Source organism: Gossypium raimondii, chromosome 4, assembly GCF_025698545.1.
Source record: "Gossypium raimondii isolate GPD5lz chromosome 4, ASM2569854v1, whole genome shotgun sequence".
In the NCBI taxonomy this organism is placed as follows: domain Eukaryota; kingdom Viridiplantae; phylum Streptophyta; class Magnoliopsida; order Malvales; family Malvaceae; genus Gossypium; species Gossypium raimondii.
The window spans coordinates 3,212,094-3,314,696 of record NC_068568.1 but is presented as its reverse complement, the minus strand read 5'-3'; the positions used below and the strand labels follow the sequence as shown (position 1 = coordinate 3,314,696).

General features: G+C 31.9%; 6 protein-coding genes and 5 non-coding genes across 14 annotated transcripts; 8 read left to right on the top strand and 3 right to left on the bottom strand.

The window, feature by feature from the left end:
- Window positions 1–314: 314 nt before the first annotated feature.
- On the top strand, window positions 315–13,857 carry LOC105780006 (pre-mRNA-processing protein 40A). 4 transcript variants are annotated; one of them, XM_012604062.2, is made up of 31 exons: window positions 381–464; window positions 1,475–1,554; window positions 1,843–1,922; window positions 2,083–2,151; window positions 2,258–2,587; window positions 2,674–2,865; window positions 3,006–3,067; window positions 3,469–3,538; window positions 5,962–6,014; window positions 6,094–6,151; window positions 6,253–6,602; window positions 6,690–6,759; window positions 6,850–6,945; window positions 7,035–7,103; window positions 7,196–7,273; window positions 7,421–7,507; window positions 7,600–7,634; window positions 7,769–7,874; window positions 9,559–9,639; window positions 9,718–9,810; window positions 9,908–9,961; window positions 10,046–10,162; window positions 10,257–10,355; window positions 10,688–10,735; window positions 10,822–10,914; window positions 11,245–11,352; window positions 11,435–11,499; window positions 11,889–11,991; window positions 12,412–12,702; window positions 12,790–12,924; window positions 13,432–13,857. In XM_012604062.2, the coding sequence occupies exons 4-30, from the start codon at window positions 2,110–2,112 to the stop codon at window positions 12,922–12,924; spliced, it is 2,985 nt and encodes a 994-aa protein (XP_012459516.1). In that variant the 5' UTR covers window positions 381–464; window positions 1,475–1,554; window positions 1,843–1,922; window positions 2,083–2,109; the 3' UTR covers window positions 13,432–13,857. The 4 variants fall into 4 exon arrangements, with proteins under 4 accessions (XP_012459514.1, XP_012459515.1, XP_012459516.1 ...); XM_012604060.2 differs by lacking the exons at window positions 381–464; window positions 13,432–13,857 and adding an exon at window positions 315–333 and having other exon boundaries at window positions 12,790–13,125; XM_012604061.2 differs by lacking the exons at window positions 381–464; window positions 1,843–1,922; window positions 13,432–13,857 and adding an exon at window positions 316–333 and having other exon boundaries at window positions 12,790–13,125.
- A 6,534-nt stretch (window positions 13,858–20,391) lies between these two features.
- Window positions 20,392–26,814, top strand: LOC105780339 (uncharacterized). The gene is made up of 18 exons (XM_012604606.2): window positions 20,392–20,638; window positions 20,722–20,815; window positions 20,924–21,032; window positions 21,117–21,155; window positions 21,297–21,380; window positions 21,492–21,553; window positions 21,786–21,888; window positions 22,543–22,683; window positions 23,144–23,212; window positions 23,287–23,343; window positions 23,424–23,675; window positions 24,234–24,311; window positions 24,390–24,464; window positions 24,547–24,657; window positions 25,087–25,157; window positions 25,501–25,689; window positions 25,843–25,936; window positions 26,141–26,814. The coding sequence occupies exons 1-18, from the start codon at window positions 20,578–20,580 to the stop codon at window positions 26,444–26,446; spliced, it is 1,995 nt and encodes a 664-aa protein (XP_012460060.1). The 5' UTR covers window positions 20,392–20,577; the 3' UTR covers window positions 26,447–26,814.
- A 5,694-nt stretch (window positions 26,815–32,508) lies between these two features.
- On the bottom strand, window positions 32,509–35,303 carry LOC105780709 (LIM domain-containing protein WLIM1). The gene is made up of 5 exons (XM_012605189.2): window positions 34,855–35,303; window positions 34,020–34,116; window positions 33,884–33,927; window positions 33,686–33,769; window positions 32,509–33,001 (listed from the first exon to the last, which is right to left on the bottom strand). Exons 1-5 carry the CDS (start codon window positions 34,990–34,992, stop codon window positions 32,738–32,740), a joined length of 627 nt encoding a protein of 208 aa, XP_012460643.1. The 5' UTR covers window positions 34,993–35,303; the 3' UTR covers window positions 32,509–32,737.
- Window positions 35,304–39,538: 4,235 nt separating this feature from the next.
- Window positions 39,539–39,610, top strand: TRNAP-AGG (transfer RNA proline (anticodon AGG)). The gene has a single exon. It is a non-coding gene; the product is annotated as a tRNA-Pro (tRNA).
- A 518-nt stretch (window positions 39,611–40,128) lies between these two features.
- TRNAP-CGG (transfer RNA proline (anticodon CGG)) lies at window positions 40,129–40,200 on the top strand. The gene has a single exon. It is a non-coding gene; the product is annotated as a tRNA-Pro (tRNA).
- Window positions 40,201–40,339: 139 nt separating this feature from the next.
- TRNAP-CGG (transfer RNA proline (anticodon CGG)) lies at window positions 40,340–40,411 on the top strand. The gene has a single exon. It is a non-coding gene; the product is annotated as a tRNA-Pro (tRNA).
- A 402-nt stretch (window positions 40,412–40,813) lies between these two features.
- Window positions 40,814–40,885, top strand: TRNAP-UGG (transfer RNA proline (anticodon UGG)). The gene has a single exon. It is a non-coding gene; the product is annotated as a tRNA-Pro (tRNA).
- Window positions 40,886–43,854: 2,969 nt separating this feature from the next.
- On the top strand, window positions 43,855–43,928 carry TRNAN-GUU (transfer RNA asparagine (anticodon GUU)). Its single transcript has one exon. It is a non-coding gene; the product is annotated as a tRNA-Asn (tRNA).
- A 1,490-nt stretch (window positions 43,929–45,418) lies between these two features.
- Window positions 45,419–48,794, bottom strand: LOC105780678 (probable beta-D-xylosidase 5). The gene is made up of 4 exons (XM_012605155.2): window positions 48,079–48,794; window positions 47,763–47,932; window positions 46,368–47,230; window positions 45,419–46,268 (listed from the first exon to the last, which is right to left on the bottom strand). Exons 1-4 carry the CDS (start codon window positions 48,763–48,765, stop codon window positions 45,622–45,624), a joined length of 2,367 nt encoding a protein of 788 aa, XP_012460609.1. The 5' UTR covers window positions 48,766–48,794; the 3' UTR covers window positions 45,419–45,621.
- Window positions 48,795–59,612: 10,818 nt separating this feature from the next.
- Window positions 59,613–63,665, top strand: LOC105780031 (uncharacterized). The gene is made up of 4 exons (XM_052629885.1): window positions 59,613–60,557; window positions 61,305–61,559; window positions 61,668–61,759; window positions 62,043–63,665. Exons 1-4 carry the CDS (start codon window positions 59,868–59,870, stop codon window positions 62,878–62,880), a joined length of 1,875 nt encoding a protein of 624 aa, XP_052485845.1. The 5' UTR covers window positions 59,613–59,867; the 3' UTR covers window positions 62,881–63,665.
- LOC105780032 (ATP-dependent Clp protease proteolytic subunit-related protein 1, chloroplastic) lies at window positions 63,375–66,583 on the bottom strand. Its single transcript, XM_012604111.2, has 9 exons — window positions 66,247–66,583; window positions 65,685–65,800; window positions 65,387–65,590; window positions 65,193–65,297; window positions 64,992–65,054; window positions 64,701–64,812; window positions 64,207–64,268; window positions 63,924–64,106; window positions 63,375–63,685 (listed from the first exon to the last, which is right to left on the bottom strand). The coding sequence occupies exons 1-9, from the start codon at window positions 66,467–66,469 to the stop codon at window positions 63,599–63,601; spliced, it is 1,155 nt and encodes a 384-aa protein (XP_012459565.1). The 5' UTR covers window positions 66,470–66,583; the 3' UTR covers window positions 63,375–63,598.
- Window positions 66,584–102,603: the final 36,020 nt, after the last annotated feature.

Here is a 102,603-nt window from a genome sequence, read left to right as displayed (position 1 = left end):
AACTATAGAAGAGAATGGAAGGAGAGCTTTCAGTTGGTGCAGGCGGTGCGAACAGAAAAAGCCATATAACAACAAATTGAACAATTCAGTGACTTAAACAAAAACTTTCAAATAGTTTAGTGACCATTTTGTAACTTTTGAAGTTAATTAACCAAAACGTAAATTTATTAATAATTTAGTGACCTTGAGTGTAGTTTAACCAAGAAAATATAAACCATCAAATAAGTAAAATTGTCAAAGTATAGGAGCTTATTAGCAATTTAACCATCGTTTCTGATTCATCCCAGGAATGAAAAAGGAAAAAGAACACAAAGGAGGCGCGCGGCTATAAAAGTATTCTGCAGTTCCTTCATCCTTTTAAACTATTTTTCAGTGTAGTCACTTTCTTCGATTCACCTCACTCGTCTATTTCATTTTCTATTATATAGTTATGCTTTATCTCCTTCACTAGCCTACGCTACAAAGTACGTTTTTTATTTCAAATCTTCTTTTTAATCAGCTGCCCATTTCAAATTGCAGGCTGCAATTTGATAGATTTGATTTTTGAATTAGTTTGGTCATTAGGGCTACGAATGTTTTTGTTGTTGTCTTTTTTAGTTCTTTGTTTGGGGTTTGGCATGCAATGATTTTGATTTTTGGGGTAATTGAGGAATCTGGGGTTTTGTTTTGATGGAATCAGTCAAAACCTAAACAAATTGTTTGCATTTATCAACATTCTGGTTACTGTTTAAATGCTCTCTCCAATGACTCAAAATTCGATCTTTCCATTGTTTCTTTGTATTTTGGGTATATGAAACTAATTGAGGCATATGCATGATGCATGTATGACTCTTTGTACATTTGGTTTTAGTTTTTATTTATAGAATCAATGGATGCCCAATAGGGATTATATATATGTATGTATTTTGCCGTTTTAGGTTTTCTACGGGTTTAATTAGACGTCTCTGGTTGTTGGTATTTTTGCAATGCTTTGTTGTTTTTGTTAATCTAATTAGACTTTTGATCAACTTTGTTATCAGTCAAGAGAAGAAACGAAATGGAAACTTAGAGTTTCTTAGACGTGCATGTTCAAGGTGGACGAGTATATATATACTTGGTTTTTAATTATGCCTTTCTACTGAATTTGATGCAACCCTTTATTGCCTCAATTGCAAGTGAAAAGTTTTAATGCTTAATTACCTTTATAAGATTGAACCTTGAACTGCGTTTTAAGGGTTTTTATATTTTTTCTCAGCATTGCCTTTTGTTATTATCAGAAGTGTTATTTAGTAACAGTGTTCATCAGGGCTTTCAGTCATAGACACTTAAGATAAAATCTGTATGATCTCTTACATGGTGAAAAAAAATGAGAAATATATGTTTGTAGAAGTGTCAAAAACTCGCCAAACACTAGGAGTAGACTATCTAACTCTTTTAGGCTTTCCAATTTTCATTTTGATTAGACTTATGATGAAAATATTATCTTATTCAACAGCTGGCAAAAGGGAAGCAAGAAGCATTTGTATCTAAAGTGCATGGTGGAGCAATCATCTTGTTGTTTTGAGCTTTTAGTTGGTAAGATCATTAATTCATGATTGATTTTTACTTTCGTTCATGTTTCTATTGGACCTTGTGCAATTTGTAGGAGTCACTCAATTATATTTGACTATTTTCATGAAGTTTCTCAGTTTCATTCTTTCATTAATCTTTCTGAAAACACATGGTTTTTGGCCCTAGTTGCTGTTATTTTGCAAACTCTCTTCCCTCTCTACATGCTGCTTAAATGGGAAAAAAGGGTCGCTCTGTTTTCATATGGAGGCTTCTAAGATGATCATGATGGTTGTTTGTTTTGTACTGATTTAGGCTAACCAGATTGCTGGGATGGCCAATAACCCTCAGGTCTACTGGTAGCATGTGATTGAAATAATGTTTTTCTGATAGAGGTTGGTGTGAATGTGGTTATGAAATAAGATTTTTTCTTCACTGGGCTTATGTAACATTCATAACAATCTTCCCACGAGCACTGTGACTAGTTTTACTTTCCTCAGCTAGAAGTGGCCATGCTACAAATAGATGCTAATTGCTTCACTTTTCTTGAATTAGCCTCACCCGTCTCCTAGCGTTGGCTCAATGGACCCTTCTCAAAATTTTCCCCCACCTATGTCTGGTCAGGTAATAACTTTTCTTTCAGTTATTCCTAATGTTGATGCCATATTATTCAGTGCTATCTATTTAAACTCTTTTTGAATTTATGTGTGGGTGTGTATATATTATGCAGTTCCGACCTGTTGTTCCATCTCAGCAGCCACAACAATTTGTTTCAGTGCCTCCTCAGCAGTTTCAACCCGTTGGCAGAGGAGTTACTGTGATGAATGCTGGATTTCCTTCTCAGACCCCACAACCCCAAATTCCTCAAGTAATGCAGCAATTACCTGCTAGACCAGGCCAGCCAGGCCATATTCTACCTCCACCACCCTCAGTTTCATTGCCAGCTGCTCAGCCTAATCTACATGTTAATCCAGGGGCATCGGTGCCTCAACCTAATATTCAAGCGCCAAACAACTATTTTCCTGGGGTCCCAGCATCACACCTCTCTTCATCATATACCGTAAGTGATTGAGAATTTACCGTATTTAATGCTACAATTGTTTTGTAGAATTTTTACCTTGATTTTCTACATTCATGTTGTTGCAGTTTGCACCGTCTTCTTATGGCCAGGTAACGGTGTCTCATAATGCCATGGCTCAATATCAACCCATGGCACAATTGCAGGCACCTAATGTTCCTGTTGGAGGCCAGGTGGGTATCCATGTGAGTCAGAGTACTTCTGTCACATCCGCACAGCAAATTGGTGAACAACCTTCTGCTTCCACAGCTACTATTCCGGTAAGGACATTCATTTGCCTCCACCATTTTCTACACATCTAAACCAAACACTTTTACGTGTTATATTTCTTCTGCTGCTATTTGTGCGAGTACCACATTAAGCTGACAAAGTTGTGAACTTTCTGGCTCCTATCCTTCAGCCGAAGCCCACTGAAGAGGCTTTAACAGACTGGATTGAACACACTTCTGCAAATGGACGAAGGTACATAATACTCTAGGTTTGGGCTGCTAATAGATGAGTGTTTAAGGCTGGGATTTTGGTTTCAGTAGTGTAAAAAAGTTATATTGTATATTTGAGGTGATTGCTTTGTGAGAATGTGGTGGGAATAAGGTATCCTACCACCATAATTGACATGACTGCTGAAATACTCATTTTCCCTTGTTTGTAATGATGTTTAGAGAATGTCCAATGTCCATCCAAAACAGGCTGCTTCTTATATCTTGGTTCAATTAATACTACATAAAAAATTACTAGATGTATTTGTTAAGACATTGCAGTGTTTAGCATAGGATTTTGCCTATGCATTTTTCTACTTCGTATCCATCGCTTGCACGCTTTATTCTTGTATTTATTTAACCATGGATCCATTTTACCATATGCAGGTATTATTACAATAAGAAGACACGGCAATCTAGTTGGGAGAAGCCATTGGAATTGATGACACCGATTGAGGTTAGTAATGCTAAAGATACAGCTTTTTCTATAATTTTCAGTCTCTGGTTTCTTGCTTATACTATTAACCTGTGTTAGATCCATTGTCCCTTGTATTTTATCTGTTCCAGCCTTCGTGGCAAGTACTTTGCATGATGAGAAAATTAATCTAGGTCCAATGTGGAAATGTATTTCGTTAGCTTGCTTGTAAAGATTGGAATCAAGATTACCAAGTGGGCACTAATGATTTTTAGTTCCTCAGTCCTTAGTTCTCGCTGTTTTTACAGAACTAGTAGAATGGGCTGCCTAAATGTTGTGTTGTTTGGGGTTATTTGGAGAAGCTTTTGTCTATGTCTAGCTTTGATGGAGGAAAATAAATCTTGTACAGAGCATTTTGTCCTTCATCTAGTTTTACTTGATTTTTATGACTGAACCTTTAGAACTTGAGCGTTTTTTTTTTTTAATTTGTAATTTGTTGAAAGTCTCACTTTCTTGCTTGTCATTAGCTTTCTCGTTGTTTCCTATCTTTCTTTAATTATGCATAATAATTAGCTATTCTGCTCTTTGTCACAAGAAATAAGAATTCATGGGCAATGCTCTAGTAATTTTGACCAATACATCCTGATGAGGCTCTTTAGCATTTGCTTAACTTGCTAGAGATTTCCTGGAGAATGGTTTTGAATTATGTGGTAGTAATTCACCATGATGCTTGTGTATTCTCGTATAATTTTCTTTGTGCAACTTTCTACTTCAAAGGCATTCTTTTCTGGGTGAGTACTTAAAAAGGTATTTTGTTATTTATACTTTGCTGGTATCCGTGCATGTTAAGTTGTATTAGTCAAATGGTACGTTCTTTAAAGCTCATCTATTGTTATATCTTTAAATTTCTTGTATGACTTCCGTAGCTTTAAAGGTGCTTACAGGTACATGCTGTGCTACTCTATTGAGAGGTAGGATATGGTGTGGGTCTTTGCTGCTTGCTCTACCTACTTTTTATCATGAATGTTAGTAATTCTGTCATTCATATTCTTTTCTAGATTCTTTCATTCTATAGAAGGATTGTGTGTTAATCTTTTGGTAGGTGTTGTTTACCATTTTTCATCTGTAAAAGCTGCAGTGCACTTCACTCCTAAGTTTGGTGCCATCTTTGCATGGCCTGATAAAGTAACATTTTTATCTGATTCCCTAAAAAAACTAAAATTTAATAGATTAGAAATGTCGCCATTAGTTATCATGCCTATGATTTTGCTTTTGAAGGTGAAGGCCGTCTTTTGCTTCTACTTCATTTGTTTTTTAAAAAAAATCCCATTGAAGAAAAATAATTTAGTGGAAGGTAGAGAAAATGGCTTTAAGGTTGTCATCTTAGTTTCTCACTTTTCTTCTAATGGAAGATTTCCTTTTTGTTGGGATGGCTTTTGAAGAATATGTTATGGTAAATCATCTTTGCTTCACCTGGAAGATTCATTCAATCTTGAAGGTCATGAAATTTAATAACCAATGATGTAATGGATGGATTTATGAAAGTGATGGTGATAGTGGGTTATTTAGGTAGCCATTCCTTTTTCTTGACCTAAGAATGAGATATGCTGAAAGGAGAGGTCTTTTTCCATTCAGAAATTTATATATGGCATTTTGCTTGTTCTTCCTTGTTATTTGGATTAAATGAAAGCAGTGTAGGTTTGCCTAAATTTTGAACTGACAACTTCCTATTTCACTCCATTTGGCTAAGATGAGGATATTGAACTTGGAAAGATTGTCAGCCGGTTTAGTTGGGTGCAATTTGCAATGCTAGTTTTATGCAACTTTTTTTTTGCTGCTTCATTTAGTAATTTGGGCTGGTTAGAGTCTTTAACGATATTTAATGCTCCTATCTTTTAAAGTATTCTTCCCATCTTTTTGACATTTGCGTTTTAGTTGCTTCCTTCTGCAATTGTAGTGTATACGGATACATTATAGAGAATTTGCTGCTAAATCCCTAAAGAATTGAAAAGGTGGCCCAGGAAATGGGAAGGGGAATGTAAAATAGTGGTCTTCTTCGTGGTTTATTGTGTCTTCCATTTTTTGTCACGGTAGATTCATAGTGCTTATAAATTTTGATGTGAGCTTTTAGTTATTGTTGAAACTTTTCTTATTTGTTTGTTTACTAAGTTCTGTCAATGGGCATTCCATTATGCATAAAAGTTGTGAAGGGTGGTGATACACTAATCTTTTTTCTTATTTGACCTTTGTAAAGTTTCTAATATCGTCTTTACTGTTGAAGTTAAACTTATATGATTGTCAAATAATTTTGTTTGCTATTTGATGGAGTTTTGGCCTGGAATGGAAACCCTCTGAGATTTTTCTTCCCTTTTTGAACTTTTTTCTTTTTCCTCCTTTCAATTGATTTTGGTGGTTTTTCCCCCCAAGAAAGTCGAGTGTCTACTTACCTCTTATCTTCATGACAGAGGGCGGATGCATCGACTAACTGGAAAGAATATACTAGTCCTGATGGAAGAAAGTGCGTAACTAGAATGATTTCTTTTAGGCTTCTATAAATTTTTGTCATTTTTTATCAGATTCTTTTTTGAACATTGCAGGTATTACTACAACAAGGTTACCAATCTATCAACATGGTCACTCCCTGAAGAGCTGAAGGTCTCCTCTTACAACAACCTTTTAACTTATTATTCCTGTGATTCTTATCATGGCCATGGCCCCTTACCTTCTCTTTTTGAATTGGTGTTATAATATTCAAGTTGGCTCGTGAACAAGTAGAAATGGCGTCTGCCAAAGGACCACTGTCAGATGTTTCTTCTCATATTCCAGCTCCTGTACCTCCTGCAAGTAAAGCACAATCTGGTGCTGATACACCGTCTACAATAATTCAAGGAGCTTCCTCAAGTCCGGTTCCAGTGGCACCAGTTCCTTCTAGTAGTAAAATTGAATCTGTGGTGGTTTCTGGGTCAGATTTACCTGTTGCAACTTCTTCAACAGTGACCAATGTAGATGTGGTTCAGATAGTTGAGGATACTATCACACCATCTGTTGCTGTTTCAGAAAGTTCTGAAGTTTCTCTCTCAGTGGCTGATGCTGCTACGACACTGATGTATTGTTATCTTAACTGGTTTTGAGTGATCTTCTTTTAACTTTACATTTTTCATCTTTGAATGATTTTCTGTTCCTTAAATTTTAGGAATAATATCAGCAAAGTTTCTTCTTTGGATATGGTTAGTTCTGAAGGAGTTTCAACACAAAATGCAGATGTATGTGACGGATTTATTCATATTTTCTTCTAGCAATAATTTCTCTATATGCTTAATCGGCAAGATCAGAAGTGATTTCTGTTTTTTCAGGAAACTGTAAAAGATGTGGTAGTGAGTGAGAAAATTAACAATGCATTGGAAGAGAAAGCAATTGATCAAGAATCTTTGACTTATGCCAGCAAGCAAGTATGTAGCAGAATTTTCCATACCCTTCAGCTAATGTTCCTTTTACAGTTCCTGACCCTTATTACTTACAAAGTAATTTTCACTTCTAGGAGGCTAAAGATGCATTCAAAGCTCTTTTGGAGTCTGCAAATGTTGGTTCTGACTGGACATGGGATCAGGTAAATCAATAGGTGGTTTGAAGTATGTCAACACCGTTAAATGTATTTCTTGCATTTCTGTGAGCATCTGATATTCTAATTGATTATGATAGGCCATGAGAGTAATAATAAACGACAAAAGATATGGTGCTTTGAGAACACTTGGGGAGAGAAAGCAAGCTTTTAATGAGGTAGATCCTTGTACTGTTTTCAGTTTTAGTCACTCTTATTCAGTGCATGTAGCTTGATTGGTTTCAAATTAAGTGACAATTTATGTTGTTCATTATATTTTCATCAAGTGTTATTTATAATTATCATAAAATTTTCCCATTTTTCAGTTTTTGGGTCAAAAGAAAAAACAGGATGCTGAGGAAAGGCGGATTAAACAGAAAAAAGCCCGGGAAGAATATAAAAAAATGTTAGAAGTAAGTTATTTGCCGCACTAGAGATTGTATAGTCTCTTTTTACTAGATTTAATTTTTTTCTTACTCTTGTGATAATCATTGATGTTGTACAGGAGTGCTTGGAGTTGACGTCATCCACAAGATGGAGGTTTGTTTGTTTTTATTCCCTACTTTAACATTGATAACGTTCTGGTTTGGGTCTTATACCAAGGTTTGGTATAGCATGGGTATTACATGGCAAGTGGTCTTTGCTAATGGGGTTGTTACACTATCATATTTCAGCAAAGCAGTTACTATGTTCGAAAATGATGAGAGGTATAAAGCTGTTGAACGGGAGAAGGATAGGAAGGATTTTTTTGAGAATTACATCGATGAACTCAGGCAAAAGGTCTTTTTTGTCCCTTTAACTCTCATTTATTTCAGCTAGTGTGTCTCTAAAATGTATATTACCCTCTAATTTATCTGCCAAAACTAGTGCTTTTGGTACATACCAGTATGCTTGATTATTTGTGTTTACATGGATGCATGTGCATGCATCACACGTTGTTTGTCTCCTTCCAACTGTAAGCCAAACATCGGTTTGAGATTTTCTGTACTCAAGCCCTATATTCCTGCTCATTGTTTTACCCTGTGATTCCATAAAACTATGCTGTTGGCCCTCTTTTTTAAAGGAGAAAACCTAGGAAAATTGAAAATACTTGAACTTCTAAACACCTTAGTAATCATGTAATCATTTATCTTGGATGAGTTTAGTCGACATAAGCTAAGTTGTGTGTTTATATTTAGGCTTAATTCATGATTTAGACCCTAAAGTATACTCATTTTCCCACTTTGGTACCTCAAGTATCAATTTCCCCTATTTTGGTCCACTTTGTAACGCGGTTAAAAAAGATCTGTTAGGCCACTTTGGCCAATGGAAAAGTGCCACGTGGCTTTTTGGCTATTGGAAAAGTGCCATGTAGGCAATTAGATTTATTTAAAATAAAAATATTAAATTTAAATTAAAAAATAGAAAATTATAATATTAAATATTTAAATACTAAAAAAAACTGTTGACTTTGACTGACCATTATTGGCATTGACTAACTGTAGACCTGTGTTGACCGACCATTGACCAACTTTCGACTTGCTTCATGGTGCTATTAGAATACACCATGTGTCCTTTTTTATTTTTTAATATTATATATATTATATTGATTAAAATGTAAAAAACATATATAGTATATAAAAAATTATAAAAATTTAATTATTTTATAAAATTATAAAATATAAAATTATATATTTTAAAAATCAAAATAATATATAAAATTGAAATTTGTTATAAAATTAAAAAGTATTTAAATTTCAAGTAATTGCAAAAAACCTTGAAATTTAAATACCTTTTAGAATTTTATAAAAAATTATTTTTAAACTTTTTTACAATTTTAAATTTTTTACATTTTTGTAATAATATTATCAATTTCAACTAATTTCTTTTCAATTGTCATATTTTTTGTAAATTTTATTTTTATAATTTATTTATTTATTTATTTCCTAGATTTTATATATATTTTTCTGAATTTTTTATATATTTATTTCCATTTTTCATATTTTTTAATGTGTATATACATTTGATAGAAGAAAATATTTTTTTATCATAAAGCCTCTACATGGTGTTTTGTGATTGGCTATCAGTTTCTTTAGCGTCTGTAAAGAAAATGGACTAAAAAATATAATGGAGGCATACTTTAGTGTCGAATTGGGAAGTGATTGATACTTTAGGTGCCAAATTGGGACACAAAAAATTTAAATACCAAAGTGGGAAAATGGGTATACTTCAGGGGTCAGATCATGAATTAAACCTTATATTTATATCCTTACCCTTCATTACAATTCACTATTTAGGTTTATTGCCGATTGATTTAATAGGCCAAAGGTTATGCCATCCTTTGCAAGTGCATTATCGTTTGCTTATTTGATAAATGTCCTCTTTGTGTGTGTTGGAAAATAGATCTTTTAGGCTTTTACCAATTTTGGGACTATGTTTAAAAATTTGTCATGATTTCTTTTTCTTGAATTTGTTTATTGCCCAGGAACGGGTGAAGGCACAGGAGCAGCGTAAGCAGAATGTTATGGAGTACAGAAGATTTTTGGAATCTTGTGACTTCATTAAGGTACCTTTAAGCTAGTTTCAAGTTTTGCATTTACGGTTTACATTGGGCTCTGTATGAGGTACTACTATTGCACTGTAGGCAAATAGCCAGTGGCGAAAAGTTCAGGACCGCTTAGAGACTGACGAAAGATGTTCACGTCTTGACAAAATTGACCGCTTGGAAATATTTCAGGTAATATACTTCATTTGACTGTCAATAATTTTTATTTTCTAATTGTACTTGCATTTTCTGTGTACTTTTCAATTCTAATTTAAGGAAGGTTTTACAGGAATATATACGTGACTTAGAGAAGGAAGAAGAGGAGCAGAGGAGGATACAAAAGGTGACCTCAGTTATATACTTTAGTAATCATACATGATGTTTGCATTTTGGGGACTATGATCTGATTTGTCTTTTATCAAAATAGGAAGAACTGAGGAAGACAGAGCGTAAAAATCGTGATGAGTTCCGCAAGTTGGTGGAAGGACATGTTGCTGCAGGAACACTTACCGCCAAAACCCATTGGCGTGATTATTGCATGATGGTTAGCAAGCTAGTTTGATACGGTTTTGGGGGAAAAGTGCACAGGTAGCTATTATCTTGCTTTCTGATGTGTCTTTCATGTCTTTTGTTTTCAGGTTAAAGATTCGCCTCCCTTCCTAGCAGTTGCATCCAACACCTCAGGTCCAACTCCAAAAGATTTGTTTGAAGATGTAGCTGAGGAGCTTCAGAAACAGGTGATCCTCGATCCTTTGTACTCTGGTTCGTTTTCTGTATTTTACCCTGAAGTTACTACAGTATCTAGTAAACCATTGGCTTTCTTTCGCCTTTTCTGGACTGAAGAGCGGTCCAAATGTTCATGTCTTTTATGAGATGTATTATTTCTCTAGTTTTGTCCGAATCATTGGCTTTCTTTTACTGTGAGACATATGCTGGTGGGGTTTTCATGAAAGAGCCTTTACTAGTGCCTATGAAATTGTTCTTGTGACTGTCTTGGTAATCATGGTTACTTTCATTGAGCAAACAAGTAATACTTGTTATAACTTACCTGCGTATGTTAAATTTACAGTACGATGATGATAAAGCTCGAGTAAAGGATGCAGTGAAGTTGAGAAAGGTGTGGCAGTGGCATTCAGCTGTGTTATTTTGTCTTGGTAAAGTGCCCTAATGAATTTTTTGTCTAATATTCTGGTATGTTTTCAGATTTGTTTGGCATCAACTTGGACTCTAGAAGACTTGAAGGCTGCCATTTTGGAGGATATTAGCTCTCCACCTATATCGGATGTTAACTTGAAGGTATATACATGTTTTTGATAGTTCTCATTTGTTTATATACCAAAGTGGTTTTCCAGGGCATGCTGTTGGAATTTAGGGCTGCTCTAAATTTTTTTTCCTTCTTCATGAACATTTATGTTGCTTATATTTGCATACCATATCGACGTGGATATGCGTCAAAATGTCTACATTTCCATTGGACTTAGACACATCGGGTAAAGGGTCTGAAAAGAGGGCATGGGTTTCACGGATTCATTATTCAAACTATGGCATTATTAGGTGACTTCAATTGATGTTGAGGTGAGGGAAAACCATCTGGCTATTTAATTGAATTGCTATCTTCAATTGCAGCTGATTTTTGAGGAATTACTTGAAAGGGTCAAGGAGAAGGAGGAGAAAGAAGCTAAGAAGCGTAAACGTCTTGCTGATGACTTCTTTGATTTATTGCATTCTATGAAGGTAAGGCAGGCTTTCCTTAAAATTTGATCTAATAGTTTAATTTCTTTTTATTCAATCTATATGATTGTTTAACCTTTTGCAGGAGATTACATCATCTTCAGCATGGGAGGATTGCAAACATCTTCTTGAAAGTAGTCAGGAATTCAGGTACTTGCTGGTTAGATTGGATTGTGATAGTTTTAAATAATAACTGTTCATCACGTGGAATCTTTTCTTCTGAGTATTTTCGACAAGAGTCCTTTTCTTAAGGTTCACAAAGGTTTATTAAATTTGGAAATGCTTGTGTCGTTCTCTATCGGTGTCCCAGATCTTGACATGGACCTTCTGAGTTGGGAACTTTTATTAGTTGTTCCTCCATGCTTCTTTTATTTGTTGTTATGAAGTCATTTCTGTGAAAATTTATGAACTTGAAGAAATAATAATTACGCTTCTTTCCCTGATGTTTTGCATCAAACTTCCTAAATTTTCTTGAATCATTTTCTGTTCCATCAGATAATTGCTTACTCGAAGATTATTTGTTGAATGCTTGTATGTAGTTCCATTGGGGATGAAGACATCTGCAAGGGGATATTTGATGAATACGTAAAACAGTTGAAAGGAGATGCAAAAGAGAAGGAACGAAGACGGAAAGAAGACAAGGTATTAATTCAATTTGTATTACATATTTGCATATCATTTCCCCACTTAAAATACGAGCTTTTGTTTTCTTATTGTGAAACAGAGGGAAGTCTATGCTTTTGATTTTCTTTTGGATTTTGTTTTAGCCATAAATATGTCATTATTCTATTCTCCGTGTGCTCAAGGGTCGTGATACTCTCCAAAGTAACTATATGTACAAAAAATGAGCCCATGATCCTCCTTATTAATGTTTGTTAACACAAAATGATTGTAAAACTGCATAAATCATTTAATATCTCCTTACCCATGTCCGACCATATGTTAGATATGGGTTTTGGACACAGGTACTTTTGACTATCCAGTCTCCAATTGCTGTTTAGAAGCGTGCAGAAATGAGGAAATGATGATGATTAGTATTATTTTTCATGTTTTGTCCTGCAGGCAAAGAAGGAAAAGGAGAGAGATGAGAGGGAGAGGAGGAAGGAGAAGCATGGAAGGGACAAAGAGAGAGGATACGAGAGAGAAAAGGAGGAACACTTGAGGGAGGAACCTTCAGAAGCACATGGTGATATAAGTGAAGTTCATGATGAAAATGAAAATAAACGGTCAGGAAAAGAAGACAGCAAGAAACATCGTAAACGACATCAAAGTTCAGTGGACAATTCAAACGAAACTGAAAAAGATCGGACTAAGACCCACAGGCATAGCAGTGATCGCAGAAAATCAAAAAAGGTATTGATATTCACTTCTATTTTATATCTTTGAATCGGCTGTAACTGTGATCTTAGAGCACCTCACTAATGACTGTTACTGCTGCAGCACGCATCGACACCTGAATCTGATAACGAAAGCAGGCATAAGAGACACAAGCGAGACCATCGGAACGGTTCACGTAGAAATCTTGACCCCGAGGAACTTGAAGACGGAGAATTTGGTGAAAGGGAAAGTCAGTAGGTATTATCATCCTACAAATTTCTAGCTCCTTTTTCATGATCATTTTTTAATGTATTTCAATTTTCAACAATGGAAGGTAACATGTTTTTAGCAGTTTCTTGATTTTGACAGTGGCAATGTTGTATTAGTATGATAATCAAATAGCTGGTTTATTGATTACAAGTTCTAAATTATCAGATGGTAATTTCATGTTTGGATAAATTGCTCCTGTTTTTGCTAATCTCTTAGAGCTTTTCTTTTGAAAATTATTATTCATAATATTAATTTTCTTGTTCCAAGTGATGATTTGCAATAATCTATGTTGGGAATTGGTTAAAATCTTAAAATGTTATTTTTTTTCATAAATATATATTGAAATCAGTGTTCTATATATATTTGATACCCAAAAATGAAGGCGAGATGCATGCATGCACGCACGTAATTTAACTTTATGTAATAAGTATATTATTTAAATATAAATAAAATACTAACTTGAAAGTAATACTATTTATTTATAATCTTGGCCAGGGTGTGTACACAAAGAAAGCATGGGAGAAGGTGTAAATGTCACTGTATCGCCACGCTTGTTTCTATACATCCCCTGCCGATCATCGGTAACCATGCATGACGGACGTGCTCCCAAGTTATGACTTGAGCAGCTTCTTAGCCCTGAGACAAGGTGGTGGTGAGAGAGAGAGGGGGCATTTTGATGCCAGTGATGCGGATACGAGGTTCAAATTGAGGGATGGTTAGGACGGCCATGGAGTGGGACAGGGGAGAGTATGATAATGTTGGTGGTGGTATTTGGTTTAAATGGGGAGCTTTGCTTCTTGATTTTAAATCTTTCATAGTTTATTTTTTAATCGAAACATATTAATTATTGTAATAAAATAAAAATATTAAAGTGAATTAATTTTCTTTTTGGAGTTATAATTATATTAACAATTTCAATCATATTTTTACTAAATAATTCTGTATCCCATTTAGTTTCATTAATTAATTTTACTATTTCATATATACAGAAAAAAAAAAACGTCTAAAATATGGTGTTGTAGTTCAAAGGGTTTTTTTTTTAGTATATTAACCATAAAAAATATTTTAATAATTCAATAAATTATTTTGTATAGAGTGTTGTTTTTTCCCATCAGTCAGCAACTAGTGCCTTGTTTCTTAGGTGCTCTTGCTGCCGTCTTTTCTCCTCACAAGTTGAAAGGTTGCTTTTAGGTCATTTTCAACTGGTTAATTCAAATTTTTTTAATAATTTATCCAATTGAATTGAATAAATCGATCTGATTGATTTAATTATCGATTTGGTTATGAAAACCGTGTTTAACATGAGTTAAGTGGTTTTTTAGTGAATGTGACAATCAACGGTATCATTATAGAAGTGTAAAAGACATTATTTACAATCTGAAAATTTTAGAGCTGTTTGAAAAATAAATAAATATATTGAACAAGGAAAACTAAAAAATTGTTAGAAAAATATGATGGCTTTGAGACACGTAAAACACTTTTGTTAAAACTATAATATAAAATTATTTATATAGGCTACTAAATATATATAATATATTTTTAATGATATACCTTTTCATAATGTTATATTACTTTTCAAAACAATTTTATATAAAATTATGTTTTTATACGACAACTTTACATACAAAAGTTGCATCTTTACAATATGATTGTTTATCAATAATTATAACGGTAAATTCCATCTAAGGTCATAAAATTATTAGTAAGTTTATGGTTTGGTTTTTTAACTTCAAAAAGATTATAAAATAATTATTGATCTACTCGAAAGTTTCCATTTCAATCACCGAGTTGTTAAAATTGTTGCTGTATGACATTCTCTGTTTGCACCGCTCGTCGATGATTTCTTAAAAGAAAGAAGAAGAAAGGTTACAACCATAATAATTAATAATTAATGATAAGTATTCACTAACTCCAAAACTTATTACTGTTAAATCCAGAAAATAATAAAATAATAATAGTAGGTTTCTAATTTTAAGATTATTTCCAATTATAAGAGGTAAGTTTGTGCTGTTGGTTATTATTAGGCGCAATTGACACCCATAATCTGCTAATTTAATCTACACATCATTTTTCCCTTTTTAAAACCCTACTATTAATACTCTCCTATTTTCCTTCCTTTTTGGCTCATAACATTTTCTTTTCAACTTTCTCTCCTACATTTTCCTAGGAAAAAAGAAACAAAAAAACTTTCTATTCAAAGAAAAGAAAGAAAAGGAAAGTATCAGAAAAAAGAAAGAAAAGGAAAATATCTCTCTCTTTTTTTGTTTTTTACGTAAAGTATTAGTAAATAATATAAAAAATAATAATGAGTTATTACGATCAGAAACCACCTCCCGTTGGTGTTCCTCCTCAATGTTAGCTTTCGTTTTCTTTTTCTTATAATATCTTGATCATTGTGATTGAATGTAATTGCTTGTCATTTATTTTTAATTTTTTTTGTGGATTGAATTATAGGTTATCCACCACCGGGATATCCGCCGCAACAAACTTATCCACCAGCAGCGTATCCACCGCCAGGATATCCTCCTCAAGGTTATCCTCCTCAAGGTTATCCTCCTCAAGGATACCCTGCTCAGGGATACCCTCCTCCTTATGCTCCTCAAGAGCAAAAGCATTTTGGTTGCTTACAGGGGTGGTAAGCTCCTCATTCTATACACACGTGTGTGTATATATATATATGGTTATATTAGGAATACTTAACAATTCAATTAAGCATCTACTTTTTAATAAAACAAATACATTTTTCACTATCAACATTTTTATATATTTTCCCCACACTTGAAAGACCTCACTAGGTCGACCATCACATATAAAGACCTCATTTTGTCAACCTCGAAGATAACTTAATCAAAGTATTGTATGACTATGGTCAGATAGGCCATACATGACCTACATATGACTTTATGTAACCCACAATTGTCTCATGGGATATGAGAGTTGTATAAACCACCGTGTATAATCTTAGAAAGACTCTCTTATTCTCTCGATACAATCTGTCAACCTAAGAGATAACCTTATCAAAGTGTTACATGACTACGAATGCATAATCAATACATGACCTATACATAACTTCATGCGCCCACACGGCTGTATAAACCACCCTTTATGATTGGGGACTTCCTCAATCTCTCGGCACAAGAAAATCATGAGAAAGAGGGAGTTTCCTCCTCCTCTTACAAGTCCACTTACAGCTTTCGGCTTTCAAACAAACTGCCATCAATCGTTAAACCCATATTTGATCATCAAAAAACATAAATAATTATAATTTAAACCCTTTGAATTCTAACTCTTTTTTTTTTTTTTTTTTTGCATTTGCAGTTTGGCAGCTCTTTGTTGTTGCTGCTTATTGGATGCTTGTTTTTGAGGAACCAACGTGAACAAATGGCATAAACTCAAATACTTCAAATCCTCGTTGTTATGTTGCAAAAAAAGCAAAAAAAAGAAAGAAAGAAAAAAACCCTCTCGTTAAGCATCAATAATTGAACCTTTGCGTGTATTTCAACTTTTTTTTTTTTAATAAAACGTAGTAGTATTTTCCATTTTATTTACTCTTTTTAATCTGAAAGTGCATGCATTTGAGCTTTCACCATTGTTTGACATGTAAAGTTCGATGAAAAGAAAAGAAACAAGCGGACAATCAAAGGTGTCCAGGAGTTGGGCTAGCTGGTCCGGCTCGAAGATCCACTTAAAAAGTGAGAGGGTTTGGACTGAGCCTCGGGTAAGGTTTTCTGGTCCAGCTCGACTTGAAATTGCAAAAAAGAAGAAATCATGTTGTTTTGTCACTATTTTGCTATCATTCCTTTATTATATTACTATTATTTTGTTGTTATTATTTAGATATTGTATTAATATTGTTTTATTGTTAATTTTGTTACTTTTTAGATGCATTTACTTACTAAGTTGCATCTATATTAGTATTATTTAAGTAAAAATAATTTTTAATGTATTTTCAATTTGTTAGAAAATATTTATTTTAATATTTGTAGTGCATTTAATGTATTATATTTTAATTTTTTAATATAAAAAATAAAATAAAAATTTTAATATAGCCAGGCCGGTTTGGATTCGAGTTTTAGTATTGTTATTTTTGTCGGGCTTGGACAAAAATGTAAACTCATTTTTTTAAATGGGCCCAAGCCTATCAATCGAGCCTAAAATTTGGTTAGAACCCAACACGACCCATGAACACCTCTTCCGATAATTTACTACATGTTAACCTGGTTGATTGCAACTGGATATATTATTTGTGTTGCTTAAAAAACATGTTTTCTACGTATTAATTAAGTATAAATATAATATAAACATGGAAAATATCATTCAAATGTTGACAATATCAGTTTGGTGGGATACAAGGTGGATAATCTTCTATCTAATACATATTGTGATCAATGTTGAAGCTAAAATATAACTAGTCCATAGGCTGCTTGGTTGCCTTCCCTTCTTGTTTTCGATGTCAACGATGTTTCAATGGCGATAACAGCGGCCTATGCCTCGGCCATTTTTGGACTTGCTATTTTGGTAATTGTAATTGCGGTGGTCGCGCCTAGCACAAAGCCGTCGTCGTCTCTAATAACTTTGGCCCTTCCCCTGTTGTGAACCTCATTGTAGCTGGCGTCGTAGCAGCAGTCGCCCCTACATTGGCGAACTCTGTGAAGAAATGTTTACCATTCTCGAATATTCTCATCCGAGATTTCGAAAAATTGCAATATTCTTCAACTTGTAAAAAGACAACCAAAGTTATTAAACTATTAGTAAGTTTATTTTTAAATCACTCAATTTCAAAAAGTTACAAAATGATTACTTAACTATTCGAAAGTTTTCATTTAAGTTACTGAATTATTTAAAAGTTTTTATTTAAGTCACTAGGTTGTTAAGTTTTTTTTTTTTAAATCCAACTACCGAGCTCCAAACGAAAATTTGACAATCGGTGCGGTGGATCAGTACCCATTGATGAGTTTCACATACCTTAGATCCAAGTTGATTTGACAATTAGTGTCGGAGATCGAAGAAGAAAGTTGTTTGGATTTTATTCGCGGATTCGTGACGTTCAAAGTTATTTTATGAAAAAAATTGAATTATAGAAGAGAAGGGGAATGAGAACTTTTTATTGATGCAGGCGGTGGGAAGAGAAAAGGTCAAACAATAGCGATTTTAACATTCTAATGACTTAAATGAAAACTTCTAAATTATTCAATGACTATCTTGTAACTTTTTGAAGTTGAATGACCAAAATATGAACTTACTTATAGTTTAGTAATATTGAGTGTAATTTACTCGATAAATAATGATGAAATATCAAGAAGTGTTGAATGCAATAATAAGGCATATAGCTTTACTTGGGAGATAAGTCATGTTCCAGCATCATTGTGAGGTAATTACAAACATTGAAAAGATTAATAATCATGGATCGTAAAACAAACATGAAATGTATCTTGATCATATAAAAAAAAATGATGAAATCAAAATTGGTTTTGCTTAGTCTCTTCACTGCTCTTTCAACCCAATCTGCCCCGCTTTTGATGTAACGGTGGTGGGAATTGAGGAGGATGAGGTGAGAGTGGAGGTAATGGAGGTAGTGGCAAAGTGAGAGATGGAGGATTAAATTTATTATTATACCAAATTAACATAATGTGTAAATATTGAGGGTTAAATTTATTATTATACTAAAATTTGAACTACCACATCATCTCCCCATCACAAAGTTAATCAATTTTAATGAAATTGGATAAAAAAACAACAAAGGCGATTAGATAGATGATTATTTTATAACTTTTTATATTTAAATGATCAAAAGAAATTTAAGGCTAGTTTAGCAATATTTTTTAAGAGTGCTTTTGAAAAGTGATGTGGAAAAGTATTTTGAAAAGTTTGGTTTAAAATTTAAGTGTTTAGCATTACTATCAAAAATAAAAAATATTTTTGAGAAATAAAATGTCCATTTTAGACGTGTTCTTGTCAAGTAACAAATATGCATTTAAATAATATTTAAATTAGTTAATATTATTATATTTTAGTAAGAATATAAAATTTATTATAACTTGTTGTTAATATTTTAATATATGAAATATAAATTTTAAATATTTTAAGTAATAAATATTAATTATTTATAAAATTTAATTAGAATATAAAAAATATATTTTAATATTTAGATATAACCATTAAATTTTTGTAATTAGTATTTTAAAAAATATTTTTTTTATTTTTAATTAATGATTTTAACACATTTGTAATTAAGCACCAAGAAAAAAGGGAAAGTACTATCTTATTGGAGGAGTCAAAAAGTAATTAAGCACCAAAAGTGCTTTTGGGAGAGGAAAAATAAAAAAATTTAGTTTCTCCTTTTCAAAGTGCTTTTGAAAAATTTCAGCCAAAAACAGCTTGTTTAGCACAATTTTTCTTTCAAAAGTGCTTTTGGAGCCAGAAGTATTTTTTTTAAGCACTACTAAACAAGCCCTTAAGCATAGTTGGGTGACTTGCTATGAATGAAAAAAAAAATTCTTCCTAATTTTCCATCTTTCTTACCCAACACACAAATAGAAAGAAAAAGTAGAGTATTTTTTAAAGGTTAAATTTTGTTATTAGTCTCTATATATTATGCGTAAGCTGCGAGTTTTATTTTATACTTTAATTTGATCATTTTATTTCTCATACTTTTCAAAATTTTAAAATTTCAATTATGTCTTAACAATAACTTTTTCAAATTTTAAAATTTCAATCATGACTTAATAATAGTGTTAAATTTGTTGAGTTATACTATTTTCAAAATCTTATGTATCAATCATATTATCACACGTGTAATGCTATATCAACTTGCTATTTCTACACAATAGTCACATAAAGCCCGTGTTATTTTTGTTTAGTTGATGTATTTAATGGTTATTATCTCAGTCAGGATTTAAATTTCAAAATTCGAAATGCATAGGGACTGAAAAGGATCAAATTGAAGAAGATGGACTAAATTTACAACTTTAAGGGCTAGTAGTAGATTTTGACCTAGCAAATTCAACTATTATAGTTTTATTCAATACGAAAATTTCAAAATTCAAAAAGTAAAAATATTAAATTTGACCGATTTGAAAAATATAAGGATTAAAATTAACCAAATTTGAATACAAGACTAAATCTACAACTTATGCATAATACAATGATTAATAGCAAATTTTGACTTTTTTTAAATTAAAAACAGAAGAACAGAGGGATTGAGAGCAAAGTTAGATCCTGAAAATAATTCTATGCACGGTTAAGATAACATATAAATATAATGTAATTGAATTCCGTATTTTAGTTTGATAGTCAGGATATTCACTGCCTCAAGTGTGGTTTAGTTTTAAATGACGTAAGTCATGTTGATTTTAGGGCTTTAACCGTAATTCAACAAGAAAATATAAAAAACAATGTTATTTGACAGGTAGGGATGAATTTGTTAATAATTACAAATCGGGTATTCCTTAGCGTAAAAAAAAAAAAAAACAACAGAAGGAAGACAAAAACTACAGAGAGATTCGCAAAAGATATGGCTTCTTACGAAATATAGTTTATTCTTGAATTTCCCCTTCTTATCACGTTATCACTCGATTTCTATTCAATCCCTAAGAAAAAACCCTAATTTTCAGCTTTCCTCCTCGATTTCCTTGAGGAAAGATGGGGACGAGCTTAAACGACAACGAATCATCACTTGCTCGCATCAAACAGTTAGAACATGGTACAACATTCTTTTAATTTATGCTATTGTTGTTGTTTTGCCCCATTTATTTATTTATTTATTTTTGAATTTGTGGTTTGTAGAGCGTGACGAATTGCGTAAAGATATAGAGCAATTGTGTATGCAACAAGCTGGGCCAAGCTACCTTGGTGTGGCCACTAGAATGCATTTTCAGAGGTTTAATTTTTATTTTTATCTCGATATTTGATTGATAGATTCATTTTTTTTGTTTCTTTTTCCTTTTTTTTTCTGGGTTTGTTTATCGAAAAATTAATGCCCTATTAGGACAGCTGGATTAGAGCAGGAGATTGAGAATTTGAGAAAGGAATTAGCTGCTTGTGTCCGGAATAACCAAAATCTTCAAGAGGAGCTTTGTGAAGCTTATCGAATTAAAGTATGTTTTTCTTTTTCGTTCTCAGTTATGTTATTTTGCCTTAACCTCTTGTACGAGTTGATGTGATTGCTTTCTTGTTTACAGACTCAGCTGGCTGATCTACATCGTGAGGAGGCTGCTAAGGTATTTCCCTTGTTTCTCTCATTGTGTGCAGTTTTCGTTTTTGTGCTATTATGTTGCTTCATGTGTGTTTTAGTGAATGAATGGAATTCCAGCTTGGGTTTTTCATTTGTCTCACTAATTTGTTTCTGTTTCTTTATCCAGAATGTGGAAGCTGAGAAGCAGGTTAAGTTTTTCCAAGGTTGTGTGGCAGCTGCTTTTGCTGAACGGGATCATTCAATATTGGAGGTTCTTCCCATAATTAGTTTAAGCTTAGTGCGTTTGTGATTGGCCTCTTGTTATTGTATACTATTTTATAAATGTTCCCTGAGTTTCAAGATTCTACATGGATGGTAACAGGCTGAGAAGGCTAAGGAAAAGGAGGAGCTTATGGCTCAGAAGTTTAACGAGTTTCAGTCAAGGTATTCTTATATCTTTCTAGGAATCACTCACTTTTGGGTTTGGGGAGATTGCTGCCACTATTGTTGCTTTCTGTTTCATGTATGGTGGTGGGCTTTTGGAAGGAAAAATTTGGAGTGTTAAGAACATATATATGAACTCTAGAAATTATTTTATTTAAAATTTAAATTTCAGATTTGATCCAAATTGATTGAACTCTTTCATTTGGATAATCTTTGAACATTTGTAATACAGGATAGAAGAGCTTGCATCAAATTGTCTTGAACAGAGCAGATGTAATGATGCACTGCAAATTGATCTTGCAAAACAGAAAGAGGAAAATGAAACTTTAACGAAGGTAACAGTTAGAATTCTTTATGTTGTTATCTTGAGCTGATTTCTTAACTAAGAGTTGTGCCTTCTTGAATTAATATTATTGTATACGTTACATAGTGATTTTGTTGGTATTGATACCAAAGATGGTTGATAACCTACTTTGATCCTGTCTCCATGCTATCCAGAAGATGTGATTTAGGTTGAATAGATTAGATTATAGATCATTTTACTCTATTTTGGTTCTTGAGAATTGATTTGTTTGCTTGGAACTACAATAATTGCTTGTATTCTCTTTATGGATTGAAAATTATCTTTTTAAAAGTTTTCTCCTAATACAAGGTTGGGGGGGGGGGGAAGAGACAAGAAAATAAAAGAAGGATACTAATAAGAAGCAATGCCTCCCGGAATAGTGCCACATGCACCTTGTCATTTTTTGTTACGGATCACAGCCTGCTTCACATATTACCTTGATAGTTCCTACCACTAGCATTATTATTGCTTTACTAGTTAGTCTATTTACCATTTAGCCTTTTTCTTCAAATGAAAACTGAATGGCTTTATTTCAGGGTCGCACTGTCTTTTACATGATCTTTATTTGCTGTTTTTCTTTGTTCCTTTAACTTTATTACTTTAAAAGGGCTTACGCATTTTCTTACCTTTTGTAAATTTGGGACAGGTTATCAACAAGTTTTATGAGATCAGGCAAGGAACTATTGGGGAAGTAGAGGATGCTAGTTTGGATGATAAATGTGCTTGTCTTTTACATGATCCTGGAGAAATGTGGAGTTTCAATGATTCTTCCACCGCTAAATACATTGTGAGTTCCATTAAATTCTAAATGTTTCTCTATTAGGTTTTGCAGTGACCTTATTGTAAATAATTTAAATTAACATTATATAATGTCTTTTCTTAGTTCCCCCCTCCCCCATTATTTAATATCTAGTATTTCCTTGTTACTTTGGACTATTAATGCTATGGACAAAGGTGCCTAGATGTCTATGATTTTTTGAACTCCAAAATTAAACGTTAGAATCCAGTATATTGGCTTTGTTTTGTTTTTTCCTGCTTGTGTTGTTAAAATAGATCAATTGGATACTAGATCCAATGCGCATGTTCTACATCACGTTTCCATATAATGTTAATTAAACTTGTCCTTGGCTGCCAAGACTAATATGGTGAGAGGCTTCGAAAAATTTTCAGATTTAAATAAAAATTTAAACTTTCTTTAGATTGAATTTTATTTCAACCTGCAACTTGAATAACTTTTCCTCAGACAGAGTTCATTGGAAGAAGAGCTGGAAAGAGTAAGGAGCTCTGTCGATGATCTTCGAAACAAGTTGCGAGTGGTATGAATTTGTTTGAGGTTCAAAGGCTTGCTTTACATGTTTCATATTGATAAAAATTGATTATTGATATATAGGGCTTGGAGATTGAAAATCATTTGAAGAAAAAAGTTCGTGGACTGGAAAGAAAGAAAGTGAGTCGTTACAGCCTTGATGTTTTCCTTTTTAATTTCTTTTCTATGGTTAAATCCTTGACCTTATGAATTTTATGCAGATCACTTCAGACAGAATGATTTTGGACAGGGTCACAGAACTACGCCATTATCATTCTGAGCACAAAGTTCAAATTATGAATTTACTTGATATGGAAAAATCACATATCAAAAGATTTGTTGAGCTAGTTGAAGAAAAAATTAGGCAATTTGATGCAAGAGGGCAAAATGTGCACTGTGTCCTCAAACCAGATGAATATGAGCATGTAGATGTACATCTAAGTACTGATGCTGAAGCCGAGTTGGTATCTAAGGTTTGTTACTTAGAGATTAATTGCTTGTTTGTTCTCTCTCTTATTGTTGCATTTATGTCAAAACCTAGTGCTATCTTTTTCTCAGGGCTTTGAATGATGCAGTTTTTTTTGAAAGAAACATCCTGAGTTGCTTAAATCCTCCAGTCCTAGCTATGAGTTATAGAAAGATAAATTGATTGATATTTATTTTTGGTTTGAGTATTTTTGTTTCATTTTATGTTTTCTTTTGGTGTTTTATTTTGAGTATTGACTTTGTTGTCTTTTGAAGCTAAAGCATTTGCTTTTGGAAGTTCTAATTTTTCAGGAATAGCAACTGCAGACTGACAGAAAAAAGAACTTTTCTCACTAACGTTTTTTGAAGAAAGTTACATGAACCTGTTATGTTAAAACCCATATTTTAACTTTGACAAATTTTGACCAACTAAAAACCATTCATATTTATAGCATTTACTAAGGGCGCGTCTAGATGTAAGGATGCTGGCTGTGGTTATTATTTCACTGTCATTGTACCATGTAGTTTCAAGTTGTGATTTCTATTTACATCTGTCATATTTGTAGGGGGATATGCTGAATTTAAATATTGCTGAGACTAAAGCTCATGCCGCAGAAGCCCTTGCACAGGCATTGCAAGAAAAGGTTTTAGACGTATCTTCTGTCTATAGTCTGGTTTCTGGTAATTTGTACATTTCTATTTATATCCATCATATTTTGTAGAGGGATGTGCTGGATAATATTGCTGAGAGTAAAGGTGATGCCTCAGAAGCCCTTGCACAGGCATTGCAGGAAAAGGTTTCAGACGATTCTTCTGTCTATAGTCTGGTTTCTGGTAATTTATACATTTTGTTTTCTCATCCTTTAAATCTTCTGTCAGGTGGCAACACTGTTACTTTTATCACAGCAGGAAGAAAGACATTTACTGGAGAAAAATATTAATGCAGCTCTTCAGAAAAAAGTAGATGAGCTTCAGAGAAATTTGCTTCAAGTAACTTTCTCAGTTCAACTTCTGATTGATTCACATTTTATTTTCTGTAGTCATTTGTTACTGCACATAAATGAATGATCATATTTTTCCTGACCTAACATTTAGTGTGTGACTTTGCTTAGAGGCCTTAATACTACGGACTAGATTTATGAGGTCTATTTGGTTCAAGTCCATGGGACCTTTTAGAAAAAAAAAATGACGAGTTTCAAGAAATACTATCTGTTGAAGACTTGGAGGATTTTGTTACATTTCCTTCTTGTATGGGAACAACAAGTCTCCTCATTTGGTCTTCAGCATTGATCTTTAGTTTGAATTACTGTTATTTACAGCATACACTTTGTCCCTACTTGGTTGTTAAATGGCTTCTATCTTTAGTTGCATTGTACCCTTTGCTTCAAAATGAACTTTTAAGAAATTTGTTGAACTCAGGTTACCAATGAAAAGGTGAAGGCTCTCTTGGAGTTGGCACAATTTAAGCGGAAATATCAGTTATTGCAAGAGTAAGATTGTCTTCTTTGTTTCATAATACTGTTATGTTGTTATTATTATCTTATTATACATTTATGTTCTCGTGAGTAGCTCCAAGTTGGATAGTAATTATATCAGGCTGCCCTTATCATGAATAAATGAATGATTTAGATAAGGAATGGATTTGTCAAGCTTTTTTTCTGACAAATGATCATTTCTCAACAATTCAGGACAGGCAAAATCCTCTTCTAGTTGTCCTTTCTTTATTCACCTATCTGGAGATCTTTACTTTGTCCCCCTTTTTTCTTGGTTTCTTAAAGTTCTAGCATCTTATCTTTGAGCAATATATTTCTTAGAAGGTGACGCTTTGTGCAGGAAAATCAATAATGAGGTGAAGCAAGGGAATGTTTTGGCTGAAGTTGCTGACAGAAGAATTGCTACTTATGAAAGAGATGGAAAGCTAAAGAGTCTGCTAAAGAAAACATATTTGAGACGTTGGGTTGGTGCACCAGATACTGGGGGAAATGAAGCTGAAGCTTCGCCAAATAGCATGGATTTCGTTAGGTATCAGTAAATATCATGGATATTTGAATTGCATGGCATGCAACATCTGATTCTAAGATAGGTTGTTCTTATGCATGCAAATTGTAAAGTGATTTCTTCTACTTGTATAATGGATACTTGACATGGATTATGTTATTACTATTCTTCTTCTAGAATGAGAATTGAAAATGCTACACTCAAGGAGAGCATGGAAAGTTTGGACCACCTGACTTCTACACTTCATAGATTGCGTCTTTCACTTCTGAAGGTAATCTTTCAGCGTTTCTTCACGCATACAAACATAGTATCAAGAATGTTAAAGGCTTGCTGTTTCTTTGCTACGGACTTGGGTGGAATGTTATGTTCCATATATTTTAGATGGATGATTTGAAGCTAATTTGTATTCAGCTGTTATATCTTTCTTATTTTTTGAATCATATGACAAATAACAAAGGTATATTCGGTTTTCTAGGTAACAGAGTCGATAAATTCTAAAGATACTGATACTAATGCATCAGAACTTGATGAGATCATTACTGAGGCAAAACTTGTGAAGACAGCACTAGGCAGCTCCCTGCCCATTAGTTGGTCAGCTGAGGGAGATGGTGAATCTATTGGAGAAAGCATAGACACTGAGACAGGCGATATGTTTGAGGATTCTGGTGGTCAGAAAATAGATTCAGTTACTGCAGCAGGGTTTGAGATGCTGGATCTGCTAATACTTGCTGCTCAGGTATTAAAGGGAAAAAACCAAACCTGCTCTTTAACCACACCCTGATATTATTCTGGTACCTGCTCACTCTCCATTTCAACTTCGACATACATACATGCGGTCCAAACTGTTTGTATTGAACAATTAGGAATTGTTGAAGAAAACAAAGTTCTCGGTTTCCTCACCGCAGCCTGCAGGCAGGTAAGAAAAGCAAAATTTGTGCAAAATGGGGGATAATGATGGGAGGAATTACATGGCTATGTCAACAGTTATCTTTTTTATTGTAATTACTACATTACAATGTAAAAAAGGTGTTGTCAACATATAAAAAAAAAAGGGGGGGGGGTGTTTGAGCAGTATCTCCCCATCTACCATATATCTTTTGTAATTAACCTTTTTCTTTTCCTAATATACAGTGATGTTTGTTGTGTTAAGACCTTAGCCTTTGCCTTGTCTTGAAGCTAAATATGCACATGCACCTATATGATGGTTTAACTAATAGTATAGGGACTCAATAATGTTTCATCTGTTTCAAAACTGTATCAGACAATATGAGACATTTAATAATTGCAAAAATAATGTAATAAGTAAGCATATTTAAATACAATTATTTCATGTTTAAGTTTTAAACATATTTAATATTTTGTGGTACATGAGATGCCTACACTGACTACCAGCTACATTGTTGAATTAACACTCTTAACGCAGGTTTTACTTTTACAACCCAAAATCTGTGGGTCCACAAACATGACATCCCGTGAACCACATGTAAAGATAGTTTTGGTTGGAAAATTCTACCGTGTGCTCAAAAAATAAATGTTATCAGAGCATTAGAAATATTAGTATTGATATATTAGAAATTTTTGGTATGCATTTTTCTTTCTGAGTGTACAAATTTTGTAACTTTTGTTCCATTCTAATATCTATTATTATTAAGCAATTTTTTTGGGTAAACTATAGAAGTAGTTATTTTTATTTGTCTCAGATTACATCTTAGTCACTTATGTTTGAAATGTTACCTTTTAATAACTTATGTTATTGTTTTGTTATGAAGTGGTCACTCTACCGTTAAGCTCCGTTACCTCCCTAATGACGGTCCTATGTGGCAGTCCAAATAAGTTTTAAATGCCAACTTGGATGTCCTACGTGGTAGCTCAAATTAAATTTATTTAATTAAAAACCTATTTTCATCCCAACAACTGGACATCTAAGTTTGCTTTTAAAACCCATTTGGGCTGCCACGTAGGACTGCCGTTATGGAGGTACCGAATTTTAACGGTAGAGTGACTACTTTGTAACAAAATGATAGCGTAAGTGACTAAAACGTAACATTTCAAACATAAGCGACTAAAATGTAATATGAGGCAAACAAAAATGACTATTTTTGTAGTTTACCTACTTTTAATATTTTATATTTTAATAATTAAATGAATCATTGTATTGGTTTATACAAATTATAAACTTTTATTTGTTCAGTTTAAGCAAAGGATATAGGGAAAATAAATCTATCGGTTGATACAAGATGTGTTGATGAAAATTATGGCAAGTTCATTCTATGGTGGTGCTGAGAGCTACTAATAGTGTTCATGGAGAGCTTAGATTGGGTGGAGTTGATATAGGAAGAGAGTCTTGAAGCCTTTTTGGTGATGGGAGGATCTTATATAGAGAGGGAAGTATGGAGGGCATCATTAGGATGCTATAGATGAGACCTCAGAGTAAGGTGGTAAATAGTCTGAACATGGAGTTATAACAATAGTTCCTAGTTGGGAGGAATATTATAAAATGATTTTTGTCAAGATGATGTTTCTATCTTTTGTTTATGGTGATATGGATATTCTATTGTTGTAGCCTTGACTATTTGAAAAGAAAAGAAAAAAAAACCTTTTGAGCCTGTCAAAAGAATCTTGCCAAACCAGTAGAAGTAATAGTAGATGCATGTAGAGGTGATTCTAGTGAAGCAGACTTGAAGAGACAAAATGAGATGCTTGTATGCAAATTTGGCAAAGCGAGCCTAAAGAGGTAAAATAAGCAATTTAGAGATGAATCTGGTGAAGCAGACTTATAAAGAGGCAAAATGAGATGCCTTAGAGGCGAACTTGCGAAGCGAGCTTGAAGAGACAAAATAAGACGCCTAAGAGGTGAATTTGGTGATATGTGCTTGAAGATGCAAAATAAGACGTGTTGATGATGAGTTTAGCAAAGCAGACTTGAAGAGGCAAAATGTTTGGTCATACTGTAAATTTGAAGCTCGATAGAATCCTTTGTGATTTGGGAGAATTGGTTTGTATCCAAGGGGGAATTGTACACTACTAGACTTCAAGATTTTTTTTCGACATCCTTTTTAAAGGCATCAAGAGGGACAATTCATTTCTCCTTAACATTGGGATTCTTTTCCTGTTATCCCTTTTAGGGCATCAAGAGGGGCATCAAGAGGGGTTGTATCTCTCTCATTGGCATTAAGATTTTTTATCACATCTTTTTTAGGGCATTAAGGGGACTGTACCTCATTGTTTCTTTTTTAGGTAATGCCCTTGCCCCCCATCCCCAACATGATAAATTTGTCCCTTAGCCTTTTTAAAATTTATAAAATACAAATAAATATAATGATAAAATTATATCTGGGTTCTTTCAAAAATTTATTATTCAATTTCGGTCCCCTTAAATAATATTCTAGCTTTTTCCCTACCTTCAAGATTATGCATAAGTGATGTAGGGTAAGAATATCAAAATAAGTCTCTTTAGAAGAGCCTCAAGGACCACGACTAATGATAAAGAATAGTTAATATCTTTTATGAATGACAGTGGAATACCTTAGAATCATAATACTTAATTTTTGTTATCTATAGGTTGTTTTGGTGTGGTTTTCATCAATTTTTTTATTTTTTCAAGTGAATCTCGATAGCTTTTAAGACTTATCATTTTATCAAATGTAGCTTCTCTAGCATACAATAAGGATATTAACAACCTTTTCTCTTGACCCATATGCTTAATAGTGGATAAGCATTAATACAATAAATAATAACTTGAGTTTGAACACATGGTTGTTGTGTGTCCCTAGTGTGCAAGGGTTGCTCTTAGTAGTAAGCACTTGATGTGCAGAGCGTGACTTTGTTGGCAGCTCTTTAGTAGCAAGGCGACCCCTTTTTGTGGCACGAGGGTGACCCCTTAATAGGAGGGGGAGGGTCCTTTTTAGCGGCACGAGAGTAACCCCTTAATGAGAAGGGGAGGCTCCTTTTTAGCGAACTTTTTCTAGTTAGTCTCTTTTTTATTTAGCCAAATGAACCCAAAAAATAATTATTTACATAAATAATTTTGGTTCAAAAATAATCATTTAAATGACCTGAAATAAACAATAAAATTGGGTTATGGGGACTAGATGGCCGGCACCACTATTTTTCTGTTAAAAAAATAATTTTTGGAGTATTAGACATTAAATGGCCGACACCCATATATTTTTTTCAAATCATATCATATTGGTATATATTTATACTAGTATTTAAAAAAAAATTTGGGATGCTAGCACACTGATGGCTAACATCCCTTTATCTAATAAAAAAAAAAATTTTGGGCATGTCAAATGTCGGCCAACAAAGGCCCATGCTGACCCAACAAAAGGAGATGACAATATTGCAACATTAACCCCTCCTCATTTTCTCATTTTTTTCATTTCTCAAGTTTGATTACAAATTTTATATTTTAAAATAATATTAGACTATTTATCATGTTGTTAATTATTATCGCATCATTCATATTATTATTAAATTTAAAAATTAATTTAAATTTTAATATGCACAATTAAATTAGATTTTTTCCATAAAATTAGAACATATTTTAATGATTTTATCTTTTATAATAATACAAATAAACATTGCTAAATTATTGTTTCTTTTATTTTAAAAATAATGTGTAATATATTTATAAATTTAGAAACAATTAAATAGTATTTAAAATTAATTTTAAATAGACTTAAAATTTTAAATTTAGAAACAACGTATAATATATTTATAAAAGAAACGTGTAATTTATAAATATCATTTAATTGTTTCTAAATTTATAAATATATTACACATTATTTTTAAAATAAAAGAAACAATAATTTAACAATGTTTATGAATGCCATTAAGTGGATATTCAACTTTTCATCTTTTGTAATCCCTTTCCTATTTATGTATTAGAAAATGAGGAGTCTAATCTCCTCTCTCTTTATATATATAGGAGTATACTACTTGTAATGATGATAGACATGAAGAGAAATGAAATAAAACCCTCTTATTCTCATCTATTATTCTTGTGTTCTTTACATTATTATTACTATTTTATAACAGTAATGTTTATTTGAATTATTATAAAAGATGAAAATTATTAAAGCGATTTAATTTTCGGAAAAATTTAATTTAATTGTGCATATTAAATTTAAATTATTTTTTAAATTTAATAATAATGTGAATGATGCAATAATAATTAGTAACATGATAAGTAGTCTAATATCATTTTAAAATATAAAATTTGTAATCAAATTTGAGAAATAAAAAAGATAGGAAAATGAGGAGGGGTTAATGTTGCAATATTCTCATCCCCTTTTGTTGGACGTGAGCCTTTGTTGGTTGGCACCAAACATGCCCAAAATATCATTTTTTTTAATTAGATAAAGGGATGTCGGTCATTAGTATGCCAATATAAAAAAAATTATTTTTTATCTGATAAAGGGGTGCCGACCATTAGTGTGCCAGCACCCAATTTTTTTTAAAAAATATTAGTATAAATATATACCAGTATGATATGGTTTGAAAAAAAATACATGAGTGCCGACCATCTAGTGTCCAGAACCTTAATTTTTTTAACAAAAAAATAGTAGTGCCGGCCATCTAGTCCACATAGCCCAATTTACTATTCATTTCAAGTTATTTAATTGACTGTTATTGAACCATAATCATTTACGTAAATAAATATTTTGGGGTCATTTGGATAAAATAGCTCCTTTGCCTAGTTCTCTATTTTTGCTAACTCTTCTAGCTATCCCCTTTTAGCTAACTGTTCTAGTTAACTCTCATTTTAACTAGGTTTTTTTTTTTAGTTAACCACTTTTTAATTAAGTCTTCCGACAGGTCCCTTATTTTGGCGAACTCTTTTGGCTAGTTCTTTTTCTTTTTAGTTAATCCTGCGCAAGTCTTTATATTTTACTTTACTATCTTCTAGAATTTCATGGTTTTGAATGTTAAGAATATTTTTGTTTGGTAGAGAAATAACTTCTTTTTTTGGTTCTCATACACAATATCAATTGTTGGTCCAAAATTTGGTGATGAAGGTTGCTTGTGATTCACACTATAGTGATGTTAAAAGCCACTAGCAATGTTTATGAAGATCAGGTGAGTTGAGATTTGGGTAGGATACTGATATAAGAAGTCTTTTAAGCCATTTTTGTAATAATGTTTATGAAGATTGGGTGAGTTGAGATTTGGGTAGGATACTGATATCAGAAGAGTCTTTTAAGCCATTTTAGTAATAATTAAGATGGGATAGATAGGACCTTTAACTAGGGTAAGCCTTTTTAGTAATGGGAAAAAGGAGGAGAGCTTGACATAGGTTTCCATTGAATAATGTCCTACCACAAAGGGTGGCTGTAGAGGTATAGAGTACTTCGTTAGGTTATGATAGATGATAGGTTTAAGTTGGTGGAGATATAACAAGTCTCTCTGCTTTTAGAATTTTCTTTTTTTATATCATTTAAGTATAATTGCTATACGCACAACTAAATTATCATACATGTTAAACCTATAGATCAATCCCCACGTCCTGGAGATAGAATGAATACCTTTAACCAATGAGTTCAATGTTGGGTGTGCTTTTAGAATTTAGTTTATATTCTTGTATAATCAAAATTAAAGTTAAACTGATAATATTATATATAAATTTTCGTTAAATTTAAAAATTAAAGTATAAGAGCATAATTAAATTATAAACTAATAATATTCTCTTTGTTCATTTATGCTAAAATAAATATTTGGTTTTGGTTTATAGAAATTTCTTTTAGAATAAAAAAGTTATCAATACTCTATAAAGCAAAATTACAGATTTAAGGTTCAATGATATTGACTTTGGTGAGATTGAAAGTAATAGTGATAGTAGAATTAATGAAAGAATCTTTATTTTTCAAAAGCTGAATCCACTTGGAACATATCACCTCAATCCCATCTTTGAAAGTGGGAAATTTATGTAACATATTATGAACCAAGAATAATATCTGGATCAAAGAAAAAAAATAAAAAGAACCCCATTGCAGAAAATCAACACAGCAATGACATTGGATCGTTTTACAAAGTTTTTTCATTGAAGCAGCAGTGATGCACACTGAGATCATTACGACTCAGCTGCAATCTCCGTGGTTGTGGTTGTGGTTGATGTTGCAGCAGGGGCAGGAACCTTATTGGCGGCGGTGGCGGCTTGTTTCTCTCGTTCGGTCTCGAGTTGGCTGTAGTTTCCTTTCTCCTTGAAGAGTTGGATATGGTGATGTTTGCAGTAGAGTTTACCTTCATGTGCTATATAGTTTGATGGGCTAATGGTACACCCTCCATGGGTACACTTGAAGCAGCTCTTGTGGTATATTGTCCCATTCACAGTAACCTTCAAACAAAGACAATAATGAATCATACTCGAATAACCCGAGAATCACTGGAGGCCAAGATAAAATTGAAAAGCTTTGAAGGGCCAATGCTAAAAAAAATTGTATTAAAATAATTTAAATTAAATTTTTAACTCTTGAGAGGGGCAAAAATGTAGTTTTTTCTATTTAACAGAGAAGCCAGAAAGGATTGAATTGAATTATAAATATTTAAGAGGGACTAAAATTGAAAATTTACTATTTAACCAAGGCCCGTCTACTATGGGTGTAATCATAGTGGCAAGCTTGAACTCTACTCATATATTAATTTCTAAGCTAGAGCTTAACTCAAAACAATCATCGAACTCAAGTTCAAGCTTTGATTAAGTTCGTTTATCAATTTTCATATCAAAAGTCAATTGAGTTCATTTGTAAGTAATCTCTTTATATAATAAGGGTAAAAATATAATTTTATAATAAAAAAGTATACTAAAAGGTAAAGTTCAATTAGGCTCGCAAGTTGTTCAAATCGAGTATTACAATGCTCAAATTCGACTTGATTGGTAGCTCAAGTTCAGCTCGATAATTACCAAATCGAACTTGAATAACATGTGACCACCAGTATCAGACGCGAGTGATTGAGTATGTGTCAAACACGAGTACTAAAAAAACAAATAAGTATTGGAGTAAAATAGGCTAATACTTACCCTCTCAATTGGATAAGCAGTCTTAGAACAGGCCGCACATTTTTCTCTGGTGCCACCAAACGAGTTCATCACTTTCAGTGCACTCTGTTGGATCAAATTCAATACAAAATCAATAGAAAAACAAAAAATAAATCTTATATCATGGTGAAAAATAAAACATACATTCATACATACATACAGTTAGTTTTGAAGAATTACCTCACTATCGATTTGTCTTTCAGGTCTGACAACCTTTGGTGTTCCTGAAAGAATATTGAAAAGAAATATATTATATATATATAGCAGATTGTTTGATAGAGTGAAACATTATTAAATAAATAGAGAAATAAAAGACCTTCAAAACTCTTGTCAAGACTGCCAGTTCTCTTGAAGAGTTGATCATAGTGTGGCCTGCAGTATAGCACCCCTTCAAATGAGTTGTAGTTGCTAAGCTGCACAATTTTAAAAATAAAATTAAAATGATAAATAAAATGATTTCTTGAAGATTTACCATATTAATGTACTCAGTATATATATATATACAAACAGTGGCGGAGTAAGATGTTAATAGGGGAAAGTTAAAAATCTTATATATACAAAGGAGAAATTAAAAAATCTTAAACATTGAGAGAACCTACTTATATTTTTGGGAGGTCATAGTATATTTATAAAGGATTAAATTGAAAAATTTAAACTTTTGGGTGTCATTGCCCCTGGGCCTCTACTTAACTCTTGTGTACAAAGTTAATTTTGTAAACTAAAAAAAACCTAAAATTGAATTATTAATTTTTCATATGGTAAAATGTGTCTATATATATATATATTCCATTTAACAAAGAATTAAAAAAGAAATAATTTAAAAAATAGGTAAATTAGTTCATATACATTAAGATAAAAAGTAAACTGTCAAAATTTCACCCATTTCTAGTGTTTAACAATACAAATGGATGAAAATTTTAATAGAAAGAACCAATTTGATATTTGACTTAACGTACAGGGACTACTTTACCTACTTTTTGAGTAGAGAAGACAAAATGTAATTTGAGTCTTAGTATAGGGGCCTTCATGGTATGTTTACCAATTTATGATCAAACATTTTTGAAAACAGTTAATGAAAATTTCATTTTTGAGGGACCAAAATACAATTATATCATATATCAATTCTAGTGATTAGAAAAAGAAAGAAATACCTTGAGGGTACCCTTGCAATGGTGGCAACGGAAGCAAGCCTTATGAAAAACCCTATTATCAGCCGTCAACTTATCCACCAGATAAACAGTCTTGTTGCATGCATTGCATTTTTGTTGAGTTCCTTGGAATGTCGCCATATTTTATTTCTTTTTCAACACAGATCACCCAAATTTTTTTGTTTCTTTTTGTGGAAGAACCCCAAAAAGATCAGCAAGGCAGGAAAAAAAGAGTGAAACCAGTCGTTTTGAATTGATTTTCTCAAAACCCAAATCTTTCACTCTTTTTCTTCCTTTGCCTTTCCGATCTGATTTCAACGATTTGCTCCTCTGCTTCCAAGCTTTAAATCCTGTTTATTAATGGCTGTGAAAAAAGCAGGGGTGACCAAAAATATTGTGGATGGCAGTGAATTGAGGGCAAAAGTTATAGGAATTTACAGATGATTTTGATATTTTAAGGAAAAATGATCTCACTTTTTCTACTTTAGCTATCATTGTTGTCCGGTTTTAAAGGAATTACTCTCTACCTTCCAACTTTGTTTTCCATTATTTTTTACATTTCAATCTGTTATTTTCTTTTGGTCTAATTTTGTTTCCCGTCCTTGTACTTTTCAAACTTTTAAAATTTAGGCCTTCTGCTTTCGAAATTGGGGGGAGGGAATGACGAGTGACGACATGAGGATCGGGTGCCAAACATGATCCTTAATCATTGCTCCCTTATTATATTGTTGGCTATTCTCGTTGCTTTTAATTTTAGGAATTTAATTCATTTACTTATCCGATTTAAGAACTAATCAAAAATTTCAAAATAGATCAGTGGTCGAACTGGACATACCTTTGATTTTCAATTCAATAAGTTTGGCCGGTTTAATTAAATAAATTATTAAAAAAATTAAAAATAGAGTAATTGATAGATTAACCGGTTTACCCTTTCTCTCCAAGTAGATATTTCAACCAATTCTCGATCTAATCAGAGGTTGGTCTGGTCCAATTTAAACAATATAGAAAAATTACGTTAAAAGAAATGGAGAATGGAGGAAAACAAAGGAAGAAGTAGAAGAGAAAGGAATAAAGCAAAAAAGGAAAGTTAAAAAAAATAAAAGAAAAAAATTAAATTGTTCAAAATGAAAAAATGTAGGGACCGATTGTATAAATTAACCTAAAATTTTTGTTTGAAATGATGATTTAACATGCCAGATAAGCTTACCATTACACCGTTAATGGCAATTAATAGCTCAGTAATTAAAATGTTACAATGCGATAACGTGGGTGGCTAAAACGTAACATTTCAAACATAAATGATTAAAATACAACCCGAGGTAAGCAAAAATGACTATTTTAATAGTTTACCCTAAAAGTAAAGGGTATCAAATGTATTAAACCTTTTTCTTTTGGTCAAAGTTTATCAAATGTATTGTATTATGTGTTTTCGATGGATTTAATCCTCTCTTATAATTTGATTATTTCTAATCTCTTTACTTTTTCGAAAATGTATTTTCAATCTTAAGTTCAATTTTTTTACCATTAATTCCTTAAATAATTTTACGTATTTTTGTTTTTTTAGGAATAAATCTCAAAACTACACATGAATTTTGAATCAATATGCAATATTATACATGATCTTTGATTTTGTGCAATTTCATGTATGGAATTGATTTGATTCAATTTCCAAAATAATTAACACCATTATCGATCTAACATAAATTTATGTATACATATTTCCTAAATAAATAATTATATTTATCTAATATAAAAATAGAATTAATATATTTATTTCTTTAAATGTGTAATTAAATTAAAATCAAAATGTAATGTATATAATAGAATCACAATCAAAGTTTCATATATAAATTGCACATAATCAAAGTTTATGTATCAAATTACACATTAAATTAAAATTCATATATAATTTTGAAATTTCTCTCGTTTTGTACCATTTGATAAATATTATATTTTTTCCTTTTATTTTCTAAATACATAAAAAATATCTAATTTGTACGAGAACACGAGTGTATATGTCATGTCACCACTAATCTTTAAAAAGAATAATGTCAAAATATTTTATAGAATTAATAAAATAAGTTCATCTCAACTCTGAAGACTAAGAACACGTACCTCGAAAAATATAGACTAGAAATGATCAAATTATAATAAATATACTAAATTAACTAAAACACAAACTACAAGGACCTTATGTAACATTGGACTTTTCCCAAGAAAATTGATTCCATGACAAGGAATTTGGCTATAACTGAAATTGAGTTGTAAAATGATGGTTTGAGGATAAGAATTTAACATTGATGAAATTAGTTATAATTGACAGTTCATTAACTAACTAAAATTTTGTTCACAATTTATCTTCACTGTATAGATAATATTTTAGAGAATTGTAGCAATTTGATTCTAGATTAGTTAAATGGGACAAATTATTTTATAGACCCTTTCCACTAAATTATTCATGGTTCATTTTCAATTATTTAATGACATTTCAGTATTTTTTTATATCATTAACACATAATTTTGGTAGTTTTTTTTATCATGAACCTTAAACCCAGAACTCCGAACCCTAAACTTGGGGTTTGAGGTTTAAGGTCTAAGGTTCGGGGTTTTGGGTCTAGGATTCAAGATTTTGGGATCCGGGTTCATGGTTTAAGGTAAAAAAATTACCAAAATTATGTGTCAATGACATGGAAAAAATTGTTAAAATGTCATAAAATAATTGGAAAAGGATCATGGATGATGTAGTGAGAATGATCCAGAAAATAATTTCTTGTCAAAAGGGTTTTATTTCTAATTACAAACACTTTTATGTATAAAAAGTTAAGATAAAATAATTCAAACAAAAATATCAAAACTATTTTTCCCCAAGGAAGAAAAGTTTATATGAGGAGCAAAGAATTCTTTTAAGGCGAAATTAAATTATATATTTTTATATAAGTTAAAATTTTATTATTTTAATAATTTATATTTTTAATTTTAAAAATTAAATCATAAATCTATCCATTTTAATATCAAAGTACAATTTTTCATTTTAAAAGAGTCACTACTAGTTCCTCGATGTGCCCCTAATTTATATCAAGATTGGTAACTCACTTGATGATTGAACTCGGATTCAAAATAAAACTAATAAATTAGATAAAATTGATTAACTCAAGTTCAAATCAAAATAAAAAATTATATATATATAAATTTAATTAAAATTAAAAATTATCAAATATTCAAATGCTCAAATTTTATCTATTTTATATCTTGAGCTCGAATTTGATTGGATGATTAAGTTAAGTTTGTTTTTATTTTCAATCAATAATTGTGGAGTATGCCTCGTATTCTGGTCAAATTAAGACACAAACAGAGAGCGATATCGCGACAAGGAGCCATGTGACATCGAGACGACACGATAGGGGATGCGGCGATGTGGCATGGAATTTTCACGGTTTTCTTCTTCCAGTCAAATCCTGATTAGTCCCAGTCGAACTCTGATTAATGCAGATTACTTGACCTATGAATTTAGCCTATAAATAGACCATTTTCTACCCTAGAAAGATTAATCCATAACACATTTAAGTATTAGCTTTTACAAGTTTCTAGGGGATTTTGTGTTTAAGCTTTTTAGTATTCTTATTTTCAAGTTTCGATGTCTAGTTTTTATCTTTATCTTTACACTCTTCGTTTTTGCCGATTTAGTGAAATTATATTTGTCCGTGATTTTTTTATCTTCTTCAATAAAATTTTTCCATGTAAAATTTGTGTGTTTGATCTTTTCAATTTCTTCACTATTTTTCTTATTCGTTGTTGCTTACAAATATTTATCCCAACACTAATCATAAATGCCAGTGAAGTTGCATGTTTAAGTAATGAAATTTGGTTAAACTAAAGTGGAAAAAGAGAGTTGGAAACTAATGTTTGATGATAATGTTTCAGCTAAGATTTTATTGTGATTTTAATAAATTATTAAAGCATTTGCTTTAGGTTCAAAGGAGGTGATGGACCTTAGGTTTTTTTAGAATAAGAAATTAATCATGAAAAGGCCTTCCCACCTGGAGATTCCTTGTTGCTTTCGCTTTTCCTTTTCTTTTAACTTACTGATTATTTTAATTTAATTTAAGATAATATATCATGATTAATAGCACTTCAAGATGTTCATCAATTGGTCCACTATCACATCATTTCATTATCATCCAGCAAAGATTTTTATTTATTTATTTATTTATTTATAAATTTAGTATAGGATTCAAAGGTCTGGTCTGATCACTAGAAAAATAATAATAATAAAATCCCTTCAACTCTACGCAAAATGTCAATGTGAATTTATGTAAAATTTCGTTAAAATAAATAAATATAAAATGTATTAGTTGTACCTAACCATACAAGTATTAGGAATAGTAATTTTTCAAAATTTTAAAAAAATATATATTCCCATATACATATGCATATATTCTCATTCATACATGCATTGCCTGCAGTTTATATGTCTTGATTAAGAAAAAGGATGTAGAGTACCTAATGCACAAGACCTCATCCCAAACAAGGTCTGAGAAAATTCACGCTGTCATCGACGACGATATTTCTGGGATTCCAGTCCGAGGCTAAACAGATCACAAACAGACGCTTGATTATCATGTCGGAAATTCTCAACATGAAAACAATACAACCTACAAGGCTTGTTATATACAGCTAACCATATATAGGGCATTTGGTCTAGTGGTATGATTCTCGCTTAGGGTGCGAGAGGTCCCGAGTTCAATTCTCGGAATGCCCCATTTTTCTTTTTTTTTTTTCTTCAGATCCATTTATTCTCTGTCAAGATTCCTCTGCAGTGCCAGTGAGTAAAATAATATATAAATTCTGTCCTTTCAGAAATTTATTCTTGGCCAAAAAATAAATTAAAATCTGTCCCTCTTTTTTTTTTTTAACAAACTCATTAAAATCTGTCTTAAATGTTAAGCCTGCCTAATGAAGGGAGGATCAAATAAACACAAAGAATTCAGGTTAAATACATACCTGTGCTCGATATTTATACCCGAATTCAAGTAATATAGCTGCCTAATTGTTATGCAATTTTGCTTTTAAACAAATTTGAAAGAAAATAGTCTAACTTCTAAGAGCACAATCAACTTGAAAACTGCCTATTTAGAAGTCAGATACGTATTTTGGTTAAAAGAAATGATCAAATTTGAGAAATTCATAATCTATAGATGGTTTGCCTTCTATTGCATATTTATATTCTGAATTAACAAATAAATAAATTAAAATCATACATCACAGGAATCAAAATCAGGGCATTTGGTCTAGTGGTATGATTCTCGCTTCGGGTGCGAGAGGTCCCGAGTTCGATTCTCGGAATGCCCCTGATTTGTTATTTTGCAAGAGGAAAGACCAAAGTTCTATTCTCGCTTAGGCAAGAGGAATCTGGGTTCTTTTTTTTTTTTTGTATAATTAACATTTTAAAGCATTAGAAAAAAAGAATCTAGACCAAATCTTGGTGATTGGGCATTTGGTCTAGTGGTATGATTCTCGCTTCGGGTGCGAGAGGTCCTGAGTTCAATTCTCGGAATGCCCCATTTCATTCTCCTTCTCTTTTTTTGTAATTAGGGAAGAGGAAGCAAGCAGGAAAACTAGTGAATGAGAAAAGCCAAGTCCAGTTTTGGATCAGCACAGAATTTAATAGCATAATTACCAAATAGCTTTAGCAGCTAAAGACTAAACATCAATAACATATTCAGGCATTTGGCATGCAAAGTCCCAGAACTAAAATGTCATTTGGAAATGTTGGCTCTGATCATTTGACAACAGCCTAATTGACCAATCAACTCATCTTCAACCATTAGCTCAAGTACCAAGTTAGCATCCAAACTTCAGAACAACTTGCTGATAAGTGACCATCTAGTCATCAAATTTTAGCAGGATCTTGAAAAATAAACAGCTAATAACAAGAACCAAGTCAGAGGAAGCATCAAAAGTTGGGCATTTGGTCTAGTGGTATGATTCTCGCTTTGGGTGCGAGAGGTCCCGAGTTCGATTCTCGGAATGCCCCTAAAATAAGATTTATTTTTGTTTTCCATTTTTTTCCCTTAGCTAAATTTTACAACTTGAAATAATTGATTATCAGTACAATCTCAAGTCAACTTCTATACTAATGTAGAACATGATGAAATCCAGCTCTGTTTTCTGACAACATTCCTCACAAATAAGTACCCAACATGGATCAATAAATAAGAAAATTATTTCGAATGCCTGCACAAATGGGGACATTTTAATCTGGAATTTTTTTTTATCCGAATTAGGTGTTTCCTATCATAACATATCAACTATAAAGTTTAACCTAACCCTAGGCTCAAACAAGGTCAGAGAGAGAAATTATGTAAAGTATCAGGCGATAAACTGTTACTTACAGTTGAGAAAATAATGAGCACGAATTAGTTAACAGTATACAGCTTAAGTGGAGAAGTGCGGTATTGGCGGTTAATTTCAATGGGTTCTCACCGGAATCGGCGGAGCAAGGAAACGACTTTTCTTTTTCTAATGGGTGAAGAGTAGGGTCAGAATGAAGTCCACAAACATAATTTATAATAAAATTAGAATTTTCATCATCACAGTCAAAATGGAGTCCAACACTTTCATTAACGTCTTATCTATTCTTTTGAAAAAAAAATATTTTATGTACGAGTTAATTTAAAACATTGAATTATATTATAAAGTTGGTTAGACTATGAAAATTTATGGTGCTGATGTGACAACTCACATGTTAGTTTATATATACTTAAAATTCTTTATATTAGCAATAAAGTACACTTAGATTTAACACGAGTTGTCATGTTAGGGTTGTTAAAATTTTAACAGTTTAATCTTTTTCTTTCAAAATAAACCAATTTGAATAAATTTTGAAAATTGAGTGTTAATATAATTTAAAAAAAGGACTAAAGTGACAAAATGGATAAATGTTAGTGACTAAATTTATCATTATATCTTTTGTAAAGTAATAAATATTACTATGGGAGTATTATTATGTTTTTTTATAATTTTATATGAAATCTATAAGAATCAAATTTCAAAATAAATTTAGGAAAATACCCACAATGTCTAAAATCTTATCTTTTCACCAAAAACTTTCCTTTATTATTTGTATTAATTTTTTTATAAATATATTTTTATATAATGATTTTTATTTACATTGTGGATATGTCATAATTTAATCTATATCGAGACTTGGATTGAGTTAATGTCACGAATCAATTAAATATCAACTTAGTTAGAAAAATACTAAAAACTTAAAATTTTTAAAAATAATAAAAATTTATTACCAAGATATTAATATCTTCTAATATTTTATAACTTTATTTAAAATTAAACAACTTAAATTACAATTTAAAAAAGTCTCAAATTTGCCTATTGAGTCTTAGGGTCAGTTCTTCATTACTTTTGAAAAGTGCTTTTGAAAAGTGCTGTGGAAAAGTGCTTTTGAAAAGTTTGATTTAAAATTTGAGTGTTTAGCATTACTGTCAAAAAGTACTTTTGATAAATAAAATATCTATTTTAAACATGTTTTTATCAAGTAACAAATATGCATTTAAATAATATTTAAATTAGTTAATATTATTATATTTTAGTAAGAATATAAATAAATTATTATAACTTGTTGTTAATATTTTAATATATGAAGTATAAATTTTAAATATTTTTAAGCAATAAATATTAATTATTTATAAAATTTAATTAGAATATATAAACTATATTTTAAATATTTAAATATAATCATTAAATATTTGTAATTAGTATTTTAAAAAATATTTTTTTATTTTTAATTAATGATTTTAACACATTTGTACTTTTGCACCAAGAAAAAAAAGGAAAATACTATGTTATTGGAGGGGTGAAAAAGTAATTAAGCACCAAAAGTGCTTTTGGGAGATGAAAAGCTGAAATTTTTAGCTTCTCCTTTTCAAAAGTGCTTTTGAAAAGCACGTCTGAAAAGCTAAAAATTTCAGACTAAAACAGCTTGTTATTCACAGCTTTTCTTCCAAAAGTGCTTTTGGAGTCAGAAGTGCTTTTTTTAAGCAATGAAGAACTGGCCCTTAGCTCAATTGGCATGAGTATTATTGTCAATGTAAGAAAACGTAAGTTCGAGTGCGTTTTATTGTCCTTCTATTTACGGGTTGAGGAGGGGTTATGGGTAGTTTTAAGCATACCTATAATGAGATTGTTAAAAAAAAATCTCAAATTTTTTATAAGAAATAGATAATTTTTTATAAAATAATAAGTAAAAATAAGATTAATTACTCATATATATATAAAATTTTAAATTATAAGTATATTTTTTTAATTGAATAATTGAGTTGATGTGACTTAATTCATGACACCAGATTTATTTAATTATTTAATTAATAGTATAAAATGTAAATTAATTTTTGAATCAATCAATATATGGTTGATTTTATTATTGATTGTTATTTTAAGTTATTTATAAGAATTTATAAATAAGAAATTTTATTATGTTAAATAAATTTTGATTCCATTGAATGATTTTTATTTCATTAAGAGGGATAATTTTATGTTGAATTGCTGTTATTTTTCATTAACAAGAAAAATTTAAAAAATTATATTACTTTAGAGTTTAGTCTTAAATATTAAATGAATATTTACCACACTTGTAACCTTTGGTTCTGTTGAATTTTAATTATTTATAAATTTATTGTAATCAAATATAATATAAAATAATATATTTATAGTAATTATATATTATTTATTAATTATTATGGTACTTTTATTTTATTAAAAAACATTATGATCAATTTATGAACTTGTTAAAAAAGGAAAAATAAAATTGATGAGGAAAAGTACTAATTTACACAATATATTAATTAGAAAAATATTAATCTGATATATAAATTATAAAAAAAATATATGTATATTCTATTTATCAGTATTACTTTGATTTTTGAATAATCAGCAAAATTACATAGCCTTATATTATATTAAAATAAATAATTAGCCAGTAAACAACCAGCTGGAGTAGCTCAGTCGGTTAGAGCGTATGGCTGTTAACCATAAGGTCGGAGGTTCGACCCCTCCCTCTAGCGTTTTTACATTCTTTCTATTTTTTGGGTTTTTGCGTTTCACGTTTTCTGGGCTGCGTTTTTACCTTCTTTTCACTTTTTTGGGCCATCAACCTTCTGAAATTCTTCAGTTTATGGGAGTTTTTTTTTTCATTTTACTGCTCCCCATCTTTGTATTTTTTTTCAACCAGTATTTTTCATATATTTAAATTTAGCATAATGAGAAATTTAAGTCTTAAAGTTTCAATTTTTTTTCAATTTGGCCCTTACTCTTTATTTAAGTTAAACTTGACCCCAATTTTTGAAAAGAGTCTAATTTGATCATAAATTTTTTTCCAAAAGAGTTAAATTGTTGTTTTTAAAACAAAATACTAACTAAAATGTTAATTTTTTAAATATGATAGCCCAAATGACAATTCACGATACTTCACGCTAATTTTTTAAAATTGTTTTAGACTTTTAAATTTTAATATTTTAAAATAATTTTTTTCTTTTTGTGAAAGTTCAAACACATTTTAATAAAATTGGATGTGAAAAAATTAGCTGTAAAGTCCTCGATTTTTCCATGTTGGGTTGTTTTTTTACATGAATTTTATTTATTTATTTTAAATATATTTTATCTATAGCTTAAGGACCAAATTAACTATTAATTCCGTTTGAATTAAGGCGTAATGTTATTTTTTTAATGGAAGTTAACAATGAAAGTGATAAAATGTAACAATTTGACAAAGTTAAATTATATAACTTTTAGTTGAGTGATTAAAATGTAATTTTAAATAAAGTTTAGGGACAACTGTTGTAGTTTATGCTTAAAATTCTATTTAATCTAATCTAGTTGAATTGTTTTGTTATTAATTTGACTTTAATTAGTAATCAAAGACCATAATTACTTACAATAAATTTTATTGAAGGAAATAGATAAACCACATTTATATTAAAAGATAGAGGACTAGAATAATAATTTTTTATTTTGCTTAAATTATGCGAGAAATCAAAATTTTTAAACAGGAGTGACCAAAATAATCGAATTATATAATGTGAGTGCTTAAAATGAAATTTTTGAAAATTGAGTGATGTAGTTTACCAAAAGAATAAAAATACAACTAGATTATGATTTATGATACACCTGTGTGAAAAAATAATGTAAAAATGTATTTATTAAAATTTTATATTAAAATTAATAAAATTTTAATTGAAATGATAAAAATATTTTTGGCCATTTCTTAATTGAGTTGATGCCCATGACTCGTAACATAAACTAAATCAAGGACTTCAATAATAGTATATATATTAAATTATGAACACTCAGATTACGGGTTAAGGAAAAATATATAAAATTAACACAAATATTAAATGTTGAACTCGCATTTGAAAATCTTAAATATTCTAATTTTACCCCTCATCTATTTTGATTTTTTTGAAATAGTTTAATCTATTTAATTTTAAAATAAAATATATAATTATTAAAAGGCATCTTATACTTTTATATAGTATGTTTTATATATATATAAATATATATAAATATAAAATATTTTAATTATGATAAACATAACACGAGGACACCAACTCTTATATCTACTAAAAACAAAGCTAATATCAATATCCCTGATGATATTAGCTCAGTTACTGGTCCCTTAGTATTCTTTTACTCCCCAACGCACCATAATTTATTCTAATACAGTACTAAAATGCAGGCTATTATAAGCTTTGCCTGCCATTAAGTAATAGAGACTAAAGGTTCCCCACTTTCATCCCCTGCTTGCCTCACAACAAAATGGTGCCTCACTTGGTGCTCACTGGTTGTGCCTACAAAAATGGTATGTTGTCCTATCACCAGTTTCCTCTTCCCTTCAACATCCACTAAGCTCAGGTCTTTGCACACATTTAAGCTCACTGTCACATTCTTGGTCTTCCCTTTCTTAACTCCAACCCTCTCGAACCCGATCAACTGCATGTTCGGTGCACCGGTGACCCCTTTCGTGCTCGGTGGCTTCCAAAAGAGGAGAACCACGTGATCTCCGTCCATTGGTCCATTGTTTTTAACTCCGATCATGAGGTTGAATTGCAGGTCGTCGCAGTTTGAAACGCTTGATGCGTCGATTGCTTCGCCGTTGTTGGAGTATGGTTCGAGGAGGATGTTGTTTGGTGTTGAGTTGATTAGTACTGTGGAAGGAGCTGATATTATGAATTTGGAGAATGATGTGTAACTTAGCCCGTGTCCGAATTCGTAAAGGGTTTTGCCGGTGTAGAATCGATAGGTTCGTCCAGGGAAGTTTGTGGTGGCGTTGGCTCGCATGTTCATGTCGGTCATCGGGACTTTATTGGCATACTCTTGGGGGTACCATGTGAATGGTGACCTCCCAGCTGATCATACACCAAGGAATATTCATTAGCGTACTGATGTATTGATGTATTGATGTATTTGAGGCAAAATGTAATTAAAAAAAGAATAGAAAAGCCAACCTGGATTATGGTCTCCAAATATGACCTGAGCAATGGCGTCTCCTCCTGCTTGACCCGGATACCCTACCCATAAAATGGCTCCGATTTTTCGCATGTTCCTTGCAAATGTTATATCAATAGGACCAGCAGCCATAACTACAAGGACCACTTTTCCATTTGCTGCATTAGCAACATCAGTCACTAACTTCTCTTGATATCCTGGCAATGTCAAGTTCACTCTATCGAGCCCTTCGGCCTCGATCGATTGATCTAGCCCCACAACGAGCACCACAGCATCGGTGTTCGCCGCTGCCTGAACCGCGAGATCGATAAATGTATCATTATTGCATTTCACATCCCTACACCCTGCCTCATGTGTAACCATTGAGACATACTTTTGCAGCCCTTGTAAAGGGGTAGTATACTGGCAAGGTACACCGGCGTAGTTACTTATCATAACCTTCGTGGCATTAGCGTTCGGTCCGATAACGGCTAAACTCTTTATGATGGTTCGAGACAGAGGAAGGACTCCGTCGTTGTCGAGTAAAACTATTCCTTGCTTGGCAGCATCGAGGGCCAGCTTCTGGTGATCATCTGTGCATACATCGGATGGACCGAGGTTACCGAACAGAAGCTGTTTTGGGTTTCCATCGAAGAAACCGAGCCTCATTAGAACTATATAGTTATATATTAAAGCCTGATCAACAACAGATTCTTCTACTTTCTTCAAATTGACTGCATTCACCGTGTATTTCCCCAAATAATCCCCACAATTCATGTTTAAACCTGCTTTCAAAGCAAGGGCCACTGCATCTTCAGGTGTTGCAGTGTAATGGATGGCATTATAATAAACCTCAATTGAGTCACAGTCTGAAACAATGTATCTGCCAAAAACATTGAAAAAAAATGTTACCATTAACACTTAGGCTCATTTTTGGGAAAACAAATTGTGAAATCAAAATCCAACACTATTTGTTTTGAATTTATTTTTGTTAAAGAGAGGCCGACTTCTTTTAAAGAAATCTTCAAAGTGTCGACTATTTAGAGGAGACGAATCTCCTCAATAAGTCTGTATTGCCCCTAGAACAAATTATGATTTTGTTTCTGACTCTACGAAGAGCATGAGTGCCTTGAAAAGCTGCCTATACTAGTCAAACTCCTAACCTAAAAGCATATAGGTAATCTTTAGGGGAGGGTACCACTAGATGTTGTGTGAATTTATCATTTTTTCAAGTAGGCTCTCAAAACATTCTTACTTTTTGCAAAGTCAAGAGACAAAATTCTAACTCGACCTAAGGACAATACTGACCCTCTAAGCAAACTATGCTTTGAATACTGCTTCGAAAGAGTCAACCTCCATTCAATGATATTTGATTTTTTCGGGTTTTCTTTAGTCCGTTGAAAATAGAAATATACCCATCAAGTCCCCATTGGCCTCTAACTATGCCTTTGAGAAGGTCTGGATCAGCACAAGTAGGGATGCCATTCACCCTATTGTATGAGCACATTACACTGCTCACATGTCCTTCCACTACACAGCTCTTAAATGGTGGCTGATACGTATCTTCCAAGTCCTGCTTCGTAACCTGAAAAAAAACCCCCAGTAATTTACGTTACTTGTACTCTTCATTTCGCTTAAAATAATCGTACCCGACATGCATTAAGACACGAAATATTGATATCCATATAGGACATACATGTTATAACACAAATTTCATGTTTATGTATATACCTTTGCATCAAAATGGAACCGGTCCACGCCTTTCCAGTTGTCCACATCATAAGCAGTGTAATGCTTACAACAACTTGAAACCTTAAGCTTGTCCCCCACGGAGCCAACTTCTTGCAATCCCCGCACGTAATTCACAGCATATTTCGAGACCACCGTAGGGTCCTCCCCCGGCGTTTCTTGTCCACGACCCCATCTTGGGTCGCGGAACACATTAACATTAGGGCTCCAATATGTCAGCCCGGCTAGACCGACATTGTACATGGCTCGAGCCTCGGTCGAGACAACTCGCCCCATCTCGAGCCACAACATCTCGTTGAAACTCGCGGCGGATAAAATCACAGCGGGGAAACTAGTCGCACCGGGCACCGTGGCGTTAAACCGAGTGCCTGGACCGAGGTCCGACACGCCGTGGAGGGCCTCCGACCACCACTGGTAAGCTGGCACCCCGAGCCGGGGAATGCCGGAGGCTGTGTTCACCAACTGTTGAACCTTTTCTTGGAGTGTGAGGCGTGAAACAAGGTCCTTGGTTCGGTCCTGGTAAGATAAGGTTGTGTCACAAAAGGGGAACTTGCTCGTATTAGGATCATTTTTGTCGCATGCAAATGGCTGAGCTTGAGTGTTATATGGGACGAGAACAAGGAAAAATGAGAGGCATAAAGCAAAAGAAAACTGGGTTTTTAATTTCATGGCTTAATTTTGCTGGTTTTAGGTCAGTTTCATGGTGGAATATTGCTACCATGCAGCTCTTTTATAGTAGTAGTTGAAGTCTCTAAAGGTTGGTCTGGTCTTTTTTCTTGGGGTTAATTCCACTAAAAGTCCCTTAGATTATGACTTTAATTTTAAATTGGTCTCTAAATTTCAAAACATTCTAAATGATTCCTTCCATCAGTCTGACATCAACTTTAGGGGGGAAGCCAACAACTATGTGAAGTAAAACTAAAAAAAATTGTATTAAAATGACTTAAATTAAAATTTTAACTTCTAAAGGGGCCAAAATTGTAAATTTTCTATTTAATAAGGCTAAAGAAGATTAAAATAAACTCTCTAATTAAGAGACTGCAATCACACTAGGGCGAGCAAAATCCGATTCGATTCGAAAAGTTCGATAAAAAATTCAAATTTTGAATTAAAAAGTTCAAATTATTCGAGTTAATCGAGTTATTCAGATTAACTCAAATAAAATAATCAAAATTTTTGGTTTAACTTAAATATGAATTACACAATTCAAGTTATCCGAAAATAAGAATAAAAAAAAGGCAAAACTACTTCGTTTTGATAAATGTTTACGTTTTCTAAAGTTAAAAGGCAAAACTACGTTATTTTGATAAATGTTTACCCATCAACCTTACTTATGTAGTTAAATAATCGTGTACTTCGTCTACTAATTAAATAATTAGTCCATGTAAACACAATATTGAGTATAAATAATAGGATTTGTTAACTCGATTCGACTCGACTCGATCGAATGCTCACCCCTAAATCATACCATTCGAAGTTTAAACAAATTAGATCCAAATTGTCCACTCATTTTAAATATACTCTATGTTAGATACAAGCTAACATCTAACGCCTAAATCGACGACTAAACTAATAGAAGAATTCGACCGATACAATATTAATAATTTGATAACTCAACTAATATGTTTTAAAATTTAAGGACTAATTTAAAATCTGAGTCATAGTTTGGGGATTTTGGCTTATTTGCCTTTTGTATATGTAGAAAAAACATGGGTTGCGTGCAATGTGAGGAATAAAACAAAAGGTTCCCTGTTTAGGAAGTAATGACTAATGAAACTAATGATATTTTGATGCTTAGAGAAAACAAAAGCGTCTTTTAAACCTGCACATGGTCCACTAAATCTTTTGAATGTAAAGTCCCAAAATTATACTTATTAATTAACATTCCAATCTAAATATTTTATATCATCTTTTTCTTACTAAAAAACTATACTATAAATTTACATACAAAATTTATACCAAGTATTTATGTCCAATTCATTCTCAAATACAATATAAGAATATAATGTTTTGCTGCTGATTAAGTTTTTAACTCAGTTGGTTCTTGATATTTTGGGCTCTAAACATTATTTTAGGTACCTTAAAAGTTGGAGAATTTTTTTTTAAAATCCCCTTAAAGTTGGTAAAAAAATTTTAGGCCCTTAAAAGCTAAAAAATTTTTTTGAGTCCCTTAAAAGTTGGTAAATTTTTTTTATTTTTAAAATTTAAAATTTTTTTTGGGCCCATTAAAAACTAAAAAATAATATTTTAGACCCTTTTCAACCTTGAGCCCTGAGCAACCGTACCTCCTGACAACCCCCAGGGCTGGACCTAGTTGGTATGAGTATTATTGTTAATATAAGAGGATGTGAGTTTAAGTATATTAAAACGATTTTTCTTTTATTTTATAGGTAAAGAAGGAATTATAAATAATTTTAGACATTGGGAAGCAGGTTTTTTTCCTCTTTATTTAAACTATAATATCCTTAAATTAATCATTATTTCTATGAGAAAAGTTTAACACTTTTCTCTTAAGCAAGAAAAAGGTAATTAAGCACATAATGAGGTTCGTATAAATTTTGTAGTATTCTTTAGTTTTGTCATTAAATTTGTCCAACCAAGAAATTTTGATTAAGACACTGAAACAAGTATCGTCCACGTATTTTTTAGTTTGACTTGAATTTAAATTAAATAAATTTTAAATGTTTAAATTTAAATTTAAATATAGAAATATATTTTATATTTTTATATGTTATTATTTTCATAATAATATATGCTTTTAGGGCAGGTTAGACTCGAGCCCAAACTTAATTTTAAAAAAAATAAAAATCAAACCTAAACCCAACTTAACCCTACTCATTAATACTTTTATGCCATTATGTCAATTAATAATGTGTACCCTAATCTTGGCATTCGATTTTGAAATCAATTAAACACTAAATTTATATTTGTTTGGATTAATATATTTTATAATTTCAATTAAATTCTATTGAATTAAGGAAAACAAATATCCCTTTGTAATATGTTAAAATTTTATTAATTATCTTTCTTCTTCTTCTTTTTTTTTTTTGCAAATAACTATACTTTAAGCTATACAATAAATTAATCAATGATACCCCAAAGAAGCTTACAACCTTTTTAATCTGCACCAAGACAATATTTTTAATCAAGAAGATGCACCAAAATACCTCTTGTTCATTTGTCTCCATATCACATACAAATATGCATTCCAAACAAGTTTGAGTATAGCAACAAGTAAAGACTTTCCTTTAAATTTCAATATCGCCCAAACTAACTTTTACCTCCAAGTTCCCAAAGCCCTATGAATGGAGCAAAGTTGCAAAATCGACAGCCACACCTTCCTTGAAAAACTACACTCAAAGAAAATGTGATCATGTATTTCTGTAGCATCCATACAAAAAAAAGCAATAAGTATCAACATAAATTCTAAAAGCAAGCAAACGGTCCAAAGTAGGGAACCTATTGAGAATAACCATCCAAGCAATAAGAGAATGCTTGAGAATATGCAAAGGGAACCATAACAAATGGTGTCACTCCACCTTCATACCAAGAGTTCTAATTACCTCCCACAATTGAGAAGTACTCACTTTAACATTAGCAACTGTTGAGAAATAACAACAATCAAAGGCTTCAACTTAAGTATCCTCCGCCTATTCCAACTACGCATCGAAGTGGAGTCACATCCAAAAAGAACTCTTACCCTTTAACATCTACAAGCCATTGTAAAAATAAAATAAAATTCAAAGCTAAGTATTTCCACATCTACAAGAAATTTAAAAAAAGAAGAAGAAAGTAACTTACTATTAAAAAAATGATTTAATCCAAGTCGTGTAGCTGTATTTTTCCTCAACCAGTCTGTATCCCCCTCCCCTTTTAGTCTCCTAAAAGAACCAAACATTAAGAAATATAAAAAAAGAAAACATTATATATGCTAAAAATAAAAATTGAACTTATATATTAAGTAAAAATTAATTATGTATGGCTTGATAGTCAGAATTTGAGTCGCGCTAGTCGCATTACTATTAAGGATTTGTCTTCCTCTTATAATTCATCAAAAAAAAACTATTTATCTCCCATATCTGTAAGTAAAGGTAGAATATATATTAGTTAAAATATTGTTTATTTTTTAATACATTTGTTTGGTTTAGTTATTAGTGTAATTGTAACACCCCTAATCTGTATCTGTCGTTGGAATAGAGTTACGGAGCATTACCGGAATTTACAAATCATATAACAGACATTTTATATCATTTAGAATTCATATCAGAAATCAATCAAAATCAATCATATTTTCCCTTATATGATCCCTCGAGGCCCAAAATACACATTAGAAACAAATCGGGACTGAACCGGATACTTAAAATTTTTTTCAGAAAATATTAAAAATTTTCAAAGGTGCAAGGGACACACGCCCGTGTGGCCAGGCCGTGTGGCTCACACAGTCAAGAGACACGCCCGTGTCTCAGGCCGTGTCCAAAATAGGGAGCTCTCTAACTTGGGTCACACAGCCAAGTCACACGCCTGTGTGCTAGGCCGTGTGAGCATACTGACTTGCATTAATAAGGTGCAGGGGTCACACGGCCAAGCCACACGCCTGTGTGCTAGGCCGTGTGAATAATTATGGGTATTCTGTTTTGCAATTTTAAAGATGTAGGGGATACACACCCATGTGACACACGGCTGAGACACACGCCCGTGTCTCTGCCCGTGTGGACGAAATAGGCCATTTCCAAGCCATATTTCTCACCCAAATTTGGCATCAACTTAATCAAACATTTTTGAACACCAATAGATTATAATAAGACATTCAAATCAAGCCAACACCAAATTTTATACATGGCATATCACCACACATATATCCAAGCATTTATACTTTACCAAATTAATCATATGCACAAATATGCACATTTTGCCAATTACTCTAACTCAAACCATGCCTCAATATACTTATTATTTAACCATCATTCAACCATTTCAAACTCATATCAAGCATGATAAGGCTACATACATACACATCAAAACATGTCCATCACAAGCCATTCCAATGGCTAGTTACAACTAAAACATTTATATGCCAACATTGATTAATTAACCTATACATGCCATTATAACCAAAATTAATTTTCTATATCTACCGAAATGGGACGATGGATAGTGTGACGTGGCTCCAACCAGCTTCCAACCTTAGCGAGCTTCCGAGTTACTATAAAACAGGGAAAATAAAATGGAGTAAGCATTTAATGCTTAGTAAGTTAGTATAACATGAAATTTAACTTACCATTTAATCACACTAAAGATAATCATTCAAGGCATAATCAAACCAAATTAACCAAAAGCCCTAACACATATTCTCATCAACCATGTTAGTATGAGTTTCATATGAATATCAAGAAACATGTATGAGCTCAACAATAATCAAAATTTCATATACATATACTTTCCACATCATGTATCTTTGTAACAAGTACAATAATATCCATGTATTTCAAGTATATTTTCGTAATAATTCGTCTCGAATCCAGATTATCTCATATCAAAACTTTGCCCATTGTAACATTAAAAATATCGATGGATACACAGGTAGTACACACTGAGTGTACAAAACTATAATCCGTCAATTCATATTCAAGATTGCTCATGTGAGCATATAAACGGGTAGCTCTTTCGAGCCATATAACAGGAAGCACATGTGAGCCATGTAACGAAAAGCTCATGAGAGCCGTAATTAGGAAACTCATGCGAGCCAATATCCAGGGAAGCTTTAGAGAGCCATTAATCGGGAAGCTCAAGAGAGCCATATATCGGGTAGCTCTAGAGAGCCATTAATCAAGAAGCTCATGAAAGAGCCTTTAATCAGGAAGCTCCAGAGAGCCAATTATCAGGAAGCTCATACGAGCCATAAATGGGAAGCCCATGAGAACTAATAACGGGACACAACACATGCAGGACCACAACCAATTCAAGAACCCTATATCCATCAATTTCATTTGTTCAAACGAGACTTAATACTTGTCGGTCATCATCGGATATGTGATTAATTTCATATACATGGCAATAATACAATCACATACATACAATTCAATTAATACATATAAATTCTCATTTTAGTTACACGAACTTACCTCGACGATTGTACGTTGATTTGTAAGCTACTAACCCGTTACTTTCTCTTTTTCTCAATTTAACCCCGTATTTGATCTATCTGGATCTATACGAATGGATTTAACGTTAATTTAATACAATTAATATTCAATTAAGTCCAATACACGTCTTTAGAATTACTATTTTGCCGCTATACTTTTGATTAATTACTATTTCATCCCTAGGCTCGGAAAATAAAATGCACACAATTTAATCCTTATTCCAAGCCTAGTCAATTTTCATGCATCAAAATAGCATCCCATGTATTTCATAAAATTCAAAATTTTTCCATGAATTTTCTATCTTTACAATTTAGTCCCTAAATCATAATTTCACCAAAATTCTCTTTACAAAAGTTGTTTATCTATCAACATTTCATTTTCTACCATAAAACTTCATAATTCATGCATAATCATCCATGGCAAAACCCTATTACTTTGATAGTTTTACAAATTAATCCCCGATATAGCTAGATTAAGCTATTACGATCTCGAAAATATAAAAATCATTAAAAAGGGACAAGAATTCATACCTAATTAAGCCAAAATAGCTTGCTTGAACTCAACACTATAACTAGGGTTTTCATGTCTTTAATTTTAGGAAAGATGATAAAATGATGATATTTTGTTTTATTTTTATTATTTATCATCTTTTATCTTTTACTTTCCAAAATTAACCTTAATAATTTACAAATTTCCAATGATGATTAATCATTCTTATCTACTAACTCCTCTTAATGGTCTATTTTTCATATAAGGACCTCAAATTTTGAATTCCATAGTTATTTGATACCTATAGCTACTAGAACTCAACATTTGCATTTTATGCAATTTGGTCCTTTTATCGATTAGAAGTGAAATTAATAAAATTTATTTACGAAATTTTCATACGACATTTCTATCATAATGCAAACCATGGAATAATATTAAAATAATTTTTCTTCCGGACTCGGATTTGTGGTCCCAAAACCACTGTTCCGATTTCACTGAAAACGGGCTGTTATAGTAATAATATAAATGAAAATGTTTATTTAATACATATGTATTTCAATAGCTAAACATAAAATAAAAATAGTTAGTACAAATTTAAACTTGAAATTAAAAGGATAAATAAAAGTTCTAGTAAAAAATAAGATCTCTTCAAAATAAACAAAAAAAAATCATTCCCTTTCCAAAAACAAGTAACGTGAAAAATTAGGGGTGAGTAAAACTTGATTTGATTCGAAATAATTGGAAACAATTGAATTTCAAGTTAATCTAATTGAGTTATTCGAATTTTTCAAATCAACTCGAATAAGTAATTCAAATTTCGAGTTCGAGTTGAGTTGAATTTTACAATTCAAATAACTCAAATAATTGAAGTAATTTGAATAATTGGTGTAAATACTCCTTTGGAACCTGTCAATTTTGAAAATGAGCAAATTGATCACTCACCCAACAATAATTATAAAAAATTAAAGTAATTTTAAAATTTTAAAATATTTATAAAATTTCAAAATTTATATTTTAAAAAATTATAAAAATGAAAAATTCTAAAGAATATATGAATAAAGTTAAATTTTTTAAAAAACTTCTAAAATAATAATTTTGGGGACCTCAATAAGTTAATTAATGATTCAAATTTATCACACTAAAGTATCTTATTTTTTTTCAAATATATATGGTTTCAAATTTATATGATCTAACATAGAATTAGTTATACTGAAACAATATTTTAATTTGACGTGTTTAATTTTTTAATTTAACTCGAACAATTTCATTCGATTCAATTCGACTCGAGTTTCATTTCATTCAACTAGGATGACAAAATAGAACTCGTCAACTCGATTCGATCGAACGCTTAACCTTAAAAATACAATCCTCCTATTAAATGTAGCACTAAAATACTATATTTACGTAGAAAAATTAGAGCATGCAATAATGTTGTAATTGTTAAATACGAATGTTTAGTAAGTTAGGGTTCACATTTTTGCTTTTTGAAAGGTTAATTATTTCGTCATGAAAGGGACAAGTCGAATAAAGCTAAATAGAAGTGTGCACTCAATGAAGGGTGCCTTTGAAGAGAAAATGGGGCACGCTTTGCCTTGTTGAGCCCACCAATACATGCATCCGACTGGAATTTATATGCTTCAAACTGATTTCTGCCGTGTATTTTACTTCATTTTTCTTTACTAAGTTTAAATTTTGTTAACAGATAAAATAATATTGAAAGAATTTAATTTGTCTCGATTTTAAATTTAATTAAGATATTGAATGTCGAAAAAATCTCAAAAGAAAAATAGAAAAAGAGACTATTATTTTGAATGACTAGATTTGGATGGAAACTATTTTTCGAAAACAATATTGTTATGCATCTCTCACTAATGAATTCATTAATTAATCTCTATTTTTTATTATAATTTATTATAATAATACTAACGACGAGATTTATTATCATTTTTTGCGTGTCCGCGAAAATTTATAGTAAGTGCAAATTCTCCCAATTTATGTCCTACCATACGATCCGTTATATAAATGGGCAGATCTTCTTTTCCATTACGGATAGCGATAGTATAGCGATCATTGTGGGTATAATGGTAGATGCTCTTGACCAAGTTATTATTATTTCTTTTTCCGCTTTTGTATTAAGCCTTTCAATTTATTTTAATAAATGATTTGCTACATAAGGATTTTTTTTAGTGAACGCGCCATTTTTTTTTACTTCAAAAATATATATATTTATTTTTGTAAAGACGAAGAAAGAAATAATCTCTCCTATTTACTCCGTCGACAAAGAATCAAATTATCACTATATTTATTCCTTTTCTATTTCTTCTTCCAAGTGCGTGATAACCCTAAGGGGTTGCGGGTTTTTTCTACCAATTGAGCCTCCTTCACCACCCCATGGGGATGGTCTCTGTGGTTCATAACTACTCCTCTTACTACAGGACGCTTACTTAGCCATCATTTAGATTCACTATACCCAAAATTTTCTGTTCACCCCAACATTCCCCACCGTCCATTGTTCTTTGAGTAGTTTTGGATATCAAACGGACCTCCCGTAAGGTAATTTTAATGTGGTGATTTTCCTCCTTTGCAATCGGTTTAAACAACACCCACTGCTCTAGCTAATTGTCCACCCCTTCCAAGTGTGATTTCTATGTTATGTATGACGGTGCCTAAGGGCATATCGGTTGAAGTAGATTCTTCTTTTTGATCGATCGATCAAAACCCCTTCCCAAACTGTACAAGCTTCTTCCAAAGCATACGACTTTCTGGACGTAGATGATGATATCTATACAGATGGATTCGTATAATTGTTATATATATTGTACAATAAAGTACCACATGAGTGGATATATAGGAATCTGAGTCCTAGAAAGGATCCGGGTCTTCGACCTGTGACCCGGATAGGTCTCACCAGAAGATTGAGTGCGAAGTGAACCATGAGAGGACAACAAAGCGAGCTCGTGGACCTAGCTCGCGAGACAAAGCCAAGGACCCAGTTCTCAAGGCAAGGCCATAGATCTAGCTCGCAGGAACCTAGGGAAGGCCTCGGTCTTAGCTCACATACACCCAAGGAGCTCGCAGAGAGGATCGCATGCTCCGCAGACCATATAAACACGTGTCCAGAAGGCACGGAGCCCGCCCAGAATGTCAGTCTCAGGAACAGAAAAAACGGTGTGCTTCGTAAACACGTACCCAATAGATTTGGAGTTCGCAGAGAATGTCAGTACTAGGGACAGAGAATGTCAGTATTAGAGGCAACAGAGTTAAGACAAAATAGTGGGGGTCCTATCATGAGCTGTAATAGCATCTGTAATAACATGTATAAATACTTAAACACTCCTATCAATAACATACGAGAAAATATTATGCAACAAATATATATCTTTTTAATGATCGAATTTCAGATACATTTTTTTATACGAGATGTATGTTGAGTGTCAAATTTTGAAGGACATGTGCTACAGGCCATGCATTAAAGCCCGTGATTAAGGTACATATTAATGATTTGGACTTACTTTGATCAATTAGGATTAGCCCAGTACTTGGAAGATTTTAAGCCCGTTTGTTTGAAGCTTAGTGAAACTATAAACACTTCATTAACTTGTATTTTGCCACGATAATTTTGTAATCCTAAGAATAAGATTATTGAGAGTTTAACTTCTTTGAAACTCTATATTATAAATAAATTTGAATGTAAGCTATTGACGTAATTTAATTTGTCTGTTGGATGTAAGTTAAGTACGACTATTAATAGAGCTCTTCCTTGTCTCAGTTGTATCATTCATCATTTGGTAATCAAATTAAGAGTATTTACTCAAAAAAATTTGAGTTATTAGAGAATTCTTTAGAATCTTTAACTTCGAGGGTTTAAGTTAATTTAGGTAATTGAAGCGAATTCATCACATAAGATCACATGGTTTACTTGGCTAAAATTCAAGCCTGTAATAGAATTAGGTGTCTAAAGAAAATAATATAGTTGATGTAAGTATACGGTGATCTTGAAAAACATTCAAAACTTGATAATTTATTTGATGTTATAATTTTTTAGATTTGATATTATAAGATAAATGACATTAATTCAATCGACCAAATAGCTTTTAAATATTACTTTCTCACTAATTACATATTATCTAAAAAATTGATCCACATAATGAGAGTGACATAACTTAACATTCATAATTTTAAAATTTTTGTAATATTTTTAATATTTTTATCGATTATTTATAGAGCTAGTATCATTAAACTCAATATATTGAACTCTGTAAAGAATGTGACACTCAAATGTGGGTGAAAAATTTTGTGCCAGACTTGGATTTATATTTTCAATCCCAAATTAGCTCGTTTAATCTATTTTATCGTTTAGAAATAATAATAAAATAAAAATTTTATATTAACATCTTTATAATTAGATTTAAATAGTTTTTTTTATTATTTTTAATGGTAAAATAAGTCATTTAAGCAAGTTTGGGTGTACAAGGCTTGGGCTTGGATCTAAATTTCTTTTTGATACCGCACTTCAATTTGACATAGTCCATGAATGCCGTTTCTGTACTGAAATAAATCGGTCGATTGGACTAGGAACAGGTTAGGATATCGGTCTAAAAAATGACAAAAAATCAATTGAGTTATGAATCAGTACAGGGAATTGATATAGGTAGATTGAACCAGTTTAAAATTCTATTAAATTGATTCAACCTGATTTTATAATTTTTAATATATATATTTTTGATAATTTATTTGATTTTACTACCGATTCGGTTCCAATACATCTACAAAAGCAGCACGGTCGTGATTCCATTGGGTTTGAATTGGACAATTTTAAGTCTGGAATTTGAGCAGCCCAGCTTTTGATCTCCATTGATGCATTGGACCCAATATAATGTTTGCTTTGTCCATTGACAGTTAAGGCTCTTGTTCATGGCGGTAAAACCAACTTTGAATCGAAACATGCAAGAACACAAATTACAGGTTCTAAATCCCTGGAAAAAGAAACCCGAAATTATAATCATCAGATTCCATTTCTTTTTGGAATCTTGATTGTTTCAAAGCTTTTAAAAACAACCCATCGTCTTCAATGATACAACAAACAATAGCCAATGCTTCAAGTTGTCACCTTCTTTTTTCTATTAGATTTAAAGAATCATGGAAAACCTGCAATCTGGGGTTATTTTGAATCTTCTTTCAGACATGGGTGTTCAAGAAAAAACAGTTATCGATGACAATGATGCTGATTGTAAGGAACCTGCTGCATTGTTACAGATTGTAAGCATAATCCCAGTGTTGTCAGAAAGTGATGATCTTTGGCCTAAACAAGGCTTCTTCATTAAAGTTTCGGATTCAACCCACGAACTGTTTGTTTCTTTGCCTCAAGAACAAGATGAAATGATTCTAAACAACGAGTTGCAGATTGGGCAGTTCATATATGTGGAGAAATTAGAGTCTGCCTATCCAGTTCCATTACTGAAAGGGTTAAAGTTAATACCAGGGAGACAACCATTTGATAGGGATCCCAAACATCTTGTTGGCAATAACATAATGGAAGCGTTTTCTCAAACATCATCGCCATTGTTGATCCAACGAAGAACTGAAAGGGCTCGATCTATAAGTCCTTGTACGGCACCCTTAAGGGACCGAAGGGCTAGTACAGGGCGTCAAAACTGTAGGACCAGGACCAATGGCCTTAATATTCAAGGTTTTGACATGGGTTATTCAAGGAAGAAACAGGATTTAAACGGTTCAGGATGCAGTAGAAGAAGCTGGTGCGAGACAGCAAAAGGCTCCACAGTTGTGAAGCATGAGATTATCCATGTTAGCCATACTCCTAATTCTCATGTAAGTCTTCTTTTTAGTCCTTTTTCTCTCCATCAACATTGTAGTCAGGGCAAACTTGGCTATCAACTGTAAATGTAAGATCATTGAGTCATTCATTAATAGACCCTACCGTATTAAGTAGTCACATTGGATCCTGATTAAATTCTAAGTTGACACATCGTATCCCGATTAAATTCTGAGTTGAGTCAAGTTTAAAGCTTTTTCAAAATTGTTTTCTCCATCCATAAGACTCAAATCAAAACTTCAGTGAATGTTATTATAATTTATATAATTTCTAGGCTTAACTACAAAATTAGCCCTAACTATACTGTTTTCCTACTTTGATATTTAAAGGTGTTTTTAGATCAAAAGTGGTATATAAACTATCAAATTCATCTCATTTTATTCAAAAAGTGTACAAAATTTAATAAAAAACATGTCATGTGTCACATTTTTATTGGCTAGTAGTGTGATCTAGGATAAATATCAACATTGAAGAGAAGCTAGCTATTTGCTTCCAGTTCTTTCATAAGCAAACATGATCTACAACATCGTTTTATCCCATAAGCTATGATGCCTGGACTCTAGGGCGAGTGAGTGTCGGATATGGGTGTTCCAGATATGAGCATGCTTAAATTTTCCCATGTTTTTCCTTATAATTCTTAATAGTTTGCATCTAACAGATTTAAGGTTCGAATAACATTCCCCTATCCCCTCTTTAATCCATATAAATAGGCCAACATATACCTCTTTTTTCTGACTTTACAGGATTCACCATTTAGGTCTGCTGGATTTCTCAGCTTCCATGATGATAATTCAAATACCAGATTAAGAACAAAAGATGTTGGTCAATTTTCAAAACCAGTCAAAAATACAAGCAAAAGTTGGAACTCTTCATCAGCAAGAACTAGTAAGGAGCCTTTGACTGACTCAAGGAAAAGAGCTTCATCCAAAAACAAAACATGGGCAGAAACTGAGATGTTATGGGATACCCTTCCTTCTTCCTTGGTCAAACATGGGAAGGTATTCCCATTTTGCTCGAATTGAGTTTTGTTTGCCCTTATTTGACTTTCCCTGCTCTTAAAATACATATACGTACATATATATATACATATGTATATATTTGTGCAGGAAGTACTAAGGCACAGAGATGTCTCTTTGCTTGCTGCTGTTGATGCTTTGCAAGAAGCTGCTGCCATTGAGAGATTGCTCAAGTGCCTAAGGTAAGGAAAAGTACACTTGTAAACAGTCTTTGCTTTATTCTGAGTCTTCATTTTTCTTTAAGTATCCATATCTGATGAATATCTGCAAATGGTTTCGGGAGCACTTATACACGAGTCCAAGTAATATACTTCTAGCTATTGAATCTGACATTTTAAAAACCATAAATATATATATATATATATATGGACTGCAAATTGTGATACTTGTTCAAGGTTTCAATACTAAATTTGTAGAAAAAGGATTATAGAAGATGATGAAAGTTGAATACAAGTTTGGATTTAGCATCAAATTAATATATTTTGAGAGATATATGATGTTTATCTATTGTATGCACCTTCATTACTTTGTCTGCCATGGCAAGAACTTCACTAATTCCTTTCATTTTTCTTTCAGCAAATTTTCAGAGCTTCGGTTGGCAAAAGAAGATGATCAACAGCCTTCAATTAACAAGTTCTTCAAGCTGCAAGATTACTTGACTCAGTGTAGAGGAATTGTTCAGTCATTAACACATACTAGTTCTCAGAGAATGGCTGATAGTGATTTGAATAGTCCTGGCTACACCAGGGAAGCATTAAAACTAGCTGTTGATCGATGGAGAAATGCAACCTCATGGATTAAAGCTGCCGTGGCATCTGATCTTATCCCACTTTCTCCAGAGGGAAAGAACGAAGCAAAAGCCACGAAAAAACCAAGTCAGATTACCATGCTGAGAGGCAGTTATTCGACCACGAAGCAAAGGAACAATGGTGAATTTCACTCTGGTTTTGCAGCTGAGAAGAAAAATATACCAGAATGGGAGAAGGGAAGTACCTTGAATATAGCTAGAAATCTTGCAGACTCATTGCAAGATGAATGTAAAACATGGTTTTTAGGTTATATCGAGAATTATCTAGATGGTTTCGATAACGAACGCCTTTCAAAGGTACCTCATGGCCAGGTAGCTGAATCTATGTGTCGGATCAAGAGATTGAACGACTTTTTAGATATGATGGAGGCAAGTAACGGCAAATCAACACCAGAAAGTCCCGAATTCGTAGCATATGGAAGGGTGAGGAACAAAATATATGAGATCCTTTTGAAGCATGTTGAAAGAACAGCAATGGTTTTGTCATTTTATTAACAGCAATTGAGGCTTGAATGAATGAATCACTTTTCCCCTTTCAGAGCAACAACTAAGTCTTTAAATGCCCGTATCTAACACATTTTTAGAAAATTAAAGAAAAGATAATTAAACATACCCATATCAGACTCACACTTCTATGTAACATACCTTTCGACAATCTTTGGACTGCATATTAACAAGTGACTTTTTATTGTTTGATTGAATCTCACTTTGTTACTTATTGCATACATGGATCTTGAAATCAGAGCTATAATTGAATAAATTCGAGCCAAATTGCTTGGGGTTCAAACTGAAGGGTTTAGGGTTTCCATATTTCAATACAGAGAATCTTACTGTATTTTTATTATTTTAACTTGACAAAGCAAGGGTTCCCCAAATTATGAAATAATTTTCATTGCATATCGTGTTTCATGTGATTGATTGTTGAATATAAATCTAAACATGTATAATAATTGCATGAAATAACTAAAATAAGAGTAAAAAGATAATACTAATGCACAAATATGTCAGAATCATATATACCATGAATTATTAACGTAGCAAAATTTATATGATTATATAAAACCTTATCTATGACTGCGGCACATAAAAATACATAAACACGACACAAATACACCTATTGCCAAATCTGTTTGTATGGCATGAAAGTATTGAACAAAGGGTGGACAGCACAAAGTATAGACTTCATGTTGTATGGTTATGGTATCAACCTAAATCACCTGAACCCGGAAGGAGTCGCTTGTGGACCACCTGCAGCTCCTCTCCTCATTGCTTTTGATTGAGCAAGCATCTCATCATAATTCTGACCGTGAAACAAAAGAAAAATAAAAACCTTGATAAGAGGGTGACTATATGTGCATGAAATCCAACACAAATGTCGAATATGAATATGTTCAGTTTTTTTTTTTTTTTAGTTTCTCTATGCATTTGAAGGTCTTGGAGGGTCATATCTCTACACTTATGTTCAGATATGTGTTAGATACAAGTGTCGAACATAGCACTTCAAAACAACATGGGTCAATAGTAACAAAAAACACTACCCGTTTCTCGAACGCAGCATCTCTTGAATCAATTATCTTGTCAGCAAGGCCATAGTCTATGGCTTCTTGAGCTTGGAAATATTTAGGACGCTGAACATCTTTAGCAATTTCTTCCTTGGTTTTCCCTGTGCCTTTTGCTACTAGCTCAATGTAGGACTCGGTATTTGCATCAAGTTCCTTGGCCTGAAAATAATATATGTATATGTATATGCATACATATCACAAAAGAAGCTAAAACAAGCATGCTGATAAACAAAGCATAAAGGGTAGAGAGTGAGAGCACCTTTATCCACATATCTATGACAGCCCCACTTGATCTGCTGACTTTAGGCAGATATAACTTAGCTGCAAGTTTTTAAAACATGGAAAAGGAGAACATGAACATCAATTATTATCAAACCAAAAGAACAAGGAAAAAAAGGGGCTTAAAAGTTAAATTGACCAGCAAATTCATGCCCTCCCCTTTTGTAGTTATAACTCAGAAATTCAGAAAAATTATGACTCTAAAAAGAAAACAATAGTTGCATTATTGGTACAGAGTAAAATGAAAAAAGAAAAAGAAAATGATAGGAAGCTCAAATCTTTGATCTTGCAGTCCTAAAGAAAAGCAATTAGTAAGGAGGTAAAATTCGAAATTCTGAAGAAACGATTTTAAACAAGGTAGTCAAAATCAAGTCGAGACTCATTGGTGGGTTCACCAACCGCAGGTAGAGTAAAAAAATGAAACAACATAATTTATGCTCATCTTCTAAGTTACAAAGAGGAATTGAATCATACTAGATGAATTTGGCTGTACTGCACGATAACCCTTAGCTCCTTGAGATAAAAGCATTGCTGCTTGACCATATGCCATGCCACAATTCACAGTGTACATTTCTGATTTGCAGTACTTTGAGTAAACAGATAGGACATGGAAAGTGAACGAGTTAAATTTACAGAACATCCAACTGCTAAATAAGGAATAATGACCCAAAACACTAAGAACTTATATTCACATAACTATTTAACTGAACTATTTCCGGAAAATCATACTTATTAACAGTAATAATGGTTTATCATGATACTTACAGCCATGGTGTCAGCTATAGCATATGCCTCGGTTTCTGATCCAACAGTCTCCATCTTCTCATTCTATATAGATCAGAAGCAATCAATCAACACAAATAGGTATGAAAACTTCCAATACACGATTCCAAGATGCCACAAAAGGATAAATGCTTCAATGAAAGTTGAGGGGACTGATAAAAGAATTAGAAACATTCTTCTGACCTGTGTCCCAGATGAATTGATGTATAAGTAAATAGGCTTTGAGGGGTTATCATAATCTAACCACATTAATTGAGCAACAATAAGTTCAGTCACTGCTGGTACAATCTACAGCAACAAGATTAAAAAAAAAAAATCAACAAATTAGATATTAGTCACCATGCAAGATTATAGGCGAGATACGAATGGAGACTCACTGGCATGCCAAGATAACATATTCGGGCATCTAAGAGCAAAGAAGGCAAATCCGGAGGAGCAGTTCTAGGCCGTCCATATCCTCTGCCCCCTCCTCGATACATGCTTACACTCATACTATATTTAGAAGGACCTCTATCATTAATGCTCGACATACTCCACATCCCTCCATTATCCAAATAGTTTCTAGCAGATGAAATACTTTCCTGGAAAACGTCGAAAAAGTAAGTTTTAGGTTCTACATTAACACTAATTTCTTCACTGAGCTGAGATATCAACAAAGATTAGAAAGGGCCAAACCTCAGTAACACTTTCGGATTGTCGACGGACGGGATTATCTTCTGTCATGAACATGTCCATTTGTGAAGGACTAAGACCATAAAGATATCCAGGAACATTTTTATAATTTTCCATCACTACAAACAATCAAACAAGACAGTAAAAGCTTTTATCTTCACTTCAAATGAATCCCATTTCAAATCAGCTTGTAATAATTTCATAACTCAAATAACGAATTAACCATCAAAGCTGAAAGCTCCAACTAGAACTAAAATAGCACCTGGTAAATTCATAAATTAATTAAATCATTCATGTTTATGACTATAGCAATATTAAAATAAATTTCAAATAACATCTCCTATATTCTTTAAACAAAAAAATAAATTAAGAAACTATTAGTTCCCAAATCCGAAGTCCGATAGACACGAATTGGCACTTCAAAAACCCAACCCTAAAATCCTTGCCATCTAAGTTAAAACAAAAAACTCTACAATTGGTTTCAAAAAGGAAGGATTTTTTTAAGGCAAAGCGAAACAATATTATGTTCTTAGCTTGAAACAAAAGTGAGGGAAAAAAAACTAACATCCATCTTTGAGATTTTGTTCTCTGAATTGCTTGGGGATGTGGTCGATTGACTTGGCAAAGGGAGGTTTGAAGCATTTTTGAGCAGTGGGCTTTCGATAATGGGGCTTCGTCAACAAGAAGAGCTTGGTGCCGGAGAGGAAAGATGATTTATTGGCCCCGATATTGGGAACCATCGCTTCTGGGTTGGGCGCTGTTAAAGATAAGAGCAGCGAGGCCGCCATGAGAGAGGAGATGCGAGAAGCTTTAAGTAACCAAACTGTCGATGCTAACCAGAAAAATAAGTATTCAGGATTTTCCAGATAGAAGTAATTTTAATCACAGGGAAATTTATTTGAGTAAGCCTCTCAGCCATGCTGAGCCCAAATGTTATCTAGGTTTGTAATTAGGTTTTTGGATAACGGCCCACCCCCAAATTCAGCAGGATTTTGGATTAATTGCACTGTACATCCCTAAACTATGATCCTAATTCTAAATTGGTCTCCAAACTTCAAATAATTCTAATTACATCCAAAACTACCGAACTTATATCAATTAGGTCCTTTTTATTACTAAACTCATTAATTTAGCCGTTAAATGGCATGTCAGATTTTATGTGACACAATTTAAAATGAAATTTTTAAGAAACATGAATATTATAAAATGGATGTTGTAAAAATCTTGGTTTTGAGGTTCTCAAAACTTTTGCGAAGCTTGATCTTTCACTTTCTCATTTTTGGTTTTACTTTATTTTTAACTTTTACTTTTAAAAGTTACGCAACAATGTTTTATTTTTGTTTAGAATTTTCACTTGTCATTTAACAATTAAATTGATAATTTTAATAACAAAATGACCTAATTGCTATAATCTCAATAGTTTGAGATGTAATTAGAATGTTTTTAAGTTTGGGAACCAATTTAAAATGAAGGCATAGTTTAGGGACATTTGGTGAAATTAACTCAAAGGTAAATTACAAGCTTAGTTATTTATGGTTTAAATTATGTTTAGATCATTGAATTTAAAAAAATTATATAATTACTAACATTATCAATTTTTACATTATAATTATCAAACTGTTAATTGCTAATATAATAATAATTTAACAATATGTTTTTAATATTTTATTTGTTTTCCTTCCCCTCCATTTCATGTGATTTTTTTCATGTTTTTCTTTTTCTTTTTATTTTTGCTCTCTTTATTTGTCTCCATGATATATTAAACAACCTAAATTGTGCCAAGGTCATCAATGAACCCATTTCTACTAAGGTCAAGGTCTCAACTTGTGCAAACTAACCCCAAAGGAATTGGCCTTTTTAAAAGTTATTCAAAGAATTGTAGCTTGTTAAATTTGTGACATTACAAGGATTTAGAGGCATTAAACAAAACCAAAATGAGTGAATTTTGGGAGAGAATTAAAAGAAAATTGTGGGGTTTTTTTAATTTTAAAACCAAACATTTCAATCTTTGTATAGGGATCAAAACTGGAATTTAACCATTGTTTTATCATGTCATAAAAAATAAAAGAAATGCAATAGACAAGTGTGATAAAGGACTTTTGATCAGCCGTAATTTGATTCGTCAAATTAGACTCTCTAATACACTTGAAGAGCTTATTCTCAAGTAATTTAAGTGTCTTTTATATGTTTTTGTCGATTTTTAGCTTCAAGCATTAGTAAACGTTTTTGCTTAGTTTTGCCCATTTTAAGACCCAAATTGGCCAAATGATGCCATGGGAAACCTAACGATGTGATTGAGTTGATGTAGGGAGACGATAATGGTCCGACCTCGAGGAAAACATCATTCAGAGTGGGTGTCGCGACACTGAAGCCATGGACGTCACAATTCCTAGACCTTTCACCTTGAGGATGCAAAACTTCAACACAAAATCAACATGGAGCATACTGTCGTGGGAGTCACGATACCGAGGGATGGATGTCGTGACACCAAGCCAATGTCGCAATACCGAGCCTTTGAAGTCATGCTATTCTTAAAGGTGTTAAAGTGAATAAATTAAGGCTGACCAACTCTAGTGATGTCGCTACATCGACCAATGGGTGTTGTGACACCGAGACCCTCAAGATCTACACATTCATTACTGTCTAGGGTGTAGCGACACCAAAGCCTGGGTGTCACGACGCCGCTACCCGGTAGATAGAAATTAGTTGCAAAGGTATTCTTTTGTCCAACACCATACCCAATCAAAACACAACTTCTAGGGGCATTATTGTCAACATTTTTTTAATGCAATCAGATGAAAGCCACTTTTGGTTAAGAACTAGGAGAGAACTTTTGTCTTTACTTTTTTTCATCCTTTAAGCTTTCCAGTTAGTCTTCTTTAATTTTTCTAAGGTTTAGTCTTTAGCTTTTCTAGTTTTAATTGTTTTAGTTGGTAGTTAGTTTTAACTGTAGCTTTGTCTAAATTGCAATTTAGTACTTAAAAATCTCTTTGTATTTTGATTTTAATCCATAGCTTTTAATATAGCTCAGCTCTATTTTCTTTTCATAGTTAAAAATTTGAACTTTGTTGGTATTTTCCATCTCCATTGTTGCTACAATCATCTTCTTCAAACAACCATCATTAAATCACTAAGCTTTCTTTAACCTTATTTTTTCTGCTTATTTAAATGAATGCTTTGAATGTATGTTGGATTGTTGCTTATATGAAAATGATGTTAAGTAATTAAATCTTGGATGGTTGGTTGATGGAATTGTTGCTTGGTTAGTTTTTTAGTATAGGAACTAAATCATAAAAATTGGACTAAATCGAATAAACTTCACAACTTAGTATTGACGCCTTTATGTGAATATTTAGATAGGTGAGATCGAGAGGAGATCCTATTGAGCACCAATTTGATTGTCCTAGGTTAGTTTGGTAAGGCTGATAGATAAACCAGACTAAATCATCTAATTTGATAAAATTGTGACCGAGAGATAAAATTGAGCAAATTAGAAGTTTAAGCTTTTTAAATTCCTAGTCCAAAGACTAATCAACAACATGGAAGTCAACCAACCGCTTTTTTATTGAATTTTTAATTCCTTAATTTTGATTATTTTACAATTTGGTCCTTTTTAGTGTCAGTAGCCAATTAGTGTAATTTAACCTTCATTATGAATTGTTATAATATAGCCTTTAGCGAGTAGTTAGGTAGACTTGTAGCACCCCTCACCCGACCTGATCGCCGGATACGAGTTGCAAGATGCTATAATCGTTGCTGGAGTAACCTCAGACAATTTGACAACATCTGACTAATCACAAATGCAAACAAGTATAATTCATATTCTAATATATATTACAATAATTTATTAGTTGCACACGAGCTTACGAAAGCTCTTTTGTTAAACCGTACATGAATTAGGACCAAATTGTGAAGGTTTAAAAATTCAAAATCGACGTCGTGACTTCAACAAATTCCATGTTGTGACGACACCAACCAATATCTCATGTTGTGACTTCATACCTTTCATCGCTGCGACGAGGGATGTTGGTCATCAAGATGTGCCCCCTATTTTTGGTAAAAATGAACCATTTTGTTCTAATTCAAGACATGTACTCCCACAAATGACTCCAACCATATTATACTATCATCATCAAGATAAATTCATGCCATTTCATATTAACAAGTCACCAAAACAATTCCAACTAAATCCAATTCTATCATGATCTCAATCTATTCAAAACAAAACATGACATTTCATACATTCAAATACCAATTTCATCTATTCCAAATCTACCAAAACATGTCATTCCACTTCACTACATTCAAATTTGCACATATTACCTATCAATGGCTTATAGGCCTTAAGCATGAACATCAATAATCAAGAATAAGTTACATATTACAAGTATACTTCTAGATACCAATTTCCAAATGCATATTCATCTTATTCATTCATTAACCAAGCTACCATTTGTACCTCAATCTATGCCATTCCACATGCCAAACATATAATTATAGATCATTTCTTAATTTAGCATAAAACATAACCAAAACTAAATATGTACCCAATCACAAAGGCAATACATTACAGAAAATAACTATGTCATACTTGCCGTGTAGAAAATACTTTCACATGCTAAGGTACATACCAAGACACTTATATACATGTCACAACCCTAGACTCAAAATGATCATATAACTAACGATTCGGTGATAGTTTGATATTTGAGATGATCCAACTTTACAAGTTTCTCAAAGAAAGGAAAACAAACAAGGTAAGCATATATGATGCTTAGTAAGTTCATATGTATAATACAAGACTTACTTTTTTTTTATCTAAACATTATAATAAATCTTAGCTTGGCACAACTTTGGCTAGACATGGCAATCTAAACACCAACAAAGTGAGCATAAACTCATAATCAAGATCATGTAGTCTTACAATCATTTAACATGCCAATCCATGTCACATTTAAGTAACTTGTCTCATAATCACATACAATCAAGGAAGAGCACAATTACTTATATATCAAATACATTATTTCAATCAATTTCTCATGATCAATTCATTCAATGATTTTCAATTTGGATGTTAAAGTTTATTTCAACCTTTTTCAATTTTTCAATTTCAGATAAATTATTTTGCCCAATGAACCCTAGTGGATAAACAAGTAACACTGACATACATAAAAGAAGCACTAAGGATTTAAGTTTAGAAACTCACCAGCAAAATACCTGAAAGTTGATTTCGGTGATATCTTTTAATATTTTCTTCATTTATTGAGCTTCCTCTTTCTTAGTTACCTAAGCATAACAACTATATCAGAATCAAAACGAAGGCGTACATATGTAAAAAAACTATGATTCATTTGCATGTAGAGGAACTTTAGAGGTTAACTATGACCTTAACCATCATAATACAAATTTGATGAATTAAACTGAAATGTTCAATTTTTCTTCCCTTTTCCTCAATCAAAAGATACAAAAGAGTTAGAAAAATTATCAGTTTACTAAATTCTCAACCTCAAAAGCTAATACGTTAGTTTCTTCCTTTCATGCAGACCGCTCCTTAATTTTTCTCTCTTACAAAACAAACTAGAGAAGAAGATAGAAGGTAGAAAATGAATACAAGAAATGAGAGAGTGTTCCTCAGAGAATGGCATCTATCTTATTTATAACCTTCCTGCACTTGTACACCAAAACCAATTCATCAGTATCAAAATTAATGTCCCTCATTATAATGTTTCCCACTAAAGAAAATACTTAGTTTTAAAGTAAAGAGACTAATAATGGAAATCTAACCAATTGCTAAATCAATTAGCAAGATTCATGTAATTACACTAGAACCCTTATAAGTAGGAAGTTTTACATTTTGGTACTTAGAATCACTGTTGTACTTATCCTTTAACATTTCCAGGTGTGACATATTGACCCTGTTGAGAAATATTTCTTGAAGGCTTTAATCAGACACTTAATCTAACACCCTAAGTTTTTAATTTTTGAGTGCTAAAAATTTGTCAAGTAAATTGATCTAGTTCAATGGTTAGGTGATCTAGTTGTGTGCTTGAAGTTTTGTGTTTGATTTCCTTCCCTTAGAAATTTTTCATTATTTTTTCCCTAATATCTAGCTTGGCATGTCTAGCTAATCTTTAATTTTTGTATGTTTATTAACAAGAATAAGCTTGTTGGTTTAATGGTTAAGCATTCTTCTTTCCTTTTGCAACATGAGTTCAAATCTCGTTTACCTCAAGTTGTATTAATTTTTGCTTCTCCTTTATTGTGCCGCCCATGCAGTCAGTGAGTTGGTCAAACTCAAAAAACCTGATTGAGATAATATCATAATTGGATTAGATAGGTTTTAGTTTGTTTATTTGTTATTTTTTAAAAAAAATTGAGGGATTATCACGTTCGTTTTTCTTTTGTTGTTGAAACTTCTCTATTGTCTTCTCACTTTGCTCTTCTTTTGTCTTTTTTATTTTTCCATATTTTCATGTTGTCAACCTTTTGTTTTCTTCTCTTATTTCTTTCTATCGTTTCTTTCTTCTACTTTGCTGTCGCCCAAACCTTGATTTTTCCCAGAGCTGTTAATAATATTCTAGTTTCATTACTAGTCTTATGTGGTTAGGAAGTTCTGGTATAGTAATCATAATTTTTCATAAGTGTTATCTGTTCGATGCTTAAGTGTGTTGTTTTTGGTTTTATGTGAGAGGTTTTTGGTTGATGGTTGGTTGAATAGTTGGTGGCTAATTGTTTTTCTTATGCTATTATGTTTTGGTGAGGATCGTGTGGCGGTTACTCCTCAAGTGAACTGAGGCTTTTGACAACCTCTTCTCTAAGGGCAAGGACTGTATTATAACACCCTATACCCGGCTTGATCGTCGAGCCCGAATATTAGAATGCCACACCACCGTCACACATCATACTCATTAAAATTGATCTCATTATTAAGCAAACACCTTCCATTTTAGCATTTGTAAGAATTTTTAAGTCATACAAATTTTCAATATCATTAAAAAATGCTAAACATTAAACAAGCAAACTTAAAACGAGAGTTAGACATGCTTTTAGACCACTAAAAAAAATTTCAAATTATTCACGTAGGTTTCGATGCTAAATCAATATTTCTCTCAAGTGGTATTGATACTACTTGGAAAATCGATACCAAAACAACATTTTGTTTCTCGTTTAAAATTAAAATCTCAGAAATTATCAGTACCTTTCATAAAGTATCGATTATTTTACCCCGAGCATCGATACTCGTGATATGGTATCGGTACCAAATTACGTTACTAACTTCCAGTACTTTCGAAAGTCATGGAGGTATTGTTTTTAAAACCCGAATATTGATACCTCTACTTCAGATAGCAAAAATATAACATAATAAGCCATACAATCCATTCTAACCATAAACTAATCAACATATAACTAATACCTCATCAAACCATCGTCAAAACATCCATAATAGCAGTTCACAACATCATAAATATGCTCGAGCAAGAAATCAAAATATCAAGACCGATGTCCATAAAATCTAAAGAAATAAAGTCATGAAGACATCCTAAATATCATGGAAAAAACCAGTAAAAAGTCTACCACATTGTCTTTATTTTCCCAAAACATAAACAAATAAATAAGTACCTATGAAATAATGTTAAATTCTTACTTGGATCACTCCCTTGGAACCACACCGCTCACACCGGAACACAACTAATCTGCAATGTTTAAAAAGGAGTGGGTGAGCATAACAAGCTTAGTGAATAATCAGAATAACTACCATACAAACATATCATCAAGCATTAACGAAGTAACCATTAGCACATTTACAACATTTTCAACTTTAGTGTCATATTATACTTATTCATGCATTATTCATTGGTTCGTTTACATAGTAATCACATAATCATTTAAGCATATATCACATTATACATAATCACATTTATTGATAATTTGGCACTTGAGCTATGAAACATAAAAGTGGCCTTTATTACCACACATCGGATACATAGATCTCTAACACACCAAATGACTCATAGAGTCGAATATATCCTAGAAGTGTAGCATATAACTAGCACTCTCCAACACACTAAACATGTCCCGGTGAATAGAGCTTAGCTCACATTCCCTTATCTTTCCAAATTTGTCTCGGGCCTCAATGTCCCAAAAACTCAACACAAAGGTGAGTACTCACAATCTTATGGCATGCAAATTCTATCCAACGGTCTCATAAAGTCACAAGGCCAAAATATTCACATTATAAAACACATTTACTTATCGATTTTTCATTCATTATCACTACATATTTGCATCATTAACACAACATTATCATTGTCATTTGGCATGTATATCACGCCCACAATCACACATTCACAATAGTCATCACAAACATATAACACATGTCATAGCATCACATTTTAGTTCTCGTTTTCAAAATCACACAAGCACATATTTCACAAATTAAACATGGGTATGAGAAAACTTACACTCAGATTTTAGAGTATGGGTTTAGGCTACTTCTAAATTCCCAAATTAACATAATGAATCGTGTCTACAGGCAGCGATTTTAAACACTTACCAATCACGTTTTCGCCTACTAATCGAAAGCTTAAACTAGTTTTTCTTAACTCGTAGATGGTCCTAACGATTCCAAATATTCAACAAGTAAATCACACAAAAAGCATAATTAACATACAACCAAAGACTCTAAAATCAAACAAAAACACAAGCCTAAGCCAAATTCTCTTAAAACCGAAACCTTCGACATAAAAACTTGAAACTCAATTATCTCAGTCTATACTTAATCTTTTTGCTTAAAACTAATCTCATTCAACTAGTTATTCACCTACAACTAATTCGCAACCTTTATACTATGCAAAACTACACAATTTATGGTATCAAAATTTTTCGACATGTTATGAAAATTTTCACAAAAATTCATTAAAACTCAAGAAATTTTTAACGAAACTTTCAATCAGTTTAGAAACCGTCTATTCATATCAAAGCTAATTGAAAAACACTTTGAAACCATGTTTTTCTCCAAAATCCTGAAATCCACCATTAACGACCAATTTTTCGGCTTTTATTGAAAACATGTGATTTAATAGCTAAAAACTCAATCTAAAACACCAAATAACATCTAAAACTAAGAGAAAGATGAATTGTTACCTTTGATGGAAGAAAAATGAAGGTTTAGTCAAAAATTCAAAAATCCCACAAGCTTGAGAGCTGACAAATTCAATGGTGTCTTAGGTATCTTTCTTAAAATTCTATGAAGATTTCTGGATTGGGTGATGATAGAAATCAAAAGGATGAAGTTTGGGACTCAAAATTTAGTGATTGGAGTTTGGGAGAGCAAAGGACGACAACAAGGGGTGAGGGAAATATAAATATCGTGAGTTTGTGAAGATGAAGGGGGAAAATAGGGCATTATTTATCCCCCTTTACAAATCAGTCTGTATTTCAAAATTGAAAGTCTTTTCAGTATCATTTTCAAAAATTGATTTGATTTTTCAAAAATCCATAAACGAAAATATTTCTGGTTTACCATGGTACGAAATTCTCGAGTATGTTAGAGCTAAAATTCTCATTTCATCCTCAAAACTTCTAAGCCCTATTTTGGGGTGTAACACGTACGCCCTAGTTTAGCGGCTGGTTTGCAATGGCCAATCATTTGGCTAAATGCTCTGAATGAGCAAGGGTCGAATGTCCTAAGTTCGATTTTGTGTATTCTTGATAATTGGTTAAGGTTAATGTCTTGTGCAGATCTTGCACTATAGTTGTGGTGTTGACCTCCCAAAAGTAATCAGGTGTGTGTATCTAACCCAAAAGCCCATAAATTCGTGAAAAATCAAAAGTGGCAGGCAACGACATACAGGCGTGTGAGCCACACAGTTTGGTCAGGTAAGGCATGTGGACCACACGGGCATGTGGACCCATATTGAACAATTATTAGGGCCGTGTTGGGCCTAATGAGAGGGTTTAGTAATATACCAAAATCTATTATGTATGTTGTCGTATGTAAGTTTTTTGAAAGTACGCTAAATTATGTAAAACTGTATACTTAATTGTATGATGTGTACGAGCATATATCTATTTAGTCACTCCGACAAAGTTTATATGTATGTCTCTGATTTATAAATTTATATGAACTATTTGCATGTTTCCGATTTGCTATGTTCTTAAATGAGCATGATTAATCTGAGAATATCTGAATATGTGTTATTATGTTTGTATGTGCATTGGGGTGGGATATGATTATAATATGGAGAAAGTTTCAGCAAATTGGGTTCTGTGGTTGTGGTGGTTTACCTGCAAAACTATTTTTGGCAGTTAAACTACAATATATGTTTCTAGCGGTTTTATGCATTATATCTAGCAACTCGACTACATGATTTTTTAGTGGTGCATGTCCACTAATTTGGTCTGTGGTTGGATGGGTATTTAAAAATCCTAATTGGTGTGTTGGGTGGATGAAGATAATGTCTAGCGGTTGGGGGTAGGAATTATTTTGTATGAAATTGCAATGCTAAGCATGCCTTGTATCCGATTTTTTGCTTTGTTATGTTTTGTCTGTGCAGTATTTGACTACATGTTATGTTTTTGGGCCATGACACACACTAGGCTTTTAACTCGCCCTATTATTTTATCATCACAAGTAATCCTCAGAATTGGGATTGGGCAACGTTCGGAAACTCTGGGTCGGAGTCTCGAAAACAGACTGGGTTTATTTTGATGTTAAAACATGGATTTTTTTTTGGGTTGTTTATAATTTTTGGGGACGTTATTATTAGTTTTGGACTTTTGTTGGGTTTTGGTAAGTTAGTTAAATTAAACTGCAGGATTTCTTTGTTAATTAAACCAGACGCACAATTGGTTTCATAATTGATAAATTATGAATTTTTACCACTGCAAATCAAAGTAAGCAAGTTAATCACATGGTTTTCAAAACAACTGGTTAGTAAATAACAAACGTTTTAGAGGACTCTCGGTTAACAACAGTAAGTTTTCTGAGAACAAGTAATTAAATCGGGTTTTACAAAATTATTTCCTCATGATAAAACATTGTTTATTAAGGCAAGCTTTCTAGTAATTACGGTGTCACAAATTGCATTCCTTTTATACATAATAGTATAGAATTGGTAAAATAGGTCATGCTTGCACTGCCCCTTCCTTTTATACACTTAGTATAGATTTGGTAGAACAGGTCACGCTTACACAACCCTGATCTGTTATAAAATGTTCTATAATTTGTAATGTAATATATTACATAGTTGTTATTTCCTTCTATGCACTCTGGGTCTTATTTTTTCCTTCATTTCTGTACAAGTCATCTTTCAAACATTTAATTAGATATCTAGCAAGGATCGAGTCCTTAAAAATACAGTTGATGAGACAAATTCTATATACGATAGATCAATGAGACAAGATTTATAAAAACTCATTCAAGAAACACATTTACCTTCTTAATCCAAGATTAGACTTAATCACTAACACGATAATTGATCATTGAACATCAAATGGATAATCAATATGTTGAAACAAATTCTTCAAAGTTTCGTAGAGTAAGCGTATCTAATTATACGCACTTTTGGTAAGTGACAGATTATTACCATTAAAAGACCTAATTTCCTTTGTTTGAGCCCATTTCTTGAGTTTTTGTCCTATATATATGCATTCCATCTAATAAGAATTTCATTCCAAATTATATCTCAAAACGTTATTAAATTATTCATTTTTAACCTTCTTGCTTGTTCCTTTTGTCCTCAAATATTTTATCAATGGCAAGCGTAAGAAAGAAAACCAGGGGACGCCAAAAGATTGAGATAAAAATGATTGGAAATAAGGTTGATCGGTTGATCACATTCTCAAAACGACGATCAGGAATCAATAAAAAAAATATCTGAACTTTCCATTTTATGTGGTACGAAAATCCTTTTTATTGTTTTCTCTCCAGCAGGTAATCCCTTTTCGTTTTGTTTCCCTTCTATTGAATCTGTTGCAAACCAATTTTTGAACGAAAATGTACTTGTAAATGGCAATACTAGCACTCCCATCGAGGCTAACCATATGGTAAGACTTAATAAACTAATCCAACATTACAACGAGGTCCATAACCAAATGGAAGCATCCAAGGAGAAACAAAAGGTGCTTGTTATGGCTCAGGGGACGAGTGGGACAGACAGTACTAATCATTGGTGGGAAACTCCTATTGAGAAACATAACTCGAGAGAGCTCCATGAACTATACTCTCGTTTCTCAGAGCTTATTAACCTCTTCCATACTGCTCGACGCAAGAAGATTGCAATCAATTTTCCAATGCTTGCTCCAACATATTCTGGCTACAACCACAGCCGCGGGCAGTTTTGAAACAACTTAGACCTCATTCAATATAATAAAGTCCTCCTTATAGATCCCACCAACATCGAGTTTTCATTTCTTAGAGGCTAAGGCTATTTTTGTTTGATTTATTCTATATGTATACTAGAAGTATCATTTCATTTGTTTGCTTTTAATAAACTAGTGACTAATAAAAGTATTATTGCATCCATTTCCATCTCTTTCACCACTTCAAACACATAATTTCACTTTTTTTTGCTAAAGCTTAAGCATTTGCTTATACTATTTTCTAAAGTCACATACGCTATATGTGATTTTACATGTTTAGTTTTAATTACTTTTTAAATAACATGTTTTTAATTACTATAATAGTGTAATGTAAAATTCATTATTCAAATTGTTGAGCATAATTAAAATATATTAACTTATTTTAAAATTCAAATATTATAATAATAAAACTTTCAAATCATAATTAAAACATTTTTCCATATTCAGTATACAATTAGCTTTTATATAATTAATACAAAGCAACATTATTTAAAATAATAAATAATGAACATAAATAGCATATATTAATTATTTTGATAATTTAAATATAGTGCTAATAAAAAAATCTAATCATTATTAAAGAATTTGTTCAAACTACGAAAAATATATATTTTAAATTAAACTCTTCACTATTCAGTTTTTTTCTTTCTTTTATTTTTTGGTTTCCTAAGGCATCCATTAAGGGAGCCTGGAGACTAATCTTTTGCTTTCTATAGGCTTAATAAGGGGTAGACTGTAACACCCCAAAAATTAGGGGGTTAGAATGTATAAAATCTTTAATAATTGAACCCTAGTATTAGTGGTTAAGAGCTTAGTAAAACTCCTAGAGAATTAAGATTCAAGCCCCACTCTTTGCATTTTTCCTCTTTCTTTTTCAGCAACTAAGAATGAAAGCTAAGCTAGTACAAAAAAGAAATGTGATAGACTATAATTAAGAAATGGGTAATAGTTGGGTAATAGCTTAATGGTTAAGCATAAATCCATCCTCCTTAGCGTTTTAAGTTCAAATCACACCAATTTTTTTTCATTTTTATTAATTTCGGTAGAATGGTTTAATTATCAAATCATCCTTCTAAAGCTTGCTTAACCTAGCCATTTAGTCCATTCCTAATCATAATAGAATTTTGATTATCTATTTCAACCCTATTTAAAATCTCATTTCTCTCTTCTTTAAATACATCTTTTTCTTTTATTCTCCCCCTTTTCTTTTTTATAAAATTTTCATATTCTTTTGCTGGAAATTTATTTTTAAATCCCGAACCCGAATTTCACCCCATTCAATCCATTCTTCGTATTGTTTTAGCGTAACACCATCAAAATTCATTTCTAACGTGCCAAGATCGATAAGAATTCCTATTTTTAATTTTGTAAAACCCTAGCATTCTGAAATAAATAACATTCTTGCCAAATCTTTCAATCGATTTCGAAAATTTTACAAACTTTCCCCGAAATTCTTGATAAATTTGATAAATCTTAAACATCGATAAGTAATTCTTGTGTTTTTGTTTATCGAAACGGATCAGATTTAGACGTAAGGATCATCGTACAAGACCCAAAAAGTCAAGTGTATGTTTTTTTATGAGAAAATTGAGGCAAAATCAAACCTAGCCCAGACCACACAGCCTGGCCACACGGCCATGTGCCCTATTTATTAAATTTTACAATTTTGAACTGGATTTTATGTTTTGGTCAGTTTAGTCCCTAAATAGGTTTCACACTATTTTTGGAGAATTAAATTATGCAATTAGGTCACTAATTATATATGGCATGGTAGAATCCATGAATGATTAAATTAATGCGATATTTATTTATATCTATGAATATTTGCATAAACTATAAATCGTATATGTGTTACTCTATATATTTGTTTGATCGTATGAACATCATGCCTTAAATTATTACCGAATCAAATATATGAATATTCTTGAGTTTGTTACTGATTTTCCATGTGTTAGAACATTAAATGTTACAATATATGAGTGCATTAAGTTGACTGTATTGCATTGCATGAGATGGGACAATATGATCGGAGGAAGTAAACAACAATATATCTGCATTTAATTGGGTGTTGTGTACTCACAACCAAAGCATGTTCCATCTACGTTCGTTTGACTGTGCAACCACAACCCTCTGACAACTTTTATCTGCTAGTATGTTGTGCTTCCACGACCATTGGCAGGTTTTATCTACATTTAATTATGCATTGTGTACCCATAGCTAAAATATATTCCAACTGCATCAGTTTGCTATGTGTCCACAGCCATTGGTAGTGAAAACTACAAATTATTGGTGGTAGATATCCACAACCCGGTGTGATTTGTAACACCCCTTAACCCTAAACCATCGCTGGAACAGGGTTACAGAGTATTACCGGATATATCAGATAACTTATAACTAGTTCACAATTAAATAACAGATATAGCATACTTGTATCAAATATGTCATATTGGTTCCATTTCATACTTATAACCAATTTAAACATCATTCTACAACCGTAATAACAAAACTTTTATACTTAACCTATACATTACCTAGGTACATGCCACATTATCAAACAAAGGTACATCACTAAAATTTCTCTGAGGTCGAGATTGCTCGGATCTTTGGGCGGTCCTTTGCCTTTCTACTAACTCGCATGACGGAGACAACCGTCTGACACGAGTATAGGAATACTCAGTGGTATTACTATAATTCAAATTAATAACATTAATCGATAAATTATATACATTTAATTTATGTCTATAATTATTCATTAATTATCTCGTAAATAAAATCAACTTGATAATGAATAACAATAAGCAATATTTCAATTCTTGTATTTAATTGTATTCATACCTTATTTCACTATCTCAATTCTATTGGATTTTCAACATCTCATTCTAGGAACTCATTCCAATTTATACAAATTCAATCAATTTATCAACTCATTCATTTTCATTTCTATTTATATTCATTTTATACTTTTAATCTTTTAATAATCAAATTAAGCGTTTAAACCAACATGTTTCAATAATAATAATAACTAATTTTATAAAATTTTATTCAAATTAACTCGTACACTATTTTTTATTATTTCAATTTATACCATTAATCTTTCAATAAACATTTCATATATTAAATCAACTTGTTTCAACAACAATAATAATAATAATTATCTTTCAATTCGATTCGTTCATTTTTAAATCAATTTACACATATAATCTTTTAACACTCAATTTATACATTAAATCCATAAATAAATTTCAATAACTTGTATTCAATTAAATTCACATATAATTTCACTATTCAAATCATTTAATTTTCACTTCTCATTTTTCAACAAAAGCTATTTCAAATTGCTTTTCTTCATTTAGATTTTTACATCATCTTTTACTACCAAAACCATTTCATGAATTATATCATTATCTATTTCTTGAACCCATGGTTCATAAATTTCATTTTCTATATCTCAATTTAATCTTTCTTTTCGATTCATATTCAAGATCATTCAATAAAATTTATATTATCAAAATTATTCATTTACCCCTATTAACTTGAATCGGACTCACAGCGGATCGCTGGATTCCACCCAAACACACCAAAATATCCAACCAAAACACACTTGAAATAAATATAAATCCTCCATAACACACCCAATATATCATATCCTCCCAAACACACCAATAAGGCATTAAATGCCTCTTCGGATAAACCGAAGCATATAATAACATAATCATCTTCTCGGCCGAGCTACAAATCTCCTCATCACATCACAAATCCTATGGCATGCCATTTGTATCCAATCTAGTCCGATAAGTTAATAGGGTATTCGAATCACATTTCAATTCAATCACTTTCTCATACTTTCAATTCCAATTTAATCACAATTTAATTCAATACATTTTTCATCTTCCAATCAGTATACCATCAGATGCTCATACATATTCATACTTCATTTAATTTCATTCAATTCATATACGATTCAATATCATTTAATTCAATATCAATATTCACCTTATTTTTATTTACTAAACATATTATTCAAAATTTAACAATTGCTATTAATAAATTCAATATCAATACGTATTTATCATTCAATTCAATCATGATACTTACTTCAATTTGCTTATCATGTATATTAATTTAAATTTTAACAATTAATAATTAAATTCGAATTATAGTAATACTAACCGTAAATTTTCTCGAGTCACTCCTTATCCACCTTCTCATTTCCTTTCTCGGACAATGACTCTTGCACGACATTAGCTACGTAATTAAACAATTAAAAATCATTAATACACAATTTCATTAAAATATTTCCATTTATACCTAAACTTTACCTAAATTCTAATTTAATCCCTTATCAATACTAATTTTATTTTCCCAATCTAACTCCATATTCTCTCTTAATTCTTACTATAAACTCACTTTAACTCTTCATTTCCACCATAAATCCCTAATTTCGAAATTCTCTCAATTTAGCCCCTATTAATTCAAAGCCTATAATTTATTTTACAAATCAACCTTTTCTAACTTCTAACTTGAAATTTAATCAATTTAACCCTAATTCTTTTATTTATTCAACACAATCAATGCCTAGAAATATAATAACTTCCCAAATTTTAACATAAATCCAATAATACTTTGTTCTAGAATATCAAAACTCAAAATTATAAGAAAAGGACTTAATTTGACTTACCAATTAAGCTTGAAATCTTGAAATCCCAAATTTTCTTCCTTTCCTTCCTTTTTTTCTTTTCTTTCCTTTCCTTCTTTCCTTCTCTGTTTCGTTTGCCTATTCTGTTTCTATTTCTCTTTTCCATCTTTTATTTCTTTTATTTAATTAGTTTAATATAATAACAATAAAATAATAATATAAAATTAATTACTTAAATAATAAGTAAATATGTAATCATTACTAATATATATGTATCTCATTTTTCCACATGTCATCCTATACACCATGCATTTGTCAACAATTTTGTTTATTTAAAAATATAATAATATAATATAATTAATATAATTTACAATATAATAATATAATAATATACTTAAAAAATCTCAGATTTTTACCATGCATATGCCGCCTCATTTATGGGGCTTGGCATATTACCTATTTAGTCCTTTTAACTTTTCTTTAATCTATAATTAAACTTTTACCCTTGTTGTAATTTAGTCTTTTTAATCAATTAACCATCGAACATTAAAATTTCTTAACGAAACTTTAATACTACCTAATGACACTCGTAAATATTTATAAAAATATTTACGGCTCGATTCTATAATATCCGGTCTCGATACCTCGTTTTGACCCAATTTACCTAATACTTTCTTTTAAATCACAAAATTCACTAATTCAAATATATTTCTAAAATCACACTTAACTTATAATTATTAATTAATAAATTTTCTAAATTTTTCATCGAATTTAGTGATCTCAAATCATTGTTCTGAAACTACAGAAAATTGGGTTGTTACATGATTGGAGAAGGGAGTTCTAGGGAACTCCCATTACGGTGTGTAGCGATGAGGTAGGATCTTTCTGACAAACCGAAATTGTATGGCATTCATAAAAACATGTGCATACAAAACTGTGATTTCTGATAACAATACATATATATACATATGTACATTGTTGTGTGATTTGAAAAATTGATATGTGTGAAATTACTATAGATAATTGCTCGATGAATAGTGTTTCTGTATGATTAATCATTACACCGATTATTCTTGTGTTGAGTTAATCTGAAATAATGATATTTTGAATTATTAGTCGATTATGATTATTTTGAGTTCTGATAAATAATAGTAACATGTTTTATGTGAAAAACTATTAATCTGAAGTGCTTTGTGATTTTGTTTATTCTCGAAATTGCCAAAGTGTTTTGTCCACTATTTTGTTTCGGTTTCCTTGTGATGGAACTCACAGTGAGCTTTCAAAGCTCACCCCCTTGTTTTCCTTCTTTACAAATAACTCACAATGTTAGTACTCGAACTCGGCTCGAAATATTGATTTCTATATAAAAGTATTTTAGACTGATTATTTTATAATTATGGTTATTTGAAACTATATTATTATTGTGGCATGGGACTTAGTTTACGGATTTTACTTAAGCATACATGACATTTAAATCATTTAGGCTATTAGAATATGAATTTTATTTAATTATGTATGAAACATGGTTCTTATTAAAATTACGTTAATATCACTTTTTCATTGCTAAATTGTAAATATGTTTTGTTAAGAAAGTAATTGGATTTTCAACTAAGTTTTCAATAGTAAACACCATTATAATGAAGATGTTATACTTAATATTTTTTTTGTTGTAACTCTTGAATTTTTATGAAAAAAAAGAGACTAAACTTCCTTCTAAAATAAACAAATGTTTTTTTTATTAATTATTTTTAAAACTTCAATAACTTATCAGGCCACTTCGGTGACTAATGTAATCTCCCGAATTCAAGTGTAACGTCTAGGCCGGATTAAGAAGGTTACATAGACGTTAACCAAGAGTTTGAAAGTTACTTCACTATTCATTTTTTCTTTTCTTAATAGTGAATAAATTGGTCATAATAGTTCGTAATATGATTAATATAATTATAATATATTAGGTTAGGTTATATAAATATATTATTTATAAGATTTTATATATGACACAATAGAGTTACCTATTTTATAAATAATTAAAATTTATTATTTAAAACTAAAGTAATATATTTTTCTTTTTAATAAAAATATAATAATTTAAATATAAATTAATTCAATATAAAATTTAAGTTATTTATATGTATATAAAATCATTTAATAAAAGTCTTTTAATTGAATCAAAATTCTTGTTTATAAAAATAATCATTCTTTATAAAATAAATTTATTTAACCAAATATTTTGTGAAATTAAATTTCTTTTATTTTATAAAAGTGATAAAACTTATAAAAAATTTAATAAAAATTTAATAATATAATGAATAACAAAATTATATTAATCAATTTAATTTTTTTCCCAAAATCATACTTTTATATATGTATATATATTATGGATTAATATATACGCCTTTCACTTCCAAGATATACCATTAAAATATTTTCATATTACATAAACAGGATAATAATATATCACAATGAAATGAGGTTTGCTTATATTACTGAATGAGATTTGTATTATGTGTCGTTCATAGCTTTAAACATTGAAAATTTAAGTCGATGAGATCTTGGTTTAATTGAAGAAGTTGGAGATGTGGAGGTTCTGGGTTTTGAATATTTAAGTTCGAGACTTATCATACGTAAGCTTTTGAATATCATCATGTGCAGTTGTCATGAGTAGATTTTAATCTAGTTTATTAACTACACAAACAATCCATTTATATAATAATTTGATACTTACAGTTACTCGAAGATTATCTTTCAATATGTAAGCATTCAACATTGGCTATAACTATGTTGGTACCTAAAATATTTTTGTCACAAGTGATACCTAAACTATTCTTATGTTATATTCGTTAAAAAGAATTACAGTCAATAATAAACTGTCAGGTCATAAAACGTAAAAAAAATTAATTATTTCATTTCCTTTTTTCCTTCTACATTATTTCTTCCTCTTTATTATTTCTATGATTTCCTTTTTCTTCTTCTTTTTCCTTTATAATATTTGGCAATACCATATGATCAAAATTTGCTCTCATGAGGTCGAGACGTGACAATTTCTTTTGTTTTCGAACTCCACCGCTTGTTTGTTAGACTTTATGGGATCGAAAAAGTTATTTCATTAATCAAAACCAATATTTTTAGAATTGAGCCGACTGGATCAGGAATTGATTGAGGCACTGGTTCAGAGATAAGAGTTGAATCGATTAACTCAGAGAGTAATACAAACTAATTGGACCAAGCTAAAAAAAACAATTGAACCAATTTTCTCTTTTTAAAAATATTTTTATTCTTTATGAATTTTTTAATAATTTATCTGATCTAATCGGACAAACTAGCCAAACCGAGAACTATTAGCCTGACTAATTCGATCATTGGTCTAGCTCGAAGAAAGAAAAAATAAAAATAAAAGAATATATATAATATTTTTGTTTTTTAAAATAGACTTAACGGTTTAATTAACGATTATATTAATAAAGGTACCAACTCGAAAAAATAATTTAGGTGAACATAAAATATGTAAAATGTATATTTTAAAATAAGGATTTAACTAATAAATTTTAATTACTGACACGATAATCAATCATTAAACATCAAATGAATATTATCACGTCAAACAAACTTTTTGGTAAAAGACCCTCCATTGACTTAAAAAGAATTTTATGAGCAGACATCTTAATAGAGAATTTGTAAAAAATTTTGAGTTTGCTTAAAAGAAATAGTATTTTAGTGGAGAAAAAATACTCAACAAAACTATTAATCGTGATTAGATTTAAAGTATTTGTAACAATAATTATAAAGTCATCACAATTATTCAAATTTTCGACACTAAAAGTGTAACGAATAGTGATAAACATGGTCATGGTGACATTGACATTAAAATTATTAACAATTGTGACAAAAGTAAATTATTACAATTATTATTATTATTTTGTGATCAAATTCTCGACACAAAAATCATAAGTAAATCATAGCTTAAATGAATGCTGATGCGTACACTACGGCTAATCAAACAACTTTATTCAATAAAAAAATGAGATATCAGCTGATTGATTAACAATTCTTTTAAAAATTTCCACATCGACACTTTAATTGGTGTAATTCACGTCATGATGTTCTTCTTACAGTTTTAAAAAAATTATATAAGATTTTTATTATTTATAAATAATAACACGAACTGGCCTAAAGTTAAAAGTTTAAATTCAAACTTTGCTCAAAACAGCTTATCTGGCTCATGAACATCTCGATTTTTAGAAGTCAAATTAAATCCAATTAAATTTGAAATTGAGTTAAAAATAAAATTGAATTTCCACCCTAAAAAATAAAACTCTCTGAATTTTTTTTTAATTCACAGTAATCAAAACAAAAAACCTTAATGCTAGTATTCTCAATAAAGGAAGGCAAACATGCCAATGACCAAGTCGCCACCAACTAAAGAAGAAGAATTTACGTTTATCTCATGATGTTGACTCGTGATTGGTAGGTCCTGGTTCCCCAAGAATGAGAATTTTCATCTTTAGCTTATTTATAATTTATAAAATTTTAAATTAGTATATAGTAATTTTACATTTTAGTCTTTTAAAAATAAAAAATAATTGATTTAATCTTTTAAAAATTATAAAGATATAGGCTATTAAATGGTGAAATTACATTTTTACTATCTGACCACACCCCAGTGTGCGTGTGTCAGGGCTTGTAAATCTGCAATTAAATGTAAGAATTGATCGTTTCTTACTTTTCCGCTCACTTTTATTTTGAAATCCCTGAGATGTCTCTACCTAAATCTTCAATAACTATGGCTTGACATCTATTTCATAATGCAATAAGGGATCGAAGATACAAAAAGGTTCAAGTTTTAATTCAATTTTGGGCTCACGGTTTCAATATTAATGGTTCACTGAGAAGAAGTCATTAGGCTCAATTAAGGGAACTAGGGATGCATAGCATAAAGGTAGGTTGTTTATGTATTAGCTATTCAAACTATATCTTAGGCCACCCCTAAGCATTCCACAAAACACAATTTCTTTCATACTTTTAATTAAACATATGAATAATAATTAATTCAACCATCATGTATCTATAAATATTTATAATGCTTATTTATCCTATGGCACACAATCAAACATTTTTGGTGTATTATACAATATAACTAAGTAACCTAATTAATCTACCTTAAAACAAAACAAATCATCTTATATCAATCAAAAATTGCATGCTTGACAATAATCAAGCCATACTTCATTGTTCTCAACCAATTGTTCTCAACCAATAATCAAGCGAAGCACCATGCAATTTAAACAAAAACAAATATTTTTTCGAGTATATAAAATAAATAACAAAAAACTAGAAAACACAAATCAAATTAATCCTATGTACTCCCCCCCACACTTTAGAGCATACATTGTCCTCAATATAAAAATATGAAGTGTGAACAAAGAAACTTCCCTAAAAAAGGTCTCATCCTTGCTATCAACTGTCATTGGGATCCTGTGTGCTCCAAGCAGACGAAAAAGTACCTAAAAAAATAAAACACTACAACTAACTAACATGAAACATCGATAAAACTGAACGTCAATAATGGCAATATAGAACGATCATAAAACAATAAGAATTAAGAAAGAAAAATAAAACATACAAATTTTACGAGGAAACCCTTTCGAGGAAAAAAACCACGGGCACAGGAGAAGAAAATTTACTAATGTTGAAAATCGAATTTTACAAGAGGAGTATCAACTACATCTATTTAAAAGTTGAAAAATCTTATTCTAATCAACGTCAAATAGAATAAGTGTAGTTCTATACAGATTCTACTTGTGCAACTGTTTAAACCCTACATAGATCCCCTAGTTTTACCATTGTATTATTTCGTTAACAAGGATTTGGGTCACACAACTCTAACAAACATAATAAAATCAAAACAAAAATAAAAGAAGAGGTGTTGACAATGGATAGAAGAACGTCAAAATAAAGAATTTTGAAAGAAACCTGACCCTTTAATGGTGGTTGTAACATCAATTGATGCAGTCGCAACAACGAGGTAGCTCGTCACAATGCCCAATCTTACCTCGTCGTGACGTTGTCATGGTCTCTGATTCCAAACTCTTGTTGAACCTCATCATCTAACTCGACATGGTTGACAACAATATAGTGGTCCTCATTATTAGAGTTTGGAACATTATGCACGACCTCTTCCCTTGGAGTCTACACCTCTGATTGACGTTGAAGCAATTTCATCATTTATTTCAATTGGTTTTGGATTTGCTCAAATGAATCTTAGCAGTCTTGGTCAATTCTGTCCATCTCAGATGTAGACTCATTTGGTTCATAAAGGGGTTTGTCTGAGTGCTCGTGCTTATCAGCTTTGTCTTCACATCATCGTTTGTCAAGGCTTCGTTTAACCAACCTGATCCTCCTTCATATACGTAACGCTAATCACACTACCTAGATTCATCATCATCCATGATGAAATTAATTAGTCAACAAGGCAACTGAAAAAAATAACAAAAATAATGAAATTATAAAAGTAATTATGTAAGAAAAATTAGAGCACTATCTAGCTCATTCATCTTTCGGTTAGTATGATTTTACAGAGTAACCAATTCAATAACAATTTTAAACCATCGCAATCCAAGGCAACGATGCCAACAACTTAACCTCTCCCTAGCGTGTAAGTGTCGGGCTAATAAATCTGCAATTAAATGTAAGAATTGAAGTGCGATATCTGCAAGTATACAAGTCAAATTGTAATATAGCTAGTTTACAATGAAACACTTGGAAAGTATTTTGAGGATCGTACCCAAGGGATTGTTATACTAGAGAAAATTATTACTAAATTAATTACCTAAAAATAATTACTAATATAATCGAGTTACTAATTAGTAGTGCAAATTCCAAATTAAAATGACCATAAAACTAAATTAAACTAAAACTAAACCTAAGTTAAACTATTGGAACTTCCTATTCCTAGTTGCAAATGTTGGAACATTTTAAAATATTTATAGTGTTCCAATAACTATAAATGAATGGGTGTAATTAATCAAAATTTATATTATTTAATTTTTGAAAATAATTATAACTATTTAAATAATATTATTTGAATAGTTATAATATTTAATGAATGATTATGTGTTTATTTTAAATGCATTATTATTCAGAAAGACACCTATTGAAAGATGTCTTTATGAAGAGACATGAAAATTTCTATAAATGGGAATGGGATTTCATTTGGAAATCACACCAACAAATTCTAATATTCTTTCTTTCCTTCCTTCATTTTCTAATATTATTAGATTATTCTATAAAGTATTACTGCAGAAATCCTTTAGAGAAATTGAGTTTCTTGTCATACATTGCTCAGTGTGTAGTGGGTTATTCTCGTCAGTGCAAAACGTAAATAGTCATTGGCTTTATTGTATCCTCAAGGTTAATTTGCTTACTCATTTGCACACTGAAGATAGGTGGGGGCGAATATAACCTTAAAGATAGTGACTTGATACACGCCTTGGAGCCTTGTCCTATTTCTTCTTTTTCTGTTCAAGTTCCATTCGTTTGTTTGAGATTTTCTTCACTGGAGATTTGTACTAACAATTTTAAGGTTATAATCCATGATGACTACCACAACACATGAAAGTGGAACACTAAGGGAGTTGGCTTCCAACTTTGTCAAACTTGATCGGTTTAATGGTGGTAATTTTCGACGATGGTAGAAAAAGATGCACTTCTTATTATCAACTTTGAAGATTGCTTATGATGGTAATTTTCGACGATGGAAGAAAAAGATGCACTCCAAGACCTGAAGAGAATGACAATGAATCTGTTATTGCAACCCAAGAAAGACAAAAATGGGACAATGCTGATTACATGTGCATGGGCCACATATTGAATGGTTTATCTGATAGTTTGCTCGACACCTACCAAAACGAGGTCACCGCTAAAGAATTATGGGACAAATTGGAGACAAGATACATGACTGAAGATGTTACAAGTAAGAAATTTCTTGTTAGTCGTTTCAATAATTATCAAATGGCTGGTGGTCATTCTGTTATGGAACAATTCCGTGATATTGAAAATATGTTGAATCAATTCAAGCAATATGATATAAAAATGGATGAAATGGTTGTTGTATACTCCATAATAGACAAACTTCCTCCATCTTGGAAAGACTTTAAAAGAAGTCTAAAACATAAGAAAGAGGAAATACCTCTTGAGGCTTTGGCAAATCATCTTTGTATTAAAGAAGAATATCGAAAGCAAGATCAGAACCTAAATTCTGAAAATGCCAAAGTGCATGTTACGGAGGAAGTACAGACTACTAAACCATTCAAGAGAAAGTTCAAACAGACTTATAGATCACCTAAGTTCAAAAAGAAACAAAAGAGCTCATGCTATCATTGTGGTAAGCCAGGACATTTCAAGAATGAATGTCAATTTTTAAAGAAGAAATCATCTTCTAAGGCTGATAATAACGAAAAGTTCGTTGCAATGATATCTGAAATTAATATGGCACAAGATGATAATACATGGTGGATTGATACCGGAGCAACCAAACATGTGTGCAAAGAAAAAAGCATGTTCACAACGTTTACACAATGTGAAAATGATAATGTATTGTACATGGGAAATTATTCCACCGCAGCAATCAAAGGCAAATGGTCTGTTGAACTATAATTCACTTCTGGAAAGGTTTTAACCTTAAATGATGTATATTATGTACTAGAAGTTAGGAAGAATTTAGTGTCTGGAAGTCTATTAAATAAGTTTGGTTTCAAACTTGTTTTTGAGGCAAATAAGTTTATTTTGTCTAAGGAGAGAATTTTTGTAGGGAAATGGTATATGTATAAGAGTATGTTCAAACTCAATATTATTAATAAGAATAAAATATTATTTCTACTTATATGGTTGAATCTTTTGTTTATGGCATTATAGATTAGGTCATTTGAATTATAGAAAATTGAATGACATGTATAAGTTAGATTTAATTCTGTTTTTAATAATAATATTGAAAAATGCAATACATGTATGTTGACTAAAATTACAAGAAACCCTTTCCCTAAGGTTAAAAGGAAAACAAAATTGCTTGATTTGATACATAGTGATTTATGTGACATACATAATACTCCTACATTAGGTGGAAAGAAATATTTTTTACTTTTATTATGATTGTTCTAGATATTGTTATGTATATTTATTGCATTCAAAAGATGAAGCGCTTGATAAATTTAAACTTTATAAATCTGAAGTTGAACTTCAGTGTGAATCATTTATCAAGTGCTTAAGATCGGATAGAGGTGGAGAATACTATAATCCAAGTTATTTTGAATCCACTGGAATTGTCCATCAAGTTTCAACACCTTACAGACCACAACAAAATGGTGTAGTTGAAAGCAAAAATAGAGTCTTGACTAAAATGGTAAATTCAATGTTATCATATTCAGGTCTTGGACAAGGTTTTTGGGGAGAAACTGTTATAACAACTTGTCATATATTGAATAGAATTCCTAATAAGGAAACTAAAATAACCCCTATGAACAATGGAAGAAAAGGAAACCAAACATTAATTATTTGAAGGTTTGGGATTGTAGAACTATTGTCAAAGTTCCAACACCTAAACGTAAAAAGTTAGATTAAAGAAGAATTGAATGCATATTTATAGGATATGCACATAATAGCAAGGCATATAGGTTGGTAATTGAACCAAATGATTCAATTTCAATTAATCATTATTGAATCAATAGATGTTATTTTTATGAAAATAGATTTAATTCTATATCAAGACAATTACACCCAACAATTAATTCATTCTTCAAATGAGAATGAGATTCCATTGGAACAAATTGATAATAATGATAAATCTTGTCAAGAATTAAGAAGAAGTAAGAGGATTAAAAAGGTCAAAGATTTTGGACCAGATTTTATTATGTTTCTTGTAGAAGGAAAAGGTGAAAGTATATGCAATATGATACCTTATTGTTATAATACGAAATCTGATCCTATTACATTTGAAGAGGCAATAAAATCTCAAGACTCTACTTTTTGGAAAGAAGCAATAAATGATGAAATGGATTCAATAATGGGAAATCAAACTTGGATCTTAGTTGATCTTCCACCAGGTTCCAAATCAATGGGTTGTAAATGGATCTTCAAAAAGAAAATGAAGGTCGATGGAACCATTGATAAATTTAAAGCAAGGTTGGTGGCCAAAGGTTTTACACAAAAACAAGGTATTGATTACTTTGATACCTATGCTCCAGTAGCAAGAATTGCTACAATTAGACTCTTAATATCACTTACCTCTATATATAATTTGGTTGTTCACCAAATGGATGTTAAAACTGCATTTTTAAATGGTGAATTGGAAGATGAAGTGTGCATGGAACAACCGGAAGGATTTTTTGTTCCAGGACAAGAGCATAAGGTATGTAAGCTTATTAAATCTTTATATGGATTTAAACAAGCACCAAAACAATGGCATCAAAAGTTTGACAAGGTTGTTTTAGCTAATGGCTATAAAATAAATGAATCTAATAAGTGCATATATAGTAAATTTAAAAATAAAAAAGGTGTCATAATTTGCTTATCTGTAGATGACATGCTCATTTTTGGCACAGATTTGGAACAAATAGAAAACACAAAGAAATTCTTGTCAAACAACTTTGCTATGAAGGATATGGGTGTAGCAGATGTTATTCTTGGGATTAAAATAACCCGAGATGAAAGCATTATAGCTTTATCACAATCACATTACATTGAAAACGTGCTTAAAAAGTTTGATCTTTTCAACTGTATACCAGCATCTACACCCATGGATCCTCAAATAAAATTAGTATCTAATGCCGGTAGGAAAATTGATCAATTGAAATATGCAAGTCTAATTGGTTGTCTTATGTACATAATGACTTGTATAAGACCAGATATTACATATGTTGTTGGGAAATTGAGTAGGTACACAAGTAATCTAAGTAGTTTGCATTGGCAAGCTTTGAATAGAGTACTTAGGTACTTAAAGAAAACTATTAACTATGGATTGTGTTATAATGGATATCCTTCAGTTTTAGAAAGGTATTCGGATGTTAGTTGGATTACAAGTTTGGAAGATCATGCATCTACTAGTGAATGGATCTTCATTCTTGGTGGAGGAGTCATTTCTTGGGGTTCCAATAAACAAACATGTATTACTGATTCCACCATGGCAGCAGAATTTATTGCATTAGCCGCTGCATCTAAAGAAATAGAATGGTTAAGAAATTTACTTTATGATATACCTTTATGGCCTAAGCCAATTTCACCTATTTCTATTCGTTGTGATAGTGACGCCACTCTAGTAAAGGCATATAGCCAAGTATATAATGGAAAGTCTAGACACATTGGATTAAGACATAGTTATGTCCAACAATTAATCTCTGATGGAGTGATCACTATTAATTATGTGAGGTCAAGTTAAAATTTGACAGATCCTTTGACAAAAATTCTTACTAGAGATGCAGTAAAAATGACCTCAAAAGGGATGGGACTCAAGCCCATTAATTAGAGTCACCTATGATAGAAACTCGACTCAACGCTTCGCATAACGTCAAGTCTTGAGTTCAATGAGACAAAGTACATCATTAGTATGTGATTGTTAGCACTATAAATAAATCTATCCTAAGACTAAAGTGCTAGGTACCCGTAATGATAAGGGAAGGATGAGTAATGTACTATTAATGGACCCATAACATAAATATGTTAGAGTGTTATAATTACGATAACACTCTTGATGGGATCTACCAATGTGAGTGGAAATGTGACCGCTTCTAGGAGCTCAAGGGTTGGTTCTGACAGCACTCATGAAAAGAGGACATCGACACATGGCCATAATAGTGTCCTTAGATACTATGCATTGACCGATGTTGAAATCATTGTGCGAGATATGTTCGGTTAATCAAATGGAATAGTTGGTTCAAAGTTTAGTCTACCATGCAATTTCGATTAACTTTAACATATTTTCACTAAGTGAAGGTTTAATCGTAAGATACATTTATTTATGCAAATTGATTTCCAAGAATATCAAAATCTAAAATATTTTGAAAATTGGGGGAGATTGTTGGAACATTTTCACATATTTATAGTGTTCTAATAACTATAAATGAATGGGTGTAATTAATCAAAAGTTATATTAATTGATTTTTGAAAAGAATTATAACTATTTAAACAATATTACTTGAATAGTTATAATATTAAATGAATAATTGTGTGTTTATTTTAAAGACATTATTATTGAGAAAGACACCTATTGAAAGATGTCTCTATGAAGAGACATGAAAATTCCTATAAATAGGAATGAGATTTCATTTGGAAATCACACCAATAAATTCTAATATTCTTTCTTTCTTTCCTTCATTTTCTAATATTATTAGATTATTCTATAAAGTAATACTGCAGAAATCCTTTAGAGAAATTGAGTTTCTTGTCATACATTACTCAGTGTGTAGTGGGTTATTCTCGTTAGTGCAAAACGCAAATAGTCATTGGCTTCATTGTATCCTTGAGGTTAATTTACTTGGAACTCACTTGCACACCAAAGATAGGTGGGGCGAATATAACCTTAAAGATAGTGATTTGATACACGTCTTGGAGCCTTTTCCTATTTCTTCTTTTTCTGTTCAAGTTCGGCTCGTGTGTTCGAGATTTTCTTAATCGGAGATTTGTACTAACAGTAAATTAGCGAGCTACTTAGCCTAGAATCAATTGAATCTCTAATTATTAATTAAGTCAATAATTACCCTTAATTGAATTATTTATCACTCTTAACAAAGGATACCCTTTCGGTCTCATTCTCGTTAAGAGTTACCACCTAAGATACCCTTTCGGTCTCACCGCTCAGCACAAGTCCCTTAAAGGCTAGCACAACAAAATACCCTTTCTGTCTCACCTATGTATATGTTCTACTAAGGTCGTCAATCTTAATATACTAAGTTCTTTGAAAGACTTGAATAAACACTCAATTTTAGATAATTAATTACATAATCGAATTATTAAATAAGCAATCAATTCATGAGAAATATGAATAAAGCATAAATTTATTCTACTAATCATACAAACAATCAATTAATCAAATTAACGTAAGAGCTATGAATAAACAGAATAGGGAAAAGAATGCTCATGAATTTAATCGATGTATTAGTGTGGTTCCGGAACAATCTCTGCTCGTAATTGTTTCAACTTCAAAATAGAAATTTTACAACTAAGAAAACATAAAAGAAAAACTAAACTAAAGAATAGAAAGCTAAAAATTCAAGGTATAAAAAATCTAATCAAGTCTGAATCCCTTAAAATCTGGTTATAATATTGTTTATATAGACAATACTCAAAAGACTAAATTGCATATTTGTTTATAATGACAACTAGGGTTTTAAGTTGGAAAAAGATCCCTAATTGCCCTTAAAATCGCAACCAACACACACAGGAAATTATGGCCACTTAGAAACAATGTCTCAACATTCAAATCCAATGTTGCAACATTCAAGCGATGTCATGACATTCAATTCCAATGTCGTGACATTCATGGAAGTTTCGTCCCAAGAGTTTGTTCTTACTCCTATCTTTAATGTCGCGACTTTTATGGCCTAATATCACAACATTGGCATCAGTTTCATCCAAAAGTTGCATCTTTAGATCCCGATACATCCTACATAACCACATAACCTGATTTAGATATCAAATATGATAAGAACTACTAAAAAGCATAAATTAATACTTAAAGTGTAAACATATGAATTAACACTACAATGACTTGATTTAGTTATTAGACAACCTAAAATTATGTGAAAATGGATATAAATAATAATGTATATCATGGCAGATGATTATTGTAAAAATATACACCTTAATTCTAGTCCCCTTATGTAACGCCGCAAAAATCTCTTATATATTTGTTTTTGTATGTTTGTGACACAAATATATGTCTGCTTCAGTGGTTATGTGTTCTGGGAGTGTCTGAGAAGTCTTGGGTTCAAGCCTTGGCTTGGGCAAAATTTTTGTTTTAAATGAATAAAACCCTATCTCTATTCAGTAGGCTTATAAATATATGTTGATAAAATATGTCAGAATGGGCCTGCTGGTCTGGTGGATAAGTGGAGGGTTAGTTTTTCTAGGGGTTAGGTGTTTGAGTCTCTGCGCGAGTGAAGAATTTATTTTTGCTAGATGCCGTGGAGGTGTTTGAGTGAAGGCATAATTCTAAAGAGAGTGGGATGAATGTGGACGGTTTGGAGTGTTTGAGGGGTGTGAGGAAGTGTGGGAGCAAATTTAGGGATAGGAGGAGTTAATTGAGGGAGTTAGGGGGAAGTGGGGATTGAGTAGAATCTTATGCTTTCCAAAAATTTCTATTCTTAATAGAAAAAGGTGAGCAAACGTCCCCCTCCTCTTCTTGGTCGAATCTTCCCCTCTCTATCTTTTCTTTTTTTTCTTCTTTTTCTTTTTTACCTTTTTGTTGTCAGCCAAAAATCCTCCAATTGCTGCTGTTATTTTCAAAATTCGATTCCCTTTTCTGTTCCCAAAATTGTGACGCTAGTTTCCCTTCCCCTCAAGCTGATCGTGCGTTATCTTGTTCCTCTCCTTGGCCCAATATTGCTAGGTGAGTTCTGCTTTATTTTCTGTCCCCTTTCGGCTATGCACTTCCTTTTCCATCGTTATCTTTTTCCTATTCTTGTCGTCACCCCCTCTGTTTGCCTCTTTTTAGTCTTTGTTTCCTCATCTCGATTTGTTCCCTCTTGTATTGCCAAATTGCACTCTGTGCTATCATCAGTTTGGTAAGTGATTTGGGTGTTGTTGTCTCGTTTTATAAGATACTGAATGAAGGGTTGTGTTGATCGATAAGTATGGTTTAATTAATGTTATAGGGAAACTTGATTTAAGGTTTAACGAAAAGGTTTTGTGACTCTCGTTTTAGGTGGAGACCAAGGGTTGGTTGGTTCATCTTCAAGAATCTGAGGGTATGTTTTTGGTTTATCTCGATTTTTTGGAGTGCTCGGAGTGCAGTTTAATTACTAACTAAATCAGGTGTATAAACCCTACCCAAAACGTAAACTGGTAAAAGCTGGAGATTATGGAAATTGATGCTACACGAGCGTGCGCTCGCTTGTGTGGTAAGCCGAACGCATAAAACGTGGGCATTAGAGGCAGTCACCATGAGCGATTTCGTGGTCTTAGGCCGTTTTGGGCCACAATAGACTAAAATGGACTGTGTGGGCCCAATGAGCATGTGTAGAAAATTGGGCCAAACTGTGTAATTTCATAATCGAGACCAATTTTGGGCTATGTGGGCCACACGAGTGTGTGGGCCCACATGGGCCTGCATTATGGGCCTTGGGCCCAATTTCACTATTTGACTGTTAAGGATGCACAAGTCGCTTGAGATGACTGTGGACCTACTGATGGGTCGGTAAGTAGACGTAGACTCCCAAACTGATGTAAAATGACTATTATGCTCTCACGTGGTAAAATGATTGTTTTGCCCCTATGTTATAAAATGACTACATGCTCTATGTTATCTATGACTGTATATAAACATGCCATGATATATATATGTTGCATACTTGTATGATATGTTGCATGGGAATGGGATTATTATTGGAGGAATTGTACTGTACTGGCAGCTGTGCTACATATACTATTTAGTGTCGCAATCGGTGTTAATTTTGGAGTGTAGGGATGGGTGGGTGATATTATCCCCACATGGAGTGTTGGGCTAGACGGAGTGGAGTGTAGAGGCTGGTTGGGTAAGATTTTTGATTGCATGTCTGAACTGTTACTGTCACTGTAATGGGCTATGGCCCAACTGAAATGAACTGTTATTGAATTGGGCTTAGGCCCAGACTGTACTTGCCTAGGGCCTGTTTGGCCATTTTTCTTATATGGGGTTACACACTGAGTTTTTGTAAGCTCACCCCTCTGTTTATTGTACAGGTAATCCCTAGTCTTAGGGACTGGTGCTGTGAGAGACTCAGAGGTGGCCACACAACCGCACCTACTTCTCTACTGGATTTTTACTGATAATAATTTAATTTGGGTATTTGATTGTAATAAGGCCTTTTTAAATTGTTAATTTTTTATTTGGGATTTTAATTATTTAGAATCTTACTGATAGTAGTAGGACGCGAATTTTCAAAAGCTGTATGCTTTTCAAGACACCACGTTTTCGTAAAATACTGTAAAAGCTTCCGTAACAAACAATGTTTTAAATATAGTAACAAACTAATATGATCAACAAACTGCTAAAGACAACTTGAGTTTTCAATAAACGAGAATTAATATGGAATGGGTTTTTTTTTCATTGAAACTATGTTTTCGATAAACACTTTAATGTGATATCGCCAGATTTGGCCATAACATCTAGGCCGGGTTTGGGGTGTTACACCTTAAAAAAAATTGACTTTGCCCTTGCCACCAACGACAACCAAAAGGTCGTCGCCGACGATGCTAATGGCCTTTGTCTATCTTCCTTGTCATTATTATTAGAATCTACTTTGATGGCTTTAAAGTTGTTTTTATAAGTGCAATTTCTACGACAAGGCTTTCCTTTCTTACCAAGCCCTAAGTGACCATAAATCCAACCATCGAAAACCCTCCACCAATGTCTATAATCTATCTACCACCACAAAATCCATCACTAGTGATAGTGTAAAGCCCGTGAATGTTTTATATTTGCCACAAGACTTTCCCTATAGGCCAAACCCTTGAGCAGCCACAGAGGGTGCTGATACGAAAGTGGCAGCCACAGAGGCCAATTCGGCATTGATATTTCTATTGAGAAGTTCTTTTAAAGTGCTTCGTTTGGAAAAATTATTGTGAAAATGTGTAGTTTGTCAATTTCAAGTGTTTAACATTATTGTCAAAAATTACACTGAAAAGTTAAAATGTTTATTTTAGACATGATGTTGGAAATTAAAAATAAATAAATTTAGATAATATTAAAATAAATGTACTTATTATAATCATTATCATCATACATGGTAAGATAATCTGCAATTTGCTATTGATAGCATCATAATATCTATTATTTCCTTTTATGCATTTTGGGGCTTTTTTTCCCTTCATTTCTATATACATTCTATACCAGCAATTTAGTTCTTAAAAACACGATTGATGAAACAAGATTTATATACAATTGATCAATGAGACAAGATTTATAAATACAACATTGAAATAGCACATTTACCTATTTGATTAAAGATTATATTCAATTATTAACTGTACCAGAAAAAGAGAGAGAAATTCAATTACTAACACGATAATCAGTCGTTAAACATCAAATAGATGTTATCAATTTGTTGAAACAAATTCTTTATAGTACCATAGACTAACTAAGCGCAACAAATTATCACACTTTTGGTAAGTGACAGATTATTTGTTTGAGCCTATAATTTCTAGGGTTTTTCTGTCCTATATATATGCATTCTATCCTGTAAGAATTTCATTCCGCAATATATCTAAAAAGGTTAATAAAGCATTTTTCCTTTTTAACCTTTTTGCTTGTTTCTTTTGTCCTCAGATCTTTTAGCAATGGCAAGCACAGGAAAGAAAACTAGGGGACGAAAAAAGACTCAAATGAAAATGATAGAAAACAAGGAAGATCGGTTAGTCACATTCTCGAAACGCCGACTGGGAATCTATAAAAAAATAAGTGAGCTTTCCATTTTATGTGGTACGGAGATCCTTTTTATTGTCTTTTCTCCTACAGGTAAACCCTTTTCATTTGGTTGCCCATCTGTTGAATCTGTTTCAAACCACTTTTTGAGCAAAAATAGACCTATAAATGACAACACTAACATTCTCATTGAAGCTTACCGTATGGTAAGAACCAATAAACTTGTCCAGCACTACAATGAGGTCCATAGCCAAATGGATGAAATCAAAAGGAAAAAAAGAGAGCTTGTTTCAGCTCAGCAGACAAGTGAGACAAACAATACTAATCATTGGTGGAAAACTCCCATCCATCAATGTAACCCAAGGGAACTCGATGAACTATACTCCCGTTTCTCAGAGCTTGCCCACCTGTTCCATATCGCTTGGTGCAAGAAGATTGCAAACGCTTCTTCAATGCCGACTTCAACATATTTTGGCAATGGCCACCATCGCCGAGAGTTCTAAAACAACTTAAACTTTATTGAATATAAAAGGTTCCACCTCATAGAGCCAACTAACATCAAGTTTTCACTGCTTAGGGGACAAGACTATTTCCATTTCAATTATTCTATATGTTCACCAGCCGTATCAATTCATCTATATGTTTTCAATAAACTAGTGATTAATAAAAGTATATTCGCATCTATTTCCATATTTCACTACTCCAAATATATATATAATTTTACTTTTTTACTAAAGCTTGAGTATTTACTTATATTAATGACTCAATCAAATTTTAATTCATATAAATATATACTTAAAACCAAGAAAAAAATCAAATTATCATTGTTTTCTTAATTATCTTTTTATTTTTCTTTTTGGTAATTTTAATTGTTCATTTTATGATCTATGTTCGTAGTTTGTGATTACCTCCCCAACATTATTGTCTTCAAAATTTGAACATGTGTTTTACATTGAAAATACAATGTACCTTACCGTTGCACTCAACCACTTATTGATTTTTTTCTTTTAATCTTAAATATATTAGTATTGCTAATTACACAACATGATGACTTTGAGATGTATTACACTAGCATTTTCTCTACACTTGTGCCAGAATTTTCAAATATTTTTAGAATTTTTCATTTAATTAACGGTGAATGTTATTTTGAAATTAAATGTTATGAAATAATATTTTTTGTTGATTATAAAATTAAATTGATGATAGTTAAGATTAGGTATAAATTTTAAATTGATTAGTAAGTCAACATGAATCTTTAAAAAATTAAAGAAATCTTCTTTTAAAATTGTTTATTTTAAATTTTAAAGTGTAATACCTAAGTTTTGCCCAGGCCGATAAATATAAAAATCAAATATTAATATTAAAAGTCCAAAATCCGATTACAAAATCAAAAAATAATAAATTAAAACCTAAAATAAATAAACCCATTACACTAGCCCAAACCCTAACCCAAAACCTAAATTTAATTTGGCCCACTAGCCTAAATACCCCTAGCCCAATAAGCCCAACCCAAACTAAAAACAGAACCAAAAACCCTAGCAGCATCCAGCTCCTAGCGCAGCAGAAGAACTAAGCCCTCCCTGCAGCGTCTTTGCCTCTCCAAGACGCCAGACGTCCCTCTGAGCTTGTACCTGCACAGCAAAAATGGCAACAAACAGCACAGGCAAGGAAAAAAAAAGAACAAGAAAATCAAAAATCGCAAATCAAGGCCAGCAGATAACAGAATATATTTCTATTTTCTTGTTTCATTTTGGCTATAAAAAGCTATTGAAAATTTGTAAAAAGGGGATTCACAAATCAAATAAAAAAAAAGAATTGATATCACAAGCAGAGACTTTAGATTTAAGGTAGATTTTGTTTTTTTTTTCTCTTTTTTGGTTTCTATTTTCGATTATTTTTTTTAAATAATACAATAAGTAGTAAAGAAAAGAAAATAGAAGGGGGTACTCGCCGGAATGATCCCGCGCGTTCTTCGTCAGCGTCGAGCACCATCTATGATGGAGTCGCGGCGCAGAGACGTGGACTGGTGGCGGCAGAACCTAGGGCCGAAACCCTAATAGAGGAAATTTTAAATCTATTTTTTTTCTATTTTAGGCTGCAAATGTTTTTTTTTTTGGCTTAAATAAATCTGCTAAAACGGCGCCATTTGAGATGAGGCTTGTAGGTGTCAAAACGACATCGTTTAATGACCTATACCCGTGCGTTCGACCCGACCCGAAAGGGGGGAGTTATGTGAAGAGAGGTTATTTGCATGCGCGGTCCTCCTGTATTTTTTATTGTTTCAATTCAATCCTATTTTCATTTTTTCTAAAACAGCC

Coding starts and splice junctions, on each gene's coding strand:
- LOC105780006 (XM_012604062.2), top strand. CDS start 2,110: ATGGACCCTTCTCAAAATTTTCCCCCACCTATGTCTGGTCAG. Junction 3,539..5,961: donor AATTGATGACACCGATTGAG/GTTAGTAATGCT, acceptor TCTTCATGACAG/AGGGCGGATGCATCGACTAA. Junction 9,811..9,907: donor ACCGCTTGGAAATATTTCAG/GTAATATACTTC, acceptor AAGGTTTTACAG/GAATATATACGTGACTTAGA.
- LOC105780339 (XM_012604606.2), top strand. CDS start 20,578: ATGGGGACGAGCTTAAACGACAACGAATCATCACTTGCTCGCATCAAA. Junction 20,816..20,923: donor ACTAGAATGCATTTTCAGAG/GTTTAATTTTTA, acceptor ATGCCCTATTAG/GACAGCTGGATTAGAGCAGG. Junction 24,465..24,546: donor CACAGGCATTGCAGGAAAAG/GTTTCAGACGAT, acceptor ATCTTCTGTCAG/GTGGCAACACTGTTACTTTT.
- LOC105780709 (XM_012605189.2), bottom strand. CDS start 34,992: ATGGCGACATTCCAAGGAACTCAACAAAAATGCAATGCATGCAACAAG. Junction 34,117..34,854: donor ATTGCAAGGGTACCCTCAAG/GTATTTCTTTCT, acceptor AAAATTGTGCAG/CTTAGCAACTACAACTCATT. Junction 33,928..34,019: donor TCTTGACAAGAGTTTTGAAG/GTCTTTTATTTC, acceptor ATATTCTTTCAG/GAACACCAAAGGTTGTCAGA.
- LOC105780678 (XM_012605155.2), bottom strand. CDS start 48,765: ATGAAATTAAAAACCCAGTTTTCTTTTGCTTTATGCCTCTCATTTTTC. Junction 47,933..48,078: donor GGTTCCATTTTGATGCAAAG/GTATATACATAA, acceptor GTTTTTTTTCAG/GTTACGAAGCAGGACTTGGA. Junction 47,231..47,762: donor GGCCAATGGGGACTTGATGG/GTATATTTCTAT, acceptor TGTTTTTGGCAG/ATACATTGTTTCAGACTGTG.
- LOC105780031 (XM_052629885.1), top strand. CDS start 59,868: ATGGAAAACCTGCAATCTGGGGTTATTTTGAATCTTCTTTCAGACATG. Junction 61,560..61,667: donor CCTTGGTCAAACATGGGAAG/GTATTCCCATTT, acceptor ATATTTGTGCAG/GAAGTACTAAGGCACAGAGA. Junction 61,760..62,042: donor AGATTGCTCAAGTGCCTAAG/GTAAGGAAAAGT, acceptor GTTTGGATTTAG/CATCAAATTAATATATTTTG.
- LOC105780032 (XM_012604111.2), bottom strand. CDS start 66,469: ATGGCGGCCTCGCTGCTCTTATCTTTAACAGCGCCCAACCCAGAAGCG. Junction 65,801..66,246: donor ACAAAATCTCAAAGATGGAT/GTTAGTTTTTTT, acceptor GATTGTTTGTAG/TGATGGAAAATTATAAAAAT. Junction 64,107..64,206: donor TCATAGATATGTGGATAAAG/GTGCTCTCACTC, acceptor TATTATTTTCAG/GCCAAGGAACTTGATGCAAA.